This window comes from Pseudorca crassidens, chromosome 17 (genome assembly GCF_039906515.1).
Source record: "Pseudorca crassidens isolate mPseCra1 chromosome 17, mPseCra1.hap1, whole genome shotgun sequence".
NCBI classification, from domain to species: domain Eukaryota; kingdom Metazoa; phylum Chordata; class Mammalia; order Artiodactyla; family Delphinidae; genus Pseudorca; species Pseudorca crassidens.
Genome location: NC_090312.1, coordinates 36,930,347 through 37,052,242, shown reverse-complemented (window position 1 = coordinate 37,052,242; position 121,896 = coordinate 36,930,347). Strand labels below are relative to the sequence as shown.

At 43.7% G+C, this 121,896-nt stretch overlaps 3 long non-coding RNA genes and 1 pseudogene across 3 annotated transcripts in view; 1 reads left to right on the top strand and 3 right to left on the bottom strand.

Moving 5' to 3' along the window:
• Positions 1-1,568: 1,568 nt before the first annotated feature.
• Positions 1,569-12,158, bottom strand: LOC137210066 (sal-like protein 4 pseudogene; annotated as a pseudogene).
• A 626-nt stretch (positions 12,159-12,784) lies between these two features.
• LOC137210035 (uncharacterized) lies at positions 12,785-95,221 on the top strand. Its single transcript, XR_010936243.1, has 3 exons — positions 12,785-13,463; positions 94,746-94,783; positions 94,866-95,221. It is a non-coding gene; the product is annotated as an uncharacterized lncRNA (long non-coding RNA).
• LOC137210036 (uncharacterized) lies at positions 31,514-52,425 on the bottom strand. The gene is made up of 3 exons (XR_010936244.1): positions 52,000-52,425; positions 50,821-50,937; positions 31,514-34,880 (listed from the first exon to the last, which is right to left on the bottom strand). It is a non-coding gene; the product is annotated as an uncharacterized lncRNA (long non-coding RNA).
• A 26,276-nt stretch (positions 95,222-121,497) lies between the features above and the next one.
• Positions 121,498-121,896, bottom strand: part of LOC137210028 (uncharacterized) — an 18,436-nt gene continuing 18,037 nt past the window's right edge. The window contains exon 2 of the long non-coding RNA XR_010936240.1: positions 121,498-121,896. This exon is cut by the window's right edge and continues 8,400 nt beyond it. This is a non-coding gene — a long non-coding RNA (uncharacterized lncRNA).

Genomic DNA, 121,896 nt, shown 5'->3' with positions numbered 1-121,896 from the left:
ATTCTCTCAAGCCCTTTAATGTGAATAGCCCCTTGGTTTTCTTGAGTAAATGCTTCCTAAAGAATATTCATGTTTTCATAAGCACAGGCAATGGTTTACCTGCACTTAAGGGTCAGTTTCCTACAGAGAAAACTTTTTTTTAAATTGTTTTACAATGTTGAGTTAGTTTCTACTGTACAGTGAAGTGAATCAGCCATATGTATATATATATTCCCTCTTTTTTGGATTTCCTTCCCATTTAGGTCGCCACAGAGCACTAAGCTATACAGCAGGTTCTCATTAGTTATCTATTTTATACATATTAGTGTATATATGTAAATCCCCATCTCCCAATTCATCCCACTCCCCCTTTCCCCACTTGGTGTCCATACATTTGTTCTCTATATCTGTGTCTCTATTTCTACCTTGCAAACAGGTTCATCTGTACCATTTTTCTAGATTCCACACATATGCGTTAATATACTACATTTGTTTTTCTCTTTCTGACTTACTTCACTTTGTATGACTGTCTCTAGGTCCATCCACGTCTCTATAAATGACCCAATTTTGTTCCTTTTTGTGGCTGAGTAATATTCCTTTGTATATGTACCACATCTTCTTTAACCATTCATCTGCCAATGGACACGTAGGTTGCTTCCATGCATGACCTGGCTGTTGTAAATAGTGCTGCAGTGAATATTGGGTGCATGTGTCTTTTTGAATTACGGTTTTCTCTGGGTATATGCCCAGTAGTGGGATTGCTGGGTCATATGGTAGCTCTGTTTTTAGTTTTTTAAGGAACCTCCATACTGTTCTCCGTAGTGGCTGTATCAATTTACACTCCCACCAACAGTGCAAGAGGGTTCCCTTTTCTCCACACCCTCTCCAGCATTTATTTTTTGTAGATTTCTTGGTGATGGCCATTCTGACCAGTGTGAGGTGATTCCTCATTGGAGTTTTGATTTGCATTTCTCTAATAATTGGTGATGTTGGGCATCTTTTCATGTGTCTCTTGGTCACTACAGAGAAAACTTGGAAGCAGACACAAGTCTGTAACGACACAGCTTCCTACTGAACACGTTATTTTATGCTTGTTTATTCATATTTTTCCCCCAGCAAATATTTAGTGAGCAGCTGCTCTGTATTCACTGATATGGTGATAAGCCAAACAGTCCAGATTCTTGTCTTTACGAAAGTCATGTTTTTTAAACAGCAGTTATGCTCCTTGGAGTCATGTTTCAACCATTTCCATGTGAGAAGCGGTTCCACACTCCACATTTGAGTAATTAAATGGCCCCCTGGCCAGTTTCATGTGGCTGCACCCTGTGCAATTCCACAGGGGCCCATGCTTAGAAGGGATGTTTGTTTTAGTGCTCTGCTGTCACCATTTTGGAATTTTTACAAATTTATGAACAAGGGTCTTGCATTTTCACCTTGCACTGGGCCCCACACATTATACAGCTGGTCCTGGCTGGCCCTTATAGATGTCCTTGCTCATAAGACTGAAAACTGCTTGCAGTCTTGAAATGGCTATTTTTCCACTCACATTTCAGAAATCTCTGGGTCAAGTTTTTAATCAAAAATCAGACTCAATGTCCCAAGATGATGGCCATTGGGTTCCTTCCCCATCTCACTCCAGGAATCATTGTGCCTTTGTTGTACATCACTTGGCTCCTGTAACTCTGAAAACAAAGATCAGTCGAAGACTTGAACTTGCACTGGGGTATGAACAAGAAAATAAGGTTAAACTTAAGGAATCGCACCTCACCCCAAACTATTGACTTGATCTCTTTTTGGCTCCCCACTTGCAATGCATTTCCTTTTTCTCCCTCCCATGTCTTAGTGATGAGAGGAGTGAGCTGTTTGCCTTTGGACACCACGTGGGGCCAAAGGGATGTGGCAGAACTGGAAATAGGAATCCCTATTGACCCTGCTTTTGGCTAGACTGTGATGTAGGCACTTGGACTCTAGAGTCTTCCATGACCCTTATTCCCCCTCAGTGTCCATGACCCATTTGCTCTTTTCCCTTTTCTTAAAACCTGCCCTGTGGGAAAGTGGAAAAGAGATACTATCAACTACTTTTTATCAAAATGCAAATGACTGATAAGATTTAATGTGTATCTCTTCTCATGATATTTCAAGTTTAACTTAGTGCAAAACCCATTTGATTACACTCAAGGCTGACGAGCTGATAGGAGAATTCGAGTTCAGTCAGAAGGGCCCTGGGGCTGTGTGGGGAAGAATGCAGAGGAGATGAGAGAGGAAGAGAGGAGAAATCTTTCCCCTGCTCCTGACTCTCATTCAGGAGTAGTCCTGAAAGATCATTCCTGCCTCGAATAAAATGGAATTGCTCTGTGCTTTCGAATACGGAAGCTGTAGGCCAAGTAGAAAAGGTAAACTGAAAACCAGGTCATAGACCTCAAAGCCCAAAGAAATAAGTAAAAGTTTCCAATGGTAACTGGGGCATAAACACCTTTGTGAATTGGAATGGAAGGAGATTCGTCCTGCTGGTGCCCCAGTTAACACGCTTGTAATTGTCTGTTCTGACTCAGACTGTTCTCAAAGTGGAAGCAAGTCTATCCACAGACCTTTCTTTTTCCTGATTGTCCGTCTTCCTTACCTATGAGCCTCCTTTGTTGCTGGCAGATAAATTATGTCTCCATGTTGCTGTTGATCTTTTGACAGCTATGCCTGCAATTTAAATAAAAAACTAGCACAAAGGAGTTGACTATGATGGACCAATAGTCTAAGAATATACATTAGAGAGACAGGGCTCTTCAGTTAATTCAACAGAGTCAGCTTGCTGGAGAAAGTTCCTGGGAGCAAATGAATTGGATTATCATGACATTTTTGGCCACAATTTTGTTGTGTAAGTTTAGGCAAAGTGCAACTGTAATGAGAGACTCTAAAAAAGAGGGGGCAAATGTCATGGGGCTGAATTTATTCACTGAGCTTGGAGAGCTCCTCTGGGGGAAGAGAGGAAGCAGCTGGAGGGAGAGAAGGAAGCAGTAGGCAGTGGAGTATTAGAGTTGATTTGAGGGCCAAACTTCCTCCTTCAGGAGGAGTAAAGCAGGGTGCACAGGACCAAATAGCATGGCTGTGAGAAGAAGCCTCACCCCAGTTCAGGCCGAGTGGTAAGGGGCAGCCTGGACCTCTCATGAAGAATGGTGTGGCTTCCTAAGGGACAGGTGTTGGGGATGGGTGTCAGGGATGAGTGGCACAGAGATGGGATTGCCACATCTATTGGACACATTGTTTAGTAATCAAACGAGGCCAAAAGTTAGATGTTTTACCTTTTATAAAAGAGAGGCAAATGTGAAAATATGGATAACATCAAAAGACAGACTCAAAACGACCCTATCAAACCCTCACATATTCTTTGGGGGCATCTGAGGTTCTAGTTCCTGAATGGAACTACAGGCATGTTCCTTCTCCCTGGGGCAGAAGGCAGGGGTTTGATGGCAACAGGGACACCTAGAAGGTGTTCCAGGAATGCAGCAGAGCAAATGGACAGGTTGGATACGGAAGAAAATAAAAGAAATGCTTCACCGGGGTTGGCATGTTCACTAGGCAGGGTCATTGGGGGTGGGCATGAATTGTAGGGGGGATACTGGTTCCCTAGACACTTAGGAGTAAAATAGACCCCATCTGTAAGACCTTGACGTCTGGAGCCCCACTTTGAAGCAGGGGGTCCATTTGGGTCAGGCAGAAGTTTACAAAGTTGGAAAACCCATGCCATGAATATTTTGTGGGAAACTGTATCATCCCCAATCCATTGATCTGAAAACCACCTATTATACAATCTTTTACTCTTTTTACTCCCAATCAGAATAATAAATTCAAATCTTCCTCCTAAGATAATGTATAAAAAATGCTTAGCAGATATTTGTTACTTAGAAAGATTTTTTCAGAAATTCAAAAGCCAGTATGTAATTAAACCACAAATCAAAACTTGCACTCCCCCCTCTCGTCGATAAGGAAAGCCCACTGGGGAGGAGAGAGACATGCAGAACTCTGACCATAGTTCTTCAGTAGTTGTGGCACATGGGCTCAGTTGCTCTGCAGCATGTGGCATCTTCCCTGACCAGGGCTCGAACCTGTGTCCCCTGCCTTGGCAGACAGATTCTTAACCACTGCACCACCAGGGAAGTCCCCAAAACACCCTCTTATACAGTCCCTATTTCATGCTCCCAAGGAGCCTCTGAAAGCAGGTACCAGCATTTCTGTCTTACAGATAAGGACGCTAAACCTCCAAAACCTTGTGGCTTGCCCAGGATATCACAGCTGATTTGTGGCAGCCCTGGGACTCAAATCCTGTCTCCTTGTCCCTGTATTCTAAGACATCACTTTAATTCACAGATAACAAGCAGTATTTTAAACAACAAACTAGGATTCTGAACCTCAGGGTTCCTGTTTTTGGCCAAAGTTGAATGGGATACGTGGTTACTTATTGGGCATAAATATTCCATGTTTGTTTTGGTGACTAGGATGGGGGAGGGAGGAGGATGGGTCAAAAGTCGGCTGGAGTGGCGTTGGCTCAGAAATGTGAGACAAAGGGCATTTACTTTCTCTTACTGTGAAGCGTAGCTAGAATAGCTGCTGTTGGCAGCATCAGTCTCTTAGTAGGTTAACTAGAATTTATTGAGTATCAGTAGTATGCCACAGTCCAGAGTGCCAGCAAGCCCCCATCTAGCAACAGGACGGAGAGTGAGACAGATTTATCCTATAAATATACACGTGCGCTAGTTAGTTGCAAAACTGCTTAGAAGAAATGTCACTTAAAGGTTGTTTTCGCAATGTCTGGCACATAGTTTTTGTTCTAAATGAGTGGATGTTGGTTGAACAAAATTATCAAATGAATGAATGAGAAAGATAATGAAAAATTCCTGGGGCTTCCCTGGTGGTGCAGTGGTTGAGAGTCCGCCTGACGATGCAGGGGACACGGGTTCGTGCCCCGGTCCGGGAGGATCCCACATGCCGCGGAGCGGCTGGGCCCGTGAGCCATGGCCACAGCCTGCGCGTCCAGAGCCTGTGCTCCGCAACAGGAGAAGCCACAACAGTGAGAGGCCCGCGTATCGAAAAAAAAAAAATCCTGGAATTAAGTGAGTTCAGTGGTGAGTTGAAGAAGAAAAAGCATAGAAGGTGTATGTATGTATGTGTTGCAGGTGGTGATAGGGAGGTTGGGTTTTGTAGAAAGAAGACGATTTCTCCAGGGATCTGGGCAGCTTGCACAAAGACTCAGCGGTGGCGGAGTATAGAACAGATGTCGGAAGGCATCAGAAAGGCATCTTGGAGATGAAGCCTGGGGTTTTGGATAAGAGAGACATGGAAGAAAGCAATGGAAGAAGCTCAATCAGTAAGTAGCTAGTTGCCACATTTTCTTCTTTTCCACATCTCTGAGAGAAGCTCACAGGCATACTGCTCACGTTTGTAATGGGAATTATAATTCAGGCACACATCCAAGCCAACTAGCCTGCTCTTCTGATGCAGTTTTTACTCCATCCCCCTGTCCTAGTATCCTGTGAAACCCTGGCACAGGGTGAGAGTGATAATATGCCTTTGTATGCAGGAAATTTTTAGGGTAAACAGCACCATCAGTTTCTGAGAAGACTATACTTTGTGCAGCCTGTAAGGCACAAAACATTAGGTTTGTGAACGTTAGTTAGTCAAGCAGGACCCTTGAGCTTAATTTTAAAACAAAAGATCAAAGAAATGTCACCTTTATTATAAAGCATGAACTGTTACTACCTTATCCTTTTGTGTTCTGTTTAACAGATGTATGCCTTTATTTCGTGAAGACAAAAACCAAATTCTATTGAAATCTTCCCTCATTTCTCATATAGACTTCAATTTTCCCCACCAGAATAACTTAACAGAAATCGAAACAAAAGAAAAAGGTATTTTTTTTACGTGACATAGAAATTCTAATGGCAGTTATACACCAAAGTGGTTATTGAAGATATTTATATTTTATCTTGATGTCAAACCACGTTGTTTAGACTACTAAAGAAAATGTTTATGGGATGTGTAATATATGGTCTTCTCTAATTGCATCATTTTTCTTCTTGATAAAAATTTAAATGGGCATACAGCAGAATAACGAACGTCTATTGGACTTGGGAGGACGGGGTTTTTGTCTATGATGACTTGTTCTACCTTATAACCTTTCATATTTTATCAAACCAGGTTTGACTGTAGGCTGATTCTTCTTGATTATATTATTTAGTTCTGCCAAAATATACAGCTATTTAGAGTGCAATAATAAGTTCCTCTTATACCATAGTTCTTTGCTAGAATATCTAGTAGTATTTGAATTGGGTTCCAAATAATTGTGTTCTAGTAAGGGACTCCATGCATTCAAGAAAGCAGTATGGCATAGTATAGCACTTAAGAACATAAGCAGTGAATTGGTTAAGAAATAGGACTCTGAATTTGGATGGCCTGAGTTCAGATCCCAATTCTGCCGTTTACTATTGTGTGATCTTAGGCAAGCCACAGTTTCTTTATGTGTGGGGTGCTTATCTTATAGGGTTATTGTAAGGATTAGATGAGTATTTCTAAGAGAATACTTAGAAAAATTCTGGTCCTTAATAAGTACTCAGTACATATAAACTGTTATTGAAAAGCCTAGTCTTACTTAAATGTGGAAGATCTACCACTTATGAGTCTCTGAACTTTTTTTTAGTAACATCTTTATTGAGATATAATTCAATACCATAACTCATGTACCATAAAATTCACCCTTTTTCTTATTTGGTGATGTATCTGCAGTAAACTCTATTCATCATTGTCTTTACATATTTGGGCAGCTTTAAGCATAACTTTGTCTTCAGGGAAGGAGGGAGTAATCTCAGTGGTATTATGAAGAAGCTTCCCAGTTGACTAAGAAAAGGATAATGCTTTGCTGATTTTAAAATGCTTTATAAGAATTTTTCCCCTCTGGTTTTATGTTATGGGTATTTTACATTTCAAAATTTAAAACGTGGGTACTATGTAATGCTATGGTTATATTGTATATGATTAGTACTGTTGCTGGGAGGATATAATTGAAATTAAGCAATGGGGAATTTTTCCTGAATTATTCAAAAATAAATAGCCAGTTTGTAAAAATAACCTGATTTTTTTCCAATAAATTTCTTGCCTCTAAATTAGGGCTTAGCCTACAGAGAGACTTACCTTTCCATGTCCATGTAAACTGTCTCCTGAGCATTTCAAACATTTAAACTTTAGAATTTATACATTTGGAGTATTTCAAATGTCAATCATCTTTTTGATGGTTCAGGAGAAAATGCTGATGCTGTCTTTTTTTTTTTTTTTTTTTTGGTGAAACAAAGAAACATCCAAAATTTATTCTCCAGCAGACAGACAGCATCAGCAGGTAAAAACTACAGGGGTTTCTCTGTAGATAATACATTCACAAGGCATTATTATCTTAATAAGTGAGAAAGCCTCTGGTGTATTTTCTGTAACAATATCCACTTCACAGTGTAAACAGGTCCTATTACTGTGTTCATTTACAATTCCAGAAGGAAAGGCACAACTTGGCAAAACAAAAAAAAATTTTTTTGGATCCTAAAATCAGGTGCAATTACCGAGAGACAGACTTGAGAACAGTCCCAATCCACTTTTCCACATTGAGGGGCAAAGACTTCACCTAGAAATGTGGGTCTTTCTTTCTCCTTCCTTGTTAAATCCTCAAGAGTAAAGCTTCATTGTCTGCTTAATATCACATACACAAAAGGGGGATTAAGAAAAAAAGAACCACAACAACATCTTGAACTTCCAGCTGCTCCACGAATACATCAACTCTTAGGTTTACAACAGGGCCTAGGAACACTTCAGCGGTCATCAAATAAGAAAATAGAGACTATAGCTACAAAAATAACACATGAATGATGTAGATAAATTAAAGCTTTCACACCCAAGACTTGCCTGTTCCAACTTGGTAGCCTTCATGCAATACTCAGAAAAAAAAAAATCTTCATAATTACTTGGCATAAGTCACAATCAAGGAACTTCTGGTACAAATTAGTATAAGAAGTTATTAGTATATAATAAGAAAACATGCCCTTCTGGTGAGCTTGTTTCTTCAAGAACGGATACCCAGCTCTTCAGAGTAGGCACTGGTGAACTAAATTAAGTCACCTGAGATTCCCTGCTCAGGTGCTCCTCTCTCCTGGTTTTAGGAAGAAGAAGGGCATCTGGAAAGCATAGGGAGGACCTTGGCACTCTTGGGGCTCCAACTGAACTGCATTTAAATAAGCAGCAACACACATGTTGACTCTCTAAGGACTAAAATCCGTCCACTTTAGGGCATTCTACTTAAGCTTCCAAGGTTGAAAAAAAATTTGGAATTCTACAACCTTGGTTTAAAAAAAAAAAAAAGTACATTCAAAAAAGAAGAGAAAAATGGGTGTAGTGTTGGGAGAATACAAAACAGGTCCCTAAACAGACGTCCATTTACCAGCATACAGTCACCCCAGAAGTAAGTACACAGTACCCACCTACCCACTCCCAACCCCCAAACAGGCAAAACAGTTGTCTTCTCCATGGTGGTTCAACACCTTCCAACTTGAAATAGGTGACAGTCTTTGGAAACAGTTACTCTAGGTTGTACAAAGGTTTTATGTATATAGTTTGTTGCAAGTAACAAAAGTACTCTGCAAGACTCGCTTCTTTCCAAAATTAAAAAAAATTACTAGTCTGTATTTGTTTTAGTATGATTTTTTTTCTTTTTGTTTGTTTGTTTTTGCAAAGCAGCATAGCAACATTGTGACTGTAGGATGTGCCTGAGGTTGCGATCACAACTCAAAACATTATTTGCACATCAGGAAGAAAACTGGAGGAGATGGGGATCTTTAAGGAAAACAAACAAAAAAGGTACAGTTCTAGAGAGGTCATTGCACTGCTCCTTCGACGTGCGCTCTCCTGTTGCGTAGCTGGTGGCCATCTTGTTTTCCTCCAGGAAGTGAGGGAACTGGTGTTTGGGGATGCTGTCGGCAGCTCCCGGCTTCTCCATCTCGGCACTCATGGCCGACTGGGAGCCGTCCATCTTGGAGGTAGCAGTGTTATTCACCACGGACCTGGCCCCCAGCGACACTGGGAGGGTGGGAACGCCACCACACTGGATCACGGAGATTTCGTTGGTCTTCATGGCCAGGTCACCGTTGAGCATAGTGGTGTACTGGTTCCACACAACAGGGTCCACCGTCACTGAAGGGGCCAGGATTTCCTTGGGAAATATCTCGGGGACCCTCTTTCCGTCCGTTCCTAATAGAGCCATGGTGTTCTCCATGGCCAGCTTCCTGCCACGGCGTGCTGAGCTCTTGTTGGCCCCATGCGTCATATAATGGACCTTCAAGTTGCCTTTGGTGGTAGAAGCTCGCCCACAAATGTTACACACGAAAGGCTTCTCCCCAGTGTGAGTCTGCTCGTGAATCTGAAGCGCGCTCGCAGGTGAGAAGTTCTTCCTGCACCTTGTGCAGCTGTGCTGCTTGGCCTGTCTTCGGGGCTAGACCGCTAACAAGGGTGTCATACCTGCAGGCATGGTCGCAGGACCAACAAATGCACCAGGAACTTCAACTTTGACATAGGTTGGCTGGGCTCAGATAAATGTCGGTGGGCCACTGCTCTGACCTTTCATCTCCGTGCGGCTGTTCTCGGAGCTGTCCACTTTGCCACCAGCATCAGGAGACTTGGACTTGGCACTCTCCGCTTGGCTATTGGCTGGGGAGACTGCCTGGAAGGACGTGGTCTCCAGGACATCTGGACCTCGGCTCAGATACTCCTGGTCCCCCATCACCGAGGAGGAAGAGTCGTTGGTCAAGCCATCACTCTCCACTGAACCATTTTCTCGGCTGCTCTGTCGCTGCAGGACAAGACCAGCGAGACCCGCCTTCCCCAGGGCATCTAGGGAAGCCACTGAGGCCAGCCCTAGAGTAGGTGATGGCGAGTGGATGCTGGGAAGGGGCATGGGGAGCTTCGAGGAGCTGCTGGGGCCTCCTGGGAGCAGACTTCATCTACATCGATGCTCTCAACATCATCATGACAGACAATGCTTGTACTGACATTTTCATCGACCATCATTGGCTCGGGACACATAAAGTCACAGGGATTCTCCGGCAGAGGCGTGTTGGGAATCTGACCACCCGTGTGCATCTGAATATGCTGCTGCAGCATGACCGCGTTGGTAAACTTCTTCTGGCGGATGGGGCACGAATGCTGCGTCTTTATGGACGTGTTGGTCCAGTGCACCCCAAAGTGCGTCTTCAGGTTGCCTTTGGTGGAGAAGGCTCAATCACAGATCTTACACTGGAACAGCCTCTCCCCGGTGTGGGTGCAGTAATGCATTATGAGGGAACTTTGGCAGCTTAAGACACGGTGGCATATGAGACATTCATTGGGATCGGTGGTGGTCTTGTTGATGTTCTCCACCAGCTGCTGAAATTTCAGGGTCTCTGACCCCAGCTCAGGTGTCCCACTCCCTTGGAAGCCACCAACCCTCAGGGAATTATGGTTTAACCTCACCCCGGGTAGGATGGATCCATCCTCACTTTCCGGAGAAGGCCTGGGCTGCAGATTGTTGGGCAATGGGCCACCATGAGGTCCTTGGGGTTAGTCCCCAAAGAGAGATTCTGAGGTAGCCCTACATTGGGGGTCCCCATCGCAAAGATGGGCTCTCAGAGAGATTCGTCTACGGAGACAGGGCCAGAGAGCGCGTAGGGAAGGCCACTGCCTGCCGTCATCTTGTCATGAACTTGGCAAACAGCTGGGGGTTTGCCTTCACCTGGGGATGCCGATGAAAGTGCACCTTGAGGTCGTCCTTGGTGGTGAACCAGTGGCCGCAGGCAGAGCACACGAAGGGTCTCTCTCCAGTGTGGGAGCGGAGGTGGATCTGCAAGGAGCTATCAGTCCCCAAAGCCTTGCTACAGTACTTACACTTGTGCTTGTAGAGGACTTTGTCCTTGGGTTTGACATGTACTGGGGAGACACTCGGTGGCTTCCTTTCCCTTTCTTGGACGGGTCTAATGCCACGGCGGAGAAGGGGCTCTGGAAGAGCACAGAGCCTGGGGCCTGAGGTAGCAACACCCCCGAGGGGCGCGACAGGACACTGGGGAGCACCTGGGTCCCATCTGGCTTCAGGGAGAAGGGCGTTAGCACCGGGGACGCGGAGCTGGCAACGGAAGGGATGCTGGTGTGAGGTAGCTTGGCTGGTTTCAAGGTGTTCAGGGGGCAAAGCTGGGCTCCCCGCTTTCCGGATGAGTAGAGCCACAGCCGCCGAAGCCTGCTGGGACACGTGGCCGCCCAGCGTCTTCAGGGAGTCGGCTCCGGCCACGCCGCTGGAGTGGAGGGCGTGGGAGGTCCACAGGTTCACCTGCATGCAGATCTGCTCCGCGAGCTGGATCGGCTGCTGCTGCAGACACAGGATCTGCTCGAGGACCCAGGGGATGCTGCTGGCGCCGGGCAGCAGGGCTGGGGGCGCGTCCGCGCTCCGCCGGTTCACGGCTGCCTCGGTGCCCCGTAGTGCTTGATGCGTGACATTGGTGTTGGCCACTTTGCCTTTGGGTAAATAGCTTATGTCCTGAGGTGTGGGTGGCAGGGCGGCCTCCGTCTTGAAGTACACGACGGACTCTGCCCCGGCTTCTCCTTCGTGTCCCCTGAGCTGCCATCATCCTCTCTGTGACCATCCTTCCTGCTTGGGCTGTGTGACTGGTGGCTCAGCACAGCCCCGGAGAAATCTTCTGAAGGCACCGGCCCCTCGCTGTCGTTCATGATGAGGACAGGTGGATGTTTAGTGCGATTTTTCTTATGGTCTAAGAACTCTGAGAAACTGAACAACTTGGCACGGCGTTTCTCACAGATGTGAGTCTCCTCCCGCCGAGGCCTCTTTATCCCTGCTCGGTCCACAGTCACGTCATCGCCACCCCCTGGGGAGTTCATTGGAGCACCCGGCTCCCCCGCCGCCGGCGCCGCGTATGCACGCTCCGGGGCCCCCTGCTGCGGCTGCTGTCCTCCTGGTCGCCCTGGTCCTCCTCCCAGGTGATGTGTTGCGGTTTCGCCTGCTTGGCGCCTCAACGTGGTGCGAGCATCGGGGCTCCTGGAGAGCCGCGGTTATTTGCCCACTCTGCCACAAATTCCTGGAGCTGGGAAATTCGCCCCCCTTCGGCAGGAACGCGCATGTCCCAGTAAATTCCTGATGCTGTCTTTAAGTTCTTAATTTGTGTGGTAGGTAGAATAATGCCTCCTCAAATATGTCTGCATCCTAATCCCCATTGAACGTGGCACATTACATGGCAAAGGCGAATTAAGATTGAAGATGGGGACTTCCCTGGTGGTGCAGTGGTGAAGACTCCACATTCCCAATGCAGGGGACCCGGGTTTGATCCCTGGTCAGGGAACTAGATCCCACACACATGCTGCAGCTAAGAGTTCGTAGGCCACAACTAAGGAGCCTGCAAGCCTCAACTAAGGAGTCTGCCTGCTGCAACTAAGGAGCCCTGGAGCAACCAAATTAATTAATTAATTTTTAAAAAAGATTGAAGGTGGAATCTAGGTTTCTAATCAGCCAACCTCAACATAGAGAAATTATCTTGAATTATCCACATGGGCACAATGCAATCACAAGAGTCCTTAAAAGTAGAAGAGGGAGGCAGAAGAGGAGACAGAGTCAGAGAAAGAAATGTGACAATGGAAGTGAGTCAGAATGATGTGATGTGAGAAAGGCTGAACCTGCTGGCTTTGAAGATGGGGGGAAGGGACCAGAGCCAAGGAATGTGGGCAGCCTCTAGAAACTGGAAAAGGCAAGGAAGCCGATTCTCCCCTGAAGTCTCTAGAAGGGAATGCAGCCCTGCCAACACCTTGATTTTAGCACTGGGACCCATTTTGTACTGCCGACCTCCAGAACTGTAAGATAAATTTGTATCCTGTAAGCCACTAAGCTTGTGGTAATGTTAGAGCAGCAAACAGAAAGCTATTACAAAACCGCATCTAGATTCCAGGAGATGTTTTGCAAGACTGATGGCCCTTTTACTTCACTTCCTCACCGCCTCTCCCTCTCTGATTCTATAAAAGAAACTGGCATCCAGACCCAGATAAGATGGTTTTTCAGAGACACTAGTCTGCCATCTTCTCAGTCTGCCAGATTTCCAAATAAAGTTGTATTCCTTTGCCTCAACACCTCATCTCCGATTCGTTCGCCTGTCGTCCAGCGAGCAGGGCGAGCTTGGACTCAGTAACAAATTTGGCTTAGCCAGCCAGGAGCCTTGCTGCTCATGGCTAGCCGGCCCCGCTCAGGGAATATTGGGGCAGGGCCCTAGCAGCTGCCAGGACCATTGTCCTGAGGAGCTTCCCTTCAAAGTTCCCTCGAAGCGGCACCAGCTACCCCAGCACTTGGCAGTTGAGGCAAGGAACCAACAAACTTCCATTTCGGGAACTTTGGTTCCATCTGGGGCTACAAGTCGATGGACTCGATTCGATTCTGGAGGGTAAGTCACTCCGGCATGCACGCTAGGAACATATTTCCCCCTCAGTCTGGGTTTCCTTTATGGGAAAGCCAATCTTTCCTAGCAGGGGGGTACCCTGCTAGAGGGGGGAATTGTTGTTGGACTCTACCTGATTCTGGGAAGCGGTTCACTGGGAACTAGTTCATTGGTTTTGTAGGGTAAGTCTACCCGATTTGGGAACTGGTTCGTTGGTCTTGTCTTGGTTTTCTCTTGGTTTTGTGTGCATAAGTGCTAGAATTTGTACCTTTTGTGTTGGAATTTGTCTGCGTCTTTTCTGTCTTGGTGTTATCAAACTTTTAAAAGTGGAAAATATCTATCCTGAAGGAGAGCCCTTTGGGGAATATATTAGATAAATGGGCAAAACATACCCGTGAGCCTATGACTAAGAAAGACATGATGTATTATTGTAATAGGGTGTGGACCCAATATATGTTAGGATCAGAAGAACGATGGCCCCTGAATGGCTCACTCAATTATTACACAATCTCACAGTTAGAAATGTTCTGCAGAAGAGCAGGGAAGGACTTCCCTGGTGGTGCAGTGGTTAAGAATCCGCCTGTCAATGCAGGGGACATGAGTTCAAGTCCTGGTTCAGGAAGATCCCACATGCCGCAGAGCAACTAAGCCTGTGTGCCACAACTACTGAGCCTGCGCACTACAGCCCACAAGCCAAAACTACTGAGCCCGCGTGCCACAACTACTGAAGCCCGCGCACCTAGAGCCTGTGCTCTGCAACAAGACAAGCCACCGAGATGAGAAGCCCGTGCACCGCAATGAAGACCCAACACACCCAAAAATAAATTAATAAATATATAAATTTATTTAAAAAAAAAAAGAGCAGGGAAAAGAGTTGAGATTCCATATGTAGGAGCATTTATGCTATATTGCATCAGGAGGAAAAGGAGCCAGAGGGCTGCCACCTTATGGTTCAGGGGTCTGAAAGGAAACCCAAGGGGAAACCTGTTCTACAAGTGAATAGAAAAAAATGAGAGTAGGGACATGTTATTTCAAAACTGAAACCCCCCTCCAGCCTATTCAGCTCCCCCAGTGGCCGAGCTGGCGGCACTGGCAGTTGTTGCAACTGCCCCCTCCCATGCCGCCAACATATTCACTGCCTCCTGTTTCCCCTACCCAAGGGGATCAAATAGAAGTTTCTATGGTAACCTCCGGGGCACAGGGACCTGGTTTAGTATCACCATCTAAGACCAGACAGGGCACCCAATTTGGACCGGGAGCCACTTATGCAGCAGGGCAATTTTCCTTGCCCCAATATCTTGTAAGAGGCCATTAGACTTCCTTGCACTTGAGGCATCGGATTCTGATTTCCCCACGGGGGGCTGGGTAACATTGACAGCGGGGAACAAATTGATTGATTTTCTAATAAATATGGGAGATCTTAAGAGGCTTGTAAATACTAAACAAAGGGGAAACAAAGTCATCCCAGGAGAAACTTGCCTGTATCTTTGAGATACAAATGTCCTATCTGGTCTTCTCAAGAACCCTTACCTCTGCCATCTTTTTAAAATGCAAATTTTGAAAAAGCGGGTACAGTAATTTAGAACTTGACTTGTTTTCCATAAATATTAGTAGAAAGGGTTTAGCCATCTAGACAAGCCATCTAGACAAGTGAGCTTGATTTGTTCCATCTGCCAGAAAACCAACTTTAATCCTCTTTTGTAAACTGATGGGTTTTACATGGCTGTACCTGACTCAGGGCTGAAATTTTGAAATGAGAACTATGATGTCTCTCTGTTTGTTTGTCTTTGGATAACATTGCTGAGGTTAATCTGTAAATGAGCTCTATTTAATTGGCTTAAAGAAAAGTAAGCGCTTACAAACCAAACCATTCTAAATACAAGAGAAATTAAGCTAAATGAGTTTCAGGTTCATGTGAACTGGGAAATACATAGTATTAAATTAATACCTGGTATTAATGTTTAAGTTTGTTGATCTAACTAATATAGACATGTCTTTAGAGCCAGCAACATTAAGTATAGTACTTTCACTGCATCTAGGTTTAATAAAAGTTCAATGAAATCTTGTTATATCTGTTGCAAATTTGTCAGCAAGAAAAATAACTTGATATGATGAAACTTTAAATATAAATGAGATAAGAGCTTTTAGGTAAACCATAAGAATAATTATGTTCTAAAAATCATCTAAAATAGTTTCTCCAGATTTTGGTAACTATTACTTGCCTCTTGGTTGTCACTGGAAATTAAGGTTTTTAAGAATCGGGGATTCTAATTTAAATATATAATTAAAGCTACTGAAAATAATAAGACATTAAAAAAAAAAACCCCACCAAATCCAACGACATAAGAATCACACACCATGATCAAGTTGGACCCATTCCAGGGTCACAAGGATGCTCAATATATGCAAATCAATCAATGTGATACACCACATTAACAAAAGAAAAGACAAAAGCCACATGATCATCTCAATAGATGCAGAAAAAGCATTTGATAAAATTCAACATCCATTCATGATAAAAACTCTCACCAAAGTGGGTACAGAGGGAACATATCTAAACAAAATAAAAACCATTTATGACTAACCACAGCCAACATAATACTCAATGGTGAAAAGATGAAAGCCTTCCTGCTAAATTCAGGAACAAGACAAGGATTCCCACTCTCACCACTTCTATTCAACATAGTATTAGAAGTCCTAGCCACAGCAATCAGACAAGAAAAAGAAATAAAAGGAATACAAATTGGAAAAGAAGAAGTAAAACTGTCACTGTTTGTAGATGACATGATACTCTATATAGAAAACCCTAGAGACTCCACACAAAAACTATTAGAACTAATAAATGAATTCATCAAGGTAGCAGGATACAAGACTAATATACAGAAATCTGTTGCATTTCTTACAATTATACTAAAATGAAATATCAAAAAGAAGATAGTAAAAAACATTTAAAATTGCATCAAAGCAAACAAACAACAACAACAACAGCAACAAAAAAACTAGGAATAAACTTAACCAAAGAGTTAACTATAAAACTGAAAACTATATGCTGAAAACTATAAAACATTGATAAAGGAAATTGAAGATGACTCAAAGCAATGGAAAGATATCCCATGCTCTTAGATTGGAAGAATTAATATTGTTAAAATGGTCATACTATCCAAAGCAATCTACAGATTTAATGCAATCCCTATCAAAATACCCATGACAGTTTTCACAGAACTAGAACAAATAATTCTAAAATTTATATGGAAGCACAAAAGACCCAGAATTGCCAAAGCAATCCTGAGGAAAAAGAAAAAAGCTGGAGGCATAACCCTCCTAGACTTCAGACAATACCACAAAGCTACAGTAATTAAAACAGCATGATGGACTTCCCTGGTGGTCCAGTGGTTAAGAGTCCATCTTGCGGGGGCTTCCCTGGTGGTGCAGTGGTTGAAAGTCCGCCTGCCAATGCAGGGGACACGGGTTCGTGCCCCGGTCCGGGAGGATCCCACATGCCGCGGAGCGGCTGGGCCCGTGAGCCATGGCCGCTGAGCCTGCACGTCCAGAGCCTGTGCTCCATAATGGGAGAGGCCACAGCAGTGAGAGGGCTGCGTACGCAAAAAAAAAAAAAAAAAAAAAAAAAGAATCCATCTTGCAATGCAGGGGACACCTGTTCGATCTCTGGTCACAGAACTAAGATCCCACATGCCACAGGGCAACTAAGCCAGGGTGCCCCAACTACTGAGCTCGCGTACCACAACTAGAGAGCCCATGTGCTCTGGAGCCCACGTGCCACAACTAGAGAGAAGCCTGTGCACCACAATGAAGAGCCCACACATCACAATGAAAGATCCTGCGTGCCACAACTAATACCCGACGCAGCCAAATAATAAATTTAAAAAAAAACAGTTTAAGAAAAAACCAAACAAACAGCATGATACTCGCACAAAAACAGACATATAGGTCAATGGAACAGAATAGAGAGCCCAGAAATAAACCCACACATCTATGGTCAATTAATCTACAACAAAGGAGACAAGAATATACAGTGGAGAAAAGACAGTCTCGTCAGCAAGTGGTATTGGGAAAGCTGGACAGCTACATGTTATTCAATGAAATTAGAGCACTCCCTCACACCATTTAAAAAAATAAACTCAAAATGGTTTAAAGACCTAAATATGACATGACATCATAAAACTCCTAGAAGAGAAAATAGGCAAAACTTTCTCAGACATAAATTGTAGCAATATTTCCTTAGATCAGCCTCCCAAGGCAAAAGAAATAAAAGCAAAAATAAGCAAATGGGACCTAATCAAACTTAAAAGCTTTTGCACAGCAAAGGAAACAATCACCAAAATGAAAAGACAACCTACGGAATGGGAGAAGATATTTGCAAATGATGCAATGCAACTGACAAGGGGTTAATATCCAATATATACCATCAGCTCATACAATTCAATATCAAAAAAACCAAACAACCCAATCAAAAAATGGGCAGAAGACCTAAATAGACATTTCTCCAAAGAAGACATACAGATGGCCAACAGGCACAGGAAAAGATGCTCAACATTGCTAATTATTAGAAAAATGCAAATCAATACCACAGTGAAGTATCATCTCACACTGGTCAGAAAGGCTATCTTCAAAAAGTCTACAAATAATAAATGCTGGAGAGGGTGTAGAGAAAAGGGAACCTTCGTACACTGTCAGTGGAAATGTAAATTCGTGCAGCTGCTATGGAAAAGAGTATGAAAGTTCCTTAAAAAACTAAGAATAGAGTTATCATATGATCTAGCAATCCCACTCCTGGGCATATATCTGAAAAAGATGAAAATGCTAATTTGAAAAGATACATACACTCCAGTGTTCATAGCAGCACTATTTATAATAGCCAAGACATGGAAACAACTCAAGTGCCTATCAACAGACAACTGGTTTAAGAAGATTACATATATATATGTATATATATATATATATATATATATATATATGATACACACAATGGAATATTACTCAGCCATAAAAAAGAATGAAATATTGCCATTTGCAGCAACATGGATGGATCTAGAGGATATCATACTAAGTGAAGTAAGTCAGACAGAGAAAAACAAATATTATATTACTTATATGCAGAATCTAAAAGAGAATACAAATGAATCTATATACAAAACAGAAACAGATTCACAGACATAGAAAACAAACTTATGGTTACCAGAGGGGAAAGGGAGGGGGGAGGGATAAATTAGGAATATGGGATTAACAGATATAAACTACTATACGTGAGATAGATAAGCAACAAGGGTTTTACTGTATTGCTCAGGGAACTATATTCAATATCTTGTAATAAACTATAATGGAAAATAATCTGAAAAAAAAAGTGTGTATATAACTAAATCACTTTGCTGTAACCTGAAATTAACACAGTATCAACTATACTTCAATTTAAAAAGTGGGGGGGCGGGGGCTTCCCGGGTGGCGCAGTGGTTGGGAGTCCGCCTGCCGATGCAGGGGACACGGGTTCGTGCCCCGGTCTGGGAGGATCCCACATGCCGCGGAGCGGCTGGGCCCATGAGCCATGGCCTCTGAGCTTGCGCGTCCAGAGCCTGTACTCCGCAACGGGAGAGGCCACAACAGTGAGAGGCCCATGTACCGAAAAAAAAAAAAAAAAAAAAAAGTGGGGGGGGCAGGGAGGATAGAAAGCTAATACAACTTATAAATGCTCAAACTATTGTACTGAGTAGTCCAGTTTTCCCCATTCGGTACTATTCCAGCCGTTTGAATGTGAAGCAGAGAATTGGTTTTCCGTATCTTGCAAGGCTTGCTTATAAATCTACATAAGGCCCACAGCTGGCAATCCTTTTGTTATTTGTTACTTCACCTGTCCAAATCCAGTGAATTAAGAACCTTTTTTCCAGTGTCTGATGCTGTTTTTAACATTAGCAAATCTGTACAAGCTGCACAAGGACATTGAATATTAAATTCTTTAAAATTTCTTTGCCAAGTTTCACTTAGTTCATGATGATTATAGTCTCCAGGGATGTTTCTGTCTCTTCTGTTAACATGGAGGATGTCATGTCATCTATTGGTGAAAGAGAACCGCTCTTTGTTCTTTTTCTCGGCAAAGCTCCTCTCCTACTGCCATCACGAGGCACTAATGGGCGCTCAGCCTCCTCATGGTTACTGGCCCTGGCACCACTGTTTGGCTCAGATATGGGCAATAAGCCAGCTCTTCCCTGGTACTTCTGAACCTGGGGCCTGAGAGCAAGTGTTTCAATCTCTCTGATGGTGAAGTAGTGAAATACTGGGGATAGAAACGACGAGTGTCTCAGCTGAAAGAATAAAGCTGAACAGAGGAGCAGGGAAAAGTGAGAGAGCAAGAGAGGAAAACCTCACATTCTGAGTTCTTGGCACCTCTTATGCTTGAGGCACAGCTTAATCGAAGACCTTCCCAAAGCTTATTTATATGAGCAAATAAATTGTTTCGTTTGGATTTGGTTTGGTTTTTGCCTAGCTTAGTTTGAGTTGGTTGGGTTTCAGTCAACTGGGTTTTAGTCTGCAAGGAAAAGAATCCTGATGAGTACTGACAGGGGTCTATAAAACTCAAGTTTTCATTGATCTTGCTTCTAACCATGAGTTAGGGGTTTCCAGATCTGCTAAAAATGCCACCAAATAATTATCACTATTATACATTCTTTGGACAATTTTCAAAGTCCTTTCACAAGTCAATTTTATTCTGGTATCTTGTTTTCAGTAATTTTCAAGAGTGTTTTATAGAACCATGTTTACTGAAAGTGATTTATTAAAAATAAGGTTATAAGGACAAAAGTTGGGAAATGTTGAACACTATCTCTTGGAGAGTCGCAATACAGATGATCATATTAAAGTCTCTGAGAAGTGTTGTATTAAATAAAACTGATCAGATAGTTTACAAAAATAACTGATGGATTTTAAATGTATTAAAAAAGTTCAAGTTCACTTATAAGTAAACACAAATTTTAAAACTATCACTATTTAAACCAGATTGGCAAATAAAGAAAATCATGTTACTACACTGTTTTGGGTAGGATATGAGGAAACAGGAATTTGCATGCATTGTTGAAGGCAATGTAAATTGCTATATTATCTTCGGAGGACGACTGACAATATTTATGATAAAAATACACACAAACTTTGACTCCCTCCTTCTGCTTACAGAATATTATCTTATAGATATACTTCTGCAATTGCATGAGAATATTCATTTCAGATTTTTTTTTCTAATCAAAGACTTGAAATAACCTAAACGACCACTATATTGCACTGGTTATACAAATTATGATTCAACCATATAGTGGAATAGTATGTGCCCATTAGAAAGAATGATATAGATCTAAACCAAGATTTCAGCGGCACCATTGCTGCTCTGGGCTAGATAATTCTTTATTGTAGGAGATTGTTCTGTGCACTGTAGGATATTTAGCAGCACCCCTGAACTCCACCCACTAGTTGCCTGTGGTACCCACACCCCCCAAGATGTGACAATCAAAGATGTATCTAACATCATCCCCAGTTGAAAACTACTGATCCAAGTGAACCAATATTTCCCCCGAGATATATTAAGTGAAGAAAGAAAGATGCAGAAGTGTGTTTAGTGTGCTACCACTTATGTAAGCTATTTACCTATATCTAGCTATATATTGATTAAATAAGATGCTTATAGATGTATACAATGATTCTGGAAGAACAAGAAACTGGTACAATTCTTGATTTTGTGAAGAACTGGGGGACAGAAGGTGAAGTGAGAAGAAATCTTACTTTTCATTTTATGTGCTTTTCTACTGTTTGAATTTTTATCATGTGTTGAATATATATGCATTACTTTTCAAAGAAGCCTAGAAACTGGTTTAACTTTGTTTAACCCAACAGCTCCTAAATTATATAATTCCATGATCTTCCCCCCTGAATAACACGCAGAATGTACTTTAGGAAACATTTCCTTGGTTCCCTTTCATTGTATCATTTTTGAGGATCCAATAGTTTTCTTATTTGAGTCTAGGAAGTTACTAGTTTTAGAAGGTTTTGATCTGAGAAGTACAGAGAAGCCCATTTGACAAACTTGACTTAAGCAGAACCACTGTAATTGAGTTCAGTTATGCCAAATGGCTAAAAGTTTATTAGTCTTGCCTGCCTTCCAAAACCCTGCTGATGCAAATTAAGTTGTTCTTTCCATACAGCATTTACTTTTAGCTGGCCTGAAAAATTTTCCCTCCTCTGTTTCTTATAAACATGGTTTCCAGTTGTTCTGTGGTGATGCTCCAGTACTTGCTTGAATCCTTGCTAAACTCTGCTGTTTAAGATTGAAGGTGGTACCTTCTTATTAGAGTAAACATTTACTAAGGGTATAGTAGGTGTCCAGTACCATAAAAGGCACTTTGCAAACCCTGTCTCTGTTACAACAACCTTGCAAATGTGATATTATTGTTCCCATTTTTCTGATGAGGAAGATGAGGTTCCAAAAGTCACTTGCCCAAGGTTACTCAGCTTCAGCCCAAGGTTAACCTTCAGCCCAAGGTTACGCGATGGGTCTAGGATTCAAACCCACCTCTTTCACCCTGGAGAAAGCCTGCACTCTTTCTGCTGAATTCTGATTCCTTACCCTATTCCGCTATCACAGGTCTTCTGTTTCCTCAAGAATAATTTTTCTGCTACTTTAAATGCATCTCAAGCAAGATTTTTCCAATTCTTCAAGGATTGTGCTAAAGGCAGTCAGAGGTTGGTAAAAATGCTACTTCTGTATCCCATAACAAAGCCTGTGTTGTCAAGAGTCAAGTCTTATCCCCTGTCATGTGTTATATTTTGAAACAAATTTGTAAGACCACTGACACCCCCCCCCACCGTCTGAGCCTATTATTATTTTAATCTCTGCTGAAGAGATACAACTGCCCAAACTGATTAAATTAAAATGCAATTTAGGTTCAGAAAGTTGCATGTCTAAAGGAATAAAATGTACAGTTTCCATAAATGAGTTCCTAAGATTCTAGCTGTCCAAGGTACATTTGGGTGTCTGCAGCTATTTGCAAACTGAATTGTCTTTGTTCCCCAAGATAGGGATGATTTATTCATCTCTGCAGTAACCAATCTCGACCAAATATTCATTGCCCACCCAAATCTGTGTAACTTTTCAAAGGATTGAGATACAAATGCCTTTTGTTCAGCCACAAAGGACATCAACTGAGCCTAATGTTAATAGTTTCCTCGTGCAGTTACATTTAACAAGATACATAGTCCATTAGGCTCTTGTTTAAGGCCTTGGGCATAAAATGAAAAATTTTCAGCAATTAGTTTGGCAGAATTTCTGGCTCTTGAGGTCCCTGAGGCAACCAGTTAAAAATCAGTAATGCCTAACGAGATCATTTTCATCGTGTTTCTTTTCAATTCACTGTATCAGGCCTTTCCTTTGGTAGTTTTCAGCTATTTCAGTCCTCTTTTTAGACTGCATAGTGTTTTCCAAAGTATTTTCAGGAGGAAGCTAATCCCCAAAAGTGTTCTGCAATAAAAGAGTTTCATAGTTAAATAAGTTGGGGAAATGCTGCATTCTATAGATATTTTTTGGATAGCTGCAATATGCATAAGCAAAATAAAGGCTCTGAGAGGTGCTATAATAAAGAAACGTGTTTAATTTGTTTTAATCTAATTTCTCTGAAATTTGTTGAACCAGAGATGACCCCTCTTCTCCCTCTCTCTCTAACACCCATTAAATCTCACAGCGAATTTATTTACCTTTGGAAAACACTGACATTGGTTACTGCAAGGTCAAGGGGACAGTTTACTCCTTTAACCCTTTCTGTAGTGAGACAATTGGGAAGTTTGGAGGATGCAAATTCACGGGAACTCCAGACTTCAAGTGAGACTCATGGCAGGGTGCCTGCTGTGTAGACATTTGCTAAATGTTCACCGAATGAATAATTCCTTCTGTGGAAAAATGAACTTTATTGTGTTAGATCAGCTTTAGATTTACAGAAAAGTTGTGAATCTAACGCAGAGTCCCCTTATACCCTGCACAAGGTTTTCTCCTGTATTAGCATCTTCTGTTACTGTGGTAGATTTGTCACAATCAATCAATACTGATATGTTATTAACCGAAGTTCATACTTTAATCGGATTTCTTTTGTTTCTACCCAATATCCTGTTTCTGTTCCAGGACCCCATCCATGACACGAATACATTTAGTCGTCATGGCTTCTTAGGCTCCTCCTGGCTGTGACAGTTTCTCAGACTAGCTTGTTCTTTTGTCACCTTGACAGTCTGCAGGAGTACTGATTACAATGGTTCCTTTTAATTTTCCTCTTCCCCTTGCTATTTAATTGGTGGAAATCAACCATTGGGGTGCCCTTTACAGTTTTTGCATAAACCTGTGAACAAACTCTTCCAAATGGGAGATGAAGGACCCCTGGATTGGGAGAGCCAGGAGCACAAGCAAATGCTGAACGAACCAGGGTGTGGACAGCATTGCAACTGGTATACTATTCTTCTTGTTTGTACCACCTTTTTTTGTTTGTTTTGTTTTGTTTTATAATTTTTATTGGGGTAGAGCTGATTTAAAATGTTGTGTTAGCTTTAGGTGTACAGCAAAGTGAATCTGTTATACATATACATATATCCACTCTTTTTTAGATTCTTTTCCCATATAGGCCATTACAGAGTATTGAGTAGAGTTTCCTGTGCTATACAGTAGGCTCTTATTAGTTATCTATTTTATATATAGTAGTGTGTATTTGTCAATCCCAATCTTCCAGTTACCCACCGGTAACCATAAGTTTATTTTCAACATCTGTGGTTCTATTTCTGTTTTGTAGATAAGTTCACTTGTAGCCTTTTTTTAGATTCCACATATAAGTGATATCATATGCTATTTGTCTTTCTCTATCTGACTTACTTCATTCAGTATGACAATCTCTAGGTCCATCCATGTTCTTGCAAATGGCACTATTTAGTTTTTTTATGGCTGAGTAATATTCCACTGTATATATGTGCCACATCTTCTTTATCCATTCCTCTGCTGATGGACATTTAGGTTTCTTCCATGTCCTGGCTATAGTCAATAGTGCTGCAAGGAACATTGGGGTGCATGCATCTTTTTGCTTGCACTGCTTTGCTTTTCTGCTTTCTCCTTTTTTATCTTCTTTTTTTACTAGCAGGTGCCTTGGAGGTGCGGAAATGAGATTTTTCAGCTTTTCACATCCCTCAGTGAGTCCCCTTTAGTTTACATCTCTCCTCTGTATCAAGTGCATACTCGGAAAAAACAAAGCCCACTGGGATTTGACTTTGGCAAACTCTTGTGCTCCTGTGGTCTTCATCTCTGGTCTTCATCTTAAAAAGGAGAAATGCCTTGCTAGGCTTATTCTGGTATTTTAACCATCCCTATGCCTGTGCCTAGAAATCTTGCTATGAGGTTCCTAGGCTCCAAGGATAAAACCAGATCTTTTCTGATGTTACCATCACTGGGGGTTTTCTTTCTCTCAAAAAAATAAGATTTATGCTAATCAAGTGAATGTGTATACTTCTTAATTTCTATTTTTAAAAATAATATCCTCATCTTTTTTCCATGGAGGCTTTCCTTGTTGATTATTATAGTCTTTTAACATTAAGGTTTTACCACTGAAATTGCTGCTTGTTTCTTCATAAGGGATTCAGTGACTTCTCGTAGAGAGACCTCACTCCTCACCTCATGTGCTGGAACAGGCAAATTTTGCCAGGAGTTTTGAGTTCATCTCTGTCAACTGGTCAGTTCCTCAGTTGAGTAAATACTAGACTGTTTCAACAACATTTGCTCAATTAATCATCTTCTCTAACTGGCGTTATTGCTTGTTTGGAACAAATTTCTTTATGACTTTGCTTAGTCTTCTCACTGCCTCCCTCTTTCCCTTTCTTTCTCTTCCTCATTTACTTCCACCTTGTTTTCTCTCCTCTGCGCTGAGCTCAGGTGTGATTACGTCCAATAAAAATCAAAGTGTGAAGAATGGTGTGCACTCTGTAAAGTTCTCAGGCAGTATTTGCAGTTTGTTAATCAGAAAGGATTTCTGAACTGAGGCTGTTTTGGGGGATGGGGTAAGGGAAGAGGTTTGGTCGGGTATTTCTGCTGCTATTTGCTTATGCTAGATACGGGTAAACTATTTTTGCAAAGGGCCAGACAGGAAATATTTTAGGCTTTAGGGGCCATACAGTCTTTATTGCAACTGCTCAGTTCTGCCGTTGTAACAGGAAAGCAGCTGTAGACAATACGTAAGCAAATGAGCATGACTGAGTTCAATAAAACTTTATTTATGAACACTGAAGTTTTGAATTTTATGTGATTTTCATTTGTCACGAAATGGTATTCTTTTAAAAAATGCTTTCAGCTATTTAAAAATGTAAAAACCTTTGTTATTTCGTGGCCCAAAATAGGGGGAGAGAGAAATTTGGCCTGCAGATTCTAATTTGTCATCCCCTGGCTTATGTCAAGATTCCAAGATCCCCCTTATACCAGTCAACTAACAACCAACCGGAAACCAACCAACTACCAATCAACCACCAAATAAACAACAAACAAACCATGCAGCAGGGTTAAAGGAGGTAAGGGAAGGTGTCTTGTAGAGGATCAAGCCATCCGAGTTGATAAGGGGGAGGGTGTTACAGGCAGAGGGATTGAGCTGTGCCTGATGCCCTGTGCCTGCTAAAGCTAGAGGACAGGGCTAGCCAGAGGCCACTGATGCAGTGACATCGTCACCTCTTGGGCATGTTCACATTAAAGACAACTACCATTTATACGGTGCTCACTCACCGGGCGCCGGCAACTCTGCTTGAAACTTCTGATGGACTCTTCACTTTCTTGTGCAGTAGGTGTGGTTGTCCCTCTATGAGAGACACAGACTGCTGAACGCCCTGCCAAAGTCAAACAGCTGGTGACAGAACCAGGATCCGAACCCCGGCTGGTTGACCCACAGCCTCCTTCCGTCCCCCGCTCCATGCAGCCTCTTCTAGGAAAGATCTCAGAAAATCAAGGCAGTTATCCTGCCGGAGTTCCCAAAAGCAAGCTTTATCATGCGAAATAGGAGACAGCTGGTAAAAACTCATCAGTATCTGTTAGGATCAGCAAAGGCTCTGAACTGCTGACTTCCTTCATCTGCCACTTTAGGGGAAGAGGCAAAGAGATGTAATGGGAAAGAACACCTGAGCTTGACTCCTGGCTCAGCTGTTTATTATCTGTGTGATTTACTTAGCTCCCTGAGCCCCAGTTTCCTTACCTGAAAGGTGGGGAATAAGAGAAACTGCCTAGCAGACTCATAAGAATTTAAAGAGACGATGCATGCAAACAACTGGCATAGTGCTTGTCACAAAGTAGGCACTAACTCAAGGCTGCTACCCTTCAAGCAGTCATTGCTCATTCATTCTATAAGCATCTATTTAGTGGCTGCTGTGTGCTGGGCACCAGGTAAGCATTGGGATAAACACATGAGTCAGACATTTCCTGCCTCCAAGGAGCTGACAGTTGGTAGAGTGACAGGCACATAAACAAATAAGTTTGACCACGTGCCACAGGAATACGTGGGGCCAGAGTGAGAGCACATATGAAGGAGTGGGTATTTCTAAGTGAACAGGTAAAGGGACACAGAATAGGCTTCAAAGAGGAGGTAGCCGTGTTTATATCCAGGCAACTCAAGCTAGCTGGTCCTGTGCAACTCCTGTGGCTCATCTCTCACCAACATAAATCTTGTCTCGGGGAAAAGATGAAAAAACAACCCACTTTTCCTAAAAGCATTTTAAAAATCTATGCAAATTTTGGAAAGCAAAACAGGAAGTCAAATTATAGGCAAGGAAAACACTCCTTCCTTAGCAAGTCTCTTTGCTTTGGAAGTTTCCTGCCAGGATGTTGACCAGAGAGAGAAACGGCCTGACTAAGAATCATTTGTTCCTCAGGAGTTTCTTTAAAAAGAAGCTGATTTCTTTATTTTCACATTCTCTGTGGCCTTGGGAAACACCTTCTACAAAAATAGAACTATCCAAAAGAGATTAAGGAGAAACGACTCCTTTCGGGTTTAAACTGTCCATGTATGACAGTGGCATTACTGCCTTCGAGTCTGCAGAGTTTTTATATAAAGCACGTTACAGCGGGAGGGGGCTGGGACAGGCTGCCTGAGTTTGGGTTCTGGCTCCACCATTAAATAGTTATGTGACCTTGGGGCTGTTGGGAGACATAAATGAGATGATACCCATACGGTGATGACCAGGCCACCTGGCCCAAGAAATGTTAACATTTAGTTATCATTTTGTTTCCCCTTAGAATCCATCTATTATAGCCCATGAGGCTAAGCATGGTCTGTTCCACCTTCCCCGTGTGGTTCTGTGCTCCTGGTCACTCTGTCCTCTTCTTGGTTCAACACACGACATGCTCCCCCACTGAGTCTTCTCACCACTGTGCCTTTACCGTGACCAGCTCTCACCTCCCCCTTCATCTGTCTGACTGCTATTCATCCTCTGCATCTCAGCTCAAACAACTTGCTCAATGAAAACCTCCCTGACCTCCCAGCCTAGGTGAGGTGCCCTGGTGAATGTGCCCATACGTCTGGGAAGTTTTCCATTGTGACAATGTCACACTTGCAGTTACTTGTTCATGTCCAATTTCAAACTAGAATGTAAGCTACGAGAGGCTGCTGGCTCCAGGCATCTAGCTTGGTACCTGGAGTGTAATTATATTCTATAGATACCTGTTGACTGGGCAGTAGGTAAGCAGGTATTATTATCCCCCTCACAGAGGAAGAAACCAAGAAGCCAGTGAGTATAAGAGCAGACTCATGATCACACAGCTAGGGGTCTCAGGACCCAGGACTTGAATCCTGGCCTCTGTCTTGAAACACAGTGGTGCTTCCAGGAAAAAGCCCCAGTGACTGAGTTTAGAGTACTTGGACTCTCATTCATCTACTCTATAAACGTGCAGAAATGTCAAAAACCTACTATCATGCCACAGAAATATTGGGGAGCTGGGTCTCTCTTTCGATGAAAACCCTCTCTTTTCAGTCCCAAGCAGGGTCCTTTCTCAACCCTTTCCTTCTTACTGATAACACAAGTCCCAAGGATGTCTTTTGCTTACCTCTTCTTCCCAGGGTTCCGGCGACTCTTCACTGGGAGCCCCTTTCTTTGCTTAGTTTGAGTTTCAGAATAGTGTAGAGGCATGCATCCCACCCTTCAGTTTCATTCTCTGCTGTGATTGTGAGACAAGCACACAATCTCATTTTTATTTTATTTTATTTTTTGTGGTACGCGGGCCTCTCACTGTTGTGGCCTCTCCCGTTGCGGAGCACAGGCTCTGGACCGCAGGCTCAGCGGCCATGGCTCACGGGCCCAGCTGCTCCGCGGCATGTGGGATCTTCCCAGACCGGGGCACAGAACCTGCGTCCCCTGCACCGGCAGGCAGACTGTCAACCACTGCGCCACCAGGGAAGCCCAACCCTGTTAGCAGTACGCGGGCCTCTCACCGCTGTGGCCTCTCCCGTTGCGGAGCACAGGCTCCGGACGCGCAGGCTCCGCGGCATGTGGGATCCTCCCGGACCGGGGCATGAACCCGTGTCCCCTGCATCGGCAGGCGGACTCTCAACCACTGCGCCACAAGGGAAGCCCCTCATTTTTATTTTTAAAGGTTTTTACTGCTTGGTGGAAATAAAGTCACATGCATACATATACACATATACCTAAAGACAAACACTGGGGAGGCAAAAAAACTTCAAGAAATCTCAAAAGTCTCCAGTAGTAATTGTCCCTGACTTTCATCTTTCCTGTCAGTTTTCATTTGAGGGGACTGTCCTGGATGCCCCCATCCCCATCCACATGCTCATGTGGCTGATGGGGGAAGGCCAAGATCAGGCACCGTGCCCTAAGTTCACAGAGGAAGGCTTTGTAATGAAACTCAAAATAGGAAAGAAGAGAGATATTTAAAAAGTATAATAAAGACCTAGTGGGTGCTAATTGCAGAGATTAACCAGAAGATGATATCTTTAGGGAGTGCCACCAGTGAGGAGGGGACCATGTGTGGAGATGGCCTAGCTAGAGAAGTAGTAACACTGACTCCTTGGTGGACTTACTTCTCCCCACAGAAGAGCTACAGATACTTCCTCCAGATCAAAGACAAGGAGGAAAGCCCAGGAGTTGTGGGGGAATGGGAGGAATCAAAGCAAAGGAAATACAACCTTTCACAGATTTATATTTTCACAGTTTTCTTCCCATCCTCGTCTTACATTTCCTTGGGACAACTGGTATACCCTATTCCATCACTCTTTTCTTTCTTTTTTTTTTTTTCCTTGATGGTGGACCTTCTTCTACTTACCAGGTTGTCATGCAAGATACCCAGATAACCCTGTTAGGGTGAAACAATAGGAGCCAATCAATTGGTTTAAGTGTTCTACACCCAAGTTTCATTTTGCTTCAAAGCAATAAGCAAGGGACTTCCCTGAGGTCCAGTGGTTAAGACTCCATGCTCCCAACTCAGGGTGTCCGGGTGCGACCCCTGTCAGGGAACTAGATCCCGCATGCTGCAACTAAGAGCCCACATGAAGCAACGAAGATCCCGCATGCTGGCAAGCCAAGACCCAGCACAGCCAAATAAATAAATATTAAAAAAGAAACTTATTAAAAAAAAAAAAAGCAACAAGCAAGTCCCTTCCCTCCCAAATCTCACCTGCAGCATATAGGAAAAGTCAAATTAGGCATTTCTGATGCAAAATTGTCAGGGGGCCCGGGTTCGATCTCTGGTCGGGAACTAGATCCCGCATGCACGCAACAACTAGGAGTTCGCATGCCACAGCTAAGGAGCCACGAGCCGCAACTAAGGAGCCCACGTGCTGCAAGTAAGGAGCCTGCTTGCTGCAACTAAGATCCGGCACAACCAAATAAATAAATAAATATCTTTAAAAATTTGTTGGAGTAAGGAAAGAGGAATGAGAGAGATAGAGTCTTTCTCCTGAGAGACATTCATCTGAATGTCTTTTGTCGGCTTGAACAGTAGGGTCATGTGGTATAGCCCCCGTCCCTGAAAAACATGGCGATTCCTAGGAAATGTTCTATCCATGTGGACCAATGATTGAAGGAGTGTTACGTAAATAAAAAGAAAGGGGGAAGCTATATGCCCTTCCCGTCAAGAGCAGAAACCAAGCCTTCATCTTCTTTATATCTCCACAGCATAGTGTAGGGCTTGGCGTGAGAGAGCGTATCAATAAAGGTCTGTTGAACAGAAGAAAACTTTGGAAATGAGGAGAGCTGAGAGCACTGTGATTTGATGCAGGTTGAATGACTGCTGGGAATGGCCTTTGGGAACAGAAGAGGAGGAAGAAAAGATTAGGGGAGCTGACTGGAGGTGTGTGTTCACAAAAGGGGAAAGCGAGTTTCGGGAAATTTATGTGAGCAGGAAATTAGGGGAGGATCATGACTTCCAATACCCAGGGCCACATGTAGTGTAGCCTGGCCTGATTGTGTGGACGTGACCTGACCCAGATAGCAAGACCTTATTCCTCAGTGACAGAATAGATGAGGCAAAGGACTGTTGGTTGGGCTGGACAGAGGATGTAATTAAGAAGTAAATCTGGTATCAGCTATAAAATTGGAACTGCAAAAAGCACTATCAGTGGCTTCCCTGGTGGTGCAGTGGTTGAGAGTCCGCCTGCCGATGCAGGGGATGTGGGTTCGTGCCCCAGTCTGGGAGGATCCCCCATGCCGCGAAGCAGCTCGGCCCGTGAACCACGGCCGCTGAGCCTGCGCGTCCAGAGCCTGTGCTCCGCAACAGGAGAGGCCACAACAGTGAGAGGCCTGTGTACTGCAAAAAAAAAAAAAAAAAAAAAAAACTCTATCAAAGTAAGTTAAGTAATGAGACTATGTACTTCTGGGGATGTTCAATCACTGAGTATGTTTTAATCAGACAAGACACCATCAAAGAAGGATACCAAGGAGAATGATGGAGAGAGCTGTTAGGAAACAGTGTGGTCTTTGGAAAAGAAAGTCTTCGACAAATTGTGAAGACAATGAAATGAAGGAGGAGAGAAGATAAAGAATATTTTTAACAGAGTGAGTGAGACAAAATAGAACAGAATTTTATTTTTTATATTACTGAGGATTAGTTTGACTTCAAGTAACAGAAAATCCCCCAAAGAGAGGCTTATACAAAGTATGAGATTATTTTTGTCTCCTGTGATGGTCCAGTTAGGCGACCCAGGGCTGGTGTGGAAAGCGCTTCAAAGTCCTCAAGGCCCCAGGCCCCCTCGGCCTCCCACTCTGTCATCCCTAAGAGTGGTCAGCCTCCTCATGGCCCAGGATGGCTGGGTCCTGGCAGAGGGGCTGGAGAAAAGAGGGCAAAGAGCAGACACTGGGTGTCTTGTAAGGAAAATTCCCAGGCACTGCCGCATGATACTTCTGTCCCCATCTCATCAGTCAGAACTTAGCAACAGGGAAGCTGGGACATAAGGTGTGGTGTCTGAGAACCCATATCCCCAGCTGAAAAACAAGGGATTCTGTTACTGAAGGAGATTTTTAAAAATGGATATAGGGGCTTCTCTTGTTTTCTCTGCTACAGTGCCATAATATATATATATATTTTAAAAACCATGGCTAAGAGGTTGTATCTTCATAATAGCTGAAAATTATTCTCCAGATCTTAATGAAAATGATTTTTAAAGTGAAGATTCCATCCTAGAATTTTATCTTGAAGCTGATTAGCCTTGAGACATAATAATCCCCTCACCTGCAGATAACACTGGATTTTACTCCACGGTCAAGGCTGTCTAAAGCAGTGAGAGCAGTTGGTTTGTCCAGGTCTTTATGACCCTGGCTTACTAACTCTTTCTCAGAGTCACTTTTAAAAGGAAAATAAATCCATTATCATCATTACATTGTTAAATTCAGTGAACTGTAAACCAACAATGTGAGCCTCATGGAAACCTGTCCTCACTCAGAAGCACAGCTTTGCAGTAACTGCCACACTGCGTTCCTTTGGTTCTGAGCTCCAGCAGCCAACTCCCTTGGTTTACTTTGTGTTGTAGCCCATACTAGTGCATCTCTCCCCTCTGCTGTCCACCCTGCCCACCAATGCCTGAAGACTCTTCCGAGGGCATTGCTGACAACGTGGAACTGTGCTCACCATGTAACTAACATATTGTGCTCCAGTGCCCACTACCTTAAAACAACTTCTTGGCCTGGCCTCCCAGATACATCAAAATCTTACTCACCCTGCTAATCCAACCAGAGTTTCCTCTGAAATGTTGCTATTACACCTGGTATTTGGGGGAAGATGTTAAAGGTATTTTGTGCTTTCCTCCACCATTCTATGCCCTTTGCCTCTTATTGTTACCACTAGGTGATTAGTGGTCCGCTCACTAATAACATAATGGGCTCTGTGGTTTAAACAAAATCGGTTTTCCAACAGGAATGTTAAGAACCCCAGAGAAGTAACATACCTATGTTTAAATGCATTAAAATAGATTTATAATGGTAAGCATATATTAATTATTAACATGAAAAACTAAGCCAATGTACCAACTAGAAAAATAATTGAAAAAAAATTTAAGTACAAGCAAATCATTCTATCTTTTTTCTTCTTGTGGTAAGAACACTTAATATGAGATCTACGCTCTTGACAAAGTTTTAAGTGTACAAAACAGTATTGCTAACCATAGGCACAGTATTGTGCAGCACGTGTCTAGAACTTTCTTGCATGACTGAAACTTCATACCAGTTGGACAGCAACTCCCCTTTCCCCATCCCCCGGCCCCTGGCAACCACCATTCTCCTCTCTGCTTCTAGGAGTTTGACTACTTTAGATATCTTTCTTTGAAAGAAACCAGTTTGTTTAAGTGTTGTTGGTTCTGCTTTTTAGAAAATGCCTATCATTCTCTCTCTTTCCTCTTCTTTACTCCTATCGATTACCTGTTTAAGTGCGAGAGATCTGTGAGCAAAAGGAACTACTAATATCTACTCTAATTAATATTCAGTTTATTAAAGTTGAACACTTTATTTTGCCTTTTTTAAGCCTTCAAACTTAACCTATAAATCTAACTTATAAATTCTTTTTGTAAATACAGTGATTTACGTAAAAATGAGAACGACTGCTTTTTTGTTATTTGATTAGTGTTCAATTAACTTATATATTTAAAAAGACTAAGTTTCCTCAACTGACCACGTTTACACATGTAATTAAGTTTCCTAAAATATTTTTCAACTACCCTTACAAATTTGATATATTTGATTTTCTGAAATATTTCAAATGCCTGATGGGGCAACACTTACAAAACCCAGCAAGTAAAATCTTTCTACATCTCAATTAACTCTTACAAACCTAATAAAACTAACTTATATCTGTCGTAAATTGGGTTCTCTTAAACATTCAAACACTATTTACGAACATGTTCAATTATTTTACAACTTTCAGATGAAAATCACAAATGGAGTACCAATTTATCATTTCAAAATAAAATAACAAGGCTAATTGGTTAGATTCTCTTAAACATTTCAAACTCCTTAAATAACACACACAAACTTAACTCATAAAACTTAACACGGAAGTAATAATACTACAAGTTTGATTGGCTTCATCATCTGCATATTTTTTCTACGTCTTTTCCATGGAAGTAAAGTCACTTTAACCAGCCAAGGGGAGCAGGAAGGCAATTCAGGCAGGATGGAGTTATTTAGAACTGCCATACAGATTCTCAGTAAGACATACAAGACTAGGATTTTTTTCCTGGATGATCCTATCTGAGCAACGGGTTAACACACTGAGCTGCTTTTCATAGTTGGATTGGTTCTGTCTACTGTGTCACCGGAGGAGTGTGCCATGCATCCCAGAGTGTCTTTCAAATTTCACCCTTATCCTAATTTTATCATAGCCTCTTTCACTTTTTAACACATGATTTGGGTAGATAGAATTCTGCAGTCCCCCTTGGGGTGTAGCCTATCTTTTCACCAAGTGATTAGATTTAATTGAATTTTCCATCCTCTTCAGTTTATAGAACTCTTTGTATCTTTTACTTCATTATCTGTTTCATTGTGGCAGAGACTGGCTGGGTCCTCACCTCACCTGTTTCCTCTTCTTCTTGGGCACAGAGCCAGACTTCGTTTCACATCTTCTCCTGCAGTTAGGTGTAGCCATGCGGCTGATTTTCGGCCAATGAAATATGAGTAGCCCGCCCCATAAAACCTCCCCAGGCTCCGTCATCCAGGATCTTTCCTCTTCTGCAGGCTTGATGCTGAGCAGCAGGGCAATCATGGAAGCTATGTATTAAAGATGGTAGAGCCATGAGTTGCAAGGGCTCTGGATTGGAAAAGTGGTTATCTCACTCAAGGTCGCCTGGTGATTCTGTGGCAAAACTCCAACTAGACACAAGGTCTCATGATTCCCAGGCTGGTCTCTTCTTCAAGTTAAGCTGCATCCATTTTGGACTTGACCTGAGTGAAAAATAAACTTCAATCATGATGTTAAAGCAATTATGTATCTTTTGGAACTGTTTGTTATGTTAACTTAAATGACCACTAACCTTTGTTTATTGTCATTAGAAATAAATGTCATTAGAAAAATCCTTAAAGCTGGTGATAGTGATGAATCAAATTCATATAATGTTAGTTAACACTGCACGTCCTGAGTCAATGGAAAACATGAAGTGGAGGTGTTGGGTATATGATTGTTCAGAGTCATTCTTGCCCTTTACATCAAAACCTGACCTAACTCATTTTTTTCAAATAGAAACTAACACTGTGAGACTTGTGCACCATTTTAGATACCTTTTTTAAAAACATCCAATAAAACAAAAATCAGCAGCCCATTGACAATTAAATCAGCTACAATTCATGAGATAAAAATAAACCTATTGCTCAGCTATATATATTCTCAGTTTTATGATAAGACAGAAGAATTTCTCCAAGGGCTTTGATAAACAGGAAACTATGTGATACAATGGACAATATCCTTGACAGACAAAACAATGTATCAGCTACTCAGTCTCTTAAACAGGCCAGATGCACATATTCAAGGCATTAAATTGAAAATGATTAAAAACAGAGATTTTTGTTTTCTTCTAAGAAATAAAAATGTAAAGGTATAGTACTGTAACAAAGTTCAATAATAAGGCTCCCATTCTTTTTTTTTTTTTTTTTTTTTGCCTCTGGTTACTTCACATTCTGCTTTTGGCATTTGAGGTTGCTAAAGGTTATGGGTTTCTGAAAGCATTGTTTTCATGCACAAACAGGCCTGTAGTCAGACAGCTTTGTGCTTACAGACCAGTCACAGTTTCCCTCTTTGGTTCTACACCAACTGGTTCTGCCACGTGTGGGTTGCAACTGCCTCAGGAAACACTTTAATCTAAATGGAACAACACACATTAGATTTGAAAATAAAACTACTCATGAATGTATTTCTTTCAAAATTGATTGTAAATCTCCCCCCACCACATGCAAAAAATTAAAACTTAAACTTCTCTGTGAGAAGAACCTGCAGGGACAATAAAAACAGACTTTAGTACTGAAATCCACAGGAGAGAGAAAAGAGGCAAATGATGGACATTTAGGAAGAAGTGTTAGAATAAATATTAGTAAAGCAGAGGATGGGTATGTAATGAAGTTCTTTCCATAAATTGTATCAGTGATCAGTGCATTCAAGTAGCAAAAATCTGACTAAAAGCGATTTCAACAAACAGGGTTTACATTTCTCCAAACACACAAAGGGTAGAAGTAGGCAGTTAATGATGTCGATTCATCAGCTCAGTGATGTGATGCATGCTAATATCTCTGCAGTTCTCTTGGCCTTTCTTTATCCTAACAAGATGACGGCCCTCAAAGTCCGCTGTAGCTCCAGGCATTATACCACTTTCAAGGAAGGAAGAAAAGGAGAAGTGGGTCACAGTGACAATACTCTTTTATCAGAAAAGCAAAAGCTTTCTCCACGTGACTGTGTCAAATGGACTTTCCTAGCTACGGAGGCTGAGAAAGTGAACACGTAATGATTGGAGATGGGCAAAAGGAGATGGGAAGGGCCCACAGGTGGGTCAGCCAAACAACAGGTGCTGGAAGAGTGGATGGCTTGTAGTACTCACGCCTTCTTGATCTTCTCACAATGCATTTCTGAAGCCAAATAATTCTACACAACATGCTTTTCTCAGTTCATGTGAGACACATGAGCAGGACTTCATGCTTTAGAGAAAAATAATGCTGAACTTTCCCATTTTTGTCCTGCCATCAAGTAGTGACTTCCCCCAGCTCATCTTCCTCCCTATCTCAAACATTCAAATACTCATAATGAAATCCTACCTAAACTTCCTAAGAAAACACACCAAATTATCCATGAACATGGCGGAGGGAAGACTTCCTGGTTTCTGAAACATTTCGCCTATTCCAAGGAAGAACTTTGAAAATCAGCTAGCAAAGGAATTTCTAGAAAGTAACAAATTTAAAAAAGACAATCACAAAATCCAAAAATTCTGAATGCCCAATATAACCTATTAAAAGAGATTTGAACATTAAAAAATAAAGCCAAATTCCCCTTTTATATTATGACAGATGATAAATCCACCTGGAATGGATCCAATGGTACTACAGCCTTTCCCAATTATAGAACCTTCACATTTGGGGGCTATTTTATAATACAAAGAAAGCATAGCATATTCCTGCTGAAAAAGAGCGAATGGCAGCCCAGCCTCCCCGCCCCCTCCACCTTACCCCTACCCCCAACCCACCCCAAGCTCTGAAACAAGGCAGTGAATTGTATTTAGCTGTAGCTTAAATAGGGCTGGTTTACCTCTGATTCCAGCTATGTATTCGTCTGGGTATGCTGCTAGGCGAACTGTGCTTGAGAAGAACTGGCTCAGTAATCCTGGGCTGTGTTCAGGTACAATTAGGCACAATGTCTAGCAGAATTTTCCTCTGTGATATCTTATTATATTTAAGCAAGGAAATTAATTACAGGGCAGCACTTGCCTGATTGCATCTCTGAGTTACATTACTGCTAAAGACTGGACAAGGTGGTCACAATATCCTGGCTGAATTTGAAAGCATGCTTCCTGTTATGAGGCCTCTCCAGCTGAAGAGAAGAAAGAGTGTGTACAAAGAGGGAGAAAATTAAGTCCACATGGTGAGTTGCATGCAATGAAATTGCCTGCTAGAAAGGGGCTGCATAATCCCCAGATCAGATACGTCTAAGTTCTACCTCCAGGAAAACATCTTCAGAGGGAAAGACTCTTACTCTTTTATCAGTCTAGAATCCGCTATAGAAAGCCTATAGAGAGCTCTGGGAGTTCCCTGGCGGTCCAGTGGTTAAGACATCGTGCTTCCACTGCAGGGGGCACAGGTTCAATCCCTGGTTGGGGAACTAAGATCCCACATGCTGCGTGGTGAAGTCAATAAGTAAATAAATAAATAATCCAACGTCTAATTGTTTAAAAAAAAGTCCCATAAATATAGCTAATAAGATGGAATGAAGCACTGATACATGCTACCACATGAGTAAACCTTGAAATTATCACACTTCAGTGATAGAAGCCAAACACAAAAGGCCATACGATTCTATTTACATGAAATGTCCAGAATAGGCAACTCCACAGAGACAGAAAGTAGATTAGTGTTTACCAGGGCCTGGAGGAAATGGAGAATGAAGAGTAAGTGCTAATAGGTACAGGGCTTCTTTTTGGGGTTATGGAAATGTTCTGGAATTAGAAAGCAGTAGTGACTATATTAAAAACCATGGAAGCATACACTTTAAAATGATGAATTGTATGTTATGTGACATATACCTCAATTTTTTTAAAAGCCCACTTATGGGAGGAAGTAATTGAAAAAAATAAATGATGAGGGACTCCCCTGGTGGCACAGTGGTTAAGAATCCACCTGCCAATGCAGCGGACATGGGTTTGAGCCCTGGTCCGGGAAGATCCCACATGCCGTGGAGCAATAAGCCCATGCACCACAACTACTGAGCCCGCGAGCCACAACTACTGAGGCCCACGCACCTAGAGCCCGTGCTCCGCAACAAGAGAAGCCACCGCAATGAGAAGCCCGCGCACCGCAACGAAGAGTAACCCCCGCTCGCTGCAACTAGAGAAAGCCTGTGCGCAGCAACGAAGACCCAACGCAGCCAAAAATAAATAAATAAAATTTATTTTAAAAAATAAGGACTATACTAACGCACACATTAAGATGGAATAGCACATATTTTGGGATGTTGAACACTGTGGTAGAAAAAGCAGTGGGCTGAAAATCAGGAGCCCAGTAACTCTAAAGTCACTTAGCTTCTCTGGGCCTCAATTTTCTGGTCCTCACACAGCATGCGGACAGCCCTGGCAGAGATCCTACTACTTTCGAGGTGCGCCTCAAAGTGGGATTGCCTTGACTCCGCCTTTCCAGAACCCAGTTCTTTGGGGTCAAGTGCTTTTGGAAGCCAAACAGCCTCCTTCCTTCTCTCACAACTTCCACCTCCTTCCCTCAAGTCAGTCCAATTCTGTGCCTCTGACCAGGGTAGCAAATCTGAGGCCAGAGTTCAGGCACAAGATCCATGTACAAGTTTTTTAAACATTTTGAATGACAGTGAGTCCCCTACATTTGAACCTTCAAGTTGTGAACTTTCAAAGATGCAAACGTGCGTTCCATCAACGTCAGGCCTGAGTGAGATTGCAGCCTGCCCTCCGTCTCCCATTGCTGAGGATCCTTCAGCTCTACCATCTCCCACCTCCTCTCCCTCCTCTAGTCAGTAACTATTCTTGCCTGTTCACTCGATGCCAGCCCCTGTACGCCAGCTGTTGTACTGTACTACTGTACTTTCCAAGGCACTGTACTGTAAGATTAAAAATGTTTTATTTTTTGTGTTTGTTTTTTATGTATTATATGTGTGAAAAGTATTATAAACCTATTACAGTACTGTACTATATAGCCAATTGTGTTAGTTGGGTACCCAGGCTAACTTTGCTGGACTTACAAACAAATTGGACTTACAAATTGGACTTACGAACGCACTCACAGAATGGAACTCATTCGTATGTAGGGGACTTACTGTATTTATGTCTTTAATGTCTTTTAGCTATGTTCTGTAGTTTTCACTGTGCAAGTCTTTCACCTGCTTGGTTAAGTTAATTCCTAAATATTTTATTCTTTCTGATGTTATTTTAAATGAATTGTTTTAAATTGTTTATATGGTTCCTTTTCAGATTGTTCATGGTTCATGTACAGAAATGCAACTGATTTTTATGTGTTGATTTTGTATCCTGTTACTTTGCTAAATTCATTTATTAGTTACAACAATTTTTTGTGTGGAATCTTTAGGGTTTTCTACATGTAAGATATCAACTGTGAACAGAGATAATTTTACTTCTTCCTTTCCATTTTGGATGCTTTTTACTACTTCTTCTTGCCTAATTGCTCTGGCTAGAACTTCCAGTACTATGTTGAATAGAAGTAGTGAAAGGGAACATCCTTGCCTCATCCCTGGTCTTAGAGGAAAATCTTTCATTTTACCAATAAGTATGATATTTGCTGTGGCTTTTTCATATATAGCTTGTATTATATTGAGGTAGTTTCTTTCTATTCCTAGTTTGTTGAAATGCAAGGAAAGTTCAAGATATGGAAAAAAACCACATGATCATCTCCACTGAGGCAGAAAAAAGCTGTTTACAAATTCAACACACTTTCATGATAAAAAGTACTTTGGAACTCTGGAGTCTGTTGAATTTTGCCAACCAAGATCATTAAAAAGCACTACTGTCTACTATTATCATTATTTTATAAATTTCTTTATTTCCTGCCACCAAAAAAATATGTCATTTGGGATGGGTATATTCTTATTCATTCATTCAACAGGTATTTATTGACCACCTACTATGCGCCAGGCACTGTGCTAGATGCTGAGAATACAGTGGTGAATGAATAAGATGGATATGACTTCTGCCCTCTTAGAACATCAATCTAGTGCAAAATATGAGCCTGTCTAAAAAATCTCATAAAGCAAACAAATTTATAAGATAATATCAAGCCATTTAAGTGCCGTAATGGAAATAACCGAGTACAGAGAGTAGACTTAGCAATACACCATTGGTGGGGAAGCAAGTCAGTGAAAGGAATGAGGAATGGAGTTGGTGGATACACAAGCATCTCTTATTATGTTTTGTGCTCTTCCATATGTTTCAAATATTTCATGGTTAGGTAAACTTTAAACAATTAAAGTAAAATAAAGAGGTATTCTATACCTCTTTATTTTTCCCTTTTTCTTTTTAATCCCAAACTCAAATTATGTAACACTTTAGAAATCTATTGTGTGAGAGTTGCTTTCCAGCTCTACACACACATCAGAATCACCTGGACCCTAAAAATACAGATTCCCCTAAACTTATCGTGGTCATCATTTCATGATGGATGTGAGTCAAATAATTATACTGTACACCTTAAGCGTATACAGTGATGTATGTAAATTTTATCTCAATAAAACTGGAAGAAAAAAAGACTATAACTAATAGAAAATTTAAAAACACATACACACACACAAATAGATTCCACAGATTTCCATCTCCAGAGATTCAGATTCAGTAGGCTTGGGGAAGGGCTCAGGAATCTATTTTTAAAAAACACCCTGATGATTCTGATGCAACCACGTAGGATTCTTATTTGGGAATCACTGATGCAAAGCAAGTATTGGTTGTGTGCCTAGAAAGAGTTGTGTGCCTAGAAAGATGCATGTATTTTAAAAAGAACTTGCTATTTAAGAGTAGACAGAACGATAATTTTTGTAAAGAAAAGAACTCTTTGTAACATGAATAAAAGCTAATCAGTTCTATGCATCCAAGTATGTATACATTGTATTTCCTTCAAAGAGGGCACATGTATAAAGAAGTTGTCTAGGAGCATTTTTCCAACAGAGAAAGTTGGCCCCTTCTGCCTATCCATTATTTTCATCTTAAACACCAGTTTGGATGTGCTAAAGTAAAGCTTTAGTTAGTAACTTTGGTTAGGTCACAAGCTCATCTCTGGATGTATCAATGAGCTATGTTTTTTCTCTGGCCATGACCAGCCCATGTGCCCTACAGAGACCAACCCCTTGTAAGCCTCTCTCTGATGGTGGTGTCATAGCGTCCTGTCTGCTGGGTCTTTTAGGTATTACCTCTTTGGGCTCCAGCAATATTCACCCTCTTCTCCCACCCCCAGCCCCTCTGCCCAAGCAGGAGACCCCTAGAAAAGCTTCCAAAGGACTTTGTCAACGTTTGGCAGATAAAGATGATAAATGTCAGCCAGGACTACAACATCTCCTATAAACTCAAACTATAAATCATTGTGCTATTTCAACACTGTCACTTGCTGTGGGGTTTTTTTTTCTGATTAGTGTTTTTCCATTGCATTTTCTTCCCTCTTTCTTGTGTGTAACCAGGAAGCTGAGCAGGGTAGCCTGTGAGGAAGGCCGGCCTCCTGCTTGAGTGCGCTTGGTGAAGAAAGCCCTGTTCCCAAATTTCTGAGTGCTTTGGGGCCCCTAAAGGATAACCCATCTGAGAATGACTTCCAGGTAACTGAGCTAGCAGATGCTGCCCAGCTCAGGAAAGAAGGCTGCCCTGGGCTTTGTCACTTTGTTGAGAGGCAGCTGTACATTTGCTGGCCCTTCCTGTCTGGTGCAGGAGGGAAGGAAGGAACAACTGTTCTCTTTCCTTCCAACTGCATTGAAAACCATGACACACGGGGCTTTCTCCCAAGGTCCAGAGTGACTCAATTTCAGGTGTCAAACATATTTCCCAATGCTGCCCATTAATTTTAATGAGTTAGACAAATGATGATGCAGAGAAGAATAATTTTCTAATCAATAAAATTGATTAGCAATGTAATGGTCTAGACTATAATGTAGGTGTTTATCAATTAGCTCCTGAAGTGAGCCAGGATCGCTAATGGTGTTTGATATAACGCTGGAGCAGACACACCTGGATTTGATGCTTTCCAGTTGGGCCTCTTACCCATGTATACTTGAGCAATTTTCTGAACTTTTCTGAGCTTCAATGTCTTTATCTATCAATATAAAATGGAAATAATATTACCTGCCTTTTAAATTTGCTCTAAAGATCAAATAAAACATTATATAAAAGCACCTAACATGGAGTCTGGCACCTACTGGGTATTCAATATATAATAACACACATACGATACCTGTAGACTTAGCGCTATATATATATCACTTTATTTAATCTACTCAAAAACTCTGTGAGGCAGGTAGTGTTATGATCCCCCACTTTACAGATGAGAAAACAAAGACACAAAGAAGTTAAAGAAGCTTGCCCAAAGTTGGCAGCCCTAAGTGGTGGTCAGAACTCGAACCCAAGCTGTCTGGCCTGGGACTTTGTGCTTTCAACCATTTACACTAGTGCTCTTCTAATACATGTTTTCTTTCTAATCTTCACCCCTGTTCAAGTGACTACAAAATGCAAATTTTTAGGCCCTTTCAGGATACCAAAAGGGGATGCTGGCTTAGGGAGCATGGCTTTTCTCTCACATTATCTATAAACCCAATAATATGTCACAGAGTCTCTTGGCTAGAACAGGGACACCAAGAACTAGCGGTTATCTTGTTAAGTCACATGGCCAAGGTCAAGAAGATGCATTTTCCTGTTCTGGGGCTACAGGCTGCTCATTTACCTTCCCCTTCCCCTCCTCCATCTCTATTTCAGGCAGTCATCTTGCAAAAACATATTCTTTAGTCATGAAAGGTATATGATTGGAGTGCGTGGATGAATGCATTCAGATTCATCACCGCTAGAAACATCTTTATGGGAAGAGAATACCATTGTTATAGAAAAACATGGGCTTCCCTTTCACAACTCCCCAACTCTGCTCACAAAGAGGGATTTCAGAAAAATCCCTTCTGCCCACACTGTCTTCTGGTTCCCTGTGTGTGTGTCTGTGTGTGTGTTTCTGTGCCTACCCTTCTATCCTAACTTTTGTTTAAGGGATTTGGCATTTATGTGTATGATTTATGAATTACTAAAGAAAACTCTGCCACTTCTTCCAGGGCTACTTAATAACTATTAGAATCAAGTGGTGTTAAAACAAGAAAGGATTTAGGAATTCAAAAATAGCACATCTGAGTATCCTGGCCTGTTTCCAAAAGTATGTCTCATGCAAACTTCCTCTCTCATAAAGTATCATTACAGCATATTATCCTAATAAACATCCACTCTGGGAAGGGCGCTGAAACAAGGCATGCCAAAATTTGGCAAGGCCGAATCTTTATCAGGCAACTATAAACTTCTAAAATTTTATTGTGAAAAATAATCCCACAGCCTGTGTAAAATAATAACGAACATGCAGTCCTCATAACAACTGGTTAATGTCTAAGCATTTTGAGATTTTGAGTGTTGCATGGAAAGGAAAGTGAGTCTAATGGAAAATTCTGATTAATGCCAATTTTGAGTCTAATAAAGTTCCTTTGTTAGCTGCCTAAATTATTAAAACTTACCCTATGAGCCCTTGTTTTTGAAAAAAATTTTTCTTCCTATTTACAGTCATACAAGGACATCTTAAAAATGCTGACTCTTAACCTCTGCTTCTCAAAGTTTTTTAACCCGTCAAGTCTTGGTTTTCTAGGCTGTTGCTGTGCCTGTCCTAACTCACTGTTGGCTTTTTAAGTTGTATCATGGTAGGCTTTACTCTTCACCATTATGATGGGACTGGTGTTTATAAGTGCTCAAACCCATCTTCTCTGATATTATTGGGAATGATTCCATTGCTTCAAAACACTTTTGCTGAGGCTAAGAAAGTTTTCTAGGAAATTCAATGAACAGTCTAAGTATGAGAGCTTGAGCTCTCTAGAGAGAAAACTCTATGCTGGTTATGGCATTACAGCCATATCACACTCAACACACACACATTTTATTTTTTTTTCCTACTGTAAGACTAATACCTATTTTGGGACCTCCCTGGTGGTCCAGGGGCTAAGACTCCATGCTCCCAATGCAGGGGGCCTGGGTTCGATCCCTGGTCTGGGAGCTAGATCCTTCATGCTGCAACTAAGATTTCGCATGCCGCAACGAAAGATCCCGCATGCCGCAACTGAGACCCGGCGCAGCCAAATAAATAAATAAATACTAAAACAAAAAGACTAATACCGTTTTTTGTAGACATTTTGGAAAATACGAGGATGGAGGAAGAAAACAAATCATATAGATTTTTACCATCCTGAGAAAGACAGTTATTGATCGGGGAATTTCCTTCCAGTCTTAACACATACATTATAACCAAATATGGATCATACTGTAGACATTGCTGGGTAGCCAGATTACACAATATTTAAAGGATGCTGCTCTGGGTGACTAAAACTCATCTTTAGTAGACATAATACAGATGTGGTGTGGCACTAGCTGGGGCGCTCCATCCTTGGGAGTTTGGACAAAGGGAAGGGAAAGCTTAAGTATCCAGTCAAGGGCTTTAACTCCAGTCTAAACAAGAGCTTCCCTGGGTGACTTCACAGCGGTACTGTAAACCAAGCTCCCTGACAATGATTCTGAGGCTACTGCCAAAAAGGACAGGAGCTGACCTAACAAAGCATACAGAACCCCTGGGTATATATAATGACAAACACTTTAGCTAATACTGATCCATTGGAAAATCAGATTCCTTCCTGCCAGATGCTCAGATGAAGGCTATTCAGAGAGCCACAGTGAATCATTCAACACAGAGGGCTGTGTTGAGAAAAATGAAAGGCTATGTGGTTTGGAACTTGTCTATAAAATGCACGTTGTTGACAATGGTTTCTCCCCATAGTCTACAGAAGTAAATTTGTACAAAGAAGTGGCTGGACTAATTTATTAAGTGCAAGATTGGAAGCCAGAAGCTCAAATCAGGCCTCTGCTGCTGACGTAGTATTCAGTTCTCACATCGTCATTTCTCAGTCTCTTTTCCCAGAGAAACTTTCAGGGTTGACAAAGTGATCAATTGTGGTGGCTTGGCTTTGGGAGGGTAAAGTTTTGGGGTTCGGTCTCTTACTGCATGAGTTCCTCAAGGCTATTTCCAGATGGCATGTGGTTTTGCACTAACACAGGATGAAGTTCACGGCAGAGGATTATGGAGGTGGCTTTGGCCAAGGCATAAGTCATAAGACTGCGAAGGTTCAGCTCAGCAGTGCTCAGCTTTCTGGAACCTTCCTCTGAGAAATGTGTTATCTCAGAGATGAAGTGTGTGGACAAAAAGGCCTTCATAGCACCAGCCCCAGAGCAGTTCCTATAAGCAAGGGAGAGGGATTCTCTGCAGCCCTGCCAATTCCTGCAGATACTTGCCAGTAGAGACCTCAGATTCTCCTTTTCCATGAGGGCATGAAGCAATGCCCACAAATGAGCAAGGAAAAGCATCTGCTCTGAGCCAGTGTTTCAATCTGTTACAGAGGATGGAAAATGTGCTTGAGGCTTGGAGTTGGGGAAATGTGTTTTTGTTCACTCAGCTCCCATTATAACCACATCTGTTATCAGTAGGGCGGGCTGTGTTAGTATTAATAGCATGACTTTCTCAAGCCTGGAGTTCTCCTCTGTGATGTTTTGGCTAAGAGCATTAAACAGAGAAGTCTGAGAAAAGCCACCTCACTGTGCTGGGGAAATTGCCCCTTGAATCCTTCTGGAAGACCTGACCCTGGGCCTAAGCTAATTTATATTTTCTCCATTTAACAACCTAATCTAAAAGTGAATCAGAATAAAGAGCTGCTCTGTCTTTTGTTTCTGGCTTCTCAGACATGCTACCAAGTTTGGTCAGTTCAAAATGACCTTAAGTTTTCTCTGACATTTTCTCAACTAGTATTCTGTGGCCAAATGGCTGGCAATGATAGGATTATCCAGTGTCAGAGCTGGAAATGACTTCAGGGGTCCTCCAGACCAGTAGCTCTCAGACTCTACTCTTTGGAGGATGTGACTCTCGGATCACCAGGGGAGGGGAAGATGAAAAGGAACCAAGAATGCACCCCAACACACAACACACATACAACACACACACACACACACACACACACACACACACACACACACACACCCCTCCACTGACAGCCATCTTCCAAATAATACTCTATTTGAAAAAAGAGTGATATGGCTAAAGACTGAAACCCCCAATAAATTCTACCCCCTAATTTTACTGGTTAAGAAATAAATTCCAGAACTTACCTGGTGGTCCAGTGGTTAAGAATCCACCTTCCAATGCTGGGGATGTGGGTTTGATCCCTGCTTGGGGAACTAAGATCTCACATGCCATAGGGCGACTAAGCCTGTGCGCCACAACTACTGAGCCCATGTGCCACAACTAGAGAGCCCACACACCACAACAAAGAGCCTGCACACTGCAATGAAGATCCCACGTGCTGCAACTAAGACCCAACACAGCCAAATAAATAAATAAGTAAATTTTTTTTTAAAAAGAAAGAAATTCCTAGGGAAGTTAATTGACTTACCTAATTGGTTACTTTGTGACAAAGCCAAGATTAGAACGCAAGTGTTCTTACTGGCTTTCATTCTTTTACTCATTTGTTCATTCATTCATTCACAAATGCTTTCTGTTCTAGGCATTGGACTAATTGCTATATCCAAAAAGACTTATTAAACAATTTAAATGTCACATGTATTTGAAAAAAATTATTTTCCATGAATTTGAGCACTAGGTTACATAATAACTTATCTTTCAGTGACTTAGTTAAACTAAGTCTTTCCTCATTAAATATCACATTTCTTCTGACTGCCCTGATGAATTTGTGGTAAAGTCATATTACCATTTAAAATATGTGGAATATATTAACATTTGCAAATTCTGTTCATTTTAAAAGCATCTTTGTAGTTTACGTTAGTGGGGTCATAGTTGGCACATATTCAACTATATCATACACTCTGTATTAGGTTTCTTTCAATGAAGGCAAGATTTTCAAAATGAACCATTTTTCATGAATATACTTTGTATAGTCATAATATGCTGTGTATAGCTTGGTCAGTACACTAACCACATTATTTTACAATTATCTATTTGTGTGTTTGTTTCTCCCCAGCAGAATATGAGCTGCTTGGGGACATTACAGCATTCCAAGCCATTTGCCCTTGCAAACGGATAAACAGAAAAGCCATCTGATAGATCATGTCTCTCTCTGATAGATCATGTCTCTCCAGGTCATTAGACATCCTGAAAGCCTTTTCTACCTGTAATGGTATGTGATAATGAAGTTTATCACTGAGATTCAGCCACACTCTTTGTATTAGTCTACATAACAAAGTACCACTGGCTGGGTGGCCTACACAGTAGACATTTATTTTCTCATAGTTGTAAGAAAAGACTAGAATTCCATGATCAAGGTGCCAGAAAATTCGGTTTCTGGTGAGAACTCCCTTCCTGGCTTTAGACAGTTACTTTCTTGCTGTGTACTGGTGGTAGGGATGGGTGTCGGTGGGAGGCAGCTCTCTGGTGTGTCTTCTTAAAAGGACACTAATACTATCAGATGATGGCCCACCCTTAGACCTCATTTAACTCCTTATGACCTCATTTAACTTTCATTACTTCCTTAGGGGTCCATCTCCAAATACAGCCACTTGGGGGTCAGGGCTTCAACATATGAATTTGGAGGGGACATAGAAATTCCATCCATAACCTTCTTAAACTGTCTCATGTGTTGCCTCAAATATGATAAATTGGGAAGTAATTGGAAAGAGGGGCCAGAGAGTGAAGCTTCTCAACTCTAGGAAGCAGCTGATGATAGTAGCTTGATGGCACTGATGTTTGAAAGGGGGAGACCTGCCTCCCTGCACTGCTACAGTCTTGCCCCTGCCTCCTCTCTCTCCAGGCCTTCATAAGCCCTGGAGAACTCAAAGAGCACTGCCCAGTGCACAATCTAATTTCAAGTGAGTGGAGAGTATGCACTGTTTGCCTTCCCTGTATACATTTCCCCTTCTTCAGCAGCAACTCTTAGGTCCCCTGATAGCCTTCCCTTGGTCCGTGGGTCTGGGTGGATGTCCGACTCCAGCTCTGAGGCCAGCAGCTGGTCCCAGTCCCTGCCAATCAGGGTATCTCATTTCCTTGGCCACAAAGATTGTTAGTAGTCGACATGTGACCTAAGCTGATCTAATTGGAATGACTCTGAAAAGCTTTTGGAAAAACATCTTTTTACCAACTCTGAACCTTAAGAATATCAGTCTGGAGAATTCCCTGGTGGCTCAGTGGTTAAGAATACGCCTGCCAATGCAGTGGACATGGGTTCGAGCCCTGGTCCGGGAAGATCCCACATGCCGCGGAGCAACTAAGCCCGTGCACCACAACTACTGAGCCTGTGCGCCACAACTAATGAAGCCCGCGTGCCTAGAGCCCATGCTCCACAACAAGAGAAGCCACTGCAATGAGAAGCCCATGCACCACAACGAAGAGTAGCCCCCACTCGCCCCAACTAGAGAAAGCCCACGCGCAGCAACGAAAACCCAATGCAGCCAAAAGTAAATAAATAAATAAATTTATTAAGAAAAAAAATAAAAACAGAATATGAGTCTGGAAAACCACAGCTATCTTGTCACCACAAGGTCAAACCTTTATCCGAGAATGTAGTCAACCTGGGGCAGGCTGACCTGGACAGCGGAAAAAGAGCAAGTCATGTTTTTGGTGACGTCATTTAGGCCCCCTGTGTCAGGCTATGCCGAAGCCAACCCAGGCCTTGGACGCCTCAGTTTGCAAAGTCAGTAAGTTTCAGACTTTATTGTTGGTGTTGCATGACTTATAACTGGGGGTGCCAGATAAAATATAGAACATCCACTTAAACTTGAAATTAAAATAAAGAAAAGACAATTTTAAATTTATGAGCATGTTCCAAATTTTGCATGGGACATACTTATACTAAAAAATTATTTGTTGTTTATCTGAAACTGACATTTAACTGGACAGCCTGTATTCTTTTTTTGGGGGGGGGTACGCGGACCTCTCACTGCTGTGGCCTCTCCCGTTGCGGAGCACAGGCTCCGGACGCGCAGGCCCAGCGGCCACGGCTCACAGGCCCAGCCGCTCCGCGGCATGTGGGATCCTCCCGGACTGGGGCACGAACCCGCGTCCCCTGCATCAGCAGGCGGACTCTCAAGCACCACACCACCAGGGAAGCCCCAGCCTGTATTCTTATTTGCTAAATCTGGCAATCCTACTTGTAACTAAAATGCATTAGTGATGGATGGTGAAACACTGTGTTCACAGAGAGGATCTGAAACGTCTGTTGTTTTGGTGAATGGGCGATAGGCGTCCCTGGCTGGGCCTAGATGTTACAGATAAAGTCTGAGGATGCTGCTACCAATCCTGTTTCCAAAACAGGTGTCACATGTTGGTGTTAACAGGGCTGACACGCGTGGGTGAGTGGCAAGAAGACAGGGGTCTGAGCTGAGCCAAAGATCATCAACCATCAGGAAAGCCCAGACCTAGACATAAGCAGGAATAAAGGTCAAGAGGAAATGCAGTTGAGACACATCAAAAACACATGTGGTTCGCTTTGTATTCAACAGTACAGGCAAGGAAGGGGGAGAGGGAGGAAGAAGAGAAAGAGAAAGAAAATAACAATCGAAACCATGTGGATGCTGAGGGTGGTCCCGAAGAGAGTTTAGGGGGTGACTGAGTGACCAAGCCCCTCAGCTGGCCTCTCACAGTGCCAGCATCCCCCCACTGAGTGTCATTCAAGGGTCTCCACTCTGACAGGACTGATGGCCAAGGTGTTTAACAGCTGGGACTCCAGACTGGTGTGTACTTGCTGACTGTCAGCTCTGCTCTGTTTGAGCAATGTTCCCCTTGAAACATCGACGTTAGCCCTTAACTTGTGCATAAGTGGTCACTCTTCAGAAGGTGAGAAATGAGGCTAGCAAGCAGAACCCAGGCAGCTACAATTACCAGAGGTCATAGAACACACAGGACGAGAGGGGTGGGAAGGTCAGTTATCAACATGCTTTGCAGTGCTGTGCTCTCCTCGTGTTTCCCTCCCTGTCATACCCTGAGTCTCCCACTAAGGGAGTTGCTGGGAGTTCCGGGCCCTCCCCTTTGCTTGACTATTCTTGCCCTCCAGAGAGTCCCCAGCCCCAGCCTTTATTCCTGAGTAACTTTGGCCCTCTGCTGGAATCAGGAGGTCTTCTCTTCCCTCCCGAGTCTCGCCCTTCAAGGGCCAAAACTCACCATCGGGTTTGATAAACTTTTCCGTGTCAGTTACGGATTTCCCAGACCCAAAACCTTTCCAAACCTCAGTGTCATGCCCCATGGAAAAAAAAAAAAAATCAATCTCAGTCTTCAAAAATAAACTGAGAACTTGAAAAAAAAACCAAACCAAAAAAACTGTGTTATTTATGCCTAAAGTACAACCGTTGTCTAGATCTGTTGTTGCCTGCCCACCATTAAAGGGCAGAAGGTGGAAAGCACTGACCTGTGACGATGACGTGGTGAGTGTGGCCGGCAGGGCATGGAGGCTCAAGCAGCAGAGGGGTCAGATCACCAAACACTAGTGCAGGGCTGAGAGGGGCCGTGAGGTGACTCCACCAAGCTGTGTTTCACCCAGGTATTAGAGATGCATAGACCAAAACAGATCAGGGAACATGTTTGAATTTAAAATAACAAGGCAAAAGTATTTCATACATTTGTTGTGTAACGCGAATATCACTGGACCTCCCTAGCCTGCGGGTACCCAAGAGGCCACAGTAACATTAGAATTTGAACATTACTAGGCTTGGAGAGGGTGTCGGGAGGTGAGAGGGTCTCGGCTACATCGAGCCAGTCTTCCAAGGATATACTGTTTCTGGCACATTAGTGGATATTAATGTCAGCCTACAGTGAAGTACCAGTACTGAGCAAGGGCTCCCGTAACAAGGGCCTGATAGGGTTACCCAAGATGCCGATGTTCCTGCATCTTCAGCAGTGGCCTCCCCCTCCTCTAGCTTTAACAGGCACAGGGCACTATTCCTGGAGCACCTCCTTCACCTGCTATCTCTAGCCCTTCACACCCGGCTCGGGCAGCCTTCTCCGAAGTATTGTCCCGACTACATTTTCAGGGCCCACGTGACAAGGAGGCGCGGGGATGCATAAGACTTCCGGAGGAAGTAAGGAGCCGCCTCACGTGTCACACCCACCCCTGTCGACTACCACCGCCCCTCCCAAACCCATCCAGCCGTATCGCACTTTAGAAATTCTTTAGGGCTAACAAAACTCGCTTGGTTTCAGGTATAACTACTTCCTGAGTTAAAGGTCAAGTCTAGTGACCATTTTTCATACCTTTCTTTCATTTGCCTTCATCACACCTTAGCTGAGCACAGAGGAGGGAGACAGAGAATGGAGAAGAGGAGGTGGCGGACGGGGCTGGGGAGCAGCTCTGCACCCACGTGACCTAGACCCACTTCTTTCCCTCCCACCTCTAGCCTGTCTCCATCTCGGATGAATTCTGGGAAAAATCCCTATTCCCAGGGCCTCTCCCTGATGGCAAACTACATGAAAATAACGTTCCTCTCTGGTGTGAGGTTTGGTGCCTGCTTTTGTCACCAGCTCTGTTTTCCGTTTCTGGACTACAGTTGTCCCCTCCTCCCGCCCCTCCCCACCAAGTCCAATCTCTCACACGCTCCTTTCTCTCTGAAGCCTCTATTGCCAAGGCAACACGATTCCTCCCGAAGCCTTCGAGCCAGGGCCCCGCGGAGGGCCCCTCCCCCGCAGACCGCTCTGCTCTCCGCGAGTCCCTTGTTTGGTGCACCCTGGTCTGGGTGGGCGCACCACTTGCCCCACCATGGTCGAGGGAAACTGTCATCTTCCACAGAGTGCTGTCCCTCTTCCGTGAAGCCAGAAGTCAAGTGGCTGCTCTTTCTCTGAACTTCTCTCCCAGAAAAGAATCCACGTGACAAACGCAGTAACGAGCATGGCAAACTTCCGGTTCATGTCAAAGAGGAGAGGAGGAGAGGATTTAGGTCCTCCAATTCCAGAATCAACGACTTGAAATCCACCCTGGATATTTCTGTTCTCCCAAGTTTATATTCAGTGCTTCCCTCTCCTCTCCCCACCCTAACCCTCCCTCCTCAATCTTCCCCCTCCCTGTCCCCCACCATACAAGCAGTTCAGTCTTGTCCCAGCTCCCACTTTACAATGGCTCATCAACCCTCAGGGCGATGCTCCAGAAGACAGAAGCTCCGCCTGTTCTATTTCAGCTCCATCAGACAGCAGTGATTGGTTAAAAGCGCAGGTCTGGACCCAGATTGCCAGGGTCGAGACCTAGCTTAGATACTTTGTAAATGTGAGAATTTAGGCAACCTACTTAACTTCTCGGTTTCCTCGTCTGTAACATGAGGATACTAGAATCTACATAGAGCGTTGTTATGAGGATCAAGAGGGATAATATATAAAACTTAGACCCTGGCACACTGTAAGTGCCACACCTGGTGATATAGTTCTTACTTTAACGATTTACTCGTGGGAGGTGGCTCATCAACCACTGTTGATACGTGGGATCTAACCTCTACCCCAAGCACACTCCTTCTAAGGATGGTCAATGCTCTCAACCAGAGGGTTTATGATGAATGAAATATTCCTCATCGAAATACCTTTCAGCCAACCCTCATTCATTCATTCATTCATTGAATCAGTTAATGGCCACCTCGAAGTCCTTCACCATACATTAAATCATACTGCTTCATTCCAGTTTCTCCATACGGCCTCCCTGTGTCTTTTTAGTCTACCCCCAAACCAGTATGAGCAACGGCCCTGGTTCTCACTGTGTTCCCTCCTGTCAAATGATTATGGCATCAGCACATCACAAAAGCACATTTACAATTTTAGAAGAATCTACAAGAACATAGGGGAATACAAGCCACAATAAATTGTGAAGCTGAATTTTTCTAAAGATAGCTATTTACCGTTGCCTCAAAGCCCAGTTATAGTTGTAGGATTTCATCAGGCTTTTATGTTCCCATGGTAACCAATGTACATGCAAAGCTTATAAACATATATTAAGAGGGCCTGTGAGTGGAAAACATGCAGTGCTGAGAGTTGGAAGAGCCAGGTCTAACCCCAGCTCTGCAGCTCATCAGCTGGGAGGTCTGGGATGCTATTTATAACTGTCCTAGCCAGTGTTTCAGACTCCATCAGTGTTTCTCAAAGTATGTGCCTCAGGTCACCTACATCAAAATCAATGGTTATACTTTTTCAAAGTGCATATTCTTGGGCCTCTTCCAGAACTACTGAATCTGAATCTCTGGGGGTGGGGACCAAGAATGCCACTGTTAACCAGATTCCCATGTGGTTCTTAAACACACTGAAATCTGAGAATCATGGGACCCTACAGTCCTCCTCCAACATGCTATAGTTCCTTGCTTATTCATGCAGGCCAGAATTTGATTGCTTTGGACCCAAAGAATCATTGCAGAAGTCCCTGAACAACATCAGGCAGGCAGAATACACTCTTCAGAATACTCTTTCATTACCACGTACTCACCCAGCACTTCCCATGGATCAAGCACTATTCTTGGGACACATCATTCAAAAGAGAGAAAAATACCTATCCTCATAGAGCCTACATTCTAGTGTGTGGGAGCAGAGACAATAAATAAACTATTAGTAAATGTAAAAATAGGTGAATTATATAGCATGATAGATGGTGATAAGTGTGGTGGGAAAAAAATAGAGCAAGGTGAGGGAGTCAGGATGGAGGGGTGTTAAAATGTCTCCTAGATTATATGTAGCCACAGAAATCAACTTAGGTATTTATTACAAGTCTGACAGGTGAGCCCAGCTGCACCTTGAGGGGAATGTAGTGGATGCTCTTGGTGCCCCGCCCAGACCCCCTTTAGGGTTGGTGCACCCTCCTCCTCCTCACGCCCCCCCCCCAACTCTTCTGCGCCCTGTCAATGACTCAGTGACTATTGATGGCCCCTTGCCTCAAGGTGGGGTCAACTTGGCAGTATAACTTGTGCTCCCTGAGCTCTCGGGGAGGCTACATCCTTGCTAGCTCCCCCTTCCCCACCCCCTCCTTCTCCCCTCCCTTCCCTTGTCCAGGGAGTACTCTCTGTAAATCACTTGCACAAGAATCCCTGTCTCAAGTTCTATTCTAGGGAACCCGGCCTAAGGCAGGCTCCCAACCCCCAGTGGGGTTCTACAGACCAGGAGGACTGATGGCTGTTATGGCAAATCTTCATTGTTCCGTTTCATCCTCGATTTATATTTAATATTCAGTCTTTTTGGTGCCCGAGATTGCCCTGCAGAGGGAAGCAGGTGAGGCCCTGTGAGACGTGTTGCCTAGTATCTGCTGTGTTTCTCCCACTCCTTTGCCCCCTGTGGCCACAGACATTCCCTGAGTGCCTACACTGTGGCAGGGACTGTGCTAGGCTTGGGGACACAGCATAGCATGAGATCCTCCATGTCACATGCTAGGACACTAGCGTCCAATTTCTGCCAAACACCTAATACGTACTTGAAAATGACCAAACTTTTTGTACGATCAGCTGGCTTAAAGATAATGTTCATATACCTTTCTCATCAGCAACGTTTGTTTAAAAACAAATCCAACTTTGACACATCTCTGCTCAAATAAATGAACATTCCCATCCTGACTGCCTCTTTGAAGCAAACAGAGAAGGGAGGGCAAGGCTAGTAGGGACTGGGGCCAGCAGCGTGTTCTATGTAAGGAGAGATGAACATGTGTACTCCACTGGTTTTCGTTACAAAAAGAAAAGGAGATATACAGATTGCCAACAAACACATGAAAGGAAGCTCAAAATCACTAATCATTAGAGAAATGCAAATCAAAACTACAATGAGATATCATCTCACACCGGTCAGAATGGCCATCATCAAAAAATCTAGAAACAATAAATACTGGAGAGGGTGTGGAGAAAAGGGAACACTCTTGCACTGTTGGTGGGAATGTAAATTGATACAGCCACTATGGAGAACAGTATGGAGCTTCCTTAAAAAACTACAAATAGAACTACCATACGACCCAGCAATCCCACTACAGGGCATATACCCTGAGAAAACCATAATTCAAAAAGAGTCATGTACCAAAATATTCATTGCAGCTCTAGTTACAATAGCCAGGACATGGAAGCAACCTAAGTGTCCATCATCGGATGAATGGACAAAGAAGATGTGGCACATATATACAATGGAATATTGCTCAGCCATAAAAAGAAAGGAAATTGAGATATTTGTAGTCAGGTGGATGGACCTAGAGTCTGTCATACAGAGTGAAGTAAGTCAGAAAGAGAAAAACAAATACCATATGCTAACACATATATATGGAATCTAAGAAAAAAAAAAAAAAGGTCATGAAGAATCTAGGGGCAGGACGGGAATAAAGACACAGACCTACTAGAGAATGGACTTGAGGATATGGGGAGGAGGAAGGGTAAGCTGGGACAAAGTGAGAGAGTGGCATGGACATATATACACTACCAAACGTAAAATAGATAGCTAGTGGGAAGCAGCCGCATAGCACAGGGAGATCAGCTCTGTGCTTTGTGACCGCCTGGAGGGGTAGGATAGGGAGGGTGGGAGGGAGGGAAGAGATATGGGAACATGTGTATATGTATAACTGATTGACTTTGTTATAAAGCAGAAACTAACACACCATTGTAAAGCAATTATACTCCAATAAAGACGTTAAAGAAAGAAAAGAAATGCCCCGCTTCTCTTTCATAGACCCTACTTTTCACATTCACCACATCAGAGGTGGACTTTTAAAAGGATGCTGATGGATGCTGAAGCAGACATTCCTCACAGCCTTGACAGCACAGACATTCTTGAAATAGTTACAAGATTTTAAAAATGCTTGGGAGGTTTTCCTTTAAAATAAATTCTGTAATATAATTCTTTGCTCCTCGCACTTGGTGGGGAGCTACATGGGGAAAATGAAAGGGGGGCCCGTCTGTGGAAGTTTGCCAGCGACCTCTGTGGTTAGGGTCGACCTACCCGCTAGCCTCAGATAGCTGAGGATGAGGCCTGCGCCTGGAAAGAGGGTGGTGATGAGGGTCTTGAATGGGCGGGCAGAGTACCCTTCATTTGAATGCAGTCGGAGCCTCCATGAATGCTTTTGGAACATGGTTTCCAACAGGCAAAAGAGAATAAAGAATTTTGCATAAAGAAAGGACTTGGGTCATTCACTCCGGTTTTCACCTTGCTGGAGAGGGGAGGAACCTGGTAGAACTTAAATAGAGGAGAGTGCCAGTGACTCACTGTGTCAGGCTGTCAGCGAGTTTCCCCGCAGGCAAGAAGGGCTGGCTAGTGACTCACAGCCCACTTTCTCCCCGGCCTACATGCAGGACCGCAAAGGAAAGAGTCTGAGCATCACAGCTCAGCTCTCTCGCTTTCTCTTCACAACAAAGAGGGGAGCCTAGGGCTCATCTCCCGGCTCAGTCAGGGTGTGCAGGAGAATCAGCAGGGGGTCTGGTTAAATACAGAGTTGGAGTCAGTAGCTCTGGATGGGACCCAACCGTCTGCATTTCTAATAAGCTCACAGGCGATTCTAATGCTAACGTGGTCTCTGAATCACGCTGGAATAGCCAGAACCTAGCTGGTTCAGAATCAGCCACACTGAGGGGATGGAAGGTGCCTCCTGTGGCCACTATATTGATAAAGGTCATTTTTTTCTGGTGACAGCAAATCTCCAGTCTTATCCCTGGTGATGATCCCAGTGATCGAGTGCCGTCATCACCGTCTCTCACTGTCCTTCTTTATCACACAGTCAGGCTATACTTAAGGCTCCTGTGACTGGGCTGGAAGCAGGCTCCCTGGAAGGGAACAGTCTCAAGACACAGAAGTGGAAACTGAAATCTCGCATTCACCAGGCCATTTTCTGCTCCATCACGCTGCTTCCAGCTGCCTTATGAGTGGTGGCTCAGCAAGGCAGCCCTTTCTCCGCTGCAGCAAGGCGTGCGCTTCTAGCTGGAGCCCTCCGCGGTGGAGTGTGCTTGGCATTCACCAGCCACTCCGGATGAAAGGGCCATTGGCTTCTAAATGCATAAATTGCGATTTCTTTATTGCTCTCATAATAGGGAGGGGCTGCCCTAAAAGTGGCGTGGAGGGCTCCCGGCTGGCAGTTTCTCCTGTTTTCCAAGCTTTGCTCATTTTTCACAGCTCTTGAGCTCTCTCTCTCAATTGCAGCCTGCCCGAGTGGGTGGGAGAGCAGAGGATGGGGTGTAGGTGGAGGGTGCTAATTAGCTCAGGCTAAGAGCAGCCTTGGCAAGAAGCCACGAGAAGGGGAGGCCTCGTCAGTCAGGTGGAGATGATGACTCAGGGATCACAAGAGAACCTGCATAAGGAGCAGTTTGGGTAGCAACCAATATCTGGCTTGAGTCACTGATGGATGTTTACCGTGGTATTAGGAGGAAAGCTGGAGCTATGATGATTCCTAAATAGGGAAAGACAGGTTGACAAAGACATGAACGCTGTCAAGTCAGAATAGGCACACCTGTCAGCTTTGTCGCCAGGATTTTTCGTTCTTTGATCAATGCCACAGAGCATGGAGCAGTGTGCAGATGGCTGTTTGGAAGCATCCTAGCATCAATCAAAGAGTGCCCTCCTGGGTGGGGAGGGGAGTGGGCAAGCTGCTTCAGGGAGGGGGAATGACCTTCTCTCCTTCTTGGAGGCCACCTCAGCTCACCAAGGTGTCCTTGAGACTGTTCACTCCAGAACTGACTTCTGCGAGGTAGGGCTGGCTGACAGGTCCTTCAAGAAACTGAATAAACACAACTTTCCTGACAGACCCTCCATGGTCTCCTGGGGGCATTCTCAAGGTATAGGTACATGGGAACATGGCCTGGAGTCCACTGGGGGTGGGGGAGGCCCTTTAGGTAGATAGGGGAGTTAATATGTTTAAAGAGCTTAGATCAGCATCCAGCTTTATATAATAATAGCTATTACTGTGAGGCAATTCGATTCACTCCGGAGATGCCCCCAAACCCACCTGGAATTGGACAGCACCAGCCTGTCAGAAGTGACCATCTTCCCCGAGCTTCTGTAAATCAGTCTCCACCAGTTTGTCATGACCAATGTAATATATGTTGCAATGAGCTCTTCACTGTTCAAAGAGTACGTATTTTCTACTGGTTTACGTCTTTTAAAAATAATTAAATTAGAATGGATTTGAAGTTGCTCTCTGAATAGTAGAGAAAGTTAGTCGTAGTTAACTCTCTGGGAATTATACGTAACCATCAGCTTTGGTGAACTGTGCTGTGGTGTAGTGTGCTTATCAGCATATACACTGCATGGGTTTAACTCCTGGCTCCTCCGGTTTCTAGCTGTGTGACTGTCTTTATGTTCTGTTTTTTTATGGCTGCACCGCGCAGCATGTGGGATCGAACCCGAGTCCCTTGTATTGGAAGCGTGGAGTCTTAACCACTGGACCACCAGGGAAGTCCCTACCTTTCCCTTCTTTACCTGAATTTCCTCATCTGTGGAATGGAGGATATAAATGTATCTTAGAAGGTTGTAATGAGAATTAAATATGTTCATGTGTGGAGAGCACTTAGCACGGTGCCTAGCACATAACTGTGCTACCCTATTGTTATCTCTTTGGAGGTGTTGGCTGTCCTTGGTCACATGTCTTATAATAGAAAGAAGACAGGGAACCACTATACTAGATTATCTATTTGTCATTCCATCAGTACATTGGTCAGTATTTATCCAGGGTCTTCTTGTTTGAAAACTCTGTGCTTCACTTAAGGAAAACCAATTCTGTATATCCAGGTTTTCAAAGCTGATATTTGGGGATTAAATGAATACCAAAGAATCATCTGCTTATTTTTTCAAAGATTTGATGCAGATATCCTTTCAAAATCCAGCTCCTTTAGTGCATTCAAAATGTAACTCAATGAAAACATTGAGTTCATGGATTGTTCCAGAATATCCCCAGAATTTGTCCTGCATTTTCACTACGAATCAAATTCCAGAGTAACCAAACAGCCCTAGTAAATGAAGGAAGATTTTTCTATGTTGAAGTTATGGAGGAATTGAATTATGAAGGAAATGACACAGTTAGAAAATGATCATTTTGCAGACCCTAATGGAAAACTGAAACAAGTGCTGATCAGCAATAGAGGGTAAAGTAGAGGTTGATGAGGAACTTTACAACAGAGCATGCAAGCTATTACCAGCCGAAGTCACTGAGCAATCTTGGCATCACTAAAAATACAACCGAATATTGTATACCTCCAGATAGGATGTAAAATGAATTAAACAGGATCACCAGTGAAGTGTACTTGGAAGAAAAATTGAATTTGGGCCAAGTCCAGCCATTAAATCTAACTTCCAGGCTATAGAAAATCAAGTGGGGAGACAGACATGTTAAACAGCATCACGAAAAAGGAATCAGTGAAAGCCAGGATGTAAGATACCCCAGAGAAGCTGACTTGGTTTCCTCAACAAGTCAATCACTTGTAAAGAAACATGCAGGGATGACTCTTCTAAATTAAAAGAGATTAAGAGATGTAAACACCACACACAATGGATGGACTATTTGGATCCTGATTTGAGCAAACAACTCTAAAGATAATTTCCATAAGTGAGAAAAGTTAAATATGGCCTGGTATTAGATGCTATTGAGGAATTAATTGTTAATTTTAATAAGTGTGATGATGGCCTTATAGTTATATAGGGACATATCCTTTCAGGGAGACACACGTGGAAGTTTTGAAAGATGAAATGACATGATATTTGGAATCTCTTTAAAATATTCCAGCAATAAATAAAACAACCACCAAAAAAAAAGCAGAGGGAGAGGGTAGATGAAATAAATCTGGCAAAATGTGGTGGTTGTTGAAGCTGCTGATTAATACGTGATTGTGTGTTTGTATTTTCTCCTTTTGAGTATACTTAGAAATTTTCATAATACAAATTTTAAGAAAAAACCCCCAAATAGACATTATTAAAACAAAAATTAAACAAATTTGCAACATTCAATACTCTCCCTCTATTATAGGCTGAATTGTGTCCCACACAAATTCATATGTTGAAGCCCTAAGCTCCAGTACCTTATTTGTAGGCAGGACCTTTAAAGAGGTAATTAAGGTAAAATGAGGTCATATGAGTGGGAACCTACTCCAATATGACTAATGTCCTTATGAGAAGGGGAGATTAGGATATAGACACAGAGAGGGAAGATCACGTGAAGACACATGGGGACGATGGACATCTACAAGCCAAGGAGACGGGCCTCAGAGGAAACAAATGTGCCAACACCTTAATCTTGGATGTGTGTCTCCAGAACTGTGAGAAAAACAAATTTTTATTGTTAAAGCCACCCAGTCTGACCTAGCAGACTAATATACCCCTTTCCTGCTTGGTTTTCTTTACAGCATTTACCACTATCTAATGCATTGTATTTTTATTTCCTTTTTGCCAGTCTTCCCCCACTAGAATGTTCATGAAGGCAGTAAATTTTGTCTATTTTGTCAACTGCTGAATCCCCAGCACATATAACAGGGCTTGACCCATTGAGCACAAAAGTTGTTCAATAAATAAATGTGAAATGTTGGATTGATGAATGAACATAGAATAGAGGTACTTCATGATTACCTGCTAGGTTGACAACATTTTTCCAGGGTAAGAATTGTCATCCAGCCCATTCTACCTCTGTCTATCTACTGCATCCTACAGTCTGTCCCAAATTTCTGAATTTGGGCTAGAGACTAAGCACTTTGGGAGTTTGGCTTGCAGAGAAGCTACTCTGTATTCTGATTTTCTTCCAGCCTACAGTAAGCCCAAGACCCTTTGTGCATCTGTATGCAGAGAAATTTGGGGGAGTCTCCAAACTATTCTAATGTCTCTCTATAGGGGTCTGAAGAAGCAAAGTATAAGTGAAGCTTTGGAGAGGTGAAAATGTGGCTAGGAGGAAAAAAGAAGAGCAAAATGAGAGCCTATCCATAGGAGACATTTGTCACATTTCCTTGCTGCATGCACAGCACCTACTGAAAACCCTTCCTGTGTTTGGAGAAGGTCCTGCCTCATGAGCCCCGGATCCCAGGGTGGAACATTTTCCCAGGCTCCCTTGCAGCTAATGCACAGGCATGTGCCCTTGTCTTTACCAATCAGCCACCAAACCTGCCTGAAACTTTTCTTTAAAAGTAGGCAATGTAAGAACGCCAGCACCATCTAGAATCTATTTTCTGGGAAAGATGGTAGAGGGGATTTGGGGCAGTGGCGGTGGCTGAAAGGTGAAGTTCTTGATGCAGAAGTGCCACTGGTGCTGAAGGCAGTTGCTTACTAAAGTAAGTTCCCCGTCTAAGTAGCAACATTGCAAACTGGAACACCAGTGCCTGGTGGCTATGGTGACAGCACAGTTCTGCAACATGGCTGTGAATGCTTCTCCTTAGGAACACCTCCAGTCCTCCTGATAATTCTGTGAGCTGCCCAGTACGCTTTGTGTATACTCCTTTTCTAATTAACCAAAGAAATTTAAGCAAAAGGAGTACAGGTTCACAAACCACAAGACACATTTAAGGCATGTCCTTGGAAAGAGAATGAAAAAAAATTTTTTTTGGTAAGATATACATTTAACCATTTTTAAGTGCACAATTAGTAGCATGAAGTACGTTCACAACGTTGTGCAACCACCAGCACTATCCATTTCCAGAACCTTGAGAATGAAAAATTTTAACGTGGGTTCTTGTCTTTGAAGATTCTAGATTTCTAGGTCACTTTTAGTTCAAGTTAAAGAGCATTCACTGTCTAATTTCTGCAACATAAGCGCCACAGGTCTGTTATTTATTGCTGCATTGCTAGCATCCAGCAGGTGCCTGGAAAATATGTGTTTGAAATGGGAAGGTCAAATGGGATATTCTGTAGTCCAGTACTTGTACAGTCTGAATGGGGTGTCGACAGGTATATACACACACTGTGTGTGGACATTGTGTGTTCCTTTAGTGGGAAGAAGTGATATTACTGATTGGGTGAAGTAGCGGTTCCCAGCCCAGGCACTCCTGTCCCCTGGGTGTTGGGGGCTGGAAAAGCTAATACAAATTTTACTTTGACCTGGGATGAAGCTAACAAGGTCTACTAAAGACCCCCGTGGCTGGAATTAGAACAAGTGAGTGAGGGCACGTCAGTTAGTTTCTGCTTCTTAGATGCTCAGACAGGCTTTCAGTGATATAATAAGAATTTCTAATATTTCTGGGAGGAAAGTTGGTAATAAAACATTATTTGGTGGTAAAAGAGTTGGGGGGAACATTCAGTCATTCATTCAACAGTATTTATTGAGCATCTGTTTTGTGTCAACTTCTTTTCTGGGTACTGAAGTCTCTGCCACAAACAAAACAGACACGTGCCTTATATCTAGAGCTTGTGTGGAGAGAGACAGAAATTAAACAAATGTCAGATGTGTCTGGTGGGGAAAGTGCTAGAGGTATATGTTTTTTGTCATACAGTCATCCTGGAGGGTCCCTGAGAAGGTGATATTCGAGTGGGAACCTTAGGAAAGTGAGAGAGGGTATCACATTGACCTCTAGAGTGTTCCAGACAGGGAGAACAGGAGGTGCAGAGCTCTGGGGTAGGAATGCTCTTGGCAGATCCTGGCAACCAAGGGGAGGTCAGTGCAGCCAGAGTGCAGTGAGGGGACAGTTGTAGGTGAGAAGGTCCAAGAGGTGGTAGAGAAGATATTTTGCTCTGGAATATTCGGAGGGAATATCGTAAGACATGGCGGACGTATCTCTTGGGTCTGAAAGATGTTTTCTTGAAAGGGTTTACCGTCCTGTAGGGCAAGGGGGACAAAGGGACCCTCTTTTCTCACAGGCTTTTAGATTGTTCTTTCTCTTGAGTGCTAGCTATCAGGGTGAAGTGCCAATTTTACTTTCTGGCTTCCTGGGGCTAAGCTGGCTTTTCTGCAACGAGATGGGAACATCTGTGTGCCTTGTGCAAGCCCAAGGCAGAGTCTGTCCCTGGTGCCTGGCAAGGGGCCAACTGTGCTGTCAGTGAATGGGATGCAAGACTTATCAATAAGGTAAAGATGCTAGTATGAGAAGAAAAGGAAAGATCCAGTGTGGAGGACAAAGGGAGGAGAGAGAACTCTAGGACAAAAAGCCTGTAAAGGGTGGAGTGCTGAAAACGGTAGAACAATACCCTCTCCTCCGGCCCCTCAACATTTGCTTGGGCCTCTTGAAAATGATTGCTTGTATTTCTGCTCATAGTTTCCCATTAATTTTCCTGATATTAAGAGAAAAGACAAGATCGCTGGAGCTGAGCAGAGAGTCTAATAAACAGCACGTGCCCGTGTTCCTCCCCGGGATGCTCATGCCTGGGGAACATGTCATTTTTGAAACTGGAATTGTGGAGCCAGCCAGGGCCACGCATACGCCCTGTGCAGGTGAACGTCTGATTAAATACAAGGGGAATTATGCTGTTTTCTTTCAGCCTGTTCTTTGCTGGCACAAACTGTTCTTTGATATGAAGCTGAAATTATCATATTCTGTCTGATATGTAATTTCAGTATCCCCATGTTTCCAGATCTTCTGTAAGCTCCTCTTTTTAATACCCAAATTTAATAGCCTGAATCTTTGTTCTGCACGACTGCAGGAAACCAGTCCCCTCTGGATATTTCTGAGGGGGTTGGCAAGTGCTTGCGTGCCCAGGTGCTGCGTGTCACTTACTCCCCACCTCCCACCCACAGCACTTTCTGCTTTTCTGTCAATGGCTGTCCCATCACTCTTTTCCATGTTACTACTCTCTCTCTGCTCTGCTTCAACCCAAGTGTGGACACAGCCCCCTCCTTTATTCCCCACTCACCTCCAAAACCAAGCTGGTATGTGTGGAGGCATGGATGAGAGTCAACACATTTAACAGCTGCTCTGGCCCAGGGCATAGCCCGTCAATCCTAAAGGATCCTGGCTGTGTTGGGCAGAGTCCGTTAGTGTCTGGATCATTGGGGAGGTTAAAGGGTCCTGGGGCTGGGAGCCAAGCTGCTCAAGGCAGTGGCGGTGGGAACTGGGAGAGAAGGCTCAGGACAGAGGCTAATTGACCAATATTTTAATAATATTTTAACACCTCGTATAGCTATATTGTATGTACTCACTAGTCTTGTGCAACGGATTTGCTGAAGGAGTGAAGATATTGCTGGGGCAACTTAAAATTAGGTCTCAAACATGACCGTAAGCCTATCAGTCATGCCCCATTGGAAGGAACCCCTCACTGGTGGTCTCTCTCCTCAGGCACCAGCTGGCCGCCATGATTCTGGGGTCTCTTCCCTCCGAACTGAGTTCCTTCTCAAATCTACTTCCACTCTCAAGTCGAGAATTCCACCCCCCCACCCACATTCAGCTCAGCTCAAACATTTGTCAGGAAAAACTGAAAATTTCCTCACAAAAACACCCTCCAAAGAAATCATAGTCATGATTTTACCTCATTTATGAAGAGCAGCCTTAGCCCATCTTACTCTCTCCTTTGCACAGCCAAAGTGCCACTGAATGTCTTCCTCAACAGCAGAGCAGTTTCATCCCTAGGATGGGTTCTGCTCCCACCCCCTAGAGCAAGGGGTACAACTTATAGCCATCTTTCAAAATAGCATTTTGAATTTTCTACCCTAGACATGGAAAGCACTTAGCCAGTGCCCAGTAGATACTAGAGGCTGAATAAGAGACATTTTTGTCCATTACTCCTTAGTCACAGCTCTTAGTAGTTTCTCAACAACTTTATTGAAGAAATGGATTCGTTCCTTCATTCATCTCTTCAACAAATATGTACCCAACTATGTGCTAGGCACTGTGTTCGTTTGGGGAAACAAAAGAAAACCAAAAAAAAGCCAAAGATCCCTGCTCTTGTGGAGCTCATATTTTAGTAGGGGAGACAACCATCACAAAATAGGTGAGTAAAATTCAAGGCATGTGAAACAGTAATACATGCTAAGAAGCTAAAAAGCAGGAAGGATGAATAGGTAGCGCTGAGGGGATTTTAGATAATGATTTTGATTTTAGAGATAAAGATTTTGTGTGATTTTAGATAGAGAACTGGGAAGGTGACATTTGAGTAGAGAGCTCCTGCTGCCAACTGGGGGTGGGATGGGGAAGAGAAAACCCATTACTGCACAGCTAGCAAAACGCGTGACTTTGGGAAACCGGTTTGTAATAATGACTGAATTGAAATACAGACAAGTGCTCCAGGCAGTCCTTGATTTTCTCCTTCATTGAATAAGGATGAGGGTTTTTGTTGTTGTTGTTTTTATTTTTGTTTTTTAAGAAGGAGCTATGTTTTCTCACTTTTAGTGCTTTTGGCAATCATCACACTTTTCCTTCCATCTCCCTAAGCTATAGGAGGATAAATATCTCCAGCACAGTAGAGGCAGACTATTAAACTTATGGTTTGTTTATGTCAGGAAATAAAGACAAATGTGACATTTCTTCTCTTGGTGCCCTGCATTTTTCCCAGTAAATCAATCATGAATGGTAACTTTTGAGCTGCTTTTATGTACCTGAACAAGGTATAGTTGTTCCAAATAATTTCACTTTGAAATAACCCAATAAGGAATTTTGCTATCACATTTCCATAGCTTATCTGCGTTGGGCAGTTTTGTTGACCCACAAACTCGAACTGTTGTCTGTAGCAACAAGTGTTTAGATTTAGGCTGATATAGGAGGCTGTAAGAAGTGATAAATTTTTAGAGGTTTTCAATGTTGAAAAAAGAGTTCTGTCCTCTAGCAACTCATGATCCTGTCATATCTTATGCCCTTTGAGTTTGGAGATGGCATTCTTATTGATAACAAAACAGTTCAGTGCTTATTTGGTGCTCTGTAGCCATGGCCTGTTATTCTTGGATAAGGTTGCTGTGTGGAACTCCACTTTTGTCGTGTATATCCTTTGGAGGGGGTATCATCCTTGGAAGGAGTGGCCAGCCTATACTCAATAGCCATGCACCTGGCCTGGCCAGCCAGTCTGCCTCTCTTCTTTTCAGTCATGCCCTTCAATAATTTGATTAAATGACCTGCCAGAGGAAGTACTGTCTGAATGTTTAATCCTGGAAAAAATCCTGATAGAACTCACAGTTAGAAGAACTGAGTTCTAATTTCAGCTTCCTCATTTATTTGGGTGAGTCATTTCATTTCCCTAAGCCACAGTTTCCCCATCTATAAAATGGGAAGACTGATAGCAATCTCACAGGGCTACGGTGTCAACTGAAGAAAATAATGTCTATAAAATATCTCACATGCTGCCCAGCTTGGAAGTAAATCATGGGCACTATTATTTGAGGTATTTTGAAGATCAAATGAGTTTCACAGTCATGGAAGCATTTTGTCTCTTGTAAAGAATTATCACCTAGAGTGCAGACAGCAGAAGCAAGAAGAACTACAGTCCTGCAGCCTGTGAAACAAAAACCACATTCACAGAAAGACAGACAAGATGAAAAGGTAGAGGGCTATGTACTAGATGAAAGAACAAGATAAGACCCCAGAAAAACAACTAAATGAAGTGGAGATGGGCAACCTTCCAGAAAAATAATTCAGAATAATGATAGTGAAGATGATCCAGGACCTCGGAAAAAGAATGGAGGCAAAGATCAAGAAGATGCACGAAATGTTTAACAAAGACCTAGAAGAATTAAAGAACAAACAAACAGAGATGAACAATACAGCAACTGAAATGAGAACTACACTAGAAGGAATCAATAGCAGAATAACTGAGGCAGAAGAACGGATAAGTGACCTGGAAGACAGAATGGTGGAATTCACTGCTGCGGAACAGAATAAAGAAAAAAGAATGAAAAGAAATGAAGACAGACTAAGAGATCTCTGGGACATTAGACATTAGACATTAGATGCAATAACATTCCCATTATAGGGGTCTCAGAAGGAGAAGAGAGAAAGGACCTGAGAAAATGTTTGAAGAAATTATAGTCAAAAATTTCCCTAACATGGGAAAGGAAATAGCTACCCAAGTCCAGGAAGTGCAGAGAGTCCCATACAGGATAAACCCAAGGAGAAACACGCCGAGACACATAGTAATCAAAAACAGGCCGAGACACATAGTAATCAAATTGGCAAAAATTAAAGACAAAGTAAAATTATTGAAAGCAGCAAGGGAAAAATGACAAATAACCTACAAGGGAACTCCCATAAGGTTAACAGCTGATTTCTCAGCAGAAAATCTACAAGCCAGAAGGGAGTGGCATGATATACTTAAAGTGATGAAAGGGAAGAACCTACAACCAAGATTACTCTACCCGGCAAGGATCTCATTCAGATTTGAAGGAGAAATCAAAAGCTTTACAGACAAGCAAAAGTTAAGAGAATTCAGCACCACCAAACCAGCTCTACAACACATATTAAAGGAACTTCTCTAAGTGGGAAACACAAGAGAAGAAAAGGGCCTACAAAAACAAACCCAAAACAATTAAGAAAATGGTCATAGGAACATGCATATCGATAATTACCTTAAACGTGAATGGACTAAATGCTCCAACCAAAAGACACAGGCTTGCTGAATGGATACAAAAAAAAAGACCCATATATATGCTGTCTACAAGAGACCCACTTCAGACCTAGGGACACATACAGACTGAAAGTGAGGGGATGGAAAAAGATATTCCATGCAAATGGAAATCAAAAGAAATCTGGAGTAGCAATACTCATATCAGAAAGCATAGACTTTAAATTAAAGAATGTTACAAGAGACAAGGAAGGACACTACATAATGATCAAGGGATCAAACCAAGAAGAAGATATAACAATTATAAATATATATGCACCCAACATAGGAGCACCTCAATACATAAGGCAACTGCTAACAGCTATAAAAGAGGAAATCGACAGTAACACAATAATAGTGGGGGACTTTAACACCTCACTTACACCAATGGACTGATCATCCAAACAGAAAATTAATAAGGAAACACAAGCTTTAAATGACACAATAGTCCACATAGATTTAATTGATATTTACAGGACATTCCATCCAAAAACAGCAGATTGCACTTTCTTCTCAAGTGCACACTGAACATTCTCCAGGATAGATCACATCTTGGGTCACAAATCAAGCCTCAGTAAATTTAAGAAAATTGAAATCATATCAAGCATCTTTTCTGACCACAATGCTATGAGATTAGAAATCAATTACAGGCAAAAAACCGTAAAAAACACAAACACATGGAGGCTAAACAATACTTTACTAAATAACCAAGAGATCACTGAAGAAATCAAAGAGGAAATCAAAAAATACCTAGAGACAAATGACAATGAAAACACGATGATCCAAAACCTATGGGATGCAGCAAAAGCAGTTCTAAGAGGGAAGTTTATAGCTATACAAGCCTACCTCAAGAAATAAGAAAAATCTCTAATAAAAAATCTAACCTTACACCTAAAGGAACTAGGGAAAGAAGACCAAACAAAACCCAAAGTTAGCAGAAGGAAAGAAATCATAAAGATCAGAGCAGAAATAAATGAAACAGAAACAAAGAAAATATAGCGACGATCAATAAAACTAAAAGCTGGTTCTTTGAGAAGATAAACAAAATTGATAAACCATTAGCCAGACTCATCAAGAAAAAGAGGGAGAGGACTCAAATCAATAAAATTAGAAATGAAAAAGGAGAAGTTACAACAGACACTGCAGAAATACAAAGCATCCTAAGAGACTACTACAAGCAACTCTATGCCAATAAAATGGACAACCTGAAAGAAATGGACAGATTCTTAGAAAGGTATAATCTTCCAAGACTGAACCAGGAAGAAATAGAAAATATGAACACATCAATCACAAGTAATGAAATTGAAACTGTGATTAAGAATCTTCCAACAAACAAAAGTCCAGGACCAGATGATGTGATACTATACATAGAGAATCCTAAAGATGGCACCAGAAAACTACTAGAGCTAATCAATGAATTTGTTAAAGTTGCAGGATACAAAATTAATGCACAGAAATCTCCTGCATTCCTATATACTAATGATGAAAAACCTGAAAGAGAAATTAAGGAAACACTCCCATTTACCATTAAAACAAAAAGTATAAAATACCTAGGAATAAACCTACCTAGGGAGACAAAAGACCTGTATGCAGAAAACTATAAGACACTGATGAAAGAAATTAAAGATGATATAAACAGATGGAGAGATATACCATGATCTTGGATCAGAAGAATCAATATTGTGAAAATGACTATACTACCCAAAGCAATCTACAGATTCAATGCAATCCTTATCAAATTACCAATGGCATTTTTTATAGAACTAGAACAAAAAAATCTTAAAATTTGTATGGAGACCCAAAAGACCCTGAATAGCCAAAGCAGTCTTGAGGGAAAAAAGCAGAGCTGGAGGAATCAGACTCCCTGACTTCAGACTATACTACAAAGCTACAGTCATCAAGACAATATGGTACTGGCACAAAAACAGACATATAGATCAATGAAACAAGATAGAAAGCCCAGAGATAAACCCACACACCTATGGTCAACTAGTCTATGACAAAGGAGGCAAGGATATACAATGGAGAAAAGACAGTCTCTTCAACAAGTGGTGCAGGGAAAACTGGACCGCTACATCTACATGTAAAAGAATGAAATTAGAACACTCCCTAACACCATACACAAAAATTAACTCAAAATGGATTAGAGACCTAAGTGTAAGACCAGACACTATAAAACTCTTAGAGGAAAACATAGGAAGAACACTCTTTGACATAAACCACAGCAAGATCTTTTTTGATCCACCTCCTACAGTAATGGAAATAAAAACAAAAGTAAACAAATGGGACCTAATGAAACTAAAAAGGTTTTGCATAGCAAAGGAAACCATAAACAAGACGAAAAGACAACCCTCAGAATGGGAGAAGATATTTGCAAATGAATCAACGGACAAAGGATTAAACTCCAAAATTTACAAGCAGCTCATGCAGCTCAATATGAAAAAAACAAACAACCCAATTCAAAAATGGGCAGAAGACCTAAATAGACATTTCTCCAAAGAAGATATGCAGATTGCCAACAAACACATGAAAGAATGGTCAACATCACTAATCATTAGAGAAATGCAAATCAAAACTACAATGAGGTATCACCTCACACCAGTTAGAATGGGCATCATCAGAAAATCTACAAACAACAAATGCTGGAGAGGGTGTGGAGAAAAAGGAACCCTCTTGCACTGTTGGTGGGAATGTAAATTGATACAGCCACTATGGAGAACAGTATGGAGGTTCCTTAAAAAACGAAAAATAGAACTACCATACGACCCAGCAATCCCACTACTGAGCATATACCCAGAGAAAACCATAATTCAAAAAGACACATGCCACCCAATGTTCATTGCAGCACTATTTACAATAGCCAGGTCATGGAAGCAACCTAAATGCCCATTGACAGACGACTGGATAAAGAAGTTGTGGTACATATATATAATGGAATATTACTCAGCCATAAAAAGGAACGAAATTGGGTCATTTGTAGAGATGTGGATGGATCTAGATACTGTCATACAGAGTGAAGTAAGTCAGAAAGAGAAAAACAAATATCGTATATTAACGCATATATGTGGAACCTAGATAAATGGTACAGATGAACTGGTTTGCAGGGCAGAAGTTGAGACACAGATGTAGAGGACAAACGTATGGACACCAAGGGGGGAAAGCGGCGGGGAGTGGGAGTGGTGGTGTGCTGAATTGGGCGATTGGGATTGACATGTACACACTGATGTGTATAAAATGGATGACTAATAAGAACCTGTTGTATAAAAAGTTAAATAAAATAAAATTCAAAAGAAAAAAAAAGAATTATCACCATCATCACTGCCGTCACCACTGCTGTCATCTAGGAGCCCTGTTTTCTCTACATAATTATAAACCCGTCTTCAACTTAACCCAGTTCCAAGTATCCAAAGGACATTTAAGGTATCTTATTTGCTATAGTCTTCTGTAGAGAAGGACATGAGACTAAAATCAGAAGTCTTGTGTTCTAGTTACAGTTTTCCTCTAGATCTTTATGGAACCTTAGAGAAGTCACAAACTCTGAGCCTTTCTGACCATCTGTAAAATGGGAAAGTTGAACTAAATTTCCACAGTGCTCCTAACTTTTACAACTCCGTGTAAAGTGAAGGCAGGAATGGAATTGTGGGTTTCGATTTCTGTGAAATGGGAGATGAAGGAGGTTTCCACGTCAGCACTGGCTTCTGTGTTCTGCCTATCTTCGGCCTCACCCTGCAGGTGAGTCAGCCAGAGCATCTTTCTGAAATGGAAATGCAATTGTCACTCATCTGCTTAAAATCTAGCGGGGGTAGGGGGTGGGCAGGAGAGATAAACTAGGAGTTTTGGATTAACATACACATACTACTATATATAAAATAGGTGAACAACAAGGACCTCCTGTATAGCACGAGGAACTATACTCAATAACTTGTAATACATTAGAAAAAACATACATGTTCCCTAATGAGGAAACAAACTATAATATCTTAATAGTTAGAATATTATTCTCAAGTTAAAATAATGGTACTGAGACTAAGTAATAACAGGGAAAGTGGTTATAATGAAGTTGAAAAATGCGATGTCAAAAATATTTTGCATATAATGTGATTATAACTATGCTAAGACAAAATAGCTTACTTTTTAAAAAAAGACAATTAAAAAAACAGAAATATTTAGAGTAGTTGATTTGAGTAATTTTTCCTCCTTTGTAACTCTTATTTTCCAATGTTTCTCTTTGATGAGAGCATATTATTTTTTTTAATTATTTTCATTGCTTTTTCTCCTTATTCCAAAAATAATCATGTTCATTTAGGAAACTTCAGAAAATCCAGCTAAGATTAAAAGAAAAATACCTGTACTCCCCACCTGTCACAAAAAACCACTGTTAAATTCTCCTGCATATTTTATGTATACATGTGTATACAGACACACGCAAATATATTCATACACAAATATATACATATATATACAAGAGGATTTAATGGTGGTTTTATATATGAAAATTTTTTTAATTATAAAAATTCTGGTACCCAGAGTAGGCAAAAACAGGTGAACAGTCCCCTTTATAGGTTCTCTTAATGAGGCTCACTCTTACCTGGGTGTCACACATCTTACATAAGGGTTACCGGCATTCTCTACCCTAGGATAGCAGCCCCGTTTTCTACCTTCAGGATTCACATGGTAGAAAGTGCTTCCGGGTCCCAGGAGAGGAAAACTGCTTTCTGTGTGAGAAGTTTAGCAGCTTTCTTATTCTCATTTTACTCTTTATGTTCAGAATCTAACTTTAGAACTCTCAATATAACAACGGAGGCATGAGTCAAGGATATTTAATCATCTGTAACACTGAGATCCTGACCATCTACGGGAGCCCTGTTTCTTAGGGTTTCTAACGAGGTGTCACCCCGCTGTGCCTCTGGCTGAAGGAGATGAAAGGTGAGTGTAGGATCAGGCCGTTTTCTGTGAGCACAGCTCCCCTGTCCACAGCTGGGTATTAGAGACGTGAATCAGAGTAGTGAACACATTCATTCGTGCCCACAAAGATAGCTTCACCAAAACTGGAACCTAGGAGGAAGACTTTTATAGAAACTCAACCCACTCACCAAGCCTGATCCTACTGGGAACCAAGCTATGGGACTTGCCCAACCAAACCGTGAAATAAGTTCATTCATTCAACAACCACTCGAATGGTGACTGCACAGATGTGCCAGGTGCCAGGGGTACAAAGATTACCAAGACCGCAAGATCCCTTCGGGTGGTGAAAATGTCCCCTCCTCTCAAAGAAAGGGTAAACCTGGGAGCAGTCAGTTGTGTAATGGGCAACAGGAAGTGTTTTCCAGGCAGAGGCTGCGACATGTGGAAAGGGGGTGGAGAAGAGCTCGCTATGTTCAAGGAACTGCAAATAGACCAGTGAAGCTTCAGAGTGGTGAATAGGAAGTGGCAAAGGATGAGGTGGAATCCGCAGGGGATTGAAGGCCATGGTGGAAAGTGTGGATTTCATTCTCAGGGCAGTAGAGAGCTAGAAGGAATTTAAACAGACTAGAGACGTGAGGACGGACTTCGGTGACTCTGGTTTCCCTTTCACTCCTCTCCAACGTGTCCATTCTCCTGTCTCTCCCTCATCCTCACCTCCCCACCATATTCTCAGCTCCTCTCCTCAGGTCCCTCAATTTCTAAGGTAAGTTTCAATCATAAGAGGCCAGAAGACATTCCCAGGAGTTTGCACTGTAATGGTAGTTAAAGCCTTCAGACAAGGGCTGATTATCTGACTACAGAATTGTAGGCATTGGCCAGGAGGTAGGAGAGAATTGGTGGAACATTCTTTAATCATGGGCTATTCTTCCAAATCTGGTCACACACCTCACAAAGGATCAGACTTGTCTCCAAGGAAGTCAAGTAAGCACCTGGTGCCTACGTTCCTGATGCGGGACCACAGCTCCATCCCCAGGATTTGAATTCTAGGATAAAGGGCAGGATTTGAATCCTAGGGTCTTAAGAACAGGAGGGATCTTGGAGTTTCCCTGGGCCATAGCCCACATCACCCAGGCTCTTCTGGAGGGCAGGCTCAAACTATTTCCTTCATTTTTATCAGATTTGAATAATTGGTATCTCATCATGTTTTCCATCTCCTGATCACCTACTGAGAGGGGCTGATGAATGGAAAAGAGCCAGCAGGGTCGAGGTAATCCACAAATTAGACACCCCTTCTTGCTGTCGTCAGAAGTGGTTTGTGTTCCATTTTCATGAGAAAGAAACTTCAACCTTGAATGACTAAGCTGAAATTCATGGCATTATCTCCCTCTTAGTCTTACCATGCAGGGTTTTTCCCCTCATATATCTTCAAGTCTCCTTCAAATCTTTGAAATATTAGCATGTAGCTGCTGTAACACATCTTTTGAATTATGGAAATTTTAATGCAATAAAGCTTCTCTGTTGCCTGCCACAGTGTCAAATATTATCTGGTAGATCTCAGATACCCCAGGTGTGTCTCTCTTCCACACCGCCCCCCCCCCCCTTCCCCGCTCATATCCCCTTCAAAACACCAGCCTCGACTTGGCACCGTGGGACTCCTCAATTCACCTGTGTCAACCAACCGTTCAGCTCTGGCTGACCCATTTCCTGCCCCAGCTGGCATGGGGCTGAACGGTGATGTTCCATTTACTCTGTTAAAAGTTAAATGTCACCCTCTGATGTTTACTTGCTTTGAAGCTTCCTAGCCATGGTACCTGGGGAAACTTTTGTCTCCATCAAACTCCCCCTCACCCCCCCAATTCTGTGTGCAAACAAGCCCCTCTTGTTGTGACTGCTCATTTCTGCCCCCACAGTCTTTCAGTTGTGGGGTTTCTTATTGTCTCACTAACAAATATAGCACCAATGTTTACCCGGGACTTAACCATGAGTCAGACACTCTTTTTTTTTTTTTTTTTTTTGCGATACGCGGGCCTCTCACTGCTGTGGCCTCTCCCGTTGCGGAGCACGGGCTCCGGACGCGCAGGCTCAGCGGCCATGGCTCACGGGCCCAGCCGCTCCGCGGCATGTGGGATCTTCCCAGACGGGGGCACGAACCCGTGTCCCCTGCATTGGCAGGCGGACTCTCAACCACTGCGCCACCAGGGAAGCCCAGACACTCTTTTATAAGCACGTTTGGATATAAGAACTCATTTCATCCTCACAACAAGCATTCGAGGTCGGTGCAGTTATGAACCCTATATTACAAACAAGGCACTGAGAGGTTAAGACCTGTCCAAGGTCACCCAGCTACTGAGAGGCAGAATCTGTGCTCTTAACCAGTGGGATTTGACATCCCTGTCTCTCATTTTCTTATTTTCCAACTATCTCCTATGCAACCACGTTCACCCAACACTGATTACTCTGTGCCAAGCACCGTGCCAGGCACTTGGGATTCGGGGATGATACTTTGAAACCCTTGCCTACAGTATGATGGAGGAGACTTGCAGGCACACCATAAACCAGAGTGTGCTGGATAGGGGAGGGGAAGCCTGGACCACGGGCTGTAGGACTCTGAAGGGTGCACTGGAGCCTGTGACACCTTATCTGGGACATGGAATGGGCATTTGTGATAACGCTGTAAACAGTAAGTCTCTCTTCCATCAGATATTGTTCTGTGTGCTTCTTTCTCTTTCTGCAGTTTTTGAAACTTCAATTTTCTTTGCCTTTTGCCCCAGGAGAGCAGTTTTTGAACTTAACTGTGTATTAAGGTCACCCACTGTGGCAGCGACTAGCTGGTTTTCCTCTTGGCTACGTGACTGACACGTTTTTCAGTCACCCTCACACTCAGAGGTGGCGTGTGCCTGAGTCTGACCGAAGGGATGGGGGTGGAAGCAATGCCAGCCTCCTCTAAGCCTGGCCCATAAAACTGCCCTCGAAATCCTCCTCCCTTCCTGTCCAATCCCAGGACCCAGTGGAGGCCTCGGGAACATTCCAGTGGACACGAGGGACTGAGAACCACCAACAATCAATACTGATTTTAATTGCTGCCTCGTTGCCCTGGCTACAGCAAGATCACCTAACTTGATGTTTCTTGGGGGGTTGACAACCACGGAATGTTATTTTGGTCCTTTAAATGTTCTCTTAGAAAACCCTCCTCCAGCCAGTGTTTGCTATTGGATTTACCTGTGAGCAGATAAGAGCTGTGGGTGTCTGTGGGCCCTAACATGCACTGGAGTGATCAGAATAAAAAAAGCATTTTTTAGGATCTAAGTCATGTCATACTATATAAGGGCAGAGACAGTGAGAGGGACCCTGCCCACAATAAAAATAATAAAAATATAATGCAAATAATAAATCATAAAATAGGTATTATTTTGATAGAATCCAATAAACATAAATACACACATATATGAGCAAAATAATATTTGAGCATCTGGTATCTACCAAGCACTATGCTAATCACTCTACATGCCGTATCTCATTTAATCCCAACAACAGCCCTCAGACGCAGGCATTACAATTATTATCCTATTATACAGATGAAACCAAGGCAGAGAAGGGAAGTTATTTGCCTAGGGTCGCATGATAAAGAAGACAAGCCAGGACTGAAAGTCCATCTGACATCCAGGCCCACAGGACAGTATGTGTAACACTCTACATACAGGACCATCACAGAGCTGCCCCCCCCCCCCCCCGCACCGCAGCCACTGCCACCCTGTCCCACCCCATCTCAGTGGCCCCTTTCAATCCAGACTGGGCTGTACTTCCCTTACCCACTGCCCAGCACACTTTCTATAATTAAAATTTAGTCGATTTGAACAAAGCCCCTGAACCTGATGGTTCCCTCTAGTTTCCTCCATACAGTCTGAGATTCCCCGGCACCATGGCAACCAGATTTTTAGATGAAACTGGATCCCTGGAGGTTAGGAAATGCAGGAATTAAGCGAAGCGCCTTGAGACCCACCGTGATGGTAAGTGGTTCCTTCAAGGGGTATCCACTGAAATTCTCACCAGCCTCACCCTACCTCATTCAGGGCCATTAGGTACCCTCAAGAGCCTACAGAAATATTTAAAGCTCTTCTAAAAAACTTGTAGGGAATGCCATAGGAAGAAAAGAAAACTACAAAATTGAAATGGAGATTCGATTAAATGCCTGCGAAAAAATCACGCTAAGCTTCGTGAACAGTTAAATTTGGAATTCATAAAAAATTCATGATGCTTCAAAACAATAAGGCTTGCTTTTCTTACTTTGCAGAGATTTTCTAGTTTGCATAATGATTGTTGAGAAAACATGACCCATCGTAAATTGAATTTATTCCTTGTAGGCAAAATCACTTCAAAAGCAGAATTAGAAAAGTCGTTATATTTTTACAGCCAAAATATTAAATAATTTGTTCAAATTGGCCAGATATTGAACACATGAGATGTGGATGTTTTCTGTATGTTCGATATGATGTGGGGTGAAGTCTCCAAAAGGAAGAATCCCCCAAATCCCTTGGAATCACACCACCTCCCCAAATCTTGAGAAAGTTCAGTGTAGGCAAGAAACAGATCCAGGTCACTAGAGGTAAAGGGTGGCCCTGATGGGGTACCCCTCAGCCTGGAGTGGGGAGGCCCAAGAGGGGAAGTAGCATTCTCAAATGAAACACAGCAGTTATCCAGCTAGCCCATCGGGGGAAAGAGTGACTGACTGCTTGAATGTGACCAATAGATTCCAGCTGCCCCGACTGGAAACAAGCCAAGAAAAGCCTGCGCCCCATTTTCCCTTCGCTGTAGGAAGGAGATTGGGAGGCTTTTATTTTTCAAAGCCAGGGAGTGAGAGGGGCTGCAAAGTTCCAGTGTTATTCTTCCCCGTTAAGGACGGGGGAGTACACCTTCCTTATCATTCAGCGCTGCCCCGAGAGCTCATTTTGATTGGTGGCATCATAAATTCGCGTCTGTTTTCTTATCAAAGTCCTGGACAGGAGGGAGAACGCCGCAGCTCTCTCCCCCACTTCAGGACGGGTGCAGGGGGAACTCTGCGGTTCTGTGATAAAAGGAGAGCTGGGAGCTAATCAGGGAGCTGTATTCCTCCTTTGTCTGGGCTGCCAGCACCTCTTGATAACTCGGCAGAGGCCCGAGGAGCTCCTGGGTTCTGGGGTGCAAGCCCTTGTTGTAAGGAGGTCTTAGGACCTTGGTTTTCTCACTTGAAAATGAGCATAATAATTCCTGACACTTTTTCCTATCACAGAAATGCTGGGCTAGAATGGGATAACAGATACAAAATTGCCTTAAGAGGTCTGCTACTCAAAGTGTGGCCCTCAGACTGGCACCCTCAGACTCACCTCAGAGCCTGTTAGAAATGCAGACTCCAAGGGCTCCAAAATTTACAAACAGCTCATGCAGCTCAATATCAAAAAAATAAACAACCCAATCAAAAAATGGGCAGAAGACCTAAACAGACATTTCTCCGAAGGAGACATAACAGATGGCCAAGAGGCACATGAAATCATGCTCAACATCACTAATTATTAGAGAAATGCAAATCAAAACTACGATGAGATATCACCTCTCACCAGGCGGAATGGCCATCATCAATAAGTCTACAAACAATAAATGCTGGAGAGGGTGTGGAGAAAAGGGAACCTTCTTGCACTGTCGGTGGGAATGTAAATTGATACAGCCACTATGGAGAACAGTATGGAGGTTCCTTAAAAAACTAAAAACAGAACTACCGTATGATCCAGCAATCTTATTTCTGGGCATATATCCAGAGGAAAACGTGGTTTGAAAGGATACATGCACCCCAATGGTCATTGCAGTGCTGTTTACAATAGCCAAGACACGGAAGCAACCTAAATGTCCATCAACAGATGAATGGATAAAGAGGATGTGGTACATATATACAATGGAATATTAGCTATTAAAAAGAATAAATAACGCCATACGCAGCAACGTGGATGGACCTGGAGATTATCATACTAAGTGAAATAAGTCAGAGAAAGACAAATATATGATATCGCTTATACGCAGAATCTTTAAAAAAAGTGATGCAAACGAACTTATTTACGAAACAGAAACAGACTCACAGACTTAGAGAATGAACTTACAGTTACCAGGGGGAAGGGTTGGTGGGTAGAGACAGATTGGGAGTTTGGGATTGACATGTACACACTGCTATATTTAAAATAGCTAACCAACAAGGACCTACTGTATAGCACAGGGAACTCTGCTCAATACTCTGTAATAACCTAAATGGGAAAGGAATTTGAAAAAGAATAGATACATGTATACGTATAACTGAATCACTCTGCTGTACACCTGAAACCAACACAACATTGTTAATCAACTCTACTCCGATATAAAATAAAAATTTAAAAAAACCCAGAAATGCAGACTCTCAGGCCCCGCCACAGACCTACCAAAGCAGAATCTGCATTTTAACAAGATCCCAGGTGACTCGTATGCAAATCAAAGTTTGAGAAGCCCTGATTTAAAAAAAAAAACCACTCTGCAGGTCTTGTAAGCTATTACTTACTAGGTGATGATCTGTTGAAAGTCTTCTCTTAGCTTCGTGAGGCCAGGCCCCAAGTGGCTTGTTCTCCACTATACCCCACTTTTTGGCTCAGTCCCTGGCATAGAATAGGCACTCAGTATTTGTTTAATTAATTAATAAGTCTTATATCCTGTGTGACTGACCACACAGAAAGTAGGAGGAAGAGACGGGGTAGTAAGCTCATTCCCAATGAGCCCTGCGATCCACCTGGTGAGGGTAGCCTGCATTTGGCCTCTGGTACAACGCCCAGTGCAGCGCTGCCGGTGTTCTCAACCGTATCACGCATCAGGATCACCTGGACGCCTTGTTAAAGCAGATGGCTGCGTCCCACCCCTGGAGTCTCTGATTCAATAGGTCTGGGTGGAAGGGGAGAATTTATATTTCTAGCAAGCTCCAGGTGCTGCTGTTGCTGCTGGTCCAGGGACCCCACCTTGAGAACATGGCCTAGTACATTGATGATGCCTGAATAAGTGTCTTCACTTTTTTTTGTTTTTGTTTTTTTTGCGATACGCAGGCCTCTCACTGCTGTGGCCTCTCCCGTTGCGGAGCACAGGCTCCGGATGCGCAGGCTCATTGGCCATGGCTCACGGGCCCAGCCGCTCCGCGGCATGTGGGATCCTCCGGGACCAGGTCACGAACCCATGTCCCCTGCATCGGCAGGCGGACTCTCAACCACTGCGCCACCAGGGAAGCCCTGTCTTCACGTTTTAAATGCAGACTAGGAGGCATTCACAGTGACAAAAATATCAAATGGGCAGGAAAGCGTTTTCGGACCAAGGCATATGGTGGCTATTTTAGGCCTTGGCTCCTTGTCAGGTGACTGGGGCAACCTGAGACGGGGCAAGGACAGGGGGACCGAGGGGTCAGGGGATGGGTGGTGCTACTGGCCATGAGTTTATAATTTGGGGCTCAGAGGCATGGTTCCAGGTCCTGGCTTGGTCAGCATCACTTGTGTGACCCCTAAAGGCTACAGTTTTCCTCCTCATGCCAAGATTCCTGAATCACCAGGGTGGGGCTCGGGTGTCTGTTCTGTGTGTCAGTCAGACAGTCATTCCAGGGCTATTTGCTAACAAACAGTAACAGTAACAGTAACAGTCATTCCCTTTACGCCACGCCTTGAACTAAGTACTTTATATACATACATACAGACAGATATGTATATTTTATGAGATTTTATATATATATATATAAATTTTATATATTAAAAATTTTAATATATTTTACATATAAAATCATAAAGTCATCACAGTAGTCCATGAGGTAAATATATTACTTTTCTATTTGTGGTTGATTTTACCTCCAGATTTCTTACCATGACCTGCCAGGCCTGAGGCTCCAGCCCGGGCCTCCCTCTTCACCCCACTTAGTGTCTCTCTCCCTTGCTTGCTTCCCGCCAGCTCAGGGCCTCCATCCAGAAGACTGAGAGGACCCATCTCTTTCCTTCCTTGGGACCTGCACACAGCTGTTCCTTCTGCCAGACAAGCCCCCACCCCTGCCCCTCTGCCCGTGAACTTCCTCCTATCCTGTGTTCCATCTTAGCAGCCACTTCCTCAGAGAGCAACTCTCTGGCCCTCCGTTGAGAGCAGCCCCCTCTGTTATTCTGTCCGTGGACCTGTCGCCTTCCTATTGCCGTCTGCAATTACTTAGACAGTGGTGCTGTGTCCACCGTGGCCTCAGCTCAGACAGAAAATCCAGCTGGTTCTATTCAGCATCTCCTACTACTCCATTTCCACACAGGTGTCCAAGTCTCATCCCCTTGGTTTAGATGGACCTCCAAGTGCCTGGGATGCGTGAGGAGTTGTGTGTGTGTGTGTGTGTGTGTGTGTGTGTGTGTGTGTGTGTGTGTGTGTGTGAGAGAGAGTGTGTGTGTGTGTGTGTGTGTGTGTGTGTGTGTGTGTGTGTGTGGTGGGGGACTGGCCCTCAAGGACAGCCCAGCCACTCCCTTCCCTAGTCCTCCCCACAGAAGGCAGCCATTCCTCTCCATGTGAAGACTGCCCTACTCCGCTTCCCCCCACTGCCCCTGTTCTTTGTTGCCATGCTGTCTCCTCACTGTCCTCTCTCCAGGCCCTGGCTTATCCAGGTTCTTATCCAGGAGAGGAAAACAGACTCTACAAGCATCATGCATCCAAGCATCTTCCTGTGTTGCTGTATAATGACGAGGTGTACTAGTGAGAAGGAGGATGGAGAGAAATATACAGAAAACCACCAGGTTAATACTTACCATATAATAGTGCCCCATATCTTTTTATCTCTATGTTTATTGATTTACCATTCAATACCCTGTACTGGGTTGAACAGTGTCCGCCAGCCTCCCCCCAAATTCATATCCACCTGGAACCTCAGAATGTGACCTTTATGGGGAAAGAGTGTCTTTACAGATGTAATGAGTCAAGATGAGGTCATATTGGTTTAGGGTGGGCTCTAAATCCAGTATGACTGGTGTCCTTATACGAGGAAGGACATTTAGACACAGACACAGAGGCACACAGGGGAGAAGACCACATGAAGACAGAGGCAGAGATTGGAATGAGGCATCTACACGCCAAGGAACGCCAAGGGTTGCCAGCAACCCCTAGAAGCTAGGAAGAGACAAGGCAGGATTCTTCAGTAGAGACTTTGGAAGAAGCTCAGCCCTGCCAACACCTTGATTTTGGACTTCCGGCCTCCAGAACTGTGAGACAATACATTTCTATTGTTTTAAGTCACCGCAAGAATGGTCTTTGTTACAGCAGCCACAGAAAACTAATACACATCCAAAAAGACTCTAAAGCCCTTGAGGGCAGGAGCCATGTCTATTTTGTTCACCTCTGAATTCCCAGTGTCTAGCAGTGTCTGGTGTGGTGAAATGGTCCAGAATAAACTTTTGTCGAGTGAAGGTAGCTAAGCCTGAGCAGGGGTGACTGAAGCAAGAGGGACGAGGGAGGACTGAGGTGTTTTGTTTGGTTCCACAGAGAAAAGCAGCAGAGCAAGAGTCAGCAGTTGAACTGGCTCTTTCCTCCTGAACTCACTCTCACATGCTGAAATGACTAATGTTGGTGAATGCAGATCATAGCTGCAGCCCATGTCTTGAGTCCAAGAACACAAACTCATGAGCTGAGCCAGGGTTACAGTCACCAGAGTTTATTTTTAAAGTAACCACGCCTGACCTATAGGATCAGAGGCCTGAGGGGCAGACTTTCCCAAGGGCCGCCCCTGTGTGGCCAGCTGTTCTTGACAGAGAAAACCACAGGCTTTGAAATGGAAGAGGCCCTCAGCCTTCCCCCAACACAGCCAAGGAACACCTCCCCTCCCATCTGTTACCTACATGCTGACCACTGTCTGGTGTGTTTGACACCCACAGGTCACAGGCTGTTGCTATTGGCTTGCTCCTGCTTCTGGAATTAAAATGATAGGCGTGAGCGTGCTCTGTGGCCCACAGCGTACGGATGCTGGGGCCAAATGCTCTCCCCCAAAGGTGGGGAGCTCCTGCTCAGCCCTGGGGCTTCCCCGAGAAGGGACAGCCAAGCGTTCTTCAGAACTGTTGGATTTGGGGGGGGGTTCCTGCTAATTGAGCCATAACCAGCAATCCGCTGTCCATGGGTACAACATAGGCTGCCAAAGATGGAGCTCCTCCTTTGTCTCAGAGTTCTCCCCAGGACCTGGGTTAAGAACGCATTTCTTAAAGGTTCAATTAGGATTTGAAAAAAAAAATAAGGAAAAATTTTCTTAACCTGGTGGGACTCAGGGTAACTTTTTCTTTTTTATTCTCACAAATTGTACTTTTCTTATTTAGTCTTTGTACCAATGAAGGATGACTCTGACACTCTCAAAAAAAAAAGAAAGAAAAAGAAAGAAAGAAAGAATACATTATCCATTTGTCCCAAGCTGGGCTTTGTTGGAAGTCTTTGCGTTCACCCTCTCCCACCACGAGAACTCCTGTGGCCTTATTGAAAAAATGAACCCCAAACTCCATATATCTGATTCTAAAAATTTCAAGGAATGATGTCGATTTTTACTGAAGGTTTCCAAGAGAGGGAAGTGGGGGTATATATACTATGTCACACAGCATGACCTTCTTTAAAATTGTCCTTTAACATATCTTTCTTTACCCCACAGCTTCACCCCTTGCACTGGCTTCTCCAGCTGCCTTCTCCATCTCTATCTTCCAGGTCCTGTCTCTCTCCTCAAACTTGCAGCCACACAGGCTCTCCTTCCAGCTCCCTCCTCTTTCCAGCCTCTCTCTAGAAGATTCCTTCACCTGGGTAGCTCCCTCAGCTTCTCTTACACAGAATCATTTGGTCCCTCTGATTGTCCTCTGTACCCATGACCCCACACAACACAATAGCTGAGCCTGTTGAACTGATAGGATGTCCTTCCTTCCTGGAAAGCATGTGGTTTCCCACTCACAACAGAAATCTTTGGGGGATATAAACAACCACACCTTTAGTTGACATACATGACACCGGGGTGTTCTGGGTGGTCATAGTTCATCCTCCCCGTTTCCTGTGAGGTTAGAGAGCTAGAAAATGTGTGGTAGAGAGGGGGTAGGAGATGGCCAGGACTTCAGCTCCAATTCCATGAAAGGATCGAGGGTTCATGAGAATCAATATGAGCTCACCCTGTAGAGATGCATCAGACATGGCACTGCCCTTGAGGAGTTTATAATGTGATTGGGAGAAATGTATATGAGACAATTCTAGAACAAGTTGAGACGGGGATGTGTGCTAAGGGCCTAAGAGTTCAGAAGGGCAGGTGGGTACAGTCTGGAGAAGTCTCAGGAAGCTTCAAGGTAGACCTAGAAGATGGGCTGAGTCTAACCAGGTGGAGGGGAAGGTAGAAGGAATCCCGTTGAGAAGCATCAGTGTGAACAAAGACTGGGGGTGGGGGTGGGTGGATGGTGCCACATGGTGGGGAAGAGAAAGAAGGGCCACTTGGCGAGTGATCCATTTCCCCAGACATGTACCTCAACCAGTCTCATTACTTTAAAGTTGAACATGAACTACACCCCTCCTGGACCTTCTCCCATTCCCACCTGTAGGGAGGCCTGTGCTCTGGTGGACAGGCAGCCAACCCTCCACTTGCCAAGGATTGAGGTTCCAAGACTGGTATTCAGATTGGTTGATTGGCTCTGAGCATGCGTTTTCCCATAGAAACAAAGCTAGACATGGGGGTTAGCATAGAATACGACTAAAATATGGGTGTGTTGAGCTGGGGTCAGGCTGGTACATGGGTTCTTTTAACGCAGTTGTGGTAGGGAAACCCTAAGAAAGTTAGAAGCTTCTTGAAAAAATACGATTTTTCCTTTTTTTTTAACTTTTTATTTTATATTGGAGTAGAGTTGATTAACAATGTTCTGATAGTTTCAGGTGTACAGCAAAGTGAATCAGTTATACATACACATGTATCTATTCTTTTCCAAATTCTTTTCCCATTTAGGTGGTTACATTATTTTTGTTTTGAAAAAAATAATGTTTTTCAAATGAGTTATTTTAAAAATTCATAGAAATGTCAAGTTTCTACAATATTCCATGGGAAGTTGGTGAGCAATGCTCCCTGGATGTTCCACTGAGAGTTAGGTTCCTCAACTGTCCTAGAAGTACTAACGGTAACCCTGAACCCTGTCTCCCCCAGAGTCCAGAACCAGAAGCATGAGGCCTGCTGGGGCTTCAGCCACACGGTGGTGGAAGAGAGACCTGCGGTTTCACTGCAGGATGGGGATGGGGGTGCGTCTAATGTCTTTAATGCGTGGGAACTTAGCCGAGGTCCAGGCGGCCATCATGGCTATGGCTAACCAGGGGGTAGGGCACCACAGTGAGGATCAGGTGGAAGGAAATACGCAAAGGCAGGCAGGTGGCTGGGGTATGCTTCAAGGGGTTTATCTTATCCCCCGCACAACCTCAGGCACTGCCTTGTGCTTTTGAAAGCAGCATCTAATACTCCAAGGAAGGGTCTGGAAGAGCTTGGTTTGGTGTTAGGCTCCACAGTGATGGCTGAGATCCAGAAACTGGGCCTCAAGCTGTCTAGGCAAGTTGATACAGAATCCCAGTCTTGTGAGCTGAGCCAGTGTGGCTAGGATCTAGAATGGTATGACTTGGGTGGTTCACATTGTGGCCAAGAATCTATCACCTCCTTCCCTCTCTTCCTCCTTCCTTCCTCCTTTCCTTTTTTCCCTTCTCTCTCTCTCCCTCTCGTTCTTTCTCTCATTCGTTTGCATTCTGTGTCAAGCCATTTCCTAGGTGAATGTGTGTGTGTGCGGGGGGCGGGGAGATAGACACACAACAACGGTTACATTTGTAATGAAATAATTATCATTGTAGACAGTGTTGCACAGAGGTGTAGCATTTAACAGCATTAAGAGGGAACTTCATCAGATCTGTTTAGGGGTGTTGGGGGAGCTCAACAAGGCTTCCCAGGGAAGTGACGAGAAGTCAGCCTGGGAAAAGGGACAAAGGAGATGAGAAGAGGAAGAATGTTATAGACAGAGGGAAGCAGCAGTGCCATGTCACTAAGGCAGGAAGGAGGATGGCTTGTTCTGGGAAATTGCTGGAGAGAGTGAGCAAGTGGGATGAGATGTGAGACAGTAGGAGCAGATCACTGAGTGCAAGCCTAGGGCTGTTCACCGTGGACTGAACCACCAGTGTCTCTGCGTGGAGCTGAGTCTTTGGGTAGTAATGACGATAATAATACCTACGTCTTATGAGGCACTTCCAATGTGCTACATGCTTTCCATGCCTCATATTATTCAATCCTCATAATCCCCCTGAGGAATTAGTACAGATATCTTCCCAGTGTTCTGACTACGACGAGGAAAACAAGGATTAGAGGCATAAATGGTTGTATCTAAAGCCATGCAGCCAACAATTGAAGGAATTCAAACTTGAACCATGACCTGCCTGAATGCAAAACCCTTGTTCAGAAAACTTTCGCCTACTGCCTTTTGGTATCAGTGACTTTTGCTGAGAGAGCCTGGGGAGGACGTCTCCAAGATTTAGGTCCTCTGAGCCCTAAGAAGTGTGGGGAGGAGGAAAGGGGATGGGGGACAGGGCGCTGGTGGCTCTGGCTGTGGTAGAGTATTATTGAGGAGAGTTCCAGTGCCGGGGGTGGGGGAATGCACGGAGCTTGTTCGTGTGCATGAATCATTCACAAGGCGAGGATGAGTCAGAGGCCAGCTACATTGTTACGGAAGCAGTGGGCCGGGTGTGGACTCAACCTGAAGCTGGGTTTTTTTCTCTTATGGTGACAGCATGAAGCAGGGAAGCCAAGCCAACTTTGTGGGGGGGGGGAGGTGACTTTTAAGTGGAAAAACATCTTCACTAATGCTTGCAGGTGACGTTGAGGATTGTGGAAGAAAGATCCACTTTCGAGAATTTATGAAGTCCTTGACCAGATATGGCCAAAGCCAGGATGTCTCACCCGCAGAAGAAATCTGGCACTCCATTCTGTGGGCTGGTCACACAATCACTAAACAGCACCTGGAGAAGATTTAAAACTAGTTGCGGGAGGAATTCATCACCAAGCTAACTCAGGGACTTTCTGGCAAATCTTTATGCCTATGATTCAGAGAGAACTCCCAAACCCCTTGAGTGCAATAGAGTTGAAAGAAACCTGAAACTGGCTTTGGTGAGATAGATAGCAAAACAGTAAAAAAAAAAAAAAAAAAAAAAAAAAGGAACCATTGTAGAAGTTAGAAGAAGCAAAATAACTGCTCTTCTTGGAATTACCTCTCCTACCTTAACTATGGCCCGGGGGGGATGTTCCCCTATAATTGTCAGGATGTCAGACTGTGTGGATGGGATGTTTCCCATTTCAATTTGACCCTAATATCAGTGATCCAGGTAGAATTGCTGTTCAGACACCAAAATGTGGAACAGTCATTGAACGTTTGTCCTGTAATGGACATTCATTTATTCATGCAACCAAAATTTCTAAGAATGTATTAATACCAAGCAATTCTTTAGGCCTGTTACATGTTATCTCTAATGGTCCTTGGACTATTGCAACTCTTGCAGTTAAGATTAGGAAGTCTTCATTAATAATACTGTACTTTATACTTGAAAGTTGCTAAGAGAGTAGATATTAAATGGTTTATTAAATTAAACCATAGAAAAGAAATAGTAATTACATGACATTATGGAGGTGTTAGCTAACACTATGGGGGTAATCATTTTGCAGTTAAAAAAAGTTTAGGAAGTCATCTTGCCTAAAGTCCATAGTTAGCAGCTGCTTCTGTGACTAGCAACAGTTGGGGTTACCTTCCATTTTTTTTCAGCAAAGACCAGGTATAGAATATTGTAAAAGGAACCTCTGAGCATGAGGGAATCTCTGCACTAACTTATGGAGCTGCAGTCTCAGCTTGAGAAGGAAGTGTGGTCCATGGGAAGGAGCTCTGGCTCTCCCAGTGCAAATCCATTTCCTAGGTGTGACCTCAGGCCAGGGCCCTAACATCTCCTCAAGCTTAGATTTCCTTGCCTGGACAATAGAAACAATTAGATCTTCCTCATTGCATTTTTGTGGAGATTAAATGAAATAATAAGCAACAAGATTGAGGGCAAGTTTTAATGATCTTATATATTTTTTGATACACTGCACATTTTCCAAAACATGTAGATATCAAAAACATAATCGGATTTTTTTTTAATTAAAAAAAAATGTAAGAAGATTAGTGTGTCTAAAGCTTTTACTACTGTGCCTGGCACAGAGAAAGCCAGCGTGAACCTTAACTATTAATAATAAGTGGACGCCCCCTAGGATGCAGGCATGTCCAAGCAAGTTCGGGGATCGGGAAGGGCGGCCCACTTGGGCTATATTTGCAGGAGACCTGAGGCTACTCCTGAGAGAGAATTTGTGCTAAAGGAAGAGACTTGAAGTTCCCAAATTAGATCAGCGGCAGTAGGTCAAAGTAGGCTTCTAAGCACAGCCCTGCGTCTGTCACATAGACTGACCTCTGCCTAGTCCTAGGGGATTCCTGCCTGAGCACTAGGGGAGGGAGTGACAAAACTAAAACTCCATTTCCTAAAATCTCTGTTAGACTTTGAGAGCTTTAGGCAGTCTGGTTTGTAACCTTTTAACCTGCTGTGCACCAGGGGAACAAAGGGGACTTCCCTTCCCCGCCCCCCTGAGGGTGTCTGCTGGAGTCTGGAGAACGGGGCACCAGGAACTGAGAAGGTGTCTTGGTGCAGTACCTACAAGGCAGGCTTTCCCACAGGGAGAGAAGGAGAGGAGGAAAACAGCAGCCATGTGTACTTGAGAGGATCACCTAGGCACACCTGGGACATTTTTCTAGGGATGTTAGATCTCTTTAGGAAACATTTATTGAAGACCTCGGAGTGTTACTGAGTGGCCACCTGAGGCATAGCCTGGAAGCTGGGCCATGAGAATGGGGGTTCTCCCAAGGAACTGAGGCCTGCCCCGTTGGTCGGTGGGTAAGCAAGCAGACCTGTCTTGTTTTCCTCTACTGGGTTTTCCTTGTGGCTTTAACAATTGCTATGTCAACAGCCACCCTTTAAAAGAACGCTGCCAAAGCAGTGCGTTAGGGAAATGTGCTCAGGGAGAGCAAAAGATCCTCTTCCTCTATCTCAGCTATACTTCTTTAAAGTTCATTTTAAACAATCGTGGTAAAATATATACTGTTGACCCTTGAACAACACAGGTTTGAACCGCATGGGTCCACTTACATGCAGATTTTCTTCAATAAATACATACTATGGTACTACACGATCCACTGTTGGTTGAATTTGCAGGTGTGGAACCATGGATTCGGAGGGCCAACTGTAAAATTACACAAAGATTAGAAGATTTTCAACTATGCAGGGGGTTGGTGCCCCTCACCTCCATGTTGTTCAGGAGTCAACTGTATATATAATATAAAATTTGCCATTTTAACCACTTTTCAGTATACAATTCAGTGGCATTAAATCATGAAGATTTTCCCTAATGTCTTCCCTAATGTTTTACAGTTTTAGCTCCTAAGTGTAAGTCTTTGATCCATTTTGAGTTAATTTTTGTATGTGGTGTAAGGTAAGGGTCTGATATCATGTGTTGGTTTGTACCCTGCAACTTTGCTAAATTTGCTTATTAGCTCTAGTATGTTTCCTCCTTGTGCATGCTTTGGGATTTTCTACATATAGGATAATGTAACCTGCAAATAAGATAGTTTTACCTCTTCCTTTCCAATCTGAATACCTTTTATTTCTTTTTTGCCTAGTATCTCTGACTAGAACTTCCAACACAATGTTGAATAGGAGCAGTGAAACCAGCCATCCTTGTCTTGTTCCTGATCTTAGAGAGAAAGTTTTCAGTCCTTCATTATGGACTATGCTATTAGCTGTGGGCTTTATCACACTGATAACTCTACTTTTTATCAGAGAATGTCTTAATTTTTACCTCATTTTTGAAGAACAGTTTTGCTTTATATAGAATTCTCAGTTGACTTTTTTTTTTTAAATTTCAGCCCTTTAGGTGTATCATCCCACCACCTTCTGCCCTCCACAGTTCCTGATGAGAAATCAACAATTAATCTTATAAAGGATCCATTGCATATGATGAGTCACTTCTCTCCTGCTGCTTTTGGGATGCTCTCTTTTTCTCTTAGATATGTAGATTCACGTATTTAATAAAATTTGGAAAGTTTGTGGCTATTAATCTACAAATATTCTCTATACTCCTTTCTCTCTCTTCTTCTGGGACTCCTATAAAGCATATGTTGGTCCACTTAATGATGTCCCACAGGTCCCTTAGGCTCTGTTTTTTTTTTTTTTCTTTTCCTTGTTCCTGCTCCTCAGACTGGATACTTCTTTATGGTCCTATCTTCAAATTTGCTGATTCTTTCTTCTGCATCTTCAAATTTACTATTGAACCCTTGTAGTGAATTTTTCATTATAGGTATTATATTTTTCAGCTACAGAATGGTTCCTTTCTACAACGGTCTCATTTTTTTTCATATATCGTTTTCCTGATTTCCTTCAGTTCTATGGGCACATTTTCCTTTAGCTCTTTGAGCATATTTAAGACAGTTGTTTTAAAGTCTTTGTCTCATAAGTCTGATGTCTGGGCTTCCTCAGGGATGGTTTCTGCCCATTTATTTTGTTCCTTTGAATTTGCCAAACCTTCCTGTTTTTTGCATGCTTTGTGTTTTTTTGTTTTGGAAAACTGGACATTTGAATATTATACTGTCATAACTCTGAAAATCAGAATCTTCCCCTTCCCCAAGATTTGTTTTTGTTGTTGCATTTTTTTTGCTGATTGTTGAAGGCTATGATTGCCTGTTTGTTCAGTGACTTTCCAAACTATTTTTGCAAATAATATTCCTTGGCATGTGTGGTCACTGTTCCATTTGCTTACGTTCAGCTAATGTTTGACAAAGTTTCCTTAAATGCCAGAAGTTAATGCAAAACAAAAATAAAACACAAATCATGAAAAAGATAAACACAAAAGAGCAAACATCTCTCCCATTCTTCACAGACTGGCTTTCTGCTGGGTTGTTCCAACTCAGTCAGACTTATGCTGAGCCTAGGGATTGGCACAAGGTGAAAGCTTAGGATCTTCTCCGGTCTTTTCTGAGCATGAATCTTGCCTTGAGCTTATGCATGGCTTTCTAAATTCCTCTGTATACCCAGGTGCTTTGGGGATGTCCCTATTTCCCAAAGAATTTTCCCCAGTTTTTCCTCCTGGGCCTTAGATAATCTATTGTATCTCTGGACCATAATCTTTTGCCCTAGACTTCTACAGATTGTTAGTTTACCTACCAACATTTTCAAGCAATGTCCAACGCTTTTCTGGCTTGAGGTCTGAGCTAGGCAAAACTGAGACAAGCGTCTTCAGGTAACCCCCAGAGAGGTTAGAACAGGCATACAAAATAATGTGTGAACAAGATTTGCTCTACTCCTTCTGGAACCAAGGAGCAGTAGCCCACACTGGGAACACGGGCAGCCATCTCTTCAAAATTACCTTCACACTGGGGAGGGAACAGGGCAAGGGCAAGTAAAAATGCCACCAACTTTCCATTTTCAAGTTGCTTTTTTCTCTATTCAGCATTTTCTTGGTCGCTGTAAACTTTGACTGTTTTCTGGAGTTCTAACAAAGTTGGTTCTGAGAGTTTCAGCTTGTTTTTTGGTGTTTCTGTGGGGAAACAAGAGCTTGCGACTACCCACTCCATCATTTTGCTGACATCACTCCCCAGCTACATTTTTGATAGTGATTTTATTTTTACCTCTATACTACTGTGGCCTGAGGAACTGGGTTATACTCACAAAATCCACTTTGACCAAATCCTTGAACTGGTGTATGACACCATCTTTTTGTAGAGTAAGTTAAAAAGGCCATGCGAAACAGACCAGAAATAAATTTTAAAAATCAGTCTCTACAGGCCATACTTTTTACCTGTGCATGGTTGTAAATACTATGTCACAGTATCTACATTGCAAGAGAAGGGTTGCTAAAGTTTGTCTTCATTTACAATTAATAGTAAAATGACACTTTCTAAAATGTTAGCTTGAATGGTCATCAGTTCTAGTTGGTCCCCTAGACACATGTTGGCAAATAAATTTAATCTCTTTTGTTGGTGGCTGCCTGATGCAATTGTGAAGGGTTACAAAGCTATGTCCAGGCTCAGGGGACAAGAGTTCCATAATCAATTGGTATTATTTGTCCTGGGCATAGGAGGAAGGAGTGTCAGTGTGTGTATCTGTTGCTGTGTAAAGAATTACCTACAAATTTAGTGGCTTAAATCAACAATAGACAATTACCAACTCTCACAATTTCTATGGGTCAGGAAAATGGGAGTAGCTTGACTGGGTGTTTTTCGCTCTAAAATCTCAGATGAAGTTGCAGTCAAGGTGTCAGCTGGGATTGTAACCACCTGAAGCCTTGGCAGGCTGGAGGATTCATTTCCAAGAAAGCTCACTTACACAGCTAGCAAGTTGATGCTGGCTATTAGCATGAGGTTCAGCCCTTCTCTTCCTGGCCCCTTCCATAGGGCCACTTAAGTGTCCTTAGAACATGGTAACTGGTTTCCACCAAAGAAAGCAATCCAAGAGTGTGCCAGGCGGAAGCTACTGTTTTTTGGACCAAAACTCAGTCACATAGCATCATTTCTGCCACATTCTGTTCCTTTGAAGCAAGTCACTAAATCTGGCCCATACTCAAGAGAAGAGAAATTAGGTTTTACCTTTTGAAGGGAGGCATGCCAAAGAATTTGTGAATATGTTTTAAAACCACCACATAGCACTGTGCCTACTTCAAAATACCCCCCTGAACCCTAAAATTATCTGAGTCACACGAAGTACTGACTTATTTTATAAAAAAAAGAAAAATGTTGTGCAGAATCAAAGGTAGAGAATACATATGTTGTGTATGTGTGTGTGTGCAATAGAATAGGAAGAAAGGGAGCTTCCTGGTTTTTTGGAGAATTACTCAAAAACAGCTTAAGGGAACTCCAATAATATAACAATTCCCTAACTCAAGGAGTGCTACATCTAAAATCTATCTCCTAGGATACTGACAGAGAGAGGAGGGCATAAAATGAGTCTGATTTTGCCCCCTTCACTCTCTTGCCCTCAGAAGTTTCTGCCATAAGTTAGGATTTCAAGTCCTGGGGAGGACTCTGCATTAAAAGCAGGCGATTTGAGCAGAGCGTCCCAGTTAGCTTTGGTCAATGCAAACAGTTCCCTTGCTTACTAGAAACGACCCAACAGGCCAATGCCATTGGCAAACAGAATTGCAACATGCGAGGTACATATGCAAATGTGGACACCTGCATTCAATATTCCTCACTTGGGCTCAACAGAAAAACAACTACTCAAGCACAAAATGGTAATCCTGTTTTCTGAACATTTGGCCCTGAGAGTCATATGGTCTGTGACCTCCTAGCTTTTAAATATGTCTCCTCTTATTTTAAGTAGCAGATTCCTCTTAGTAAGAGAGCACTGTGTACCCTCCAAGCCTGGAACTGGTAGGTTTTCAGAGCTGAGTGAAAATATTCTGTTGACAGCCCTTTGCCTGCTTAAAGCAGCAGGGTTGTTTACTTGGGCTGGAGCACAGCTTTGTTGAGGCAGAGAGTCATGGTCTCATCATCAGGGCTGCCTAGCAACAGGTCTATGCCATGCCACAGAATTTCACAATGGGCTGGACCACAAGTACAATTTGGGGGGATTTCCCACAGTTTTACTCCCACTCTGTCATATTGCTCCTAAAATCTGAGTAACATAGCAAGATGCAAGAGTAATTATTGTGTCCCCCAAAGTTTTCTTCTTGGAAAAATTAAAAAGAATGTTTGTTTGCTGAGTCCATTTCTTTAAATACTAGAGAGACTTAGTCACGCTAGATTATTGAAAAAAATCTAATTTTAGTTTAATTGAATCTTATTCTGATAAGCCAGCTTAATATTCAGCAAAGTAGCTGAATGTGTACAGTGATCATTCTATCAACAAAGAAGATTCATTTTTAAAATATACTTTGTCATTAGAAATGTTATTACCAGGGAAAGAAATCATATATTGGTGTAAAGGTATATGCTTCCAACAACAGACTGGAGAGATTGGATGTGATAAAAAAGACACTAATTTATTCATTTATTAAACAAACATTTATGGAAAGACTACTAGTTCTGGGCAGCTAGAAAAGTTAACAGAACAATTTCCAACTGCCTTCCTAGACCTTATAGTGTAGCAAGAAGAAGATAATAACCCCACATGTGGTAGAGAAAAACAGAAGTGTTTGGGAATTATACGGTGTAGTGGGAGTAGTTAAAGGAAGGGAGAAGGGGTCTGGACATTAGAATGTGCTTGAGGAGGGGGGTTCTCCATGCCGGGGGTGAGAATGGGGTATGCAGTACACCTCCGAGCTACTCCCGCAAATAGAGCCAACTGCGACATACTCCCTTCCCGACCAGTAGAAACCGGGAACAGAATGGTATTTTTGTTGTGTAAAATTGTGAAACTGTGTCTGTGTGTATCTTTGTGGTAAAATTGATGTTGACATTGACCCTACGTTGCATTATTTATGATTTTAAAAAGCAATATTGATTCTCTCATAAAGGGACTATTTCTCCTCGGAGACATTGACCCTACGTTGCATTATTTATGATTTTAAAAAGCAATATTGATTCTCTCATAAAGGGACTATTTCTCCTCGGAGAGTTTTGTAGATTAACATTTGTGGCAATTAAAGTCCTAATGTAGCCACTACTGACTCTGGTCACTTAATCCTTCTATCAAATGTTTTTATTAGCTACTGTGCATTATGTATTTAGGAACTTAGCATTAAGTGGATTTATGTTCAGATCACATTGAAGATTTCGGTTAGGAATTAGGTTTCTTTTTCTCTCTGTTTCAGTCTTTAGACACTCTTTGTGGATAAATTCAAGGTTAGCAGGTTAATATCAATTTGGATTATGTATTTAGGAACTTAGCATTAAGTGGATTTATGTTCAGATCACACTGAAGATTTCAGTTAGGAATTATGTTTTGTTTTCCTCTCTGTTTCAGCTTGAGACACTCTTTGTGGATAAATTCAAGGTTAGCAGGTTAGTATCAATTTATGCCAATTTGGATCTTTAACCAGAATATATACAAGGCACTTTATTGATCTTAAAATACTGCCTCTAGGGCTTCCCTCGTGGCACAGTGGTTGGGACTCCACCTGCCAATGCAGGGGACACAGGTTCGATCCCTGGTCTGCAAAGATCCCACATGCTGTGGAGCAGCTAAGCCAGAGCACCACAACTACCGAGGCTGTGCTCTAGAGCCGGCGAGCCACAACTACTGAGCCCACATGCCACAACTACTGAAGCCCGCGTGCCTAGAGCCCATGCTCCGCAACAGGACAGGCCACCGCAATGGGAAACCCGTGCACCACAAGGAAGAGTGGCCCCTGCTCACCGCAACTAGAGAAAGCCCACGTACAGCAACGAAGACCCAACGCAGCCAAAAATAAAGAAATAAAATAAATTTATTTTAAAAAATACTGCCTCTATTGACTCTTTAAGGGTATAAACTAAATCTTTCCATCTTGCTTTTTATAGTAACTTTGAAAAATCATATACAGATGTTGAATGTATACTTTTTGTAATGATAATCGCATAGTCATTGCTGCTAATTACAGAACTATGGCTGACATTAACTAGTTAATTCAAATACCCGCCACATTTGCTGAGTATTCCTAACATTTTGAATCCCAATTTAGGTTTATCTGGAATGTCTGAAATATTCAGTTCAAGAATCATTTCAGATCATATTTACTCATTTTACTTCCTGTTAAGATTAGCTGGCTAATATCTAGCTAGGATGGGTCAGATAGCAGGGGCAGAGAGCAAAGAAACAGATAAAATAGATATCACATTAAAAGTGACACAGTTGGATCACTGATAAACTGTTCTGAATAAATTACAATAAATAGGAATCTTGAGACAGGTAAGGCTAATGAAAGAGTTAAACCAGATAATCTTGCAATAGGTCTAGCCAAACAATAAAACCACATGATTTTATAATTAAAGTAGAGAAAAATAAATATAGATGTTTCTTACCTACTCAATTTAGCTCTTGTTCCTATCTTTGTGTAAGGTTCAAATTTCATGGTACAAAGTATGTTCTTGAGATCTGGGGTTTTCTCCAAAATGGATAATCATCATTTATTTTCTAATGCAATGCCAAGAACTTCAACAAATAAAGTTTAATTATTCATTGCTTTTCTTTTTCTTTAGCTTTTCTTTTCTTTTTCTTTAGCTTATTCTTTAAAATGCTTCTCAGTTGTGAAACTGGTTCTCATCCAGAAATGGCATATATTATATTCTTCCTTTAAAATTTGAAATACCCAAGACATTATTTCTCTTTCAAAGATATTTCACCTTATTCTCTTCATTGTGTAATTACTAAGGGTTAGAAAGTTGTTTTCATTGATTTGCCAGAGGGAAATAGTTGCAGGATCTTCTGAAACTTGGACCTCTTTGGAGCTGGACAGACCTGGGTTCACATTATGTTATACTTTACACTTCCTGTTCTATACTTCCTAGTAATATAACCTTGGGCAAGTCACTTAGACTCCTAAAGCCTTCATCACTAATATTTAAAATGAGAAGAATGATGCAACTACCATATGAAATTGTTTTTAAGGATTAAATTCAAGTTGACTGTGCAGTATAATTCCAAACATTTAGTAACCATTCAAGCAGTGTTAACTATTTATGTAATTCTCATCACTAGTACATGTTACAGGCTGAATTGTGTCCCCTACCCCCAAATTCATATGCTGGAGTCCTGATCCCCAGTACCTGAGAATGCGATTGTACTATTTGGAGATAGGGTCTTTAAAGAGGGAATTGAGTTAAATGAGGTCATATGGGTAGGCCCAAGTCCAATATAGGAAGAAGAGATTGGGATGTAGACACACAGAGTAAAGGCTAAGTGAAGACACAGGGAGAAGGCGGTCACCTGGAAGCCAAGGAGAGAGGCCTCAGCGGAAGCCAACCCTGCTGACACCTTGATTTAGGTGCTTAAACCACCTAGCCTGTGGTCCTTTGTTACAGTGGCCCTAGCAAACTAACACAGTACTACTGACAAAAAGAGTATATTTCTAAATTACCTGTTAAACAGTGTGAGATAAGGAACCTTTCTGAAAACTACTACGTTTGTTCTGTTTCTATCATTTTCTTGCATGGAAAAAAAAAAAAAAATCAGCTGTATGTGCTGTACTCTGGCCCTAAGCCGCCATCTGTGGGATTTGGCTAGCCCAGGTTAGGCCTCAGATGAAACAGACGCGAAGATCACTGGCAGTTGTAACCAAGATGCCCCAGAACAGCAATATCAACAGCTTAATGATTTGCCATTTGTTATGTCAATATCAGTTAGAGCGGCAGGTCTGAGTGCAGGAGGCAGAGGTGAATGGAGTGAGTTTCACATTTAAGCATCACTCCCTTAGAATGGTTTGTGTTTTTTTCCAAGCAGAGCTAAGATGTTGTTGGTTCATTTAGCGTTATTATGGGAACAAAATCATTAAACCCTATAGATTTTTTTTCCTTAAACCAGATTGAGTCATGGTTTCCTTGGAACTGGGGCGAACAATGCCCACGTGAATGGCTTGCTTGCTCTTGGCAGACTCTGAATGCCAGGTGATTTCTTTTTCCTTCTTAGTAATTCTGAGTCCTTTTCCAAGGATTGGATTCCTTCTTCCAAGCCCGTCCTTGTCCTTCTCTCTGCTTTCCCTCCTCCGGCAGGCCAGCTAGGCCATGTGTGGGCACGTGGATGACTGACAGCAGCAGAATCCAGGTCACTTGAGTCATCTTGTCCTCCTTTCATTCAGCCCAGGCCCAACTCCCTTGAGGAGCTGGACTTCCCCATTCCCACCACCTTCAGGAATCTCTGCAGTCAAACTGAAGCCCTGAATCCTCCCTGGTTGATTAAAAGCAACTTGTCTATTGTCATCGGAGGGAACAAAGAAACCAAACTCATTAAAACAACTACCCGGGCGAGTTCAGGAGGTTGGCGCTCCATCAGTGACGCCGAGGCATGTGTTTGTAAACTGAGGCGGTAAGAAACGGCCTTTAGTCCGAAGCTCTGAGAGCCTTTCGGGGGGTCGTGCAGGTGCAGGATCCACAGCTGAGATCAGTGCTGCCTTCAGCTTCGCATCCCAGGTGACTTGCTTGCCTCGCTCCAGGCCTGTAGCTGCTCCTCGCCCTTGGCAGGATGAACAGGGAGCAGCCGGCAAGGGAGAAACGTGGTTTGTAGAGTCCAAGCACCATAGACCCCGGGTGAGTTAGAAATGAGAAACAAGAGCATTTAACAGCTGGCACCGTCACATACGCTCCGTCACTTGGTTTAAACCTTGTGACCATCCTGAGACCTCATGACCATCCTGAGAGGTAGAGCAGATACTATTTTCTCCATTTACTCAGGTCACTGACTTGTACAGGTCTTGGGAGAAGAACCGGGGCTAGGCTCTAAGTCTTCGTACTTTCATGACACTCAGACCGTGCCTACGAGGCAGCAGCCTCCCCGGCTGATCTGCAGCCTGGCCGTTCTCAGTCAAGGGCAATAAGGAGATGGGTCCCAACCCAGCCTGAACCCGGCAGCCTCAGTCAGCCTCTGGCTGCATTGTTTCTTGTATCTCACACCAACAGTGTCATTTACGGTGAACTTTTATTATTGTGGGACATCTGAGGGCTGCCCGGAACATTCCCTGACCTGCGTTTTCCAGAGAATAGATAAGCACAAAGCCCTTTATCTCTGCCAACAAGAGTCGCCCGGCTCTCTAGGCACTGTAACTGCTTTGACCAGTGTTTCCTGCTCTATCTCGCATCCAGAAAAGGAGATGCAAAGAGTACAGGTTGGAGGTACATGTCCCACGCCCAGATTTTCCGCAACTGGGAAGGGCTGAGTCTTGAAATTGTGCCCAGTGCCCTGGTGACTACGGTTTTGCCTGCCTTGCTTCACAGAAACGGCTTGGCCTGATGGAAACTGCAGTGTGAAACTCACAGAAATTGACCTTGGGCCCGTTAGGTGATTATATATTGATTTTACACTTTGTGCCAAAACCGATTACAGCTTGGCCTGCTTGCTTCCAGCTTACACAATAAGGCGTTTCTGAGTCCTGGGGGTTGGCCGGCGCGACGGTGCTGGGGAAAGAAAACCAAGGCATTTTGCGCTGAGCCTCCCAATCTGTGTGCCAGTGTTCTTGAGCAACCGTGACAGAAGCCAAATTCAGATGGCAGCACTCTTCAGGGCTTGGAATTCCCCTAGAGTTTCCCATGGAGACTCCCGAGAGAGTTCCCCACCCCCAGGCCTGGAAGGGGCAGGAAGATCCTGTGTCAGTGAGGAAGGAGGGGCCAGAGGGGCCAGGCTGGAGCCGGGTGGGTGACCCCAGTGCCTGCCTCGTTGAGGACAGGCCTCGGTAAGAAAAGCCGCTCCTTACACGTTCTGCTGAGAGGAGCATTTCTGTGGTACCCTCGTTCCAGATGGTATGCAAACTCCCTTGGGAAAGCCTTGGGGACCCTGAAAGGGTGAGGGGGCCTGCTCACAGGTCCTCCTTCGGCCACGAGGTAGCCCAGCTCTTAGCAGCAGTCCACCACCCCGAGCAGCCACCCCTGGGGCAGGAAGGAAGGCAGGGCGGGCTGCTCAGTGGGACTTGTGGCTGTGAGAATCTAAATGCTTGGATGAAAGCAGGAACATTTTTGCCAGGCTGCTTGCCCTGGGACCCTCTGTGTCGATTTGTTCATTCATTCATTTATCCAAGTAGAGCTCTCGAGACCTGCTATGTGTCAGGTTGGATGTCCAGCCCTGGGGCACACAGGTGAGCGGGCCAAAGTCACTGCTGAGCCCACAGTGGGGAGAAGAAGCAAATTTGAGTGATGACAGTGCAGGACGCAAGCGCTGCCACAGAGGCCTCGTCCCCATGCCGGAGGATACGCTAGAGAAGAGGGGCCCCTAATTCAGTCATGCAAGATCAGGGAAGGCTTCCTGGAAGAAGTGACAGCTAAGCTGAGACCTTGGGCCTGGGTCAAATGCAGGCCCCCATGTGGACTGTCTGTGCACCCTGCTCCTTATCCTTCAGTGCTTGGGGCACCAAGCACTCATTTCAAGTGCAAATTCCTACAATTGTTCTGGAATTGCTCTCCTAGCACCTCACTAGGTCTGAGTTCACCCTACAGTCTTTTTGGCTGTTTGGTAGGAAGAGCAGTCTCCCGACAGTGGGATGGACGAGTGGAGTGACAAACTGGGTGAGAAACTGGGACTCGGGGTCTCCAAGCTCAATGCTCTCCCTGTGACATTGGGAGAAATGCCTGCCTTTCCAGAGCCTGTTTCCTCATCTGGAAACTAAGGGAAATTTTGCAGTTTTCCTCTGAGGAGTATTTTGAAGAGTAGTTACAGACCATTTTCCAAGTACAAAGTGTCAGATGTACAAAAAGAGTGCTGGCGTTTCAGAAAATATGCAACTCAGAAATTTTCAAATCCACTATTATTTCCATCTAGGGACATTTTCCTAAAGAGGGGCCAGGTTCATACCAATAGACTCAATAGTGTATTCAACCACTCCTGAAAAACAATATCAAAGTTAGTTATTTATTCAAGCTTTGTTTGAGACATTTCAGCCCATTATCTTGTAGCTGGACTGCTGAAATTACACTCAGAAATGAGAACCAGCTGCTTAAATAAACAGTTGCATATGGAAAAGAAGCAGGAAACGCCTTTCCAAAACTAATAATATTAACAAACTTCCAAGGGACACACAATCCATAATTAATGACAATTTGGGGGAAAAAAGACATAAAAACTTGGATTTGAAATATGACTCTAAGAACAGTCTGGTGTTTTGGGGTTTTTTTTGTTTTGTCTTTTTTTTTTTTTTGCTTAGAATCTGTCCACCCTTTTTTCTGGCCCCTTTCCCTTCTGACAGCTGCGTTTATTCACATTCATTCTGTAAATGTCTTTAGTCTGCAGATTTAGATCCTGGGATTCAAGATTTCTTGCCTGGACTCCCAGAGTGGCCTGTCAATAGGAACTTATTTAAAAAAAAACAAACCTAAGTCGTGTGACCAGACGTAACAGATACTAGTTAAACCCACAGGAAGGATGGTCTTGCTCTCAGAAATCAGTTCTCTGGCAGAACTTGGGGGTCAGATTCAGGGACACTGGGCCACAAGCCGGTGCAGACCCCAATCTAAGAGGCTTGGCCAAGATTCAGCAGCCACAGATGCTTGCAGAATGGGCTTGACCTCCAAGATCCACTCCTTGAGAGAAGCCCCCATGTAGGTTCCTGGAGCACCCCACTTCCAATGCAGCCCATACTGTGCCGAAATTCCAGTGCCATTCACCAGTGCCCTCCACCAGTGTCATTCGCCAGGTCATCGTGTCACTCTCCACTCCGTCTGTCAAGTGTGCCTGGGAGCGGAATGGCTGGTTGATCCCTGAAGGGTCATTCTCCCAGAGTGTAGAGTTGCTGTTGAGAAGCAGCTGACCAGCCAGGGACTACGTTCCCTCCAGCCCACCCGGGGGATTGATTCTGGCTAGTGAAATATGAGCCCAAGGGATGCGGCACTTTCTGGTAGTTAAGTAGCTGGTTTGTCCCTCTCACTCTCTTCTCACCTCTATCACTAAGGGGCAGGGGCCTGGGCCCGGGAGGGCTGCCTGATCTGGACTGTCTGATAAAAGGTGATGTGAGCAGTCAACTTTTGTGTTCAGCTGTTCCTCTACCGGGTTGTTTGTTGCAGCCGTTGGCCTGCACTGAGATCATGCCGACGCAGCATTTCCTAAAGCAACGTGTCTTGTGATGAGCGGGATTTTCCCCAGCTCCTATCTTGCTTCGTGCAGAAAACACCAGTCCTGCCCACATGCCGGTGGCCTTGTTTGAGTCTCTGTGTCTCTCTCTTTCCATGCTCCCAAATGGAACCTTCCTTTGTGAGGAAACAGTAAAGCCCGAGTAGAAGTGAAAGCATGGTCTCTGAGTCATACTGCCCAGGTTCAAATCCCAGCTCCACCACTTCCTAACACGGGAGCAAATGGTTTAACCTCTCTGAGCTTTAAGTTCCCCTTCCACAACAGAGAGATATTCCCTTGCAGAGTCACGCAGAATAAATGGAACATTCTGTGTAAAGTACCTGACACATACTCAACCCAGTAAAGACGAACACTACTGTCATTATTTCCTGAGCCTGTTCTGGCATCACACGCACGCGGGCTGCCGCCAATCAGCACCACCGCGACTCTCCTCTCTCCTCCTGTTTTCACTTCACACTGATAACTTCTGCCAATAATTCACAACAATTTTCTTTCCTGGGCATTGCTATTTCTTCTACCTCTGTTCCACAGGTGTCACCCCACCTTCTGCTCCTCACCTGAGGTGCTACGACAAATTTAGAAAAAAGTATTTTGCAGAATGAGAAAGTAGGCAGATCCTAAGGAAGTGGGCCCCCGCGTGCATTGAACGATCATGATCCGCTTTGGTAGGTTGGATCCTGTGCAAGCACTGTCCTCTTGTATAAGCACTGCCCTCCCTCGCCTTACCCAGGGTACTGTGTTGCCAGACCAGCTCTCAGGAGCTTCTGTAATGCGGAAAGCAAAGGGGGCAGAAGGAAAAGAAGTAGCCAGACTGGTATTGGAGAGAGTTTCCCCCAAGATTTCAGAGGAAAAAGAAGCTAGAGCACGTGTGAGGTAAGAAGGAAGCAGGTGGAAGAGCAAAGGACTGCAAGTTACATAGAACTGCTTTCTGGTGGCTGACTGTCAGTCATGCATCATGATTTCACTCTGAAACTGGACCGTGTGGGCCACAGCTTAAATAGGGTCATTATACATTTTTGCATGATGTATAATGTGCTTAACAGATTGACATTAGTTTTAGATTCCGATTAAGAAGCTTATTTGAAGATTTAAGTTAAAATTAAATTTAAAGATTTATTCAGCTGAGTAACGGGATCAAGGGGTACGGCTGGGGCGACAGGTATAGAAATATAGTGAGAAAAGCTGCAGGTTTCCAAGGAGGTGACAGGCCTGTGCCTTGCTCTTAGCTCTAAATATTGAATGAGCAGAGATCAGTGCAGACAGCACAAAGACAGACGTCCCCAAGCCCAAGAGTCTGAGATCGTTCCCCTCCTGTTGTGCTGAATAAACTGTCACTATTGTCTGAACATCTGGGCTGTTGGCATCGGTGCTTTGATTGCTGGTCCCATTTCAGGTTCTGATTAGAATCCAGATGCGCTCACAGCCCGCAGGTGTCTAAGCCCTGACGGAAACTTTCTTCACAGCTCCTCGTCGAGGACCCCTCCTTTGCCCACATTTTCACAGGGTTGTGAGCCTGGCCCAGAGGGCTCCAAAGATCATAAAGTGCAACTCCCTTATTTTAGACAGAAGGGAACTTGAAAAACTATGGATTCTCCTTCTCCGGCACACGCTTTGCTAAGCTGAGATGGTAACAGAATCTGAACTGGGCTGGCGGGACGGAGGCCAGCGTTTCCCTGAGTGTGAAGAGTGAGAACAAGTGAAGTTCCAGATGGGCTCACTTCCTCCTCCAGCCCCGTGCTCTTAATCGCCTGTGAGCTGAGGGCATCAGGCGTTCATCCAGGTGCCACGGGACTGCCCACTCTGCTCACTGCACCATCCCTCCCTCCGGGTGGCTTCCTGGGCAACACTGTGCTATCATTCAGTGATCCTTAGCACGAGGGCTCAAAGGTCACCGATATTTTACAAGAGGAAACTCAGCCCTTTGGCTTCAGCCTCTGTCCTCTATAAAACGCAAATATCCTGGAGCAAGAGGCACCATCATGGGAGAGCGAAGAACTGGATTCTGGTACCAGTTCTGCGGCCAGTTCCTGAGAGACTGTGGACTGCCTCCTCAAACTGGTCACAGGACACCTCCCTGAGGGACCTTCAGGGGCGGCCAGGATTCCAAGGTAAACAGATAAGAATGAATGACCCTCACACTTGACTGTGGTCCTTTTCCAGAGTGCAGCTTAGGGGGAAATGGGTGCGACGAGGAATTGGGAAACTGTGAGCCCTGAAAGGGACCTTTACTATCTGGCTCGGGGCTGCCCAACACAGAAAAGTCGGCGCTCACATGAGGCTTAGAGGAGAGAGGATTCTGGGATACTCCTCTCTCCGGCATGAGACTATGGAATAATGTAGCTGGAAAGGAGAGGTACCCAGTGAGTACTTGATAGTTCCCTAATCACACACAAAAACTCCCCCTGAAGGTTTTACACCGTAATCACTGCTTGCCAGTTTTCTCCAATAAAAGGTGAGATAGCTCCCATTATTTTTTTGCTTTTTTACTTCTGAGGGCCCACTACTGTTAGAGTTTGAGTTATACCCATTTCAGGCAGAGGAGTTGTTTTAGCTTGCATGTAGGAATGCTGAACTGCGTTAGGCAGGGAATTTTGTTGTAGTTGATCTTGTGCATGACATTGGTGGGTGGTGTATGCTGGCCTCTGTTGGCTAAGGGGTTGAGTGAAATAGACAACTGCAATGTTCCCTGGCTGTCTGGCAACATTTTAACCCATCTTTGCTCTTGGGGGAAATTCCAGCTTTATGAGTCCTACTTTCATTAGGAAGAAACCAAAAAATCAGTTCCCCAACTCCTCTGCAATTAGAGTGCGGACATATGAACTGGGTTCCACCAATCAGAGTTCCATTTGACTTGGAAGTGAGGACTTTAAGGAAAAAGGCTCTGGGTGGAAATCATTTTGCTGGAATGGGGCGGCCAGGGCTTTTTTGTTTTTCTTTTTTAGAAGAAATGGGATAGAAATAGTGTCAGTCGACTGGCAGTATTTGTCGCCTCTTGGTGGGGCAGCCACAAGGCAGCAGCCTCTTCAGCAGGGCAGTTCTGTAGTGTAGATCTGGAGGTTGTTCCATGAGATTGGTTCTCCAGGCTCCCACCGATTCTGTGAGCTAGCTGATTTCCTTTTCATAAACTCCTTCTGCTTGATGACCAGAATCAGCCTCTGTGAGGGCCCCAAAGGATTCAGCAGCCAACTACTAAGTCTACTCCTCTTCTTCGCAGACGCTCTGGCCCCGAGATCTCCAGCCACAGAAGGAGCGGGAATCTCAGCCAGACCTTCGGGAGTCTCCCTCCTCACACCTTTCCCTCTGCAAATTTCTTTTCTGCCTGTAAGATCCATGCCTCCCATACTTTCCTTTTGGACCTGTCTTCTCACATTGCCAAGCTAACAGCCATGCTATGGGGAAACACACTGGGGCAGAAGTGGTCTCTAAACCCCATGTGACCACAGGAGTTGTCCTCAGCCTGTTTCCAAAGAGCCAGCCCGTCCTTAGAGAGACTCAAGTCCCTCGCTCCTGGAGAGAGAGGCCTGGTGCTCCTCTAGAATGGCTCCCTAAAGGAAGCCACTTTGGGGTTTCCACTCAGCTTCCGAATGCCTGGCCTTCATTCCATTCACAGAGCATTTGAGTTCTTCTTGTTTAGTTAATTCACCACTAGCCCATGAGACAATCCAAAGAAATGCCCACTGACTTAGGTGATTTCTGCTTGCCTCTGATTAGAAGTATTAACACAATATAAACTCCACGAGGACAGGGAAGTGTTCCCTGATGGATTAATCCAGTGCCTAGAACCGTTCCTGGCACACACGCGGTGCTGAATACATCGCAGCTGAATAAATGATGAATAAATGAATGAATTTATTTATACTGCAAACCTTCTGCCGGATAATAGTCTAAAACATACAGTGGTAGGAATAAGCAATATGACTTTGGAAATTTGTCATGTCTTGAGAGTTTCACACACACAAAACTTTTCTACCCGTCTATTCTAGAAGCCTATAGCCATGTGAGGGAGGCCTGGTAGACAGGAGGGTTTCTGGGGCCCCTCTAATATCTGTGTATGAGAACAAATACTCAAATATTATTGTCACCCCAAATATCCAGTCTTCACTCTGAGTCTCACAGCACCTATTTGAGACCCAATGGGAGGCACCATGAGAACTTATATATCCCAGCGAGACTCACTGTTTCTAGGCTATTACTGTAGTCTTATACCCTGGCATGCCCCATTCACACAAACGCAATCTTTAAACACCAATTATCTAGAAAATTCTCTGTGTGCTCATTCAACAGAATGCAAAGACTCGATTTTCTATCTTATCTTTTCAGTCAAATATTCTGTTTCCTAACCTCACTCTAAGCACATTGGACCCACTTTTCCAATTTCTTTGATGGAAAATCACTCCGGATTTGCCATGTGACTTCAGTCGTAAAGATTTGACAGCAAAAGTATTTGCTTTAATTTGCCAGGAGAAAAACTTTGTCTCAGTTACTCCAGTTATTTCAGACTTATCTTCAGTTTGCCAAAGAAAGTTTGCCTAAGAAAGTCTGCCTGAATAGTTTAAACATTGGTGGGAAGTGGAGTAGTGTAGGGTGAGGTTGATTCCTCTGTTTTCCAATCGCTTCACCCCATAACCACCAAAGGAAGAATGAAATGTATAGACTATTTTAAAGATAACAGCCTCTCAGTCATAGAGCTCTTTGATAGTAAGCTACAACGAAATGATTTTTCAGATGCTTCAAACATAGTATGTTTGTGGAGAAAGGTTTTGTCGTTGTTCTGAGGCCCAGATGTAAGCTGGACTCCGTGGAGATTAAGTTGATGGAGACCCCATCTGAAATCTCTTATCTATACCTCTTCTTTTTTCACAGGAAGGACATTTATGGACATTTCCCTTATTAGGACAGTGCACTGGGAACATCCCCCAGAAGTCAGGTGAATGTTGGCCTGAGGTGATTCTGTGCTGGAGCTCTTGGCCTGGTCTCACTGTTTTCTCTCCTGCTATTCAAATACAAACCCCAAGTTTGTAGCCAACACCAGGGTAAAAACAAACAGAAAAAACAACTATTAAAACCATTTCTACTTCTTTGCCAGAACAGGAAGTCATCACCCAATAGAGGATGTTGATGCTTAAGTTTGGTAGAAACTGAATGACACTGATTGATTTTTTAATGTTGAAACAATTTTTTTTTTTTTTTTTTGGCCGTACGCGGGCCTCTCACTGTTGTGGCCTCTCCCGCTGCGGAGCACAGGCTCCGGACGCGCAGGCTCAGCGGCCATGGCTCACGGGCCCAGCCGCTCCGCGGCATGTGGGATCCTCCCAGACCGGGGCACGAACCCGTGTCCCCTGCATTGGCAGGCGGACTCTCAACCACTGCGCCACCAGGGAAGCCCGAAACAATTTTTGCATCTTTGGAATAAACTTTTACTTGGACATATTAACAACAACAACAAAGAGTTTGGTAGAAAGACCAAGAAAAAGGAACCCAGCACAGTTAAGCCAGTTTTGGGGGTGAGGGTGGGGCCGAGTAGTCGCTTCCCACCCTCTCGGGGAGGTTGCTAAGGAGAGTAGCTCATTAGCTGCCGGGCAATGGGAAGAAGCCACGTGGTCCCAGGGAGGGGGCTTTCTCACTGTCCTGGGCTCACCTAGGAAACCAGATCCTAAGGCAGCCCCTGATTACTTTGCCATGTTCACGACTTAGCATTCTTCCTGGAATTGGAAAACAGCTAAGAATGCCGGGCAAGTCCTACTTGCTCATATGATTCCCGTCTTTTGGTTTCTTGTCCGCTTTTTTGAAACCTGGGACCAGTTCCAGCACTTCCTCATAAGCGTGGGGCTTGCAGTTTGGTTTCAGTTTGATTTGTCCCAGTATCTAACCCAGTATAGAGTTCAACAAAGAATTTTATAAACACTTTCTGATGCCAATGTCTGTGTCTCACAATCTAGACATCTGGATGTAATGTTAAACAAACATTACCTGCCACAAAAACCAGTTGGATCTGTTTGTGGTTACTTCAGCCCTTAGAAATTCCTTCTTTCAAGATTCTGGCCTGGTACCTGTGGGAAGTAGCTTTTGACCCCATCAGGCTGCTGGCTCAGTGAGGTAAAGCTATCCCTGAATCATTTTCTTCTTTTCTCTGACCTATTATACAAAGCTGTATGGCCCAGCTCCTGCCTAGAGGGTGGCTCAGCGTGCTTCCTCTGGTGCTAACCCTACTTGTGACAGTTTCTGTTGAAATACTTTTCTTTGGGCCAGATTCTCAACAAAAACACTGCAGGGTCAAGATAGGATTCTCCTCGTTAGCTTAGAGATCCAGGCAGCATTTGAGAGCATACACTTAGAATTCCATCCTACCTGACCTGACCCCTTGGAAAAGCTTTCCACCTGCCATACATACCACCATTTGTCCTGAATATAAGATAGAGATGCCACAGTGGTTGATTCACCAGCACTGTCTAACCAAAGTTTCTATATGTGGCTCATAGGCTACCCACAATCTTATAATTGCCAATAATAACAATAGCTAATGTTTATTGATAACTTGCTATATATGCAAGGAATTGTTCAGCTCTTTGCATGCACAATCTCATCTAGTTCTCATAACAACCCCATGAGGTAAGTATCACTGTTATTCCATTTTTCAGATGGGGAAACTAAGGAGTAGTAAGGCAAACTAGCTTGTTCAAGGGCATACAACTTATAAATGCCAGAACCACCACTAACCGAGGTATTTCTGACTTGAAAATCCATGACCTTAATCATGACTTTAAACTGCCTATCAAGTCAGGGTTGATGAAAGAGAAAAGAAATCCCAATGTTATCACTGATGCTAGTTGTGTGACATGTCAGAAGCAAGTACACAGCTCTGGTTCATTCCAAGGTCCCTCTCTCATGGTCGTCCTTCTTCCTTGCCCAGGATGCCAGCAAGCACAGGACTCCAAATGGAGGATGTGACAGAGTGAAGGAGTAGTTTAAAGATGGAGCAGAGGGAAGGGAGGGAGGAAAGTCGAGGGTGGAAAGGAGCTTCTTGGGGAAGCAAGGAGAGAGAACGTTCTCTGAACTGTCTAGAAAGGGTCAGCTGAGGGGTCATCCTGGAATGATGATTTTGCGCTTCCAAGAGGACCAGGATTTTGACTCTCTGTTCCAGAATGTCCCGGCACCAGCACCCAGACATCAAAGGGGCCGAGGATGGCTTCCTCGTGGGCTCCACGGAAGTGGGTGGTCAGTCCTACACCATCTTGGCATTTGTGGTCTCTAAAAGCTGTATGCTTCTTGGGGGTTGACCAGACTCCCCAGCCCTGTTTCCACTCTTAACCACCCAAAGGAGAAACTCACACCCACTTGATCTCAACCACACAGCAGAAGAAGGCACCAGTAAACACCCCAGCTTGCTGCCGGCAAGAGTTAAGGGCAGGATGTCTGCTGTAGCAAGGTCTCGGCTTACCAAGACTTCTTTCCCTTTGCACCCCAATTCTGCAGGACGTTTTTATTGGCTTATAAGTTTTGGCGTAAATAACGAAAGCTCGGTTAGCCTTGTCAGAAATAAACATGTGCAGCTGTGCTACCCTGTAGCTTTGGGGGGTACATGTGTTTGTGTTTCTCGCAGATAGGTAAACCTTGGTGATGTATAAATCCACATTCCAGGGGTCACATTCCCGTATCTGCTGGAGTAAATTGAAAGCATGATACGGTCAGCTTCCCTTCATTCAACCACGCAGCTCGGGGAGCCAGGGCCAGCTGGCACCGCCCATGTACCCACGGGCAGCGGTTGGTTGTAAACACATGTGTCTAGGTTAATGTTTATTTATGTTTATATCTTCCCTGATAGGTGGGTGGAATTTGCCTAATGACTGTATTTTCCTGGAAAGCTAATCAATGACTAAAGGAGCCAGTCACAGACCACCATGGACGCGCGGTGAAGTTGGCCTCCGAGCGCTTGTTCCCAGGGTCTGTGTTCCTGGGGTCAGGGCAACAGGAAAGCTGCAGTGAGCAGCACACGTGGCTTGAGAAGCCCAGGGCTCTACCGCTGGTGAACTGTTGTACACCTTATGCAGAGTTCTCAGCTCCAAACAAAAGGGGTGGCCCTCCAGAGCATAACGTGACCTGTCCAGCCAGCACACCCAGCTTATCACCCTGACCAGGGGAACTCTGCACCTACTTCACCAGGGCTGTTCATCCTGGAGTTCTCAGGCAGAGGGCACTTTCATTCCTGCAAACATATCTTGAGCACATATTATGTGCCAGACCTTAGGGGTACCAAGAGGAAGAAGATGGGTGAGATCCCACCTCTCAAGCAGAAGAGAGAGAAGAATGACAAAAAGACAGTTACAAGCTGGTGTGTGACATGTTACACTAGGGAGCCTGACCCCTGAACACGGGGGAGGCCTCTCAGAAGAGAAAAAGAAAGTCTGAGCAGAACCCAGAGGGCTGATGGGCATTTGCCGGGTTGGTGGGTCCTCAAAGATACGTCTACATCCTGATCACCAGAACCTGTGAATGTTACCTTATATGGCAAAAGGGACTTCGCAGATGCGATAAAACTAAGGATCTTGAGATGAGAGGTTATCCTGGGTGGCCCTAAATATAATCACAAGTGTCCTTCAAGAGGGAGATTTGACTTCAGCAGAGGAGAAAGTAGGTTGACCACAGAAGCAGAGACTGGAGTGATGTGCTTTGAAGATGGAAGAGGGGACCACAAGCCATGGAATACAGGTGGCCCCTAGAAGCTGAAAAAGCCAGCATTCAACCCTGGGTCTCTGGCTCTAGCAGCTCCTGTTGGAATTCAAAGATCTCCTCTGAAGTTCCAAGGACTCAGCTCAGTTTCACTTCATTCAAGTAAATACTGAATACTCAGTTAAATACATTCCTGACTTGTATAGGAGTACCCAAGTTTGTTCTTCATAATTGACTACAAATGTGACTGTGTTAGGCTTGAGTTTTGAGATATAAAATTAGGCTGTGCAGGTAGATTTTTCCAACTCTATCTTGTGTAACCATAAAGAGGAACCTAAATAACTTGAGATAGCAGCTGGGCCTGGAACTGGTGATCTGGTACTTGGGGCCTAGGGAGTGTGTTTCTATGGCTTTGATGATTATATTCAGATATGAACCTACTACTGCTGATCTCTCTGGTCTTTGGACCCTTTACTCAGGTGCCAACGGCTGAGCCAAAATCTAGGGTGCCTTGTCCTCTTCTAGATGCCCCCAGATAGAACCTGCTACAAGGGTTACAAACCTAAATGCCTGCAGGAGCCAGTCAAAACCTAATAGAGATGGGTGGTGCCTGTCCTTTCTAAAAGCATTTGAATTCAAATGTTTAAAAAGTACATCCCATGCAGCCTTCAGGCCAACTTTATAACCCTGATGAAACTAAGCTCTTTTCAAAATCAACCTTCTCTCACAGTTTCATCAGGAGGCAGGAGGGTTTTTTTAAAGGAGAACCCACCACTGTGGCTTTTTAAAAAGTTGGTATGGAAGGCGCTGGAGAGGGAAAATCTGAGTGGAGCAGGTGCCAGGAGCTTCCTGATGTATATAGGCTTGAGGAGTCGACAACACCAGCTCTAACTCCTTGCCACCTCCAGCTGCGCCAGCCAAGATGTAGATAAAGTTTAAAGAACATTGCTAATGATAAACCAAACCTCTTAGGCAACGGGAATGTTGTAGCCCTTCAAATATAAATAAAAGACAAAAAAAAGTTTCATAACAGGATGTCCTTATTTAACAAGAGGTCTGGTGTGGGGGGGGGCCTCCCAGGCCAGTATATGTAACTCATAATAAACTTTTTTAGGCAAGCTCATTTCATTGAAGGAGTAGGGTGATGGGTGGCGACGGGAAGATGACAACTGAGTAAATTAGCAAAGAACAAGAGGCCTGGAGCCATAATTTCTGACTTCTGGTTATAGTTTTGGCATCTTCAGTCTTTGTAAAATGGTGATAATTAACTTTGCCCCAAACCCTGTGTATCAAGTACTGGAAGGAAAAAAAAAAAAAAAAGAATTCTATATTCAGAGAAAATACACTTAAAGAAATGAAGGCTAAATAGACAATTTCATATAAATGAAAACTATCGATAAAATAACTAATCACCGGCAGACCTGAACTACAAGAAATGTTAAAGAGAGTTCTTTCATGCTGAAGGGAAATGAGATCAGATAAAACCTCAGATCATCAGTAATGAAGGACACTAGAAACGTTAAATATGTGGGTACATGTAAGAGTCTATTTTTCTCTTAACAAAATGTATAGCACTGTATTGTAAAGTATACAACATATGTAGATATAATACATATGACAACTATAGCTCGTAGAAAAGGCAGTGAATGACACTATATGGTTGCAAAATTCTTACATTTTTGTGAAGTGGTTCAGTATTGACTCTAAGTAAATTATGGAAAGTTACGGATATTTATTATAATCCTTAGAGCACCTACTTAAAAAAAAAAAAAGAAAAGCAAATGCAGAGGCTTCCCTGGTGGCACAGTGATTAAGAATCCGCCTGCCAGGCTTCCCTGGTGGCGCAGTGGTTGAGAGTCCGCCTGCCGATGCAGGTGACGCGGGTTCGTGCCCCGGTCTGGGAGGATCCCACATGCTGCAGAGTGGCTGGGCCCGTGAACCATGGCTGCTGAGCCTGCACGTCCGGAGCCTGTGCTCCGCAGGGGGAGAGGCCACAACAGTGAGAGGCCCGCGTAACACCAAAAAAAAAAAAAAAAAAAAAAGAATCCGCCTGCCAGTGCACGGGACCTGGGTTCGAGACCTGGTCCAGGAAGACTCCACATGTTGCAGCGCAATTAAGCCCGTGCACCACAACTACTGAGCCTGCACTCTAGAGCCCACAAGCCACAACTACTGAAGCCCACACACCACAACTACTGAAGCCTGCACACCTAGAGCCTGTACTCCGCAACAAGAGAAGCCACCCCAATGAGAAGCACGTGTACCGCAACGAAGCGTAGCCCCCTATTGCCACAACTAGAGAAAGCCCACATGCAGCAACGAAGACCCAATGCAGCCAAAAAAAAAAAAAGAGAGAAAAAAACGAATGCAAATAGGGATAGCTAAAAAGCCAGTAGATAAATTAAAATATAATTCAAAAAAATTCAATTAACTCCAAAGAAAGGAGGGCAAAGGAACAGAGGAATAAAAAATAGAGTGGACAAACTAAAAGCAAATAACAAACAACCACATCAATACATTAATTACATTAAATATAAATTGACTAAACATTTACTTAAAAGTGAAAGATTGTCAGAGTACTGGTGATGCCACTCTCATGATAATTAATATCCTGATGTTATTCAATAAATGATATAAATATGATAAATAGGACTTCTGGGTGATGCTGAAGAATCAACAGATGTTGGATGAGATGGGTCTTCCCATGTCAGACCTTGAGCCTGGAGAAGGCTGGCTTGGTAGGGAGGTTGGGCTTTCTCCTCCCTACCCCCACACCCATGTAGCTAATTTTGACCTCTGGATGGTTTCCCAGCCTGGGAACCCTCCCTACCTCTTCTCCATTTATTCCATTCCTCCAAACTCTTTAAGGTTCCCCTTCCTATTAAGACTTTCCCAACTCCCGCTGAGCAGAATCTCATTGCATTGGTAACCTGCACGATTCCTGTTCTGTAGTATTCCTTTTTTTAAAACTGGAAATGTTTATTCTTTCACATTCATACTTCTTTCTGTTCCTGTACTAGATATGGAAGGTGTGTGAGCATCTGTCATTTGTTTTGGCTGCCCTGCAGCTGAACCCCCTTCCAATGTTTGGGGAATTCCCCATCTCATGCATGAGTACCCACCTCCCACTAAAAATCAGAACCTTGCAGCCTCCCTTGCAGCTAGAATGTGGGCATGACTTAGAATTGGAAGCCCTAGAATCCTAGCCTTGCAGTGGTGACAGTGGTGTCCTTACCAGGTTGTTCCTATAGGGTTACACAGTTGTACTTCCCACTCTCCAGCCTCTTGTGGTTTCTGCCGATTTTATCAGCCTAGTCCCCAGCTATACTTTTCTACATTTCTTTTCTTCTTGAACTAGAGTTTGTTTCTGTTGCTTGCAATTATGTAGCCTAAGACAAGTAGAGGTGATCTATATAAGCATTTAAGATACTAAAAAATTAAAGATTCAGGATTCAACGTAAGACCCAGAATCTGTCCCTTCAAGAATTTTCCTGGCCATTTAGGCAGGCATGCTTACTTTTGAGGTCCTTTGTGTAGTTCTCTCCAGAGAGTTTAGCTCTCCATCCAGATTGTAAATCCCTTGAGGTAGGGGCTGTTCTGAATACCTCTTGTATCCCAGCAGAGAGGCTAGTCTGTAATATTGCTCTGTAAATACTTGCTAATAAAGGTAATTTGCTTTCCACAAGGCTGAACAATCCTTATGAGCCAATAATTCCCACTTGTTCCCATGTGTGTTTATGTGCATTTTCTAGCTACAACAAGAGTCCATTCACCTTTGGTTATCTCTTAGCTTGTTGTCTGAGGGCTCACTTAAGCTTTCTCCAACTTCCTTTTGGTCTTTAGCTTAAGAGCAAACTTGTTTTACCCATAAAAGTTCAAGCGTTCTTGCAGCCATGTCCATGACTGGTAGGCTCCCTCCCTGCATATCTCAAGGCTCTGTCTTCTCCCTTTAAGCTGAGACCCAGGAAGCACACCAAGGAATGTCAACATGGCCCTGATCCCAGAGAACAAAACCCAAAACTGTGTACACAAGTTCAGTCTGGCCAAGCCATTGTCAAGACACTCGAGGTCAACTTCATTCACTCACCAGTATCGGCTCTTTCTTAGAAAACACACCTGTGCTGACGTCTGCCTTTCCTGACTCATACCAAGAGTCTCTGCCCAGTTGCAAATCTGTGGATTGTGAGCATGATCAACACAGCTTCCTCTTCCTCTAGAAAGATCCCGAGGAGTGGAGAGGGCAGCATTAATTAAAGCTACTGTCTCCTCTTCCATGTCTTTTTGCAGGTGTGTCCTGGATCTGTGACCTCATCAATCAACCTACCGTCAGGGATAGAGTGAGTACTTACTATGTGCCAGGAGGTGGCCCCAAAGAAATAGAGGAGACAAGACCCTGCCCTCAAGGGTCCTAGGTCAGTTCAGCAAATATTTATAGATTGCTCGCTTAGGCAAGATGGTGTAGGATGATATGCCAAAGCCAGAGGTGAATCTTGGCCTGGAGCTTTAAGGTGGGTCTACCAGTTCTCAGCTACTGAAACAGGAGGCCCTAGGATCCCAGGGGATGCTGCAAGTTACTTGGGGTGGAAGGGCCAAGGTGACAGTATCCTGTGTCAAACAGCTAGCTACAGCCAAGCTAAGACAATGTCTGATACAGATGCAGATTCCCAGGGCCGCACCTTCAGAGGTTCTGGTTCACCAGGTCTTAGGGAAGGAAACCAGGAATCTGCATTTTAACTAGAGCCACTGGTGGTTCTGAGGCAGGTGGTCCAAGGACCACACCCAGAGACACTTTCACCTCTGGAGGCAACTGGAATAAAAATTTCACCCAAACCTCTTAATGAGACAGGAGGGAAGGGGGCAGGGCACAACATTTAAAAGAATGACGTAACTAAAAATAGAGTTGCCATATGATCCAGCAATCCCACTCCTGGGCGCATATCCAGACAAAACTATAATTCAGAAAGATACGTGCACCCTTATGTTCATAGCAGCACTATTTACAATACCTAAAACATGGAAACAACCTAAATGTCCATCAACAGATAAATGGATAAAGAAGATGTGGTGTATATACATACAATGGAACATTACTCAGCCATAAAAAAGAATGAAATAATGCCGTTTGCAGCAACATGGATGGACCTAGAGATTATCATACTAAGCGAAGTAAGTAAGAAAAAGACAAATACCATATGATATCCCTTATTCGTGTAATCTTAAATATGACGCAAAGGAACATATCTACAAAACAGAAACAGACTCACAGATACGGTAAGTCCCCTACATACGAACCTTCAAGTTGCGAACTTTCAAAGATGCGAACATGCATCTTGTTCCAGCAAGGAACCAGAACCTGTGCCATCAGCGTCAGGCGTGAGTGAAACTGCAGCCTGCCCTCTGTCTCCCATTGCTGAGGATCCTTCAGCTCTACCATCTCCCACCTCCCCTCCCTCCTCCAGTCAGTAACTCTTCTTACCTGTCCCCTCATGCCAGCCCCTGTATGCCAGCTGTTGTACTGTACTACTGTAGTTTTCAAGGTACAGTACTGTAAGGTTAAAAATGCTACAGTACTATATAGCCGATTGTGTTAGCTGGGTACCTAGGAGAACTTTGTTGGGCTTATGAACAAATTGGACTTATGAATGCACTCTCAGAATGGAACTTGTTCATAGGTAGGGGACTTACTGTGTAGAGAACAGGCTTGTGGTTGCCATGGGGGGGGGCGGGAAGGATTGGGAGTTTGGGATTAGCAGATGCAAACTAGTATATACGCAATGGATAAACAACAAGATCCTACTGTATAGCACAGGGAACTACATTCAATATCCTGTGATAAACCATAGTGGAAAAGAATATGAAAAAGAATATGTACATGTATAACTGAATGCTTTGCTGTACAGCAGAAATTAATACAACACTGTAAATCAACTACACTTCAATAAAATTTCTTAAAAAAGAAAAGAATGACATAGCTATTGAGGATACAACATAAACTGGTTAAAACCAATAGCTCCAAGGTGGTGGAAGATTCGACTTCCAGTAGACCTTGAGCCTCATTATACGCTTATTGTAATACATTAGCATATGCTAAATGACACATCCACTGGCCAACCATAAAAGGCCAAAAAGTGGGCAGTGGCCTGATTCCTGGAACTCCCTGCCCCTTCCCCAAAATAGTTGGAATAATCCTCCCACTCAGCCTATGACATTCCCCAGCCCATAAAAACTAACCGCTCCATATTTCAGGGCCGCTCTCGCCTTTTGAAATGGGCTGCATTCTGCCCGTGGAATGTGGATCTCTGCTTTCACTTTACTATGGCTCACTCTTGAATTCTCTCCCGCTCGAAGCCAAGGCCCCTCACTTGGCGTCCGTCCCAGGAACTCGCCTGAGACCTGGGACATGACCATTCTCTTGCTGCAGGAGAGAGAGTGGGGTGGGAAGGATGGGCACATCCCAGGTCAGGTCCAAGTCCCCGGGATGGCCTTCGAGTCTGGGTTCTTGGCTTTGCACAGGAAAGCATTCGAGGGTGAGCCATAGGAAAGAGAAAGAAGGTTTATTCAGGGAGAAACACACTCCACAGACAGAGCGTGGGCCATCTCGGAAGGTGAGAGAGGCAAGAAGCCAAGAAACCGGGGGTATGGGGGTTGTCGGTTTTTATAGGGCCGGGTAATTTACCCTAATTAGGCTTATGCGTAGGAGGTTTGGCGGGTTGGGGATTTCTGGGAATTGGGCCCCACCCATTTGTTGGCCTTCCCTGGTTGGCCTCAGAACTGTCACGGTGCCTGCAGGTGTGTCATTTAGCGTGCTGACGTATTACAATGGGCGTATACTGAGGCTCAACGTCTAGTGGAGGTCGACTTGTCCGCCATTTTGGACCTAGTTCGTTCCAACCAGCTTATGTTGTGTCGTCTGGCTATGTCATTCTTTTAAAGGTTGTGCCCTGCCCCCTTCCTGTCTCACTCTCAGGCACCATTTTCCCACAACCTCTTTACAAAGCATATGATATTAATAAATTTACTTCTTACCTATCACTTTGCGTCTTGCTGAATTCCTTCTGTGCCGAGCCATAAAGAACCTGAGCTTCATTAAGTCCTGCGACAAGTTGTGCGGTTTCAGTCGGAAGACTGTGTTCGAGTCCCATCTGCAGTGCAGCTTTCACTGAGGCTGCAACCACAGCCACAAAACAAAGGGAGGGATTACTCCTTTTTGACTACAGTCACTAGAGAGTGGATTCACCTGGTATTTCTACCGTCTCCACCACTGCAAGGTGTGCTTTCCACCCTTTTGTGGCTAAAAGCTTCTGTTAACTAACAGGGAGGGGCAGTTGATTGTCTCTGATATAATTCCAGTAGTTTCTTCCTGCAGAAAATCTAGAGTTTTTGCCCCAGTAGAGGATTCTGCTAAAGGCCTGCTCACCTGGGCCTGGTAATGAAACAGGAGGGAAGGGGGCAGGGCAGAACTTTTTTTTTTTTTCTCTCGCGATACGCGGGCCTCTCGCTGCTGTGGCCTCTCCCGTTGCGGAGCACGGGCTCCGGAAGTGCAGGCCCAGCGGCCATGGCCCACGAGCCCAGCCGCTCCGAGGCATGTGGGATCTTCCCGGACCGGGGCATGAACCCGTGTCCCCTGCATCGGCAGGCGGACTCTCAACCACTGCGCCACCAGGGAAGCCCCAGGGCAGAACTTTTAAAACAAGCCATTGTGGATACGACATAAACTGGTTAGAACCAATTAGCCCGAAGATGGCAGAAGGTTCAACTTCCTGTGGACCTTGAGCCTCATTATACCCTCATTAGCTTATGCTGAACGACACACCCACCAGCAGCACGACAGTTCAGAGGTCGACCATAAAGGCCAAAAAATGGGCAGAGGCCTGATTCCTGGAAATCCCCGCCCCTTCCCTGAAATAGTTGGAATAATCCTCCCACTCATTAACCTATGAAATTACCCAGCCCGTTAAAACGAAACACGCCATATTTCAGGGCTGGTCTTGCCTTTTGAAGCAGACTGCATTCTGTCTATGGACTGCGTATCTCTCTAAATAAATCCTCTTCTTACCTATCACTTTGCCTCTCACTGAATTCCTTCTGCACTGAGACATAAAGAACCTGGGCCTCATTAACTCCTGAGACCAGGTGTGCGATTTCAATGAAAAGACAGTGTGTTCCAGGGAGATCAGCTCCGTGCTTTGTGACCACCTAGAGGAGTGGGATAGGGAGCGTGGGAGGGAGACGCAAGAGGGAGGGGATATGGGGATATATGTATATGTATAGCTGATTCACTTTGTTATACAGCAGAAACTAACACACCATTGTAAAGCAATTACACTCCAATAAAGATGTTAACAAATTAAAAAAAACAAAAAAGACAGTGTGTTCAAGTCCCAGCCCATGGGTTCAAGTCCCAGTCTGGGTTTTGGCTGGGTTCGAGTGCCATCTGAGTTGTGTGGTTTCAGCAATAGCTACCCGAGCGGAGGTAGAAATCTCGGCGAGCTCATCAAAGGGGGCTCTCTGGAGGAGGCGGGCAGAAAGGGACAGATCAGGAATTCCAGGCTGGGAAAAACAGCACGAAAGAGGATTCTGAGGTGGGAGTGACCCTCATTACCTGTGCAGGCTCCAAGGTCAGGCAGCACACACAGGAGGCCCCTGGCTGTGGGGCAGGAAGAGGACAGTAACAGGCGGTTTGGGGCTAGAACTAATCCCCCTGCAGACTGAGGAGGGGGAGGAGGGTGGCTTCTAGCGATGTCCACGCCCTCAGGTGTCCGCTTGCAGTCCTGGCGCTGGCTCCCCTGAGGGCCGGCCTGGGGGAGGGGCAGCATCGGGAGGTTCTCACGGGGAATTCAGGCACAGATACACGCAGGCGGCAGTCAGTCGAGGTGGAGAGGGCGGAACCTGGAAAGGTGGGGTGTGGTTACCAAAGTCACGCACCGAAGAGTGCCAGCAAGTTCTTAAGCCCTGAGACAGTGAGGGATGGGTGTCAGGACGAGCAGAGGTCAGTCAGCGGATTAGCGGCAAAGGCAGGCCCCGGCTGGGATGCACTCACACTTGGAACAATAAGAAAGAGAAAAGGGGGCTTCCCTGGTGGCGCAGTGGTTGAGAGTCTGCCTGCCGATGCAGGGGACACGGGTTCGTGCCCCGGTCCGGGAAGATCCCACATGCCGCGGAGCGGCTGGGCCCGTGAGCCATGGCCGCTGGGCCTGCGCGTCCGGAGCCTGTGCTCCGCAACGGGAGAGGCCACAACAGTGAGAGGCCTGCGTATCACAAAAACAAAAAGAAAAAAGAAAAAAAGAGAAAGAGAAAAGGGAGCCTAAGGTGACAAAAAAAATTGGTGAGTGTCGCCTAAGGCAGATGGCTACCTCCAGCTGGACAAATTCCCATGGACCACTATAGTTTCTGGAGGCCCCACATTGGATCCTCCCTTCGCTCCTCCCCCACCTCTAAGCCAAAAGTGCACATTATTCCACAGGACACCCAATAAATATCCAGTGCTCCCCTAAATTGACTTCTCTGGTACCTTGGTAGAGGAGGAACCAGCCTCAGCTGGAATGGGGGTGGAGGTGTCAAGGCCTGTAACCCCAAGTCTGGTCCAGTTTTCCATTAACAGTATCATTAAGGCAAATGTGTCTGAATGGGAGCCTGAGAACTTATCCAAAGGTTAATATCACAAGACTGATGCTGAGCTCGAAGCTGTGAAATGCATTTGTGCTCAGGGAAGATGTTTGCAGATGTTTGGTTTTTATTTCCCCTGGAGCTGGTACACATCAGTGAGGCCTGGGGATAATGAATAACAGCACAGACAATAAATTTTAAAGCAAACAAAGTAAAAACTCCAAGAATGCTAATGCGGACCAGTGCTGTGATATGGCGTGTGTTACTGAGACAGCAATGGTGAGTGAGCAGATTCTATTATCTGCTCCTTAGAAGCCGTAGGTGGCCAACTCTTCATTGTCTTAGTTCCTAGGTTGTAAAATTTTCAATGTGTCACATTGCAAGGGTGGCACATGGGGCGAGAGCAGGAAGGCAAGGGAGGGTGGATTGGAATGGGGGAAGAGGAACGGTGTCTGTGGCGGGGCTGTGGGCTTTCCACCAAAACGCATCTCTCGCTCCCTCTTGCTGGGTGAGAGCCGGGCAATATTTCCCAGCCCCTCCTGCAGGTGGGGCGGCCATAAGACTGACTTCCAGGCAATGCAGTGTGCGGAGCTTTAGAGACAGCAGCATGATTCCTTTATGTTCTTGTTTCCCTTTCACGGGCTCAAGGGCCCTCGGGGATGATGGAGCCGCAGCTGGAAGGACCCTGGGTCACTGAATCGCCATGTGGCTTAGAGCCACCTGTTGACCTGGAATATAGCTCTGGGATGCTATTTGATCTAGAAATACACTTCTGTCGTATTTGAGTCCATGCATTTGGTCATCTAGTTGTTGGGCGGTTCAGCCTCCCCTAACTAAAGCAGGGCCAATCAGCATGCCCACCACAGGAATTCTGCAATGGGAGGGAGGGTCACAGAAACGTTGCTTTTCATGAGAGCTCACTCCTAGGGCTTCCGGGGAAAAGACGTAGGGGACACTGGGGCTGGGGATCAAGACCCGGGACACCAGAAGCAGGACCCCTGAGCAAAGCAGGGGATGGTGGGCTGTCCCTCTCCTGAGCGGGCAGGAGGGTCTCAGTGAGCAGGGCTCTTCTTGGGCCACACCTGGGGCAGTAGGAGGAGAAACTTTGAGTGTGACAGTCATTCAAAATGCTCTCTGGAAATTAGGGTCCATTTCTTCATTGGAAGGACCCAGAGGTTAAACAAACCAGCCAAACAAATTAAACGCAGCTGGCTTCCTTTGAGGAGTTTAGTAAGAATGAAAACCCGAGGAAGAGCTGTCAGCTTACAGTGACTGCAGTATCAATGGCTCAATGTGCCAGGGGCTCCTCTATAAATTGGTCCCCCAAGGGCACCACTGGAGAACGAGAACACAGAGACCCTCAATGGGTCAGGAGCAGCTGGCCCCAGTGGGGCCCCAAGGGACCGTGTGTAAAGGACCCTGACAGCAGCAGAACCTCGTGAGAAAGGCCTGAGACTCAGGGGCTCGGAAATCCGAGAGACATGCCCTTGAGGTTGAACTCATGCCGTTGATCATGCCCTTGATTGTCTCCTCTAAGACTGTGAGCCGGGGAAGTAAAGAGGACATTTAAAAACATGTTAAATCAGTATGTGAATGACGTTGCAATGATGCTCATGCGTACATATATCTGTAAAGACTGACTCCCCTGGAAAGACATTTTCAAACTGGAGGAAAAAACAAGATAGTTTTCTCCAAAATATTCATTCAATAAATATTTACTTAGGCATTACAAAGACAAACAAGGCCTACCTCCTGCCCCGTTGAGCTAGTAAAAAACGAGTGTGATTTTCCAAAGTAGAGGTATGTGTATCAAGAAGACGAAGGAGCAATTCAATAAGAAAACAGCATTCAGGAAAGAGAAAGAAATGAAATATATTAAAATTCAAGAACCTAATAATGTGTGTACAATGAGTTCAGTTATATTCCAGAATTATGCCAAAACTTTACTGTAAATCCTATTGACTTTCTAAACGATTTAGCTTGACATAAATGGCATCTTTGTGTACACTCAGCAGAAGCTGAATTTTAACTGCTTGTAAAAGCCGTACAATTCCTTCCCTGTCCTGGAGAAGGTGCGAACCAGGCCTTGGCATGGAAC